Consider the following 144,179-nt stretch of genomic DNA (forward strand, 5'->3'; position numbering starts at 1 on the left):
GACTATCCTAATTCAGACCCTCCGATTCACACCACCCCGTGATGTTTTTATCACTCTTACTAGTGAATGTAATGTAACACACACCCATACAATGGCCACCACCCCGCGATGTTTTTCAGAAACCTATCCTACATTGCCACTGCATGTTCCCTGACCTCCCCATGCTGACCACCCGGCGGTGCTTTTCTCCATCCTACATTGCCACTCACTGCCTATCCTAATTCAGACCCTCCGATTCACACCACCCCGTGATGTTTTTCTCACTCCTACTAGTGAATGTAATGTAACACACACCCATACAATGCGCACCAACCCGTGATGTTTTTCTCACTCCAACTAATGAATGTAATGTAACACACACCCATACAATGCGCACCACCCCGCGATGATTTTCAGAAACCTATCCTACATTGCCACTGCATGTTCCCTGACCTCCACATGCTGACCACCTAGCGGTGCTTTTCTCCATCCTACATTGCCAGTCACTGCCTATCCTAATTCATACCCTCTGAATCACACCACCCCGTGATGTTTTTCTCACTCCTACTAGTGAATGTAATATAACACACACGCATACAATGCGCACCACCCCGTGATGTTTTTCAGAAACTATCCTACATTGCCTCTGCATGTTCCCTGACCTGCCCATGCTGACCACCCCGCGGTGCTTTTCTCCATCCTACATTGCCACTCACTGCCTATCCTAATTCAGACCCTCCGAATCACACCACCCCGTGATGTTTTTCTCACTCCTAGTAGTGAATGTAATGTAACACACACCCATACAATGCGCACCACCCCGCGATGTATTTCTCACTCCTACTAGTGAATGTAATGTAACACACACCCATACAATGTGCACCACCCCACGATGTTTTTCAGAAACCTATCCTACATTGCCACTGCATGTTCCCTGACCTCCCCATGCTGAGCAACCCGCGGTGCTTTTCTCCATCCTACATTTGCCACTCACTGCCTATCCTAATTCAGACCCTCCGAATCACACCACCCCGTGATGTTTTTATCACTCTTACTAGTGAATGTAATGTAACACACACCCATACAATGCCCACCACCCCGCGATGTTTTTCAGAAACCTATCCTACATTGCCACAGCATGTTCCCTGACCTCCCCATGCTGTCCACCCCGCGGTGCTTTTCTCCATCCTACATTGCCACTCACTGCCTATTCTAATTCAGACCCTCCGATTCACACCACCCCGTGATGTTTTTCTCACTCCTACTAGTGAATGTAATGTAACACACACCCATACAATGCGCACCACCCCGTGATTTTTTTCTCACTCCTACTAGTGAATGTAATGTAACACACACCCATACAATGCGCACCACCCCCCGATGTTTTTCAGAAACCTATCCTACATTGCCACTGCATGTTCCCTGAAGTCCCCATGCTGACCACCCCGCGGTGCTTTTCTCCATCCTACATTGCCACTCACTGCCTATCCTAATTCAGACCCTCCGATTCACACCACCCCGTGATGTTTTTCTCACTCCTACTAGTGAATGTAATGTAACACACACCCATACAATGCGCACCAACCCGTGATGTTTTTCTCACTCCAACTAATGAATGTAATGTAACACACACCCATACAATGCGCACCACCCCGCGATGTTTTTCAGAAACCTATCCTACATTGCCACTGCATGTTCCCTGACCTCCACATGCTGACCACCTAGCGGTGCTTTTCTCCATCCTACATTGCCAGTCACTGCCTATCCTAATTCAGACCCTCTGAATCACACCACCCCGTGATGTTTTTCTCACTCCTACTAGTGAATGTAATATAACACACACGCATACAATGCGCACCACCCCGTGATGTTTTTCAGAAACTATCCTACATTGCCTCTGCATGTTCCCTGACCTGCCCATGCTGACCACCCCGCGGTGCTTTTCTCCATCCTACATTGCCACTCACTGCCTATCCTAATTCAGACCCTCCGAATCACACCACCCCGTGATGTTTTTCTCACTCCTAGTAGTGAATGTAATGTAACACACACCCATACAATGCGCACCACCCCGCGATGTTTTTCTCACTCCTACTAGTGAATGTAATGTAACACACACCAATACAATGTGCACCACCCCGCGATGTTTTTCAGAAACCTATCCTACATTGCCACTGCATGTTCCCTGACTTCCCCATGCTGACCAACCCGCAGTGCTTTTCTCCATCCTACATTGCTACTCAGTGCCTATCCTAATTCAGACCCTCCGATTCACACCACCCCGTGATGTTTTTCTCACTCCTAGTAGTGAATGTAATGTAACACACACCCATACAATGCGCACCACCCCGCGATATTTTTCTCACTCCTACTAGTGAATGTAATGTAACACACACCCATACAATGCCCACCACCGCGCGAAGTTTTTCAGAAACCTATCCTACATTGCCCCTGCATGTTCCCTGACTTCACAATGCTGACCACCCCGCTGTGCTTTTCTAATTCCTACATTGCCACTCACTCCCTATCCTAATTCAGACCCTCCGATTCACACCACCCTGTGATGTTTATCTCACTCCTACTAGTGAATGTAATGTAACACACACCCATACAATGCGCACCACCCCGCGATGTTTTTCAGAAACCTATCCTACATTGCCACTGCATGTTCCCTGACCTCACCATGCTGACCACCCCGCGGTGCTTTTCTCCATCCTACATTGCCACTCACAACCTATCCTAATTGAGACCCTCCGATTCACACCACCCCGCGAATTTTTTCTCACTCCTACTAGTGAATGTATTGTAACACACACCCATACAATGCGCACCACCCCGCGATGTTTTTCAGAAACCTATCCTACATTGCCACTGCATGTTCCCTGACCTCCCCATGCTGACCAAACCGCGGTGCTTTTCTCCATCCTACATTGCCACTCACGGCCTATCCTAATTCAGACCCTCCGATTCACAGCACCCCGTGATGTTTTTCTCACTCCTAGTAGTGAATGTAATGTGACACACACCCATACAATGCGCACCACCCATGAGGTTTTTCTCACTCCTACTAGTGAATGTAATGTAACACACACCCATACGATGCGCACCACCCCGCGATGTTTTTCAGAAACCTATCCTACATTGCCACTGCAGGTTCCCTGACCTCCCCATGCTGACCACCCCGCAGTGCTTTTCTCCATCCACATTGCCACTCAATGCCTATCCTATTTCAGACCCTCCAATTCCACCACCCCATGATGTTTTTCTCACTCCTACTAGTGAATGTAATGTAACACACACCCATACAATGCCCACCACCCCGCGATGTTTTTCAGAAACCTATCCTATATTGCCCCTGCATGTTACCTGACCTCACCCTGCTGACCACCCCGCGGTGCTTTTCTCCATCCTACATTGCCACTCACTGCCTATCCTAATTCAGACCCTCTGATTCACACCACCCCGTGATGTTTATCTCACTCCCACTAGTGAATGTAATGTAACACACACCCATACAATGCGCACCACCCCGCGATATTTTTCAGAAACCTATCCTACATTGCCACTGCATGTTCCCTGCCCTCCCCATGCTGACCACCCCACGGTGCTTTTCTCAATCCTACATTGCCACTCACAGCCTATCCTAATTGAGACCCTCCGATTCACACCACCCCGCGATGTTTTTCTCACTCTTTCTAGTGAATGTAATGTAACACACACCCATACAATGCGCACCACCCCGCGATGTTTTTCAGAAACCTATCCTACATTGCCACTGCATGTTCCCTGACCTCCACATGCTGACCACCTAGCGGTGCTTTTCTCCATCCTATATTGCCAGTCACTGCCTATCCTAATTCAGACCCTCTGAATCACACCACCCCGTGATGTTTTTCTCACTCCTACTAGTGAATGTAATATAACACACACGCATACAATGCGCACCACCCCGTGATGTTTTTCAGAAACTATCCTACATTGCCTCTGCATGTTCCCTGACCTGCCCATGCTGACCACCCCGCGGTGCTTTTCTCCATCCTACATTGCCACTCACTGCCTATCCTAATTCAGACCCTCCGAATCACACCACCCCGTGATGTTTTTCTCACTCCTAGTAGTGAATGTAATGTAACACACACCCATACAATGCGCACCACCCCGCGATGTTTTTCTCACTCCTACTAGTGAATGTAATGTAACACACACCCATACAATGTGCACCACCCCGCGATGTTTTTCAGAAACCTATCCTACATTGCCACTGCATGTTCCCTCACTTCCCCATGCTGACCAACCCGCAGTGCTTTTCTCCATCCTACATTGCTACTCAGTGCCTATCCTAATTCAGACCCTCCGATTCACACCACCCCGTGATGTTTTTCTCACTCCTAGTAGTGAATGTAATGTAACACACACCCATACAATGCCCACCACCCCGCGATATTTTTCAGAAACCTATCCTACATTGCCACTGCTTGTTCCCTGACCTCACCATGCTGACCACCCCGCGGTGTTTTTCTCCATCCTACATTGCCACTCACTGCCTATCCTAATTCAGACCCTCCGATTCACACCACCCTGTGATGTTTATCTCACTCCTACTAGTGAATGTAATGTAACACACACCCATACAATGCACACCACCCCGCGATGTTTTTCAGAAACCTATCCTACATTGCCACTGCATGTTCCCTGACCTCACCATGCTGACCACCCCGCGGTGCTTTTCTTCATCCTACATTGCCACTCACAACCTATCCTAATTGAGACCCTCCGATTCACACCACCCCGCGATGTTTTTCTCACTCCTACTAGTGAATGTAATGTAACACACACCCATACAATGCGCACCACCCCGCGATGTTTTTCAGAAACTTATCCTACATTGCCACTGCATGTTCCCTGACCTCCCCATGCTGACCACCCCGCGGTGCTTTTCTCCATCCTACATTGCCACTCACTGACTATCCTAATTCAGATCCTCCGATTCACACCACGCCGTGTTGTTTTTCTCACTCCTAGTAGTGAATGTAATGTAACACACACCCATTCAATGCGCACCACCCCGTGATGTTTTTCTCACTCCTACTAGTGAATGTAATGTAACACACACCCACAAAATGCGCACCACCCCACGATGTTTTTCAGAAACCTATCCTACATTGCCACTGCATGTTCCCTGACCTCCCCATGCTGACAACCCCGCGGTGCTTTTCTCCATCCTACATTGCCACTCACTGCCTATCCTATTTCAGACCCTCCGAATCACACCACCCCGTGATGTTTTTCTCACTCTTACTAGTGAATGTAATGTAACACACACCCATACAATGCCCACCACCCCGTGATGTTTTTCTGAAACCTATCCTACATTCCCACTGCATGTTCCCTGACCTGCCCATGCTGACCACCCGGCGGTGCTTTTCTCCATCCTACATTGCCACTCACTGCCTATCCTAATTCAGACCCTCCGAATCACACCACCCCCTGATGTTTTTCTCACTCATACTAGTGAATGTAATGTAACACACACACATAGAGTGCGCACCAGCCCGTGATGTTTTTCTCACTCCTACTAGTGAATGTAATGTAACACACACCCATACAATGCGAACCACCCCGCGATGTTTTTCAGAAACCTATTCTACATTGCCACTGCATGTTCCCTGACCTCCCCATTCTGACCACCCCGCGGTGCTTTTCTCCATCCTACATTGCCACTCACTGCCTATCCTAATTCAGACCCTCTGATTCACACCACCCCATGATGATTTTCTCACTCCTACCAGTGAATGTAATGTAACACACACCCATACAATGCGCACCACCCCGTGATGTTTTTCTCACTCCTACTAGTGAATGTAATGTAACACACACCCATACAACGCGCACCACCCCGCGATGTTTTTCAGAAACCTATCCTACATTGCCACTGCATGTTCCCTCACCTCCCCATGCTGACCACCCCGCGCTGCTTTTCTCCATCCTACATTGCCACTTACTGCCTATCCTAATTCAGACCCTCCGATTCACACCACCACGTGAAGTTTTTCTCACTCCTACTAGTGAATGTAATGTAACACACACCCATACAATGCGCACCACCCCGCGATGTTTTTCAGAAACCTATCCTACATTGCCACTGCATGTTCCCTGACCTCCCCATGCTGACCACCCCGCGGTCCTTTTCTCCATCCTACATTGCCACTCACTGCCTATCCTAATTCAGACCCTCCGATTCACACCACCCCGCGATGATTTTGTCACTCCTACTAGTGAATGTAATATAACACACACCCATAAAATGCGCACCACTCCGCGATGTTTTTCAGAAACCTATCCTACATTGCCACTGCATGTTCCCTGACCTCCCCATGCTGACCACCTCACGGTGCTTTTCTCCATCCTACATTGCTACTCACTGCCTATCCTAATTCAGACCCTCCGAATCACACCACCCCGTGATGTTTTTCTCACTCCTACTAGTGAATGTAATATAACACACACGCATACATGGCGCACCACCCCGTGATGTTTTTCAGAAACTATCCTACATTGCCACTGCATGTTCCCTGACCTGCCCATGCTGACCACCCCGCGGTGCTTTTCTCCATCCTACATTGCCACTCACTGCCTATCCTAATTCAGACCCTCCGATTCACACCACCCCGTGATGTTTTTCTCACTCCTACTAGTGAATGCCTGTTAGAAACCCTTACAATGCCTACCACCCTGCTATGTTTTTCAGAAACCTATCCTACATTGCCAATGCTAGTTGTCTGACCTCCCCATGCTGACCACACCATGGTGCTTTTCTCCATTTTACATTTCCACTCACTGCCTATCCTAATTTAGGCCCTCCGATTCATACTACCCCGTGATGTTCTTCTCACTCCTACTACTGAATGGCCTGTTAGGAAGCCTTACAATGCACACCACCAGGCGTTGTGTTTCAGAAACCATTCCTACATTGCCAATGCATTTTTCCTGACCTCCCCTTTTTGACCACCCCGTGGTGCTTTCCTCCATTCTTCATTGCCACTCACTGCCTATCCTAATTCAGGCCCTCCGATTCACACCAACCCGTGATATTTTTCTCACACCTACTGGTGAATGGCCTGCTACAAACCCTTACAATGCACACTACCCCGCCATATTTTTCAGAAACCTATCCTAAATTGCCATTGCATGTTTCCTGACCTCCCCATGCTCACCAACCCGTGGTGCTTTTCTCCATCCTACAATGCCACTCACTGTCTATCTTGATTCAGGTCCTCCGATTCACACCACACCATGATGTATTTCTCACTCCTATTAGTGAATGGCCTGTTAGAAACCCTTACAATGCGCACCACCCAGTGATGTTTATCAGAAACCTAGCCTACATTGCAACTGCATGTTTCCTGACCTCCCCATGCTGACCACCCCGTGGTGCATTTCTCCATCCTACATTGCCACTCACTGCCTATCCTAAATCAGGCCCTTCGATTATTAACACCCCGTGATGTTGTTTTCACTCCTACTAGTGAATGGCCTGTTAGAAACCCTTACAATGCGCACCACGCAGTGATGTATATCCAAAACCTATTCTACATTGCCACTGCATGTTTCCTTGCCTCCCCATGCTGACAAACCCGTGGTGCTTTTCTCCATCCTACATTGCCACTCACAGCCTTTCCTAATTCAGGCCCTCCGAGTCATACCACCCTGTGATGTTTTTTTCTCTCCTTCTTGTCAATGGCTTGTTAGAAAGCCTTACAATCCGCACAACCCCACGATGTTTTTCAGAAACCTATCCTACATTGCCAATGCATGTTTCCTGACCTCTCCAGGCTGACCACCCCGTGGTGCATTTCTCCATTATACATTGCCACTCACTGCCTATCATGATTCAGGTCCTCTCATTAATACCACCCTGTGATGTTTTTCTCACTCCTACTAGTGAATGGTCTGTTATTAACCCTTACAATTCTCACCCCCAACGATGTTTTACAGAAACCTATTCTACATTGCCACAGCATGTGTCCTGACCTCCCTATGCTGTCCATCCCGTGGTGCTTTTCTCCATCCTACATTGCCACTCACTGCCTATCCTGATTCAGGGCTTCCGATTCACACCACCCCGTGATGTAGTTTTCACTCCTACTAGTGAATGGCCTGTTAGAAACCCTTACAATGCGCAACAACCCGTGATGTTTCTCTCACTCTTACTAGTGAATAGCCTGTTAGAGAGACTTACCATGCGCACCACCCGGCGAAGTTTTTCAGAAACATATTCTACATTGCCAATGCATGTTTCCTGACCTTCCCATGCTGACCACCCCATGTTGCTTTTCTCCATCCTACATTGCCACTCACTGATTACCTAATTCAGAACATCTTATTCACACCAGACCGTGATGTTTTTCTCACTCCTACTAGTGAATGGCCTGCTACAAACCCTTACAATGCAAACCAGCCCGCGATGTTTTTCAGAAACCTATCCTACATTGCCACTGCATGTTTCCTGACCTCCCCATGTTGACCACTCCGTGGTGCTTTTCTAAATTCTTCATTGCCACTCACTGCCTATTCTAATTCAGGCCCTCGATTCACACCAACCTGTGGTATTTTTCTCAGCCCTACAATTGAATGGCCTGCTACAAACCCTTACAATGCAAACCACCCCGCGATGTTTTTCATAAACCAATCCTACATTGCCACTGCATGTTTCCTGACCTCCCCATGTTGACCACCCCGTGGTGCTTTTCTAAATTCTTCATTGCCACTCACTGCCTATCCTAATTCAGACCCTCCGATTCATACCACCCCGTGATGTTTTTCTCACTCCTACTAGTGAATGTAATGTAACACACACCCATACAATGCGCACCAACCCGTGATGTTTTTCTCACTCCTACTAATGAATGTAATGTAACACACACCCATACAATGCGCACCACCCCGCGATGTTTTTCAGAAACCTATCCTACATTGCCACTGCATGTTCCCTGACCTCCACATGCTGACCACCTCGCGGTGCTTTTCTCCATCCTACATTGCCACTCACTGCCTATCCTAATTCAGACCCTCTGAATCACACCACCCCGTGATGATTTTCTCACTCCTACTAGTGAATGTAATATAACACACACGCATACAATGCGCACCACCCCGTGATGTTTTTCAAACTATCCTACATTGCCTCTGCATGTTCCCTGACCTGCCCATGCTGACCACCCCGCGGTGCTTTTCTCCATCCTACATTGCCACTCACTGCCTATCCTAATTCAGACCCTCCGATTCACACCACCCCGTGATGTTTTTCTCACTCCTAGTAGTGAATGTAATGTAACACACACCCATACAATGCGCACCACCCCGCGATGTTTTTCTCACTCCTACTAGTGAATGTAATGTAAAACACACCCATACAATGCGCACCACCCCGCGATGTTTTTCAGAAACCTATCCTACATTGCCACTGCATGTTCCCTGACTTCCCCATGCTGACCAACCCGCGGTGCTTTTCTCCATCCTACATTGCTACTCAGTGCCTATCCTAATTCAGACCCTCCGATTCACACCACCCCGTGATGTTTTTCTCACTCCTAGTAGTGAATGTAATGTAACACACACCCATACAATGCGCACCACCCCATGATGTTTTTCTCACTCCTACTAGTGAATGTAATGTAACACACACCCATACCATGCGCAGCACCCCGCGATGTTTTTCAGAAACCTATCCTACATTGCCACTGCATGTTCCCTGACCTCCCCATGCTGACCACCCCGCAGTGCTTTTCTCCATCCTACATTGCCACTCAATGCCTATCCTATATCAGACCCTCCGAATCAAACCACCCCATGATGTTTTTCTCACTCCTACTAGTGAATGTAATGTAACACACACCCATACAATGCCCACCACCCCGCGATGTTTTTCAGAAACCCATCCTACATTGCCACTGCATGTTCCCTGACGTCACCATGCTGACCACCCCGCGGTGCTTTTCTCCATCCTACATTGCCACTCACTGCCTATCCTAATTCAGACCCTCCGAATCACACCACCCCGTGATGTTTTTCTCACTCCTACTAGTGAATGTAATATAACACACACGCATACATGGCGCACCACCCCGTGATGTTTTTCAGAAACTATCCTACATTGCCACTGCATGTTCCCTGACCTGCCCATGCTGACCATCCCGCGGTGCTTTTCTCCATCCTACATTGCCACTCACTGCCTATCCTAATTCAGACCCTCCGATTCACACCACCCCGTGATGTTTTTCTCACTCCTACTAGTGAATGTAATGTAACACACACCCATACAATGCGCACCACCCCGCGATGTTTTTCAGAAACCTATCCTACATTGCCACGGCATGTTCCCTGACCTCCCCATGCTGACCACCCCGCGGTGCTTTTCTCCATCCTACATTGCCACTCACTGCCTATCCTAATTCAGACCCTCCGATTCACACCACCCCGCGATGTTTTTGTCACTCCTACTAGTGAATGTAATATAACACACACCCATAAAATGCGCACCACCCCGCGATGTTTTTCAGAAACCTATCCTACATTGCCACTGCATGTTCCCTGACCTCCCCATGCTGACCACCCCGCGGTGCTTTTCTCCATCCTACATTGCCACTCTCTGCCTATGCTAATTCAGACCCTCCGAATCACACCACCCCGTGATGTTTTTCTCACTCCTACTAGTGAATGTAATATAACACACACGCATACATGGCGCACCACCCCGTGATGTTTTTCAGAAACTATCCTACATTGCCACTGCATGTTCCCTGACCTGCCTATGCTGACCATCCCGCAGTGCTTTTCTCCATCCTACATTGCCACTCACTGCCTATCCTCTGATTCACACCACACCATGATGTATTTCTCACTCCTACTAGTGAATGGCCTGTTAGAAAAGCTTAATATCTGCCCCACCCCACAATGTTTTTCAGAAAACTATCCTACATTGCCACTGCATATTTCCTGACCTCCCCATCCTGACCACCCCGTGGTTCTTTTCTCCATCCTACATTGCCACTCACTGCCTATCCTGATTCAGGCCCTCTGATTCACACCACCCCGTGATGTTTTTCTCACTCCTACTAGAGAATGGCCTGTTAGAAACATTACAATGGGCACCACAACGTGACGTTTTTCAGAAAACTATCCTACATTGCCACTGCATGTTTCCTGACCTCCCCATGCTGACCACCCTGTGGTGCTTTTCTCCATCCTACATTGCCACTCACTGCCTATCCTAATTCATGGCCTTCGATTCACACCAACCCGTGATGTTTTTCTCACTCCTACTAGTGAATGGCCTGCTACAAACCGTTACAATTCTCCCAACAAGCGAAGTTTTTCAGAAAACTATCCTACATTGCCTCTGCATGTGTCCTGACGTACCCTTGGTGACTACCCCGTGGTGATTTTCTCCATTCTATATTGCCACTCACTGCCTATTCTAATTTATCCCCTCCGATTCATATCACACCGTGATGTTTTTTCACTCCTACTTGTGAATGGCCTGTTAGAAAGCCTTACAATGCGCACCACAAGGCGATGTTTTTCAGAAAACTATCCTACATTGCCAATCTATATTTCCTGACCTCTCCATCCTGACCAACACGTGGTTCTTTTCTCCATGCTACATTGCCACTCACTGCCTATCCTAATTCAGAACATCTGATTCACACCACCCCGTGATGTTTTTCTCACTCCTACTAGTGAATGCAATGTAACACAAACCCATACAATGCGCAGCACCCCGCGATGTTTTTCAGAAACCTATCCTACATTGCCACTGCATGTTCCCTGACTTCCCCATGCTGACCAACCCGCGGTGCTTTTCTCCATCCTACATTGCCACTCACTGCCTATCCTAATTCAGACCCTCTGATTCACACCACCCCGTTTTTTTTTTTTTCACTCCTAGTAGTGAATGTAATGTAACACACACCCATACAATGCGCACCACCCCGTGATGTTTTTCTCACTCCTACTAGTGAATGTAATGTAACACACACCCATACGTTGCGCACCACCCCGCGATGTTTTTCAGAAACCTATCCTACATTGCCACAGCATGTTCCCTGACCTCCCCATGCTGACCACCCCGCGGTGCTTTTCTCCATCCTACATTGCCACTCACTGCCTATCCTAATTCAGACGCTCCGATTCACACCACCCGGTGATGTTTTTCTCACTCCTACTAGTGAATGTAATGTAACACACACCCATACAATGCCCACCACCCCGCGATGTTTTTCAGAAACCTATCCTACATTGCCACAGCATGTTCCCTGACCTCCCCATGCTGACCACCCCGCGGTGCTTTTCTCCATCCTACATTGCCACTCACTGCCTATCCTAATTCAGACCCTCCGATTCACACCACTCCGTGATGTTTATCTCACTCCTACTAGTGAATGTAACGTAACACACACCCATACAATGCGCACCACCCCGCGATGTTTTTCAGAAACCTATCCTACTTTGCCACTGCATGTTCCCTGACCTCCCCATGCTGACCACCATGCGGTGCTTTTCTCAATCCTACATTTTCACTCACAGCCTATCCTAATTGAGACCCTCCGATTCACACCACCCCGCGATGTTTTTCTCACTCCTACTAGTGAATGTAATGTAACACACACCCATACAATGCGCACCACCCCACGATGTTTTTCAGAAACCTATCCTACATTGCCACTGCATGTTCCCTGACCTCCCCATGCTGACCACCCCGCGGTGCTTTTCTCCATCCTACATTGCCACTCACTGACTATCCTAATTGAGACCCTCCGATTCACACCACCCCGTGATGTTTTTCTCACTCCTACTAGTGAATGTAATGTAACACACACCCATACAATGCGCACCACCCCACGATGTTTTTCAGAAACCTATCCTACATGGCCACATGCATGATCCCTGACATCCCCATGCTGACCACCCCGCGGTGCTTTTCTCCATCATACATTGACACTCACTGCCTATCCTAATTCAGACCCTCCGATTCACACACCACGTGATGTTTTTCTCACTCCTACTAGTGAATGTAATGTAACACACACCCATACAATGCGCACCACCCCGTGATGTTTTTCTCACTCCTATTAGTGAATGAAATGTAACACACACCCATACAATGCGCACCACCCCGCCATGTTTTTCAGAAACCTAACCTACATTGCCACTGCATGTTCCCTGACCTCCCCATGCTGACCACCCCGCGGTGCTTTTCTCCATCCTACATTGCGACTCACTGCCTATCCTAATTCAGACCCTCCGATTCATACCACCCCGTGATGTTTTTCTCACTCCTACTAGGGAATGTAATGTAACACACACCCATACAATGTGCACCACCCCATGATGTTTTTCTCACTCCTACTAGTGAATGTAATGTAACACACACCCATACCATGCGCACCACCCCGTGATGTTTTTTAGAAACCTATCCTACATTGCCACTGCATGTTCCCTGACCTCCCCATGCTGACCACCGCGCGGTGCTTTTCTCCATCCTACATTGCCACTCACTGCCTATCCTAATTCAGACCCTCCGAATCACACCACCCCGTGATGTTTTTCTCACTCCTAGTAGTGAATGTAATGTAACACACACCCATACTATGCGCACCACCCCGTGATGTTTTTCTCACTCCTACTAGTGAATGTAATGTAACACACACCCATACAATGCGCACCACCCCGCGATGTTTTTCAGAACCCTATCCTACATTGCCACTGCATGTTTCCTGACCTCCCCATGCTGACCACCCTGTGGTGCTTTTCTCCATCCTACATTGCAACTCAATGCCTATTCTAATTCAGGCCCTCCGATTCAACCACCCTGTGATGTTTTTCTCACTCCTACTAGTGAATGGCATGTTAGAAACCCTTACAATGCGCACCACCCAGCGATGTTTAATAGAAATCTATTTTACATTGCCACTGCATGTTTCCTTGCCTCCCCATGATGACCAACTAGTGGTGCTTTTCTCCATCCTACATTGCCACTCACAGCCTATTCAAATTCCGGTCCTCCGATTCACACGATGACGTGATGTTTTTTTCACTCCTACTTGTGAATGGCTTGTTAGAAAGCATTACAATGCGCACAACTCCGCGATGTTGTTCAGAAACCTATCTTATTTGCCATTGCATGTTTCCTGACCATCCAATGCTCAACAACCCGTGGTGGTTTTCTCCATCCTACATTGCCACTCACTGTCTAACTTGATTCAGACCCTGCGAATCACACCACAGCGTGATTTATTTCTCACTCCTACTAGTGAATGGCCTGTTAGAAACCCTTACAATGTGCACCACCTCGTGATGTTTTTCGGAAAAGTATCTTACATTGCCACTGCATGTTTCCTGACCTCCACATGCTGACCGCCCTGTTGTGCTTTTCTCCATCCTACATTGCCACTCACTGCCTATCCTAATTCAGACCCTCCGATTCACACCACCCCGTGATGTTTTTCTCACTCCTACTAGTGAATGGCCTGTTAGAAACCCTTACAATGCGCACCACCCAGTGATGTTTATCCAAAACCTATTCTACATTGCCACTTCATGTTTCCTTGCCTCCCCATGCTGACAAACCCGTGGTGCTTTTCTCCATCCTACATTGCCACTCACAGACTTTCCTAATTCAGGCCCTCCGAGTCATACCACCCTGTGATGTTTTTTTCTCTCCTACTTGTCAATGGCTTGTTAGAAAGCCTTACAATCCGCACAACCCCACGATGTTTTTCAGAAACCTATCCTACATTGCCAATGCATGTTTCCTGACCTCTCCAGGCTGACCACCCCGTGGTGCATTTCTCCATTATACATTGCCACTCACTGTCTATCATGATTCAGGTCCTCTGATTAATACCACCCTGTGATGTTTTTCTCACTCCTACTAGTGAATGGTCTGTTATTAACCCTTACAATTCTCACCCCCAACGATGTTTTACAGAAACCTATGCTACATTGCCACAGCATGTGTCCTGACCTCCCTATGCTGACCATCCCGTGGTGCTTTTCTCCATCCTACATTGCCACTTACTGCCTATCCTAATTCAGACCCTCCGATTCACACCACCCCGTGATGTTTTTCTCACTCCTACTAGTGAATGGCCTGTTAGAAACCCTTACAATGTGCACCACCTCGTGATGTTTTTCGGAAAAGTATCTTACATTGCCACTGCATGTTTCCTGACCTCCACATGCTGACCGCCCTGTTGTGCTTTTCTCCATCCTACATTGCCACTCACTGCCTATCCTAATTCAGGCCCTCGATTCACACCAACCTGTGATGTTTTTCTCACCCCTACAATTGAATGGCCTGCTACAAACCCTTACAATGCAAACCACCCCGCGATGTTTTTCAGAAACCTATCCTACATTGCCACTGCATGTTTCCTGACCTCCCCATCCTGACAACCCCGTGGTGCTTTTCTCCATCCTATATTGCCACTCACTGCCTATCCTGATTCAGGGCTTCCGATTCACACCACCCCGTGATGTAGTTCTCACTCCTACTAGTGAATGGCCTGTTAGAAACCCTTACAATACGCACCACCCCGTGATGTTTTTCTCACTCTTACTAGTGAATGGCCTGTTAGAAAGACTTACCATGCGCACCACCCAGCGATGTTTCTCAGAAACATATTCTACATTGCCAATGCATGTTTCCTGACCTCCCCATGCTGACCACCCCATGTTGCTTTTCTCCATCCTACATTGCCACTCACTGATTACCTAATTCAGAACATCCTATTGACACCAAACCGTGATGTTTTTCTCACTCCTACTAGTGAATGGCCTGTTAGAAACCCTTACAATGCGCACCACCTCGTGATGTTTTTCAGAAAAGTATCTTACATTGCCACTGCATGTTTCCTGACCTCCCCATGCTGACCGCCCTGTTGTGCCTTTCTCCATCCTACATTGCCACTCACTGCCTATCCTAATTCAGGCCCTCCGATTCACACCAACCTGTGATGTTTTTCTCACCCATACAAGTGAATGTGCTGCTACAAACCCTTACAATGCACACCACCCCGCGATGTTTTTCAGAAACCTATCCTACATTGCCATTGCATGTTTCCTGACCTCCCCATGCTCACCAACCCGTGGTGCTTTTCTCCATCCTACATTGCCACTCACTGTCTATCTTGATTCAGGTCTTCCGATTCACACCACATAATGATGTATTTCTCACTCCTACTGGAGGATGACCTGTTAGAAACCCTTAAAATGCGCACCACCCAGTGATGTTTATCAGAAACCTATCCTATATTGACACTGCATGTTTCCTGAACTCCCCATGCTGACCACCCCATGGTGCTTTTCTCCATCCTACATTGCCACTCTAAATCTGGCCCTTCGATTCACAAGACCCCGTGATGTTGTTCTGACTCCTACTAGTTAATGGCATGTTAGAAACTCTTACAATGCGCACCACGCAGTGATGTTTATCCGAAACCTATTCTACATTGCCATTGCATGTTTCCTTGCCTCCTCCATGATGACAAACCCGTGGTGCTTTTCTCCGTCCTACATTGCCACTCACAGCCTTTCCTAATTCAGGCCCTCCGATTCACACCAACCCCTTGATGGTTTTTTCTCTCCTACTTGTCAATGGCTTGTTAGAAATTCGTTAAATGCGCACAACTCCACGATGTTTTTCAGAAACCTATCCTACATTGCCAATGCATGATTCCTGACCTCTACATGCTGACCACCCCTTGGTGCATTTCTCCATTGTACATTGCCACTCACTACCTATCATGATTCAGGCCCTCTGATTAATACCACCCCATGATGTTTTTCTCACTCCTACTAGTGAATGGCCTGTTTGAAACCCTTTCAATTCTCACAACCAGCAATGTTTTTCAGAAACCTATGCTACATTGCCACAGCATGTGTCCTGACCTCAATATGCTGACCACCCCATGGTGCTTCTCTCCATCCTACATTGCGACTCACTGCCTATCCTGATTCAGGGCTTCCGATTCACACCACCCCGTGATGTATGTCTCACTCCTACTAGTGAGTGGCCTGTTAGAAAACCTTACAATGCGCAAGACCCTGCGATGTTTTTCAGAAACGTATCCTAAATTGCCACTGCATGTTTCCTGACCTCCCCATGCTGACCACACCGTGGTGCTTCTCTCCATTTTACATTGTCACTCACTGCCATTCCTAATTCAGGCCCTCCGATTCTCACCACCCCGTGATGTTTTTCTCACTCCTACTAGTGAATGGCGTGTTAGAAACCCTTACAATGCGCACCACCCAGCGATGTTTTTCAGAAACCTATCCAACATTGCCACTGCATGTTTCCTGACCTCCCCATGCTGACCACCCCGTGGTGCTATTCTCCATCCGATATTGCAACTCACTGTCTATCTTGATTCAGGCCCTCTGATTCACACCACACCATGATGTATTTCTCACTCCTACTAGTGAATGGCCTGTTAGAAAAGCTTAATATCCGCCCCACCCCACAATGTTTTTCAGAAAACTATCCTACATTGCCACTGCATATTTCCTGACCTCCCCATCCTGACCACCCCGTGGTTCTTTTCTCCATCCTACATTGCCACTCACTGCCTATCCTGATTCAGGCCCTCTGATTCACACCACCCCGTAATGTTTTTCTCACTCCTACTAGAGAATGGCCTGTTAGAAACATTACAATGGGCACCACAACGTGACGTTTTTCAGAAAACTATCCTACATTGCCACTGCATGTTTCCTGACCTCCCCATGCTGACCACCCTGTGGTGCTTTTCTCCATCCTACATTGACACTCACTGCCTATCCTAATTCATGGCCTTCGATTCACACCACCCCGTGATGTTTTTCTCACTCCTCCTAGTGAATGGCCTGTTACAAACCGTTACAATTCTCCCAACAAGCGAAGTTTTTCAGAAAACTATCCTACATTGCCTCTGCATGTGCCCTGACCCCCACTTGGTGACTACCCCGTGGTGATTTTCTCCATCCTATATTGCCACTCACTGCCTATTCTAATTCATGCCCTCCGATTCATATCACACCGTTATGTTTTTTTCACTCCTACTTGTGAATGGCCTGTTAGAAAGCCTTACAATGCGCACCACAAGGCGATGTTTTTCAGAAAACTATCCTACATTGCCAATCTATATTTCCTGACCTCTCCATCCTGACCACCAAGTGGTTCTTTTCTCCATGCTACATTGCCACTCACTGCCTATCCTAATTCAGAACATCTGATTCACACCACCCCGTGATGTTTTTCTCACTCCTACTAGTGAATGGCATGTTAGAAAACCTTACAATGCTCACCACCCCGCGATGTTTTTCAGAAACCTATCTTACATTGCCACTGCATGTTTCCTGACCTCCCCATCCTGAAAACCCCGTGGTGCTTTTCTCCATCCTACGTTGCCACTCACTGCCTATACTGATTCAGGGCTTCCGATTCACACCACCCCGTGATGTAGTTCTCACTACGACTAGTGAATGACCTCTTAGAAACCCTTACAATGAGCACCACCCCGTGATGTTTTTCTCACTCTTACTAGTGAATGGCCTGTTAGAGAGACTTACCATGCGCACCAACCGGCGATGTTTTTCAGAAACATATTCTACATTGTCACTGCATGTTTCCTGACCTCCCCATGGTGACCACCCTGTGGTGCTTTTCTCCATCCTACATTGCCACTCAATGCCTATTCTAATTCAGGCCCTCCGATTCAACCACCCTGTGATGTTTTTCTCACTCCTACTAGTGAATGGCATGTTAGAAACCCTTACAATGCGCACCACCCAGCGATGTTTATTAGAAATCTATTTTACATTGCCACTGCATGTTTCCTTGCCTCCCCATGATGACCAACTAGTGGTGCTTTTCTCCATCCTACATTGCCACTCACAGCCTATTCAAATTCAGGCCCTCCGATTCAAACCACCCCGTGATGTTTTTTTCACTCCTACTTGTGAATTGCTTGTTAGAAAGCAATACAATGCGCACAACTCCGCAATGTTGTTCAGAAACCTATCTTATTTGCCATTGCATGTTTCCTGACCGTCCAATACTCACCAACCCATGGTGGTTTTCTCCATCCTACATTGCCACTCACTGTCTAACTTGATTCAGGCCCTGCGAATCACACCACAGCGTGATTTATTTCTCACTCCTACTAGTGAATGGCCTGTTAGAAACCCTTGCAATGCGCACTACCACGCGATGTTTTTCAGAAACCTATGCTACATAGCCACTGCATGTTTCCTGACCTCCCCATTCGGGCCACACCGTGGTGCTTTTCTCCATCCTACACTGCCACTCACTGCCTATCCTGATTCAGGCCCTCCGATTCACACCACCCCGTGATGTTTTTCTCACTCCTACTAGTGAATGCCTGTTAGAAACCCTTACAATGCCTACCACCCGGCTATGTTTTTCAGAAACCTATCCTACATTGCCAATGCTAGTTGTCTGACCTCCCCATGCTGACCACACCATGGTGCTTTTCTCCATTTTACATTTCCACTCACTGCCTATCCTAATTTAGGCCCTCCGATTCATACTACCCCGTGATGTTCTTCTCACTCCTACTACTGAATGGCCTGTTAGGAAGCCTTACAATGCACACCACCAGGCGATGTGTTTCAGAAACCATTCCTACATTGCCAATGCATTTTTCCTGACCTCCCCTTGTTGACCACCCCGTGGTGCTTTCCTCCATTCTTCATTGCCACTCACTGCCTATCCTAATTCAGGCCCTCCGATTCACACCAACCCGTGATATTTTTCTCACACCTGCTGGTGAATGGCCTGCTACAAACCCTTACAATGCACACCACCCTGCCATATTTTTCAGAAACCTGTCCTAAATTGCCATTGCATGTTTCCTGACCTCCCCATGCTCACCAACCCGTGGTGCTTTTCTCCATCCTACAATGCCACTCACTGTCTATCTTGATTCAGGTCCTCCGATTCACACCACACCATGATGTATTTCTCACTCCTACTAGTGAATGGCCTGTTAGAAACCCTTACAATGCGCACCACCCAGTGATGTTTATCAGAAACCTAGCCTACATTGCCTCTGCATGTTTCCTGACCTCCCCATGCTGACCACCACGTGGTGCATTTCTCCATCCTACATTGCCACTCACTGCCTATCCTAAATCAGGCCCTTCGATTATTAACACCCGTGATGTTGTTTTCACTCCTACTAGTGAATGGCCTGTTAGAAACCCTTACAATGCGCACCACCCAGTGATGTTTATCCAAAACCTATTCTACATTGCCACTTCATGTTTCCTTGCCTCCCCATGCTGACAAACCCGTGGTGCTTTTCTCCATCCTACATTGCCACTCACAGACTTTCCTAATTCAGGCCCTCCGAGTCATACCACCCTGTGATGTTTTTTTCTCTCCTACTTGTCAATGGCTTGTTAGAAAGCCTTACAATCCGCACAACCCCACGATGTTTTTCAGAAACCTATCCTACATTGCCAATGCATGTTTCCTGACCTCTCCAGGCTGACCACCCCGTGGTGCATTTCTCCATTATACATTGCCACTCACTGTCTATCATGATTCAGGTCCTCTGATTAATACCACCCTGTGATGTTTTTCTCACTCCTACTAGTGAATGGTCTGTTATTAACCCTTACAATTCTCACCCCCAACGATGTTTTACAGAAACCTATGCTACATTGCCACAGCATGTGTCCTGACCTCCCTATGCTGACCATCCCGTGGTGCTTTTCTCCATCCTACATTGCCACTTACTGCCTATCCTAATTCAGACCCTCCGATTCACACCACCCCGTGATGTTTTTCTCACTCCTACTAGTGAATGGCCTGTTAGAAACCCTTACAATGTGCACCACCTCGTGATGTTTTTCGGAAAAGTATCTTACATTGCCACTGCATGTTTCCTGACCTCCACATGCTGACCGCCCTGTTGTGCTTTTCTCCATCCTACATTGCCACTCACTGCCTATCCTAATTCAGGCCCTCGATTCACACCAACCTGTGATGTTTTTCTCACCCCTACAATTGAATGGCCTGCTACAAACCCTTACAATGCAAACCACCCCGCGATGTTTTTCAGAAACCTATCCTACATTGCCACTGCATGTTTCCTGACCTCCCCATCCTGACAACCCCGTGGTGCTTTTCTCCATCCTATATTGCCACTCACTGCCTATCCTGATTCAGGGCTTCCGATTCACACCACCCCGTGATGTAGTTCTCACTCCTACTAGTGAATGGCCTGTTAGAAACCCTTACAATACGCACCACCCCGTGATGTTTTTCTCACTCTTACTAGTGAATGGCCTGTTAGAAAGACTTACCATGCGCACCACCCAGCGATGTTTCTCAGAAACATATTCTACATTGCCAATGCATGTTTCCTGACCTCCCCATGCTGACCACCCCATGTTGCTTTTCTCCATCCTACATTGCCACTCACTGATTACCTAATTCAGAACATCCTATTGACACCAAACCGTGATGTTTTTCTCACTCCTACTAGTGAATGGCCTGTTAGAAACCCTTACAATGCGCACCACCTCGTGATGTTTTTCAGAAAAGTATCTTACATTGCCACTGCATGTTTCCTGACCTCCCCATGCTGACCGCCCTGTTGTGCCTTTCTCCATCCTACATTGCCACTCACTGCCTATCCTAATTCAGGCCCTCCGATTCACACCAACCTGTGATGTTTTTCTCACCCATACAAGTGAATGTGCTGCTACAAACCCTTACAATGCACACCACCCCGCGATGTTTTTCAGAAACCTATCCTACATTGCCATTGCATGTTTCCTGACCTCCCCATGCTCACCAACCCGTGGTGCTTTTCTCCATCCTACATTGCCACTCACTGTCTATCTTGATTCAGGTCTTCCGATTCACACCACATAATGATGTATTTCTCACTCCTACTGGAGGATGACCTGTTAGAAACCCTTAAAATGCGCACCACCCAGTGATGTTTATCAGAAACCTATCCTATATTGACACTGCATGTTTCCTGAACTCCCCATGCTGACCACCCCATGGTGCTTTTCTCCATCCTACATTGCCACTCTAAATCTGGCCCTTCGATTCACAAGACCCCGTGATGTTGTTCTGACTCCTACTAGTTAATGGCATGTTAGAAACTCTTACAATGCGCACCACGCAGTGATGTTTATCCGAAACCTATTCTACATTGCCATTGCATGTTTCCTTGCCTCCTCCATGATGACAAACCCGTGGTGCTTTTCTCCGTCCTACATTGCCACTCACAGCCTTTCCTAATTCAGGCCCTCCGATTCACACCAACCCCTTGATGGTTTTTTCTCTCCTACTTGTCAATGGCTTGTTAGAAATTCGTTAAATGCGCACAACTCCACGATGTTTTTCAGAAACCTATCCTACATTGCCAATGCATGATTCCTGACCTCTACATGCTGACCACCCCTTGGTGCATTTCTCCATTGTACATTGCCACTCACTACCTATCATGATTCAGGCCCTCTGATTAATACCACCCCATGATGTTTTTCTCACTCCTACTAGTGAATGGCCTGTTTGAAACCCTTTCAATTCTCACAACCAGCGATGTTTTTCAGAAACCTATGCTACATTGCCACAGCATGTGTCCTGACCTCAATATGCTGACCACCCCATGGTGCTTCTCTCCATCCTACATTGCGACTCACTGCCTATCCTGATTCAGGGCTTCCGATTCACACCACCCCGTGATGTATGTCTCACTCCTACTAGTGAGTGGCCTGTTAGAAAACCTTACAATGCGCAAGACCCTGCGATGTTTTTCAGAAACGTATCCTAAATTGCCACTGCCTGTTTCCTGACCTCCCCATGCTGACCACACCGTGGTGCTTCTCTCCATTTTACATTGTCACTCACTGCCATTCCTAATTCAGGCCCTCCGATTCTCACCACCCCGTGATGTTTTTCTCACTCCTACTAGTGAATGGCGTGTTAGAAACCCTTACAATGCGCACCACCCAGCGATGTTTTTCAGAAACCTATCCAACATTGCCACTGCATGTTTCCTGACCTCCCCATGCTGACCACCCCGTGGTGCTATTCTCCATCCGATATTGCAACTCACTGTCTATCTTGATTCAGGCCCTCTGATTCACACCACACCATGATGTATTTCTCACTCCTACTAGTGAATGGCCTGTTAGAAAAGCTTAATATCCGCCCCACCCCACAATGTTTTTCAGAAAACTATCCTACATTGCCACTGCATATTTCCTGACCTCCCCATCCTGACCACCCCGTGGTTCTTTTCTCCATCCTACATTGCCACTCACTGCCTATCCTGATTCAGGCCCTCTGATTCACACCACCCCGTAATGTTTTTCTCACTCCTACTAGAGAATGGCCTGTTAGAAACATTACAATGGGCACCACAACGTGACGTTTTTCAGAAAACTATCCTACATTGCCACTGCATGTTTCCTGACCTCCCCATGCTGACCACCCTGTGGTGCTTTTCTCCATCCTACATTGACACTCACTGCCTATCCTAATTCATGGCCTTCGATTCACACCACCCCGTGATGTTTTTCTCACTCCTCCTAGTGAATGGCCTGTTACAAACCGTTACAATTCTCCCAACAAGCGAAGTTTTTCAGAAAACTATCCTACATTGCCTCTGCATGTGTCCTGACCCCCACTTGGTGACTACCCCGTGGTGATTTTCTCCATCCTATATTGCCACTCACTGCCTATTCTAATTCATGCCCTCCGATTCATATCACACCGTTATGTTTTTTTCACTCCTACTTGTGAATGGCCTGTTAGAAAGCCTTACAATGCGCACCACAAGGCGATGTTTTTCAGAAAACTATCCTACATTGCCAATCTATATTTCCTGACCTCTCCATCCTGACCACCAAGTGGTTCTTTTCTCCATGCTACATTGCCACTCACTGCCTATCCTAATTCAGAACATCTGATTCACACCACCCCGTGATGTTTTTCTCACTCCTACTAGTGAATGGCATGTTAGAAAACCTTACAATGCTCACCACCCCGCGATGTTTTTCAGAAACCTATCTTACATTGCCACTGCATGTTTCCTGACCTCCCCATCCTGAAAACCCCGTGGTGCTTTTCTCCATCCTACGTTGCCACTCACTGCCTATACTGATTCAGGGCTTCCGATTCACACCACCCCGTGATGTAGTTCTCACTACGACTAGTGAATGACCTCTTAGAAACCCTTACAATGAGCACCACCCCGTGATGTTTTTCTCACTCTTACTAGTGAATGGCCTGTTAGAGAGACTTACCATGCGCACCAACCGGCGATGTTTTTCAGAAACATATTCTACATTGTCACTGCATGTTTCCTGACCTCCCCATGGTGACCACCCTGTGGTGCTTTTCTCCATCCTACATTGCCACTCAATGCCTATTCTAATTCAGGCCCTCCGATTCAACCACCCTGTGATGTTTTTCTCACTCCTACTAGTGAATGGCATGTTAGAAACCCTTACAATGCGCACCACCCAGCGATGTTTATTAGAAATCTATTTTACATTGCCACTGCATGTTTCCTTGCCTCCCCATGATGACCAACTAGTGGTGCTTTTCTCCATCCTACATTGCCACTCACAGCCTATTCAAATTCAGGCCCTCCGATTCAAACCACCCCGTGATGTTTTTTTCACTCCTACTTGTGAATTGCTTGTTAGAAAGCAATACAATGCGCACAACTCCGCAATGTTGTTCAGAAACCTATCTTATTTGCCATTGCATGTTTCCTGACCGTCCAATACTCACCAACCCATGGTGGTTTTCTCCATCCTACATTGCCACTCACTGTCTAACTTGATTCAGGCCCTGCGAATCACACCACAGCGTGATTTATTTCTCACTCCTACTAGTGAATGGCCTGTTAGAAACCCTTGCAATGCGCACTACCACGCGATGTTTTTCAGAAACCTATGCTACATAGCCACTGCATGTTTCCTGACCTCCCCATTCGGGCCACACCGTGGTGCTTTTCTCCATCCTACACTGCCACTCACTGCCTATCCTGATTCAGGCCCTCCGATTCACACCACCCCGTGATGTTTTTCTCACTCCTACTAGTGAATGCCTGTTAGAAACCCTTACAATGCCTACCACCCGGCTATGTTTTTCAGAAACCTATCCTACATTGCCAATGCTAGTTGTCTGACCTCCCCATGCTGACCACACCATGGTGCTTTTCTCCATTTTACATTTCCACTCACTGCCTATCCTAATTTAGGCCCTCCGATTCATACTACCCCGTGATGTTCTTCTCACTCCTACTACTGAATGGCCTGTTAGGAAGCCTTACAATGCACACCACCAGGCGATGTGTTTCAGAAACCATTCCTACATTGCCAATGCATTTTTCCTGACCTCCCCTTGTTGACCACCCCGTGGTGCTTTCCTCCATTCTTCATTGCCACTCACTGCCTATCCTAATTCAGGCCCTCCGATTCACACCAACCCGTGATATTTTTCTCACACCTGCTGGTGAATGGCCTGCTACAAACCCTTACAATGCACACCACCCTGCCATATTTTTCAGAAACCTGTCCTAAATTGCCATTGCATGTTTCCTGACCTCCCCATGCTCACCAACCCGTGGTGCTTTTCTCCATCCTACAATGCCACTCACTGTCTATCTTGATTCAGGTCCTCCGATTCACACCACACCATGATGTATTTCTCACTCCTACTAGTGAATGGCCTGTTAGAAACCCTTACAATGCGCACCACCCAGTGATGTTTATCAGAAACCTAGCCTACATTGCCTCTGCATGTTTCCTGACCTCCCCATGCTGACCACCACGTGGTGCATTTCTCCATCCTACATTGCCACTCACTGCCTATCCTAAATCAGGCCCTTCGATTATTAACACCCCGTGATGTTGTTTTCACTCCTACTAGTGAATGGCCTGTTAGAAACCCTTACAATGCGCACCACCCAGTGATGTTTATCCAAAACCTATTCTACATTGCCACTTCATGTTTCCTTGCCTCCCCATGCTGACAAACCCGTGGTGCTTTTCTCCATCCTACATTGCCACTCACAGACTTTCCTAATTCAGGCCCTCCGAGTCATACCACCCTGTGATGTTTTTTTCTCTCCTACTTGTCAATGGCTTGTTAGAAAGCCTTACAATCCGCACAACCCCACGATGTTTTTCAGAAACCTATCCTACATTGCCAATGCATGTTTCCTGACCTCTCCAGGCTGACCACCCCGTGGTGCATTTCTCCATTATACATTGCCACTCACTGTCTATCATGATTCAGGTCCTCTGATTAATACCACCCTGTGATGTTTTTCTCACTCCTACTAGTGAATGGTCTGTTATTAACCCTTACAATTCTCACCCCCAACGATGTTTTACAGAAACCTATGCTACATTGCCACAGCATGTGTCCTGACCTCCCTATGCTGACCATCCCGTGGTGCTTTTCTCCATCCTACATTGCCACTTACTGCCTATCCTAATTCAGACCCTCCGATTCACACCACCCCGTGATGTTTTTCTCACTCCTACTAGTGAATGGCCTGTTAGAAACCCTTACAATGTGCACCACCTCGTGATGTTTTTCGGAAAAGTATCTTACATTGCCACTGCATGTTTCCTGACCTCCACATGCTGACCGCCCTGTTGTGCTTTTCTCCATCCTACATTGCCACTCACTGCCTATCCTAATTCAGGCCCTCGATTCACACCAACCTGTGATGTTTTTCTCACCCCTACAATTGAATGGCCTGCTACAAACCCTTACAATGCAAACCACCCCGCGATGTTTTTCAGAAACCTATCCTACATTGCCACTGCATGTTTCCTGACCTCCCCATCCTGACAACCCCGTGGTGCTTTTCTCCATCCTATATTGCCACTCACTGCCTATCCTGATTCAGGGCTTCCGATTCACACCACCCCGTGATGTAGTTCTCACTCCTACTAGTGAATGGCCTGTTAGAAACCCTTACAATACGCACCACCCCGTGATGTTTTTCTCACTCTTACTAGTGAATGGCCTGTTAGAAAGACTTACCATGCGCACCACCCAGCGATGTTTCTCAGAAACATATTCTACATTGCCAATGCATGTTTCCTGACCTCCCCATGCTGACCACCCCATGTTGCTTTTCTCCATCCTACATTGCCACTCACTGATTACCTAATTCAGAACATCCTATTGACACCAAACCGTGATGTTTTTCTCACTCCTACTAGTGAATGGCCTGTTAGAAACCCTTACAATGCGCACCACCTCGTGATGTTTTTCAGAAAAGTATCTTACATTGCCACTGCATGTTTCCTGACCTCCCCATGCTGACCGCCCTGTTGTGCCTTTCTCCATCCTACATTGCCACTCACTGCCTATCCTAATTCAGGCCCTCCGATTCACACCAACCTGTGATGTTTTTCTCACCCATACAAGTGAATGTGCTGCTACAAACCCTTACAATGCACACCACCCCGCGATGTTTTTCAGAAACCTATCCTACATTGCCATTGCATGTTTCCTGACCTCCCCATGCTCACCAACCCGTGGTGCTTTTCTCCATCCTACATTGCCACTCACTGTCTATCTTGATTCAGGTCTTCCGATTCACACCACATAATGATGTATTTCTCACTCCTACTGGAGGATGACCTGTTAGAAACCCTTAAAATGCGCACCACCCAGTGATGTTTATCAGAAACCTATCCTATATTGACACTGCATGTTTCCTGAACTCCCCATGCTGACCACCCCATGGTGCTTTTCTCCATCCTACATTGCCACTCTAAATCTGGCCCTTCGATTCACAAGACCCCGTGATGTTGTTCTGACTCCTACTAGTTAATGGCATGTTAGAAACTCTTACAATGCGCACCACGCAGTGATGTTTATCCGAAACCTATTCTACATTGCCATTGCATGTTTCCTTGCCTCCTCCATGATGACAAACCCGTGGTGCTTTTCTCCGTCCTACATTGCCACTCACAGCCTTTCCTAATTCAGGCCCTCCGATTCACACCAACCCCTTGATGGTTTTTTCTCTCCTACTTGTCAATGGCTTGTTAGAAATTCGTTAAATGCGCACAACTCCACGATGTTTTTCAGAAACCTATCCTACATTGCCAATGCATGATTCCTGACCTCTACATGCTGACCACCCCTTGGTGCATTTCTCCATTGTACATTGCCACTCACTACCTATCATGATTCAGGCCCTCTGATTAATACCACCCCATGATGTTTTTCTCACTCCTACTAGTGAATGGCCTGTTTGAAACCCTTTCAATTCTCACAACCAGCGATGTTTTTCAGAAACCTATGCTACATTGCCACAGCATGTGTCCTGACCTCAATATGCTGACCACCCCATGGTGCTTCTCTCCATCCTACATTGCGACTCACTGCCTATCCTGATTCAGGGCTTCCGATTCACACCACCCCGTGATGTATGTCTCACTCCTACTAGTGAGTGGCCTGTTAGAAAACCTTACAATGCGCAAGACCCTGCGATGTTTTTCAGAAACGTATCCTAAATTGCCACTGCATGTTTCCTGACCTCCCCATGCTGACCACACCGTGGTGCTTCTCTCCATTTTACATTGTCACTCACTGCCATTCCTAATTCAGGCCCTCCGATTCTCACCACCCCGTGATGTTTTTCTCACTCCTACTAGTGAATGGCGTGTTAGAAACCCTTACAATGCGCACCACCCAGCGATGTTTTTCAGAAACCTATCCAACATTGCCACTGCATGTTTCCTGACCTCCCCATGCTGACCACCCCGTGGTGCTATTCTCCATCCGATATTGCAACTCACTGTCTATCTTGATTCAGGCCCTCTGATTCACACCACACCATGATGTATTTCTCACTCCTACTAGTGAATGGCCTGTTAGAAAAGCTTAATATCCGCCCCACCCCACAATGTTTTTCAGAAAACTATCCTACATTGCCACTGCATATTTCCTGACCTCCCCATCCTGACCACCCCGTGGTTCTTTTCTCCATCCTACATTGCCACTCACTGCCTATCCTGATTCAGGCCCTCTGATTCACACCACCCCGTAATGTTTTTCTCACTCCTACTAGAGAATGGCCTGTTAGAAACATTACAATGGGCACCACAACGTGACGTTTTTCAGAAAACTATCCTACATTGCCACTGCATGTTTCCTGACCTCCCCATGCTGACCACCCTGTGGTGCTTTTCTCCATCCTACATTGACACTCACTGCCTATCCTAATTCATGGCCTTCGATTCACACCACCCCGTGATGTTTTTCTCACTCCTCCTAGTGAATGGCCTGTTACAAACCGTTACAATTCTCCCAACAAGCGAAGTTTTTCAGAAAACTATCCTACATTGCCTCTGCATGTGTCCTGACCCCCACTTGGTGACTACCCCGTGGTGATTTTCTCCATCCTATATTGCCACTCACTGCCTATTCTAATTCATGCCCTCCGATTCATATCACACCGTTATGTTTTTTTCACTCCTACTTGTGAATGGCCTGTTAGAAAGCCTTACAATGCGCACCACAAGGCGATGTTTTTCAGAAAACTATCCTACATTGCCAATCTATATTTCCTGACCTCTCCATCCTGACCACCAAGTGGTTCTTTTCTCCATGCTACATTGCCACTCACTGCCTATCCTAATTCAGAACATCTGATTCACACCACCCCGTGATGTTTTTCTCACTCCTACTAGTGAATGGCATGTTAGAAAACCTTACAATGCTCACCACCCCGCGATGTTTTTCAGAAACCTATCTTACATTGCCACTGCATGTTTCCTGACCTCCCCATCCTGAAAACCCCGTGGTGCTTTTCTCCATCCTACGTTGCCACTCACTGCCTATACTGATTCAGGGCTTCCGATTCACACCACCCCGTGATGTAGTTCTCACTACGACTAGTGAATGACCTCTTAGAAACCCTTACAATGAGCACCACCCCGTGATGTTTTTCTCACTCTTACTAGTGAATGGCCTGTTAGAGAGACTTACCATGCGCACCAACCGGCGATGTTTTTCAGAAACATATTCTACATTGTCACTGCATGTTTCCTGACCTCCCCATGGTGACCACCCTGTGGTGCTTTTCTCCATCCTACATTGCCACTCAATGCCTATTCTAATTCAGGCCCTCCGATTCAACCACCCTGTGATGTTTTTCTCACTCCTACTAGTGAATGGCATGTTAGAAACCCTTACAATGCGCACCACCCAGCGATGTTTATTAGAAATCTATTTTACATTGCCACTGCATGTTTCCTTGCCTCCCCATGATGACCAACTAGTGGTGCTTTTCTCCATCCTACATTGCCACTCACAGCCTATTCAAATTCAGGCCCTCCGATTCAAACCACCCCGTGATGTTTTTTTCACTCCTACTTGTGAATTGCTTGTTAGAAAGCAATACAATGCGCACAACTCCGCAATGTTGTTCAGAAACCTATCTTATTTGCCATTGCATGTTTCCTGACCGTCCAATACTCACCAACCCATGGTGGTTTTCTCCATCCTACATTGCCACTCACTGTCTAACTTGATTCAGGCCCTGCGAATCACACCACAGCGTGATTTATTTCTCACTCCTACTAGTGAATGGCCTGTTAGAAACCCTTGCAATGCGCACTACCACGCGATGTTTTTCAGAAACCTATGCTACATAGCCACTGCATGTTTCCTGACCTCCCCATTCGGGCCACACCGTGGTGCTTTTCTCCATCCTACACTGCCACTCACTGCCTATCCTGATTCAGGCCCTCCGATTCACACCACCCCGTGATGTTTTTCTCACTCCTACTAGTGAATGCCTGTTAGAAACCCTTACAATGCCTACCACCCGGCTATGTTTTTCAGAAACCTATCCTACATTGCCAATGCTAGTTGTCTGACCTCCCCATGCTGACCACACCATGGTGCTTTTCTCCATTTTACATTTCCACTCACTGCCTATCCTAATTTAGGCCCTCCGATTCATACTACCCCGTGATGTTCTTCTCACTCCTACTACTGAATGGCCTGTTAGGAAGCCTTACAATGCACACCACCAGGCGATGTGTTTCAGAAACCATTCCTACATTGCCAATGCATTTTTCCTGACCTCCCCTTGTTGACCACCCCGTGGTGCTTTCCTCCATTCTTCATTGCCACTCACTGCCTATCCTAATTCAGGCCCTCCGATTCACACCAACCCGTGATATTTTTCTCACACCTGCTGGTGAATGGCCTGCTACAAACCCTTACAATGCACACCACCCTGCCATATTTTTCAGAAACCTGTCCTAAATTGCCATTGCATGTTTCCTGACCTCCCCATGCTCACCAACCCGTGGTGCTTTTCTCCATCCTACAATGCCACTCACTGTCTATCTTGATTCAGGTCCTCCGATTCACACCACACCATGATGTATTTCTCACTCCTACTAGTGAATGGCCTGTTAGAAACCCTTACAATGCGCACCACCCAGTGATGTTTATCAGAAACCTAGCCTACATTGCCTCTGCATGTTTCCTGACCTCCCCATGCTGACCACCACGTGGTGCATTTCTCCATCCTACATTGCCACTCACTGCCTATCCTAAATCAGGCCCTTTGATTATTAACACCCGTGATGTTGTTTTCACTCCTACTAGTGAATGGCCTGTTAGAAACCCTTACAATGCGCACCACCCAGTGATGTTTATCCAAAACCTATTCTACATTGCCACTTCATGTTTCCTTGCCTCCCCATGCTGACAAACCCGTGGTGCTTTTCTCCATCCTACATTGCCACTCACAGACTTTCCTAATTCAGGCCCTCCGAGTCATACCACCCTGTGATGTTTTTTTCTCTCCTACTTGTCAATGGCTTGTTAGAAAGCCTTACAATCCGCACAACCCCACGATGTTTTTCAGAAACCTATCCTACATTGCCAATGCATGTTTCCTGACCTCTCCAGGCTGACCACCCCGTGGTGCATTTCTCCATTATACATTGCCACTCACTGTCTATCATGATTCAGGTCCTCTGATTAATACCACCCTGTGATGTTTTTCTCACTCCTACTAGTGAATGGTCTGTTATTAACCCTTACAATTCTCACCCCCAACGATGTTTTACAGAAACCTATGCTACATTGCCACAGCATGTGTCCTGACCTCCCTATGCTGACCATCCCGTGGTGCTTTTCTCCATCCTACATTGCCACTTACTGCCTATCCTAATTCAGACCCTCCGATTCACACCACCCCGTGATGTTTTTCTCACTCCTACTAGTGAATGGCCTGTTAGAAACCCTTACAATGTGCACCACCTCGTGATGTTTTTCGGAAAAGTATCTTACATTGCCACTGCATGTTTCCTGACCTCCACATGCTGACCGCCCTGTTGTGCTTTTCTCCATCCTACATTGCCACTCACTGCCTATCCTAATTCAGGCCCTCGATTCACACCAACCTGTGATGTTTTTCTCACCCCTACAATTGAATGGCCTGCTACAAACCCTTACAATGCAAACCACCCCGCGATGTTTTTCAGAAACCTATCCTACATTGCCACTGCATGTTTCCTGACCTCCCCATCCTGACAACCCCGTGGTGCTTTTCTCCATCCTATATTGCCACTCACTGCCTATCCTGATTCAGGGCTTCCGATTCACACCACCCCGTGATGTAGTTCTCACTCCTACTAGTGAATGGCCTGTTAGAAACCCTTACAATACGCACCACCCCGTGATGTTTTTCTCACTCTTACTAGTGAATGGCCTGTTAGAAAGACTTACCATGCGCACCACCCAGCGATGTTTCTCAGAAACATATTCTACATTGCCAATGCATGTTTCCTGACCTCCCCATGCTGACCACCCCATGTTGCTTTTCTCCATCCTACATTGCCACTCACTGATTACCTAATTCAGAACATCCTATTGACACCAAACCGTGATGTTTTTCTCACTCCTACTAGTGAATGGCCTGTTAGAAACCCTTACAATGCGCACCACCTCGTGATGTTTTTCAGAAAAGTATCTTACATTGCCACTGCATGTTTCCTGACCTCCCCATGCTGACCGCCCTGTTGTGCCTTTCTCCATCCTACATTGCCACTCACTGCCTATCCTAATTCAGGCCCTCCGATTCACACCAACCTGTGATGTTTTTCTCACCCATACAAGTGAATGTGCTGCTACAAACCCTTACAATGCACACCACCCCGCGATGTTTTTCAGAAACCTATCCTACATTGCCATTGCATGTTTCCTGACCTCCCCATGCTCACCAACCCGTGGTGCTTTTCTCCATCCTACATTGCCACTCACTGTCTATCTTGATTCAGGTCTTCCGATTCACACCACATAATGATGTATTTCTCACTCCTACTGGAGGATGACCTGTTAGAAACCCTTAAAATGCGCACCACCCAGTGATGTTTATCAGAAACCTATCCTATATTGACACTGCATGTTTCCTGAACTCCCCATGCTGACCACCCCATGGTGCTTTTCTCCATCCTACATTGCCACTCTAAATCTGGCCCTTCGATTCACAAGACCCCGTGATGTTGTTCTGACTCCTACTAGTTAATGGCATGTTAGAAACTCTTACAATGCGCACCACGCAGTGATGTTTATCCGAAACCTATTCTACATTGCCATTGCATGTTTCCTTGCCTCCTCCATGATGACAAACCCGTGGTGCTTTTCTCCGTCCTACATTGCCACTCACAGCCTTTCCTAATTCAGGCCCTCCGATTCACACCAACCCCTTGATGGTTTTTTCTCTCCTACTTGTCAATGGCTTGTTAGAAATTCGTTAAATGCGCACAACTCCACGATGTTTTTCAGAAACCTATCCTACATTGCCAATGCATGATTCCTGACCTCTACATGCTGACCACCCCTTGGTGCATTTCTCCATTGTACATTGCCACTCACTACCTATCATGATTCAGGCCCTCTGATTAATACCACCCCATGATGTTTTTCTCACTCCTACTAGTGAATGGCCTGTTTGAAACCCTTTCAATTCTCACAACCAGCGATGTTTTTCAGAAACCTATGCTACATTGCCACAGCATGTGTCCTGACCTCAATATGCTGACCACCCCATGGTGCTTCTCTCCATCCTACATTGCGACTCACTGCCTATCCTGATTCAGGGCTTCCGATTCACACCACCCCGTGATGTATGTCTCACTCCTACTAGTGAGTGGCCTGTTAGAAAACCTTACAATGCGCAAGACCCTGCGATGTTTTTCAGAAACGTATCCTAAATTGCCACTGCCTGTTTCCTGACCTCCCCATGCTGACCACACCGTGGTGCTTCTCTCCATTTTACATTGTCACTCACTGCCATTCCTAATTCAGGCCCTCCGATTCTCACCACCCCGTGATGTTTTTCTCACTCCTACTAGTGAATGGCGTGTTAGAAACCCTTACAATGCGCACCACCCAGCGATGTTTTTCAGAAACCTATCCAACATTGCCACTGCATGTTTCCTGACCTCCCCATGCTGACCACCCCGTGGTGCTATTCTCCATCCGATATTGCAACTCACTGTCTATCTTGATTCAGGCCCTCTGATTCACACCACACCATGATGTATTTCTCACTCCTACTAGTGAATGGCCTGTTAGAAAAGCTTAATATCCGCCCCACCCCACAATGTTTTTCAGAAAACTATCCTACATTGCCACTGCATATTTCCTGACCTCCCCATCCTGACCACCCCGTGGTTCTTTTCTCCATCCTACATTGCCACTCACTGCCTATCCTGATTCAGGCCCTCTGATTCACACCACCCCGTAATGTTTTTCTCACTCCTACTAGAGAATGGCCTGTTAGAAACATTACAATGGGCACCACAACGTGACGTTTTTCAGAAAACTATCCTACATTGCCACTGCATGTTTCCTGACCTCCCCATGCTGACCACCCTGTGGTGCTTTTCTCCATCCTACATTGACACTCACTGCCTATCCTAATTCATGGCCTTCGATTCACACCACCCCGTGATGTTTTTCTCACTCCTCCTAGTGAATGGCCTGTTACAAACCGTTACAATTCTCCCAACAAGCGAAGTTTTTCAGAAAACTATCCTACATTGCCTCTGCATGTGCCCTGACCCCCACTTGGTGACTACCCCGTGGTGATTTTCTCCATCCTATATTGCCACTCACTGCCTATTCTAATTCATGCCCTCCGATTCATATCACACCGTTATGTTTTTTTCACTCCTACTTGTGAATGGCCTGTTAGAAAGCCTTACAATGCGCACCACAAGGCGATGTTTTTCAGAAAACTATCCTACATTGCCAATCTATATTTCCTGACCTCTCCATCCTGACCACCAAGTGGTTCTTTTCTCCATGCTACATTGCCACTCACTGCCTATCCTAATTCAGAACATCTGATTCACACCACCCCGTGATGTTTTTCTCACTCCTACTAGTGAATGGCATGTTAGAAAACCTTACAATGCTCACCACCCCGCGATGTTTTTCAGAAACCTATCTTACATTGCCACTGCATGTTTCCTGACCTCCCCATCCTGAAAACCCCGTGGTGCTTTTCTCCATCCTACGTTGCCACTCACTGCCTATACTGATTCAGGGCTTCCGATTCACACCACCCCGTGATGTAGTTCTCACTACGACTAGTGAATGACCTCTTAGAAACCCTTACAATGAGCACCACCCCGTGATGTTTTTCTCACTCTTACTAGTGAATGGCCTGTTAGAGAGACTTACCATGCGCACCAACCGGCGATGTTTTTCAGAAACATATTCTACATTGTCACTGCATGTTTCCTGACCTCCCCATGGTGACCACCCTGTGGTGCTTTTCTCCATCCTACATTGCCACTCAATGCCTATTCTAATTCAGGCCCTCCGATTCAACCACCCTGTGATGTTTTTCTCACTCCTACTAGTGAATGGCATGTTAGAAACCCTTACAATGCGCACCACCCAGCGATGTTTATTAGAAATCTATTTTACATTGCCACTGCATGTTTCCTTGCCTCCCCATGATGACCAACTAGTGGTGCTTTTCTCCATCCTACATTGCCACTCACAGCCTATTCAAATTCAGGCCCTCCGATTCAAACCACCCCGTGATGTTTTTTTCACTCCTACTTGTGAATTGCTTGTTAGAAAGCAATACAATGCGCACAACTCCGCAATGTTGTTCAGAAACCTATCTTATTTGCCATTGCATGTTTCCTGACCGTCCAATACTCACCAACCCATGGTGGTTTTCTCCATCCTACATTGCCACTCACTGTCTAACTTGATTCAGGCCCTGCGAATCACACCACAGCGTGATTTATTTCTCACTCCTACTAGTGAATGGCCTGTTAGAAACCCTTGCAATGCGCACTACCACGCGATGTTTTTCAGAAACCTATGCTACATAGCCACTGCATGTTTCCTGACCTCCCCATTCGGGCCACACCGTGGTGCTTTTCTCCATCCTACACTGCCACTCACTGCCTATCCTGATTCAGGCCCTCCGATTCACACCACCCCGTGATGTTTTTCTCACTCCTACTAGTGAATGCCTGTTAGAAACCCTTACAATGCCTACCACCCGGCTATGTTTTTCAGAAACCTATCCTACATTGCCAATGCTAGTTGTCTGACCTCCCCATGCTGACCACACCATGGTGCTTTTCTCCATTTTACATTTCCACTCACTGCCTATCCTAATTTAGGCCCTCCGATTCATACTACCCCGTGATGTTCTTCTCACTCCTACTACTGAATGGCCTGTTAGGAAGCCTTACAATGCACACCACCAGGCGATGTGTTTCAGAAACCATTCCTACATTGCCAATGCATTTTTCCTGACCTCCCCTTGTTGACCACCCCGTGGTGCTTTCCTCCATTCTTCATTGCCACTCACTGCCTATCCTAATTCAGGCCCTCCGATTCACACCAACCCGTGATATTTTTCTCACACCTGCTGGTGAATGGCCTGCTACAAACCCTTACAATGCACACCACCCTGCCATATTTTTCAGAAACCTGTCCTAAATTGCCATTGCATGTTTCCTGACCTCCCCATGCTCACCAACCCGTGGTGCTTTTCTCCATCCTACAATGCCACTCACTGTCTATCTTGATTCAGGTCCTCCGATTCACACCACACCATGATGTATTTCTCACTCCTACTAGTGAATGGCCTGTTAGAAACCCTTACAATGCGCACCACCCAGTGATGTTTATCAGAAACCTAGCCTACATTGCCTCTGCATGTTTCCTGACCTCCCCATGCTGACCACCACGTGGTGCATTTCTCCATCCTACATTGCCACTCACTGCCTATCCTAAATCAGGCCCTTCGATTATTAACACCCCGTGATGTTGTTTTCACTCCTACTAGTGAATGGCCTGTTAGAAACCCTTACAATGCGCACCACCCAGTGATGTTTATCCAAAACCTATTCTACATTGCCACTTCATGTTTCCTTGCCTCCCCATGCTGACAAACCCGTGGTGCTTTTCTCCATCCTACATTGCCACTCACAGACTTTCCTAATTCAGGCCCTCCGAGTCATACCACCCTGTGATGTTTTTTTCTCTCCTACTTGTCAATGGCTTGTTAGAAAGCCTTACAATCCGCACAACCCCACGATGTTTTTCAGAAACCTATCCTACATTGCCAATGCATGTTTCCTGACCTCTCCAGGCTGACCACCCCGTGGTGCATTTCTCCATTATACATTGCCACTCACTGTCTATCATGATTCAGGTCCTCTGATTAATACCACCCTGTGATGTTTTTCTCACTCCTACTAGTGAATGGTCTGTTATTAACCCTTACAATTCTCACCCCCAACGATGTTTTACAGAAACCTATGCTACATTGCCACAGCATGTGTCCTGACCTCCCTATGCTGACCATCCCGTGGTGCTTTTCTCCATCCTACATTGCCACTTACTGCCTATCCTAATTCAGACCCTCCGATTCACACCACCCCGTGATGTTTTTCTCACTCCTACTAGTGAATGGCCTGTTAGAAACCCTTACAATGTGCACCACCTCGTGATGTTTTTCGGAAAAGTATCTTACATTGCCACTGCATGTTTCCTGACCTCCACATGCTGACCGCCCTGTTGTGCTTTTCTCCATCCTACATTGCCACTCACTGCCTATCCTAATTCAGGCCCTCGATTCACACCAACCTGTGATGTTTTTCTCACCCCTACAATTGAATGGCCTGCTACAAACCCTTACAATGCAAACCACCCCGCGATGTTTTTCAGAAACCTATCCTACATTGCCACTGCATGTTTCCTGACCTCCCCATCCTGACAACCCCGTGGTGCTTTTCTCCATCCTATATTGCCACTCACTGCCTATCCTGATTCAGGGCTTCCGATTCACACCACCCCGTGATGTAGTTCTCACTCCTACTAGTGAATGGCCTGTTAGAAACCCTTACAATACGCACCACCCCGTGATGTTTTTCTCACTCTTACTAGTGAATGGCCTGTTAGAAAGACTTACCATGCGCACCACCCAGCGATGTTTCTCAGAAACATATTCTACATTGCCAATGCATGTTTCCTGACCTCCCCATGCTGACCACCCCATGTTGCTTTTCTCCATCCTACATTGCCACTCACTGATTACCTAATTCAGAACATCCTATTGACACCAAACCGTGATGTTTTTCTCACTCCTACTAGTGAATGGCCTGTTAGAAACCCTTACAATGCGCACCACCTCGTGATGTTTTTCAGAAAAGTATCTTACATTGCCACTGCATGTTTCCTGACCTCCCCATGCTGACCGCCCTGTTGTGCCTTTCTCCATCCTACATTGCCACTCACTGCCTATCCTAATTCAGGCCCTCCGATTCACACCAACCTGTGATGTTTTTCTCACCCATACAAGTGAATGTGCTGCTACAAACCCTTACAATGCACACCACCCCGCGATGTTTTTCAGAAACCTATCCTACATTGCCATTGCATGTTTCCTGACCTCCCCATGCTCACCAACCCGTGGTGCTTTTCTCCATCCTACATTGCCACTCACTGTCTATCTTGATTCAGGTCTTCCGATTCACACCACATAATGATGTATTTCTCACTCCTACTGGAGGATGACCTGTTAGAAACCCTTAAAATGCGCACCACCCAGTGATGTTTATCAGAAACCTATCCTATATTGACACTGCATGTTTCCTGAACTCCCCATGCTGACCACCCCATGGTGCTTTTCTCCATCCTACATTGCCACTCTAAATCTGGCCCTTCGATTCACAAGACCCCGTGATGTTGTTCTGACTCCTACTAGTTAATGGCATGTTAGAAACTCTTACAATGCGCACCACGCAGTGATGTTTATCCGAAACCTATTCTACATTGCCATTGCATGTTTCCTTGCCTCCTCCATGATGACAAACCCGTGGTGCTTTTCTCCGTCCTACATTGCCACTCACAGCCTTTCCTAATTCAGGCCCTCCGATTCACACCAACCCCTTGATGGTTTTTTCTCTCCTACTTGTCAATGGCTTGTTAGAAATTCGTTAAATGCGCACAACTCCACGATGTTTTTCAGAAACCTATCCTACATTGCCAATGCATGATTCCTGACCTCTACATGCTGACCACCCCTTGGTGCATTTCTCCATTGTACATTGCCACTCACTACCTATCATGATTCAGGCCCTCTGATTAATACCACCCCATGATGTTTTTCTCACTCCTACTAGTGAATGGCCTGTTTGAAACCCTTTCAATTCTCACAACCAGCGATGTTTTTCAGAAACCTATGCTACATTGCCACAGCATGTGTCCTGACCTCAATATGCTGACCACCCCATGGTGCTTCTCTCCATCCTACATTGCGACTCACTGCCTATCCTGATTCAGGGCTTCCGATTCACACCACCCCGTGATGTATGTCTCACTCCTACTAGTGAGTGGCCTGTTAGAAAACCTTACAATGCGCAAGACCCTGCGATGTTTTTCAGAAACGTATCCTAAATTGCCACTGCATGTTTCCTGACCTCCCCATGCTGACCACACCGTGGTGCTTCTCTCCATTTTACATTGTCACTCACTGCCATTCCTAATTCAGGCCCTCCGATTCTCACCACCCCGTGATGTTTTTCTCACTCCTACTAGTGAATGGCGTGTTAGAAACCCTTACAATGCGCACCACCCAGCGATGTTTTTCAGAAACCTATCCAACATTGCCACTGCATGTTTCCTGACCTCCCCATGCTGACCACCCCGTGGTGCTATTCTCCATCCGATATTGCAACTCACTGTCTATCTTGATTCAGGCCCTCTGATTCACACCACACCATGATGTATTTCTCACTCCTACTAGTGAATGGCCTGTTAGAAAAGCTTAATATCCGCCCCACCCCACAATGTTTTTCAGAAAACTATCCTACATTGCCACTGCATATTTCCTGACCTCCCCATCCTGACCACCCCGTGGTTCTTTTCTCCATCCTACATTGCCACTCACTGCCTATCCTGATTCAGGCCCTCTGATTCACACCACCCCGTAATGTTTTTCTCACTCCTACTAGAGAATGGCCTGTTAGAAACATTACAATGGGCACCACAACGTGACGTTTTTCAGAAAACTATCCTACATTGCCACTGCATGTTTCCTGACCTCCCCATGCTGACCACCCTGTGGTGCTTTTCTCCATCCTACATTGACACTCACTGCCTATCCTAATTCATGGCCTTCGATTCACACCACCCCGTGATGTTTTTCTCACTCCTCCTAGTGAATGGCCTGTTACAAACCGTTACAATTCTCCCAACAAGCGAAGTTTTTCAGAAAACTATCCTACATTGCCTCTGCATGTGTCCTGACCCCCACTTGGTGACTACCCCGTGGTGATTTTCTCCATCCTATATTGCCACTCACTGCCTATTCTAATTCATGCCCTCCGATTCATATCACACCGTTATGTTTTTTTCACTCCTACTTGTGAATGGCCTGTTAGAAAGCCTTACAATGCGCACCACAAGGCGATGTTTTTCAGAAAACTATCCTACATTGCCAATCTATATTTCCTGACCTCTCCATCCTGACCACCAAGTGGTTCTTTTCTCCATGCTACATTGCCACTCACTGCCTATCCTAATTCAGAACATCTGATTCACACCACCCCGTGATGTTTTTCTCACTCCTACTAGTGAATGGCATGTTAGAAAACCTTACAATGCTCACCACCCCGCGATGTTTTTCAGAAACCTATCTTACATTGCCACTGCATGTTTCCTGACCTCCCCATCCTGAAAACCCCGTGGTGCTTTTCTCCATCCTACGTTGCCACTCACTGCCTATACTGATTCAGGGCTTCCGATTCACACCACCCCGTGATGTAGTTCTCACTACGACTAGTGAATGACCTCTTAGAAACCCTTACAATGAGCACCACCCCGTGATGTTTTTCTCACTCTTACTAGTGAATGGCCTGTTAGAGAGACTTACCATGCGCACCAACCGGCGATGTTTTTCAGAAACATATTCTACATTGTCACTGCATGTTTCCTGACCTCCCCATGGTGACCACCCTGTGGTGCTTTTCTCCATCCTACATTGCCACTCAATGCCTATTCTAATTCAGGCCCTCCGATTCAACCACCCTGTGATGTTTTTCTCACTCCTACTAGTGAATGGCATGTTAGAAACCCTTACAATGCGCACCACCCAGCGATGTTTATTAGAAATCTATTTTACATTGCCACTGCATGTTTCCTTGCCTCCCCATGATGACCAACTAGTGGTGCTTTTCTCCATCCTACATTGCCACTCACAGCCTATTCAAATTCAGGCCCTCCGATTCAAACCACCCCGTGATGTTTTTTTCACTCCTACTTGTGAATTGCTTGTTAGAAAGCAATACAATGCGCACAACTCCGCAATGTTGTTCAGAAACCTATCTTATTTGCCATTGCATGTTTCCTGACCGTCCAATACTCACCAACCCATGGTGGTTTTCTCCATCCTACATTGCCACTCACTGTCTAACTTGATTCAGGCCCTGCGAATCACACCACAGCGTGATTTATTTCTCACTCCTACTAGTGAATGGCCTGTTAGAAACACTTACAATGCGCACTACCACGCGATGTTTTTCAGAAACCTATGCTACATAGCCACTGCATGTTTCCTGACCTCCCCATTCGGGCCACACCGTGGCGCTTTTCTCCATTTTACATTGCCATTCTCTTCCTATCCTAATTCAGTGCCTCCGATTCACACCACCCTGTGATGTATTTCTCACTCCTACTATTGAATGGCCTGTTAGAAACCCTTACAATGCGCCCCACCCCGCGATGTTTTTGAGAAACCTATCCTCCATTGCTACTGCATGTTTCCTGACCTCCCCATGCTGACCAAACCATGGTGCTTTTCTCCATCCTACACTGCCACTCACTGCCTATCCTGATTCAGGCCCTCCGATTCACACCACCCCGTGATGTTTTTCTCACTCCTACTAGTGAATGCCTGTTAGAAACCCTTACAATGCCTACCACCCGGCTATGTTTTTCAGAAACCTATCCTACATTGCCAGTGCTAGTTGTCTGACCTCCCCATGCTGACCACACCATGGTGCTTTTCTCCATTTTACATTTCCACTCACTGCCTATCCTAATTTAGGCCCTCCGATTCATACTACCCCGTGATGTTCTTCTCACTCCTACTACTGAATGGCCTGTTAGGAAGCCTTGCAATGCACACCACCAGGCGATGTGTTTCAGAAACCATTCCTACATTGCCAATGCATTTTTCCTGACCTCCCCTTGTTGACCACCCCGTGGTGCTTTCCTCCATTCTTCATTGCCACTCACTGCCTATCCTAATTCAGGCCCTCCGATTCACACCAACCCGTGATATTTTTCTCACACCTGCTGGTGAATGGCCTGCTACAAACCCTTACAATGCACACCACCCTGCCATATTTTTCAGAAACCTGTCCTAAATTGCCATTGCATGTTTCCTGACCTCCCAATGCTCACCAACCCGTGGTGCTTTTCTCCATCCTACAATGCCACTCACTGTCTATCTTGATTCAGGTCCTCCGATTCACACCACACCATGATGTATTTCTCACTCCTACTAGTGAATGGCCTGTTAGAAACCCTTACAATGCGCACCACCCAGTGATGTTTATCAGAAACCTAGCCTACATTGGCACTGCATGTTTCCTGACCTCCCCATGCTGACCACCACGTGGTGCATTTCTCCATCCTACATTGCCACTCACTGCCTATCCTAAATCAGGCCCTTCGATTATTAACACCCCGTGATGTTGTTTTCACTCCTACTAGTGAATGGCCTGTTAGAAACCCTTACAATGCGCACCACCCAGTGATGTTTATCCAAAACCTATTCTACATTGCCACTGCATGTTTCCTTGCCTCCCCATGCTGACAAACCCGTGGTGCTTTTCTCCATCCTACATTGCCACTCACAGACTTTCCTAATTCAGGCCCTCCGAGTCATACCACCCTGTGATGTTTTTTTCTCTCCTACTTGTCAATGGCTTGTTAGAAAGCCTTACAATCCGCACAACCCCACGATGTTTTTCAGAAACCTATCCTACATTGCCAATGCATGTTTCCTGACCTCTCCAGGCTGACCACCCCGTGGTGCATTTCTCCATTATACATTGCCACTCACTGCCTATCATGATTCAGGTCCTCTGATTAATACCACCCTGTGATGTTTTTCTCACTCCTACTAGTGAATGGTCTGTTATTAACCCTTACAATTCTCACCCCCAACGATGTTTTACAGAAACCTATGCTACATTGCCACAGCATGTGTCCTGACCTCCCTATGCTGACCATCCCGTGGTGCTTTTCTCCATCCTACATTGCCACTTACTGCCTATCCTAATTCAGACCCTCCGATTCACACCACCCCGTGATGTTTTTCTCACTCCTACTAGTGAATGGCCTGTTAGAAACCCTTACAATGTGCACCACCTCGTGATGTTTTTCGGAAAAGTATCTTACATTGCCACTGCATGTTTCCTGACCTCCACATGCTGACCGCCCTGTTGTGCTTTTCTCCATCCTACATTGCCACTCACTGCCTATCCTAATACAGGCCCTCGATTCACACCAACCTGTGATGTTTTTCTCACCCCTACAATTGAATGGCCTGCTACAAACCCTTACAATGCAAACCACCCCGCGATGTTTTTCAGAAACCTATCCTACATTGCCACTGCATGTTTCCTGACCTCCCCATCCTGACAACCCCGTGGTGCTTTTCTCCATTCTATATTGCCACTCACTGCCTATCCTGATTCAGGGCTTCCTTTTCACAGCACCCCGTGATGTAGTTCTCACTCCTACTAGTGAATGGCCTGTTAGAAACCCTTACAATACGCACCACCCCGTGATGTTTTTCTCACTCTTACTAGTGAATGGCCTGTTAGAAAGACTTACCATGCGCACCACCCGGCGATGTTTCTCAGAAACATATTCTACATTGTCACTGCATGTTTCCTGACCTCCCCATGCTGACCACCCCATGTTGCTTTTCTCCATCCTACATTGCCACTCACTGATTACCTAATTCAGAACATCCTATTGACACCAAACCGTGATGTTTTTCTCACTCCTACTAGTGAATGGCCTGTTAGAAACCCTTACAATGCGCACCACCTCGTGATGTTTTTCAGAAAAGTATCTTACATTGCCACTGCATGTTTCCTGACCTCCCCATGCTGACCGCCCTGTTGTGCCTTTCTCCATCCTACATTGCCACTCACTACCTATCATGATTCAGGCCCTCTGATTAATACCACCCCATGATGTTTTTCTCACTCCTACTAGTGAATGGCCTGTTTGAAACCCTTTCAATTCTCACAACCAGCGATGTTTTTCAGAAACCTATGCTACATTGCCACAGCATGTGTCCTGACCTCAATATGCTGACCACCCCATGGTGCTTCTCTCCATCCTACATTGCGACTCACTGCCTATCCTGATTCAGGGCTTCCGATTCACACCACCCCGTGATGTATGTCTCACTCCTACTAGTGAGTGGCCTGTTAGAAAACCTTACAATGCGCAAGACCCTGCGATGTTTTTCAGAAACGTATCCTAAATTGCCACTGCATGTTTCCTGACCTCCCCATGCTGACCACACCGTGGTGCTTCTCTCCATTTTACATTGTCACTCACTGCCATTCCTAATTCAGGCCCTCCGATTCTCACCACCCCGTGATGTTTTTCTCACTCCTACTAGTGAATGGCGTGTTAGAAACCCTTACAATGCGCACCACCCAGCGATGTTTTTCAGAAACCTATCCAACATTGCCACTGCATGTTTCCTGACCTCCCCATGCTGACCACCCCGTGGTGCTATTCTCCATCCGATATTGCAACTCACTGTCTATCTTGATTCAGGCCCTCTGATTCACACCACACCATGATGTATTTCTCACTCCTACTAGTGAATGGCCTGTTAGAAAAGCTTAATATCCGCCCCACCCCACAATGTTTTTCAGAAAACTATCCTACATTGCCACTGCATATTTCCTGACCTCCCCATCCTGACCACCCCGTGGTTCTTTTCTCCATCCTACATTGCCACTCACTGCCTATCCTGATTCAGGCCCTCTGATTCACACCACCCCGTAATGTTTTTCTCACTCCTACTAGAGAATGGCCTGTTAGAAACATTACAATGGGCACCACAACGTGACGTTTTTCAGAAAACTATCCTACATTGCCACTGCATGTTTCCTGACCTCCCCATGCTGACCACCCTGTGGTGCTTTTCTCCATCCTACATTGACACTCACTGCCTATCCTAATTCATGGCCTTCGATTCACACCACCCCGTGATGTTTTTCTCACTCCTCCTAGTGAATGGCCTGTTACAAACCGTTACAATTCTCCCAACAAGCGAAGTTTTTCAGAAAACTATCCTACATTGCCTCTGCATGTGTCCTGACCCCCACTTGGTGACTACCCCGTGGTGATTTTCTCCATCCTATATTGCCACTCACTGCCTATTCTAATTCATGCCCTCCGATTCATATCACACCGTTATGTGTTTTTCACTCCTACTTGTGAATGGCCTGTTAGAAAGCCTTACAATGCGCACCACAAGGCGATGTTTTTCAGAAAACTATCCTACATTGCCAATCTATATTTCCTGACCTCTCCATCCTGACCACCAAGTGGTTCTTTTCTCCATGCTACATTGCCACTCACTGTCTATCCTAATTCAGAACATCTGATTCACACCACCCCGTGATGTTTTTCTCACTCCTACTAGTGAATGGCATGTTAGAAAACCTTACAATGCTCACCACCCCGCGATGTTTTTCAGAAACCTATCTTACATTGCCACTGCATGTTTCCTGACCTCCCCATCCTGAAAACCCCGTGGTGCTTTTCTCCATCCTACGTTGCCACTCACTGCCTATACTGATTCAGGGCTTCCGATTCACACCACCCCGTGATGTAGTTCTCACTACGACTAGTGAATGACCTCTTAGAAACCCTTACAATGAGCACCACCCCGTGATGTTTTTCTCACTCTTACTAGTGAATGGCCTGTTAGAGAGACTTACCATGCGCACCAACCGGCGATGTTTTTCAGAAACATATTCTACATTGTCACTGCATGTTTCCTGACCTCCCCATGGTGACCACCCTGTGGTGCTTTTCTCCATCCTACATTGCCACTCAATGCCTATTCTAATTCAGGCCCTCCGATTCAACCACCCTGTGATGTTTTTCTCACTCCTACTAGTGAATGGCATGTTAGAAACCCTTACAATGCGCACCACCCAGCGATGTTTATTAGAAATCTATTTTACATTGCCACTGCATGTTTCCTTGCCTCCCCATGATGACCAACTAGTGGTGCTTTTCTCCATCCTACATTGCCACTCACAGCCTATTCAAATTCAGGTCCTCCGATTCAAACCACCCCGTGATGTTTTTTTCACTCCTACTTGTGAATTGCTTGTTAGAAAGCAATACAATGCGCACAACTCCGCAATGTTGTTCAGAAACCTATCTTATTTGCCATTGCATGTTTCCTGACCGTCCAATACTCACCAACCCATGGTGGTTTTCTCCATCCTACATTGCCACTCACTGTCTAACTTGATTCAGGCCCTGCGAATCACACCACAGCGTGATTTATTTCTCACTCCTACTAGTGAATGGCCTGTTAGAAACACTTACAATGCGCACTACCACGCGATGTTTTTCAGAAACCTATGCTACATAGCCACTGCATGTTTCCTGACCTCCCCATTCGGGCCACACCGTGGCGCTTTTCTCCATTTTACATTGCCATTCTCTTCCTATCCTAATTCAGTGCCTCCGATTCACACCACCCTGTGATGTATTTCTCACTCCTACTATTGAATGGCCTGTTAGAAACCCTTACAATGCGCCCCACCCCGCGATGTTTTTGAGAAACCTATCCTCCATTGCCACTGCATGTTTCCTGACCTCCCCATGCTGACCAAACCATGGTGCTTTTCTCCATCCTACACTGCCACTCACTGCCTATCCTGATTCAGGCCCTCCGATTCACACCACCCCGTGATGTTTTTCTCACTCCTACTAGTGAATGCCTGTTAGAAACCCTTACAATGCCTACCACCCGGCTATGTTTTTCAGAAACCTATCCTACATTGCCAGTGCTAGTTGTCTGACCTCCCCATGCTGACCACACCATGGTGCTTTTCTCCATTTTACATTTCCACTCACTGCCTATCCTAATTTAGGCCCTCCGATTCATACTACCCCGTGATGTTCTTCTCACTCCTACTACTGAATGGCCTGTTAGGAAGCCTTGCAATGCACACCACCAGGCGATGTGTTTCAGAAACCATTCCTACATTGCCAATGCATTTTTCCTGACCTCCCCTTGTTGACCACCCCGTGGTGCTTTCCTCCATTCTTCATTGCCACTCACTGCCTATCCTAATTCAGGCCCTCCGATTCACACCAACCCGTGATATTTTTCTCACACCTGCTGGTGAATGGCCTGCTACAAACCCTTACAATGCACACCACCCTGCCATATTTTTCAGAAACCTGTCCTAAATTGCCATTGCATGTTTCCTGACCTCCCAATGCTCACCAACCCGTGGTGCTTTTCTCCATCCTACAATGCCACTCACTGTCTATCTTGATTCAGGTCCTCCGATTCACACCACACCATGATGTATTTCTCACTCCTACTAGTGAATGGCCTGTTAGAAACCCTTACAATGCGCACCACCCAGTGATGTTTATCAGAAACCTAGCCTACATTGGCACTGCATGTTTCCTGACCTCCCCATGCTGACCACCACGTGGTGCATTTCTCCATCCTACATTGCCACTCACTGCCTATCCTAAATCAGGCCCTTCGATTATTAACACCCCGTGATGTTGTTTTCACTCCTACTAGTGAATGGCCTGTTAGAAACCCTTACAATGCGCACCACCCAGTGATGTTTATCCAAAACCTATTCTACATTGCCACTGCATGTTTCCTTGCCTCCCCATGCTGACAAACCCGTGGTGCTTTTCTCCATCCTACATTGCCACTCACAGACTTTCCTAATTCAGGCCCTCCGAGTCATACCACCCTGTGATGTTTTTTTCTCTCCTACTTGTCAATGGCTTGTTAGAAAGCCTTACAATCCGCACAACCCCACGATGTTTTTCAGAAACCTATCCTACATTGCCAATGCATGTTTCCTGACCTCTCCAGGCTGACCACCCCGTGGTGCATTTCTCCATTATACATTGCCACTCACTGCCTATCATGATTCAGGTCCTCTGATTAATACCACCCTGTGATGTTTTTCTCACTCCTACTAGTGAATGGTCTGTTATTAACCCTTACAATTCTCACCCCCAACGATGTTTTACAGAAACCTATGCTACATTGCCACAGCATGTGTCCTGACCTCCCTATGCTGACCATCCCGTGGTGCTTTTCTCCATCCTACATTGCCACTTACTGCCTATCCTAATTCAGACCCTCCGATTCACACCACCCCGTGATGTTTTTCTCACTCCTACTAGTGAATGGCCTGTTAGAAACCCTTACAATGTGCACCACCTCGTGATGTTTTTCGGAAAAGTATCTTACATTGCCACTGCATGTTTCCTGACCTCCACATGCTGACCGCCCTGTTGTGCTTTTCTCCATCCTACATTGCCACTCACTGCCTATCCTAATACAGGCCCTCGATTCACACCAACCTGTGATGTTTTTCTCACCCCTACAATTGAATGGCCTGCTACAAACCCTTACAATGCAAACCACCCCGCGATGTTTTTCAGAAACCTATCCTACATTGCCACTGCATGTTTCCTGACCTCCCCATCCTGACAACCCCGTGGTGCTTTTCTCCATTCTATATTGCCACTCACTGCCTATCCTGATTCAGGGCTTCCTTTTCACAGCACCCCGTGATGTAGTTCTCACTCCTACTAGTGAATGGCCTGTTAGAAACCCTTACAATACGCACCACCCCGTGATGTTTTTCTCACTCTTACTAGTGAATGGCCTGTTAGAAAGACTTACCATGCGCACCACCCGGCGATGTTTCTCAGAAACATATTCTACATTGTCACTGCATGTTTCCTGACCTCCCCATGCTGACCACCCCATGTTGCTTTTCTCCATCCTACATTGCCACTCACTGATTACCTAATTCAGAACATCCTATTGACACCAAACCGTGATGTTTTTCTCACTCCTACTAGTGAATGGCCTGTTAGAAACCCTTACAATGCGCACCACCTCGTGATGTTTTTCAGAAAAGTATCTTACATTGCCACTGCATGTTTCCTGACCTCCCCATGCTGACCGCCCTGTTGTGCCTTTCTCCATCCTACATTGCCACTCACTACCTATCATGATTCAGGCCCTCTGATTAATACCACCCCATGATGTTTTTCTCACTCCTACTAGTGAATGGCCTGTTTGAAACCCTTTCAATTCTCACAACCAGCGATGTTTTTCAGAAACCTATGCTACATTGCCACAGCATGTGTCCTGACCTCAATATGCTGACCACCCCATGGTGCTTCTCTCCATCCTACATTGCGACTCACTGCCTATCCTGATTCAGGGCTTCCGATTCACACCACCCCGTGATGTATGTCTCACTCCTACTAGTGAGTGGCCTGTTAGAAAACCTTACAATGCGCAAGACCCTGCGATGTTTTTCAGAAACGTATCCTAAATTGCCACTGCATGTTTCCTGACCTCCCCATGCTGACCACACCGTGGTGCTTCTCTCCATTTTACATTGTCACTCACTGCCATTCCTAATTCAGGCCCTCCGATTCTCACCACCCCGTGATGTTTTTCTCACTCCTACTAGTGAATGGCGTGTTAGAAACCCTTACAATGCGCACCACCCAGCGATGTTTTTCAGAAACCTATCCAACATTGCCACTGCATGTTTCCTGACCTCCCCATGCTGACCACCCCGTGGTGCTATTCTCCATCCGATATTGCAACTCACTGTCTATCTTGATTCAGGCCCTCTGATTCACACCACACCATGATGTATTTCTCACTCCTACTAGTGAATGGCCTGTTAGAAAAGCTTAATATCCGCCCCACCCCACAATGTTTTTCAGAAAACTATCCTACATTGCCACTGCATATTTCCTGACCTCCCCATCCTGACCACCCCGTGGTTCTTTTCTCCATCCTACATTGCCACTCACTGCCTATCCTGATTCAGGCCCTCTGATTCACACCACCCCGTAATGTTTTTCTCACTCCTACTAGAGAATGGCCTGTTAGAAACATTACAATGGGCACCACAACGTGACGTTTTTCAGAAAACTATCCTACATTGCCACTGCATGTTTCCTGACCTCCCCATGCTGACCACCCTGTGGTGCTTTTCTCCATCCTACATTGACACTCACTGCCTATCCTAATTCATGGCCTTCGATTCACACCACCCCGTGATGTTTTTCTCACTCCTCCTAGTGAATGGCCTGTTACAAACCGTTACAATTCTCCCAACAAGCGAAGGTTTTCAGAAAACTATCCTACATTGCCTCTGCATGTGTCCTGACCCCCACTTGGTGACTACCCCGTGGTGATTTTCTCCATCCTATATTGCCACTCACTGCCTATTCTAATTCATGCCCTCCGATTCATATCACACCGTTATGTGTTTTTCACTCCTACTTGTGAATGGCCTGTTAGAAAGCCTTACAATGCGCACCACAAGGCGATGTTTTTCAGAAAACTATCCTACATTGCCAATCTATATTTCCTGACCTCTCCATCCTGACCACCAAGTGGTTCTTTTCTCCATGCTACATTGCCACTCACTGTCTATCCTAATTCAGAACATCTGATTCACACCACCCCGTGATGTTTTTCTCACTCCTACTAGTGAATGGCATGTTAGAAAACCTTACAATGCTCACCACCCCGCGATGTTTTTCAGAAACCTATCTTACATTGCCACTGCATGTTTCCTGACCTCCCCATCCTGAAAACCCCGTGGTGCTTTTCTCCATCCTACGTTGCCACTCACTGCCTATACTGATTCAGGGCTTCCGATTCACACCACCCCGTGATGTAGTTCTCACTACGACTAGTGAATGACCTCTTAGAAACCCTTACAATGAGCACCACCCCGTGATGTTTTTCTCACTCTTACTAGTGAATGGCCTGTTAGAGAGACTTACCATGCGCACCAACCGGCGATGTTTTTCAGAAACATATTCTACATTGTCACTGCATGTTTCCTGACCTCCCCATGGTGACCACCCTGTGGTGCTTTTCTCCATCCTACATTGCCACTCAATGCCTATTCTAATTCAGGCCCTCCGATTCAACCACCCTGTGATGTTTTTCTCACTCCTACTAGTGAATGGCATGTTAGAAACCCTTACAATGCGCACCACCCAGCGATGTTTATTAGAAATCTATTTTACATTGCCACTGCATGTTTCCTTGCCTCCCCATGATGACCAACTAGTGGTGCTTTTCTCCATCCTACATTGCCACTCACAGCCTATTCAAATTCAGGTCCTCCGATTCAAACCACCCCGTGATGTTTTTTTCACTCCTACTTGTGAATTGCTTGTTAGAAAGCAATACAATGCGCACAACTCCGCAATGTTGTTCAGAAACCTATCTTATTTGCCATTGCATGTTTCCTGACCGTCCAATACTCACCAACCCATGGTGGTTTTCTCCATCCTACATTGCCACTCACTGTCTAACTTGATTCAGGCCCTGCGAATCACACCACAGCGTGATTTATTTCTCACTCCTACTAGTGAATGGCCTGTTAGAAACACTTACAATGCGCACTACCACGCGATGTTTTTCAGAAACCTATGCTACATAGCCACTGCATGTTTCCTGACCTCCCCATTCGGGCCACACCGTGGCGCTTTTCTCCATTTTACATTGCCATTCTCTTCCTATCCTAATTCAGTGCCTCCGATTCACACCACCCTGTGATGTATTTCTCACTCCTACTATTGAATGGCCTGTTAGAAACCCTTACAATGCGCCCCACCCCGCGATGTTTTTGAGAAACCTATCCTCCATTGCCACTGCATGTTTCCTGACCTCCCCATGCTGACCAAACCATGGTGCTTTTCTCCATCCTACACTGCCACTCACTGCCTATCCTGATTCAGGCCCTCCGATTCACACCACCCCGTGATGTTTTTCTCACTCCTACTAGTGAATGCCTGTTAGAAACCCTTACAATGCCTACCACCCGGCTATGTTTTTCAGAAACCTATCCTACATTGCCAGTGCTAGTTGTCTGACCTCCCCATGCTGACCACACCATGGTGCTTTTCTCCATTTTACATTTCCACTCACTGCCTATCCTAATTTAGGCCCTCCGATTCATACTACCCCGTGATGTTCTTCTCACTCCTACTACTGAATGGCCTGTTAGGAAGCCTTGCAATGCACACCACCAGGCGATGTGTTTCAGAAACCATTCCTACATTGCCAATGCATTTTTCCTGACCTCCCCTTGTTGACCACCCCGTGGTGCTTTCCTCCATTCTTCATTGCCACTCACTGCCTATCCTAATTCAGGCCCTCCGATTCACACCAACCCGTGATATTTTTCTCACACCTGCTGGTGAATGGCCTGCTACAAACCCTTACAATGCACACCACCCTGCCATATTTTTCAGAAACCTGTCCTAAATTGCCATTGCATGTTTCCTGACCTCCCAATGCTCACCAACCCGTGGTGCTTTTCTCCATCCTACAATGCCACTCACTGTCTATCTTGATTCAGGTCCTCCGATTCACACCACACCATGATGTATTTCTCACTCCTACTAGTGAATGGCCTGTTAGAAACCCTTACAATGCGCACCACCCAGTGATGTTTATCAGAAACCTAGCCTACATTGGCACTGCATGTTTCCTGACCTCCCCATGCTGACCACCACGTGGTGCATTTCTCCATCCTACATTGCCACTCACTGCCTATCCTAAATCAGGCCCTTCGATTATTAACACCCCGTGATGTTGTTTTCACTCCTACTAGTGAATGGCCTGTTAGAAACCCTTACAATGCGCACCACCCAGTGATGTTTATCCAAAACCTATTCTACATTGCCACTGCATGTTTCCTTGCCTCCCCATGCTGACAAACCCGTGGTGCTTTTCTCCATCCTACATTGCCACTCACAGACTTTCCTAATTCAGGCCCTCCGAGTCATACCACCCTGTGATGTTTTTTTCTCTCCTACTTGTCAATGGCTTGTTAGAAAGCCTTACAATCCGCACAACCCCACGATGTTTTTCAGAAACCTATCCTACATTGCCAATGCATGTTTCCTGACCTCTCCAGGCTGACCACCCCGTGGTGCATTTCTCCATTATACATTGCCACTCACTGCCTATCATGATTCAGGTCCTCTGATTAATACCACCCTGTGATGTTTTTCTCACTCCTACTAGTGAATGGTCTGTTATTAACCCTTACAATTCTCACCCCCAACGATGTTTTACAGAAACCTATGCTACATTGCCACAGCATGTGTCCTGACCTCCCTATGCTGACCATCCCGTGGTGCTTTTCTCCATCCTACATTGCCACTTACTGCCTATCCTAATTCAGACCCTCCGATTCACACCACCCCGTGATGTTTTTCTCACTCCTACTAGTGAATGGCCTGTTAGAAACCCTTACAATGTGCACCACCTCGTGATGTTTTTCGGAAAAGTATCTTACATTGCCACTGCATGTTTCCTGACCTCCACATGCTGACCGCCCTGTTGTGCTTTTCTCCATCCTACATTGCCACTCACTGCCTATCCTAATACAGGCCCTCGATTCACACCAACCTGTGATGTTTTTCTCACCCCTACAATTGAATGGCCTGCTACAAACCCTTACAATGCAAACCACCCCGCGATGTTTTTCAGAAACCTATCCTACATTGCCACTGCATGTTTCCTGACCTCCCCATCCTGACAACCCCGTGGTGCTTTTCTCCATTCTATATTGCCACTCACTGCCTATCCTGATTCAGGGCTTCCTTTTCACAGCACCCCGTGATGTAGTTCTCACTCCTACTAGTGAATGGCCTGTTAGAAACCCTTACAATACGCACCACCCCGTGATGTTTTTCTCACTCTTACTAGTGAATGGCCTGTTAGAAAGACTTACCATGCGCACCACCCGGCGATGTTTCTCAGAAACATATTCTACATTGTCACTGCATGTTTCCTGACCTCCCCATGCTGACCACCCCATGTTGCTTTTCTCCATCCTACATTGCCACTCACTGATTACCTAATTCAGAACATCCTATTGACACCAAACCGTGATGTTTTTCTCACTCCTACTAGTGAATGGCCTGTTAGAAACCCTTACAATGCGCACCACCTCGTGATGTTTTTCAGAAAAGTATCTTACATTGCCACTGCATGTTTCCTGACCTCCCCATGCTGACCGCCCTGTTGTGCCTTTCTCCATCCTACATTGCCACTCACTACCTATCATGATTCAGGCCCTCTGATTAATACCACCCCATGATGTTTTTCTCACTCCTACTAGTGAATGGCCTGTTTGAAACCCTTTCAATTCTCACAACCAGCGATGTTTTTCAGAAACCTATGCTACATTGCCACAGCATGTGTCCTGACCTCAATATGCTGACCACCCCATGGTGCTTCTCTCCATCCTACATTGCGACTCACTGCCTATCCTGATTCAGGGCTTCCGATTCACACCACCCCGTGATGTATGTCTCACTCCTACTAGTGAGTGGCCTGTTAGAAAACCTTACAATGCGCAAGACCCTGCGATGTTTTTCAGAAACGTATCCCTATATTGACACTGCATGTTTCCTGAACTCCCCATGCTGACCACCCCATGGTGCTTTTCTCCATCCTACATTGCCACTCACTGCCTATCCTATATCTGGCCCTTCGATTCACAAGACCCCGTGATGTTGTTCTGACTCCTACTAGTTAATGGCATGTTAGAAACTCTTACAATGCGCACCACGCAGTGATGTTTATCCGAAACCTATTCTACATTGCCATTGCATGTTTCCTTGCCTCCCCATGATGACAAACCCGTGGTGCTTTTCTCCATCCTACATTGCCACTCACAGCCTTTCCTAATTCAGGCCCTCCGATTCACACCAACCCCTTGATGGTTTTTTCTCTCCTACTTGTCAATGGCTTGTTAGAAATTCTTAAATGCGCACAACTCCACGATGTTTTTCAGAAACGTATCCTACATTGCCAATGCATGATTCCTGACCTCTACATGCTGACCACCCCTTGGTGCATTTCTCCATTGTACATTGCCACTCACTACCTATCATGATTCAGGCCCTCTGATTAATACCACCCCATGATGTTTTTCTCACTCCTACTAGTGAATGGCCTGTTTGAAACCCTTTCAATTCTCACAACCAGCGATGTTTTTCAGAAACCTATGCTACATTGCCACAGCATGTGTCCTGACCTCAATATGCTGACCACCCCATGGTGCTTCTCTCCATCCTACATTGCGACTCACTGCCTATCCTGATTCAGGGCTTCCGATTCACACCACCCCGTGATGTATGTCTCACTCCTACTAGTGAGTGGCCTGTTAGAAAACCTTACAATGCGCAAGACCCTGCGATGTTTTTCAGAAACGTATCCTAAATTGCCACTGCATGTTTCCTGACCTCCCCATGCTGACCACACCGTGGTGCTTCTCTCCATTTTACATTGTCACTCACTGCCATTCCTAATTCAGGCCCTCCGATTCTCACCACCCCGTGATGTTTTTCTCACTCCTACTAGAGAATGGCCTGTTAGAAACATTACAATGGGCACCACAACGTGACGTTTTTCAGAAAACTATCCTACATTGCCACTGCATGTTTCCTGACCTCCCCATGCTGACCACCCTGTGGTGCTTTTCTCCATCCTACATTGCCACTCACTGCCTATCCTAATTCATGGCCTTCGATTCACACCACCCCGTGATGTTTTTCTCACTCCTACTAGTGAATGGCCTGTTACAAACCGTTACAATTCTCCCAACAAGCGAAATTTTTCAGAAAACTATCCTACATTGCCTCTGCATGTGTCCTGACCCCCCCTTGGTGACTACCCCATGGTGATTTTCTCCATCCTATATTGCCACTCACTGCCTATTCTAATTCATGCCCTCCGATTCATATCACACCGTGATGTTTTTTTCACTCCTACTTGTGAATGGCCTGTTAGAAAGCCTTACAATGCGCACCACATGGCGATGTTTTTCAGAAAACTATCCTACATTGCCAATCTATATTTCCTGACCTCTCCATCCTGACCACCACATGGTTCTTTTCTCCATGCTACATTGCCACTCACTGCCTATCCTAATTCAGAACATCTGATTCACACCACCCCGTGATGTTTTTCTCACTCCTACTAGTGAATGGCATGTTAGAAAACCTTACAATGCTCACCACCCCACGATGTTTTTCAGAAACCTATCTTACATTGCCACTGCATGTTTCCTGACCTCCCCATCCTGACAACCCCGTGGTGCTTTTCTCCATCCTACGTTGCCACTCTCTGCTTATCCTGATTCAGGGCTTCCGATTCACACCACCCCGTGATGTAGTTCTCACTCCTACTAGTGAATGACCTGTTAGAAACCCTTACAATGCGCACCACCCCGTGATGTTTTTCTCACTCTTACTAGTGAATGGCCTGTTAGAGAGACTTACCATGCGCACCAACCGGCGATGTTTTTCAGAAACATATTCTACATTGTCACTGCATGTTTCCTGACCTCCCCATGCTGACCAACCTGTGGTGCTTTTCTCCATCCTACATTGCCACTCAATGCCTATTCTAATTCAGGCCCTCCGATTCAACCACCCTGTGATGTTTTTCTCACTCCTACTAGTGAATGGCATGTTAGAAACCCTTACAATGCGCACCATGCAGCGATGTTTATTAGAAATCTATTTTACATTGCCACTGCATGTTTCCTTGCCTCCCCATGATGACCAACTAGTGGTGCTTTTCTCCATCCTACATTGCCACTCACAGCCTATTCAAAATCAGGCCCTCCGATTCAAACCACCCCGTGATGTTTTTTTCACTCCTACTTGTGAATTGCTTGTTAGAAAGCATTACAATGCGCACAACTTCGCAATGTTGTTCAGAAACCTATCTTATTTGCCATTGCATGTTTCCTGACCGTCCAATGTTCACCAACCCATGGTGGTTTTCTCCATCCTACATTGCCACTCACTGTCTAACTTGATTCAGGCCCTGCGAATCACACCACAGCGTGATGTATTTCTCACTCCTACTAGTGAATGGCCTGTTAGAAACCCTTACAATGCGCACCACCCCGCGATGTTTTTCAGAAACCTATGCTACATAGCCACTGCATGTTTCCTGACCTCCCCATGCGGACCACACCGTGGCGCTTTTCTCCATCCTACACTGCCACTCACTGCCTATCCTGATTCAGGCCCTCCGATTCACACCACCTGTGATGTTTTTCTCACTCCTACTAGTGAATGGCCTGTTAGAAACCCTTACAGTTCTCACAACCCACGATTATTTTCAGACACCTATAAAACATTGCCACTGCATGTGTCCTGACCTCCACATGGTGACCACCCCGTGGTGCTTTTTTCCATCCAAATTGCCACTCACTGCCTATCCTGATTCAGGCCCTCCGATTCACACCACGCCGTGATGTTTTTCTCACTCCTACTAGTTAATGTACTGTTGGAATCCCTTACAACGCGCACCACACCGCGATGTTTTTCAGAAAGCTATCCCACATTGCCAATGCATGTTTCCTGACCTCCCCATGCTGACCACACCATGGTGCTTTTCTCCATTTTACATTGCCACGCACCGTCTATCCTAATTTAGGCCCTCCGATTCACACCACCACGTGATGTTTTTCTCGTCCTACTAGTGAATGGCCTGTTAGAAAGCCTTACAATATGCACCACCCGGCAATGTTTTTCAGAAACGTATCCTATATTGTCAAAGCAGGTTTCCTGAACTCCCCATTCTGACCAACCCGAGATGCTTTTCTCCATCCTACATTGCCACTCACTGCCTATCCTAAATCTAAACATCTGATTCACACCACCCCGTGTTGTTTTTCTCACTCCTACTAGTGAATGGCCTGTTAGAAACATTACAGTGGGCACCACCCCGTGATGATTTTCAGAAAACTATCCTACATTGCCACTGCATGTTTCCTGACCTCCCCATGCTGACCACCCTGTGGCGCTGTTCTCCATCCAACATTGCCACTCAATGTCTATCTTAATTCAGGCCCTCCGATTCACACCAACCCGTGATGTTGTTCTCACTCCTACTAGTGAATGGCCTGTTAGAAACCCATACAATGTGCACCACCCAGCGATGTCTATCAGAAACCTATCCTACATTGCCACTGCATGTTTCCTGACCTCCCCATCCTGACCACCATGTGGTGCTTTTCTCCATCCTACATTACCACACAATGCCTATCCTAATTCACGCCCTGTGATTCACACCACCCCGTGATGTTCTTCTCACATCAAATAGTGAATGGCCTGTTAGAAACCCTTACAATGTGCACCACCCAGCGATGTTTATCAGAAACCTATTTTCCATTGGCACTGCATGTTTCCTTGCCTCCCCACGCTCAACAACCCGTTTTGTTTTTCGCCATTCTACATTGCCACTAACTGTCTATCTGGATTCAGGCCCTCCGATTCACACCACACCATGATGTATTTCGCATTCCTACTAGTAAATGACCTGTTAGAAACGCTTACAATGCGCACTACCCCGCGATGTTTTTCAGAAACCTATCCTACATTGCCCCTGCATGTTTCCTGACCTCCCCATCCTGACCAACCCCTGGTGCTTTTCTCCACCCTACATTGCCACTCGCTGCCTAACCTGATTCAGGCCCTCCGATTCACACCACCCCGTGATGTTTTTTCTCAATCCTACTAGTGAATGTACAGTTAGAAAGCCTTACAGTGCACACCACCAGGCGATATTTTTCAGAAAACTATCCTACATTGCCAATGCATGTTTCCTGATCTCCCCATGCTGACCACCCCGTGGTGCTTTTCTCCGTCCTACATTGCCACTCACTGTGTACCCTAATTCAGAACATCTGATTCACACCACCCTGTGATGTTTTTCTCACTCCTACTAGTGAATGGCCTGTTAGAAACACTTACAATGCGCACCACCCCGCTTTTTTTTTTCCAGAAACCTATCCTACATTGCCACTGCATGTTTGCTGACCTCCCCATGATGACCATCCTGTGGTGCTTTTCTCCATCCTATATTGCCACTCAATGCCTACCTAATTCAGGCCCTCCGATTCACACCGCCCCGTGATGTTGTTCTCACTCCAACTAGTAAATGACCTGTTAGAAACCCTTACAATGCGCACTACCCCGCGATGTTTTTCAGAAACCTATACTACATTGCCACTGAATGTTTCCTGACCTCCCCATGCTGACCATGCCATGGTGCTTTTCTCCATCCTACATTGCCAATAACTGCCTATCCTGATTCAGGCCTTCCGATTCACACCAACATGTGATGTATTTCTCACTCCTACTAGTGAATGGCCTGCTAGAAACCCTAACAATGCACACCACCCCGCGAGGTTTTTCAGGAAACTATCCTACATTGCCACTGCATGTTTCCTGACCTCCGCATGCTGACCACACCGTGGTGCTTTTCTCAATTTTACATTGCCACTTGCTGACTATTCTTATTCAGTCCCTCCAATTCACACCACCCCATGATGTTTTTCTCACTTCTACTAGTGAATGGACTGTTAGAAAGCCTTACACTCCCGACCACCCGGTGATGTTTTTCAGAAACCTATCCTACACTGCCAATTCATGTTTCCTGACCTCCCCATGCTGACCACCCCATGGTGCTTTTCTCCATCCTACATTGCAACTCACAGCCTATGCTAATTCAGAACATCTGAAGCACACCACCCCGTGATGTTGTTCTCACTCCAACTAGTGAATGGCCTGTTAGAAACCCTTACAATGCGCACTACCCCGTGATGTTTTTCAGGAACCTATCCTACATTGCCACTGCATGTTTCCTGACCTCCCCATGCTTACCAACCCGTGGTGCTTTTCTCCATCCTACATTGCCTCTCACTGACCATCCTGATTCAGGGCTTCCGATTCACACCACCCCGTGTTGTATTTCTCACTCCTACCAGTGAATGGCCTGTTAGAAACCCTTACAATCCGCCTCACCCCACGATGTTTTTCAGAAACCTATCCTACATTGCCACTGCATTTTTCCAGACCTCCCCATCCTGACCACCCCGTGGTGATTTTCTCCATCCTATGTTGCCACTCACTGCCTATCCTGATTCAGGCCCTCCGACTTGCACTACGCCGTGAAGTTTTTCCTCACTCCTAATACCGAAAGGCCTGTTAGAAATCCTTACAATGCGCACCAACACGCAATGTTTTTCAGAAAACTATCCCACATTGCCACTACATGTTTCCTGACCTCACGATCCTGACCACCCCGTGGAGCTTTTCTCCATCCTACATTGCCACTCACGACCTATCCTATTTCAGGCCCTCCGATTCACACCACTCTGTGATGGTTTTCTCTCTACTGCTAGTTAATAGCCTGTTAGAAACCATTACAATGCGCCCCACCCCGCGATTTTTATCAGAAACCTATCCTACATTGCCACTGCATGTTTCCTGGCTTCCCCTTCCTGACCACCACGTGGTGCTTTTCTCCATCCTACATTGCCACTCGCTGCCTAACCTGATTCAGTCCCTCCGATTCACACCACCCCGTGATGTTTTTTTCTCAATCCTACTAGTGAATGTACTGTTAGAAAGTCTTACAGTGCACACCACCAGGCGATATTTTTCAGAAAACTATCCTACATTGCCAATGCATGTTTCCTGATCTCCCCATGCTGACCACCCCGTGGTGCTTTTCTCCATCCTACATTGCCACTCACTGTGTACCCTAATTCAGAACATCTGATTCACACCACCCCTTGATGTTTTTCTCACTCCTACTAGTGAATGGCCTGTTAGAAACACTTACAATGCGCACCACCCCGCTTTTTTTTTCAGAAACCTATCCTACATTGCAATTGCATGTTTGCTGACCTCCCCATGATGACCATCCTGTGGTGCTTTTCTCCATCCTACATTGCCACTCAATGCCTACCTAATTCAGGCCTTCCGATTCACACCACCCCGTGATGTTGTTCTCACTCCAACTAGTGAATGGCCTGTTAGAAACCCTTACAATGCGCACCACCCCGCGATGTTTTTGAGAAACCTATCCTCCATTGCCACTGCATGTTTCCTGACCTCCCCATGCTGACCAAACCATGGTGCTTTTCTCCATCCTACACTGCCACTCACTGCCTATCCTGATTCAGGCCCTCCGATTCACCCCACCCCGTGATGTTTTTCTCACTCCTACTAGTGAATGGCCTGTTAGAAACCCTTACAGTTCTCACAACCCACGATTATTTTCAGACACCTATAAAACATTGCCACTGCATGTGTCCTGACCTCCACATGGTGACCACCCCGTGGTGCTTTTTTCCATCCAAATTGCCACTCACTGCCTATCCTGATTCAGGCCCTCCGATTCACACCACGCCGTGATGTTTTTCTCACTCCTACTAGTTAATGTACTGTTAGAATCCCTTACAACGCGCACCACACCGCGATGTTTTTCAGAAAGCTATCCCACATTGCCAATGCATGTTTCCTGACCTCCCCATGCTGACCACACCATGGTGCTTTTCTCCATTTTACATTGCCACGCACTGTCTATCCTAATTTAGGCCCTCCGATTCACACCACCACGTGATGTTTTTCTCGTCCTACTAGTGAATGGCCTGTTAGAAAGCCTTACAATATGCACCACCCGGCAATGTTTTTCAGAAACGTATCCTATATTGTCAAAGCAGGTTTCCTGAACTCCCCATTCTGACCAACCCGAGATGCTTTTCTCCATCCTACATTGCCACTCACTGCCTATCCTAAATCAAAACATCTGATTCACACCACCCCGTGTTGTTTTTCTCACTCCTACTAGTGAATGGCCTGTTAGAAACATTACAGTGGGCACCACCCCGTGATGATTTTCAGAAAACTATCCTACATTGCCACTGCATGTTTCCTGACCTCCCCATGCTGACCACCCTGTGGCGCTGTTCTCCATCCAACATTGCCACTCAATGTCTATCTTAATTCAGGCCCTCCGATTCACACCAACCCGTGATGTTGTTCTCACTCCTACTAGTGAATGGCCTGTTAGAAACCCATACAATGTGCACCACCCAGCGATGTCTATCAGAAACCTATCCTACATTGCCACTGCATGTTTCCTGACCTCCCCATCCTGACCACCATGTGGTGCTTTTCTCCATCCTACATTACCACACAATGCCTATCCTAATTCACGCCCTGTGATTCACACCACCCCGTGATGTTCTTCTCACATCAAATAGTGAATGGCCTGTTAGAAACCCTTACAATGTGCACCACCCAGCGATGTTTATCAGAAACCTATTTTCCATTGGCACTGCATGTTTCCTTGCCTCCCCACGCTCAACAACCCGTTTTGTTTTTCGCCATTCTACATTGCCACTAACTGTCTATCTGGATTCAGGCCCTCCGATTCACACCACACCATGATGTATTTCGCATTCCTACTAGTAAATGACCTGTTAGAAACGCTTACAATGCGCACTACCCCGCGATGTTTTTCAGAAACCTATCCTACATTGCCCCTGCATGTTTCCTGACCTCCCCATCCTGACCAACCCCTGGTGCTTTTCTCCACCCTACATTGCCACTCGCTGCCTAACCTGATTCAGGCCCTCCGATTCACACCACCCCGTGATGTTTTTTCTCAATCCTACTAGTGAATGTACAGTTAGAAAGCCTTACAGTGCACACCACCAGGCGATATTTTTCAGAAAACTATCCTACATTGCCAATGCATGTTTCCTGATCTCCCCATGCTGAACACCCCGTGGTGCTTTTCTCCGTCCTACATTGCCACTCACTGTGTACCCTAATTCAGAACATCTGATTCACACCACCCTGTGATGTTTTTCTCACTCCTACTAGTGAATGGCCTGTTAGAAACACTTACAATGCGCACCACCTCGCTTTTTTTTTCAGAAACCTATCCTACATTGCCACTGCATGTTTGCTGACCTCCCCATGATGACCATCCTGTGGTGCTTTTCTCCATCCTATATTGCCACTCAATGCCTACCTAATTCAGGCCCTCCGATTCACACCGCCCCGTGATGTTGTTCTCACTCCAACTAGTAAATGACCTGTTAGAAACCCTTACAATGCGCACTACCCCGCGATGTTTTTCAGAAACCTATACTACATTGCCACTGAATGTTTCCTGACCTCCCCATGCTGACCATGCCGTGGTGCTTTTCTCCATCCTACATTGCCAATAACTGCCTATCCTGATTCAGGCCTTCCGATTCACACTAACATGTGATGTATTTCTCACTCCTACTAGTGAATGGCCTGCTAGAAACCCTAACAATGCACACCACCCCGCGAGGTTTTTCAGGAAACTATCCTACATTGCCACTGCATGTTTCCTGACCTCCGCATGCTGACCACACCGTGGTGCTTTTCTCAATTTTACATTGCCACTTGCTGACTATTCTTATTCAGTCCCTCCAATTCACACCACCCCATGATGTTTTTCTCACTTCTACTAGTGAATGGACTGTTAGAAAGCCTTACACTCCCGACCACCCGGTGATGTTTTTCAGAAACCTATCCTACACTGCCAATTCATGTTTCCTGACCTCCCCATGCTGACCACCCCATGGTGCTTTTCTCCATCCTACATTGCAACTCACAGCCTATGCTAATTCAGAACATCTGAAGCACACCACCCCGTGATGTTGTTCTCACTCCAACTAGTGAATGGCCTGTTAGAAACCCTTACAATGCGCAATACCCCGCGATGTTTTTCAGGAACCTATCCTACATTGCCACTGCATGTTTCCTGACCTCCCCATGCTTACCAACCCGTGGTGCTTTTCTCCATCCTACATTGCCTCTCACTGACCATCCTGATTCAGGGCTTCCGATTCACACCACCCCGTGTTGTATTTCTCACTCCTACCAGTGAATGGCCTGTTAGAAACCCTTACAATCCGCCTCACCCCACGATGTTTTTCAGAAACCTATCCTACATTGCACTGCATTTTTCCAGACCTCCCCATCCTGACCACCCCGTGGTGATTTTCTCCATCCTACGTTGAAACTCACTGCCTATCCTGATTCAGGCCCTCCGACTTGCACTACGCCGTGAAGTTTTTCCTCACTCCTAATACTGAAAGGCCTGTTAGAAATCCTTACAATGCGCACCAACTCGCGATGTTTTTCAGAAGACTATCCCACATTGCCACTACATGTTTCCTGACCTCACGATCCTGACCACCCCGTGGAGCTTTTCTCCATCCTACATTGCCACTCACGACCTATCCTATTTCAGGCCCTCCGATTCACACCACTCCGTGATGGTTTTCTCACTACTGCTAGTTAATAGCCTGTTAGAAACCATTACAATGCGCCCCACCCCGCGATTTTTTTCAGAAACCTATCCTACATTGCCACTGCATGTTTCCTGGCTTCCCCTTCCTGACCACCCCGTGGTGCTTTTCTCCATCCTACATTGCCACTCACTGCCTAACCTGATTCAGGCCCTCCGATTCACACCACCCCGTGATGTTTTTTTCTCAATCCTACTAGTGAATGTACTGTTAGAAAGTCTTACAGTGCACACCACCAGGCGATATTTTTCAGAAAACTATCCTACATTGCCAATGCATGTTTCCTGATCTCCCCATGCTACCACCCCGTGGTGCTTTTCTCCATCCTACATTGCCACTCACTGTGTACCCTAATTCAGAACATCTGATTCACACCACCCCGTGATGTTTTTCTCACTCCTACTAGTGAATGGCCTGTTAGAAACACTTACAATGCGCACCACCCCGCTTTTTTTTTCAGAAACCTATCCTACATTGCCACTGCATGTTTGCTGACCTCCCCATGATGACCATCCTGTGGTGCTTTTCTCCATCCTACATTGCCACTCAATGCCTACCTAATTCAGGCCTTCCGATTCACAGCACCCCGTGATGTTGTTCTCACTCCAACTAGTGAATGGCCTGTTAGAAACCCTTACAATGCGCACTACCCCGCGATGTTTTTCAGAAACCTATACTACATTGCCACTGAATGTTTCCTGACGTCCCCATGCTGACCATGCCGTGGTGCTTTTCTCCATCCTACATTGCCAATCACTGCCTATCCTGATTCAGGCCTTCCGATTCACACCAACATGTGATGTATTTCTCACTCCTACTAGTGAATGGCCTGCTAGAAACCCTAACAATGCATACCACCCCGCGAGGTTTTTCAGGAACCTATCCTACATTGCCACTGCATGTTTCCTGACCTCCGCATGCTGACCACACCGTGGTGCTTTTCTCAATTTTACATTGCCACTCGCTGACTATTCTTATTCAGGCCCTCCGATTCACACCACCCCATGATGTTTTTCTCACTTCTACTAGAGAATGGCCTGTTAGAAAGCCTTACACACCCGACCACCCGGTGATGTTTTTCAGAAACCTATCCTACACTGCCAAGGCATGATTCCTGACCTCCCCATGCTGACCACCCCATGGTGCTTTTCTCCATCCTACATTGCAACTCACAGCCTATGCTAATTCAGAACATCTGAAGCACACCACCCCGTGATGTTGTTCTCACTCCAACTAGTGAATGGCCTGTTAGAAACCCTTACAATGCGCACTACCCCGCGATGTTTTTCAGGAACCTATCCTACATTGCCACTGCATGTTTCCTGACCTCCCCATGCTTACCAACCCGTCGTGCTTTTCTCCATCCTACATTGCCTCTCACTGACCATCCTGATTCAGGGCTTCCGATTCACACCACCTCGTGTTGTATTTCTCACTCCTACTAGTGAATGGCCTGTTAGAAACCCTTACAATCCGCCTAACCCCACGATGTTTTTTAGAAACCTATCCTACATTGCCACTGCATTTTTCCAGACCTCCCCATCCTGACCACCCCGTGGTGCTTTTCTCCATCCTACGTTGCAACTCACTGCCTATCCTGATTCAGGCCCTCCGATTCACACCACCTCGTGATGTTTTTCTCTCTCCTACTAGTGAAAGGCCTGTTACAAAGATTTACAATGCGCACCATCAGGCGATGTTTTTCAGAAACGTATCCCACATTGCCAATGCATGTTTCCTGACCTCCCCATGCTGACCACCCCGTGATGCTTTTCTCCATCCTACATTGCACTGACTGCCTATCCTAATTCAGAACATCTGATTCACACCACCCCGTGATGTTTTTCTCACTCCTATTAGTGAATCGCCTGTTAGACACCCTTAAAATGCGCGATACAGAGTGACGTTTTTCAGAAAACTACCTACATTGCCACTGCATGTTTCCTGACATCCCTGTGCTGACCACCCCGTGCTGCTTTTCTCCATCCTACATTGCCACTCACTGCCTATGCTAAATCAGGCCCTCCGATTCACACCACCCCGTGATGTTTTTCTCACTCCAACTAGTGAATGGCTTGTTAGAAACCAATACAATGCACACCACCCTGCTTTTTCTTTCAGAAACCTATCCTACATTGCCACTGCATGTTTCCTGACTTCCCCATGCTGACCACCCTGTGGTGCTTTTCTCCATCCTACATAGCCAATTAATGCCTATCCTATTTGAGGCCCTCCGAATCACACCACCCCTAGAAGTTGTTCTCACTCCAACTAGTGAATGGCCTGTTAGAAACCCTTACAATGCGCACTACCCCGCGATGTTTTTCAGAAACCTATCCTACATTGCCAATGCATTTTTCCAGACCTCCCCATCCTGACCACCCCGTGGTGCTTTTCTCCATCCTACGTTGCCACTCACTGCCTATCCTGATTCAGGCCCTCCGATTCACACCACCTCGTGATGTTTTTCTCACTCCTACTAGTGAATGGCCTGTTAGAATCCCTTTCAATTATCACCACCCGCGATGTTTTTCAGAAACCTATCCCACTTTGCCACTGCATGTAATCTGACCTCCCCATGGTTACCACTCGGTGGTGCTTTTCTCCATCCTACATTGCCACTCACTGCCTATCCTTATTCAGGCCCTCCGATTTGCACTACGCCGTGAAGTTTTTCCTCACTCCTAATACTGAAAGGCCTGTTTGAAATCCTTACAATGCGCACCAACTCGCGATATTTTTCAGAAAACTATCCCACATTGCCACTACATGTTTCCTGACCTCCCCATCCTGACCACCCCGTGTAGCTTTTCTCCATTCTGCATTGCCACTCACTGCCTATCCTGATTCAGGCCCTCCGATTCAGACCACCCCGTGATGTTTTTCTCACTCCTACTAGTGAATGGCCTGTTAGAAAGCCTTACAATGTGCACCACCTGGCGATGTTTTTCAGAAACCTATCCTACATTAGCAATGCATGTTTCCTTACCTCCCCTTGCTGACCCCCCGTGGTGCTTTTCTCCATTTTACATTTCCATTCACTGCCTGTCCTAATTCTGGCCCACCGATTGACACCACCTCGTGATGTTTTTCTCTCTCCTACTAGTGAAAGGCCTGTTACAAAGATTTACAATGCGCACCATCAGGCGATGTTTTTCAGAAACGTATCCCACATTGCCAATGCATGTTTCCTGACCTCCCCATGCTGACCACCCCGTGATGCTTTTCTCCATCCTACATTGCACTGACTGCCTATCCTAATTCAGAACATCTGATTCACACCACCCCGTGATGTTTTTCTCACTCCTATTAGTGAATCGCCTGTTAGACACCCTTAAAATGCGCGATACAGAGTGACGTTTTTCAGAAAACTACCTACATTGCCACTGCATGTTTCCTGACATCCCTGTGCTGACCACCCCGTGCTGCTTTTCTCCATCCTACATTGCCACTCACTGCCTATGCTAAATCAGGCCCTCCGATTCACACCACCCCGTGATGTTTTTCTCACTCCAACTAGTGAATGGCTTGTTAGAAACCAATACAATGCACACCACCCTGCTTTTTCTTTCAGAAACCTATCCTACATTGCCACTGCATGTTTCCTGACTTCCCCATGCTGACCACCCTGTGGTGCTTTTCTCCATCCTACATAGCCAATCAATGCCTATCCTATTTGAGGCCCTCCGAATCACACCACCCCTTGAAGTTGTTCTCACTCCAACTAGTGAATGGCCTGTTAGAAACCCTTACAATGCGCACTACCCCGCGATGTTTTTCAGAAACCTATCCTACATTGCCAATGCATTTTTCCAGACCTCCCCATCCTGACCACCCCGTGGTGCTTTTCTCCATCCTACGTTGCCACTCACTGCCTATCCTGATTCAGGCCCTCCGATTCACACCACCTCGTGATGTTTTTCTCACTCCTACTAGTGAATGGCCTGTTAGAAACCCTTTCAATTATCACCACCCGCGATGTTTTTCAGAAACCTATCCCACTTTGCCACTGCATGTAATCTGACCTCCCCATGGTTACCACTCCGTGGTGCTTTTCTCCATCCTACATTGCCACTCACTGCCTATCCTTATTCAGGCCCTCCGATTTGCACTACGCCGTGAAGTTTTTCCTCACTCCTAATACTGAAAGGCCTGTTTGAAATCTTTACAATGCGCACCAACTCGCGATGTTTTTCAGAAAACTATCCCACATTGCCACTACATGTTTCCTGACCTCCCCATCCTGACCACCCCGTGTAGCTTTTCTCCATCCTACATTGCCACTCACGGCCTATCCTGATTCAGGCCCTCCGATTCAGACCACCCCGTGATGTTTTTCTCACTCCTACTAGTGAATGGCCTGTTAGAAAGCCTTACAATGTGCACCACCTGGCGATGTTTTTCAGAAACCTATCCTACATTAGCAATGCATGTTTCCTTACCTCCCCTTGCTGACCCCCCGTGGTGCTTTTCTCCATTTTACATTTCCATTCACTGCCTGTCCTAATTCTGGCCCACCGATTAACACCACCACGTGATGTTTTTCTCTCTCCTACTAGTGAAAGGCCTGTTACAAAGATTTACAATGCGCACCATCGCGATGTTTTTCAGAAACGTATCCCACAATGCCAATGCATGTTTCCTGACCTCCCCATGCTGACCAACCCGTGATGCTTTTCTCCATCCTACATTGCCACTGACTGCCTATCCTAATTCAGAACATCTGATTCACACCACCCCGTGATGTTTTTCTCACTCCTATTAGTGAATCGCCTGTTAGACAACCTTAAAATGCGCGATACAGAGTGACGTTTTTCAGAAAACTATCCTACATTGCCACTGCATGTTTCCTGACATCCCTGGGCTGACCACCCCGTGCTGCTTTTCTCCATCCTACATTGCCACTCACTGCCTATCCTAAATCAGGCCCTCCGATTCACACCACCCCGTGATGTTTTTCTCACTCCAACTAGTGAATGGCTTGTTAGAAACCAATTCAATGCACACCACCCTGCTTTTTCTTTCAGAAACCTATCCTACATTGCCACTGCATGTTTCCTGACCTCCCCATGCTGACCACCCTGTGATGCTTTTCTCCATCCTACATAGCCAATCAATGCTTATCCTATTTGAGGCCCTCCGAATCACACCACCCCTTGAAGTTGTTCTCACTCCAACTAGTGAATGGCCTGTTAGAAACCCTTACAATGCGCACTACCCCGCGATGTTTATCAGAAACCTATACTACATTGCCACTGAATGTTTCCTGACCTCCCCATGCTGACCATGCCATGGTGCTTTTCTCCATCCTACATTGCCAATCACTGCCTATCCTGATTCAGGCCTTCCGATTCACACCAACATGTGATGTATTTCTCACTCCTACTAGTGAATGGCCTGCTAGAAAACCTAACAATGCACACCACCCCGTGAGGTTTTTCAGGAACCTATCCTACATTGCCACTGCATGTTTCCTGACCTCCGCATGCTGACCACACCGTGGTGCTTTTCTCAAATTTACATTGCCATTCACTGACTATTCTAATTCAGGCCCTCCGATTCACACCACCCCATGAGGTTTTTCTCACTTCTACTAGTGAATTGACTGTTAGAAAGCCTTACACTGCCGACCACCCGGTGATGTTTTTCAGAAACCTATCCTACACTGCCAAGGCATGTTTCCTGACCTCCCCATGCTGACCACCCCATGGTGCTTTTCTCCATCCTACATTGCAACTCACAGCCTATGCTAATTCAGCACATCTGAAGCACACCACCCCGTGATGTTGTTCTCACTCCAACTAGTGAATGGCCTGTTAGAAACCCTTACAATGCGCACTACCCCGCGATGTTTTTCAGGAACCTATGCTACATTGCCACTGCATGTTTCCTGACCTCCCCATGCTTACCAACCCGTGGTGCTTTTCTCCATCCTACATTGCCTCTCACAGACCATTCTGATTCAGGGCTTCTGATTCACACCACCCCGTGTTGTATTTCTCACTCCTACTAGTGAATGGCCTGTTAGAAACCCTTACAATCCGCCTCACCCCACGATGTTTTTCAGAAACCTATCCTTCTTTGCCACTGCATTTTTCCAGACCTCCCCATCCTGACCACCCCGTGGTGCTTTTCTCCATCCTACATTGCCACTCACTGCCTATCCTGATTCAGGTCCTCCGATTCGCACCACCTCGTGATGTTTTTCTCACTCCTACTAGTGAATGGCCTGTTAGAAACCCATACAATGCGCACCACCCTGCGATGTTCATCAGAAACCTATTCTACATTGCCAATGCATGTTTCCTTGCCTCCTCATGCTGACAAACCGGGGTGCAATTCTCCATCCTACATTGCCACTCACAGCCTATCCTAATTCAGGCCCTCCGATTCACACCACCACGTGATGTTTTTTTCACTCCTCCTTGTCAGTGGCTTGTTAGAAATCTTTCCAATGCGCAACACTCCACAGTGTTTTTCAGAAACCTATCCTACATTGCCACTGCATGTTCCCTGACCTCCCCATGCTGACCACCCCGCGGTGCTTTTCTCCATCATACATTGCCACTCACTGCCTATCCTAATTCAGACCCTCCGATTCACACCACCCCGTGATGTTTTTCTCACTCCTGCTAGTGCATGTAATGTAACACACACCCATACAATGCGCACCACCCCGTGATGTTTTTCTCACTTCTACTAGTGAATGTAATGTAACACACACCCATACAATGCGCACCACCCCGTGATGTTTTTCTCTCTCCTACTAGTGAATGTAATGTGACACACACCCATACAATGCGCACCACCCCGTGATGTTTTTCTCACTCCTACTAGTGAATGGCCTGTTAGAAAGCCTTACAATGTGCACCACCTGGAGATGTTTTTCAGAAACCTATCCTACATTAGCAATGCATGTTTCCTTACCTCCCCTTGATGACCCCCCGTGGTGCTTTTCTCCATTTTACATTTCCATTCACTGCCTGTCCTAATTCTGCCCCACCGATTAACAACACCCCGTGATGTTTTTCTCACTCCTACTAGTGAAAGGCCTGTTACAAATATTTACAATGCGCCCCATCTGGCGATGTTTTTCAGAAACGTATCCCACATTGCCAATGCATGTTTCCTGACCTCCCCATGCTGACCACCCCGTGATGCTTTTCTCCATCCTACATTGCCACTGACTGCCTATCCTAATTCAGAACATCTGATTCACACCACCCCGTGATGTTTTTCTCACTCCTACTAGTGAATCGCCTGTTAGCCACCCTTACAATGCGCGATACAGAGTGATGTTTTTCAGAAAACTATCCTACATTGCCACTGCATGTTACCTGACATCCCTGTGCTGACCACCCCGTGCTGCTTTTCTCCATTCTACATTGCCACTCCCTGCCTGTCCTAAATCAGGCCCTCCGATTCACACCACCCCGTGATGTTTTTCTCACTCCAACTAGTGAATGGCTTGTTAGAAACCAATACAATGCGCACCACCCTGATTTTTTTTTCAGAAACCTATCCTACATTGCCACTGCATGTTTCCTGACCTATCCATGCTGACCAGCCTGTGGTGCTTTTCTCCATCCTACATAGCCAATCAATACCTATCCTATTTCAGGCCCTCCGAATCACACCACCCCTTGAAGTTGTTCTCACTCCTACTAGTGAATGGCCTCTTAGAAACCCATACAATGCGCACCAACCTGCGATGTTTATCAGAAACCTATTCTACATTGCCAATGCATGTTTCCTTGCCTCCCCATGCTGATAAACCGGGGTGCAATTCTCCATCCTACATTGCCTCTCACAGCCTATCCTATTTCAGGCCCTCCGATTCACACCACCCCGTGATGTTTTTCTCACTCCTGCTAGTCAATGGCCTGTTAGAAACCATTACAATGCGCCCCACCCCGCAGGTTTTTTCAGAAACCTATCCTGCATTGCCAATGCATGTTTCCTGACTTCCCCTTACTGACCACTCCGAGGTGCTTTTCTCCATCCTACATTGCAACTAGCTGCCTAACCTGATTCAGGCCCTCGGATTCACGCCACCCCGTGATGTTTTTCTCACTCCTACTAGTTAATGTACTGTTAGAAAGCCTTACAGTGCACACCACCTGGAGATGTTTTTCAGAAATCTATCCTACATTGCCAATGCATGTGTCCTGACCTCCCCATGCTGACCAACCCGTGGTGCTTTTCTCCATCCTACATTGCCACTCACTGTGAATCCTAATTCAGAACATCTGATTCCCACCACCCCGTGATGTTTTTCTCACTCCTACTAGTGAATCGCCTGATAGACACCCTTACAATGAGCGATACAGAGTGATGTTTTTAAGAAAACTATCCTACATTGCCACTGCATATTTCCTGACATCCCTGTGCTGACCACCCCGTGCTGCTTTTCTCCATTCTACATTGCCACTCACTGCCTGTCCTAAATCAGGCCCTCCGATTCACACCACCCCGTGATGTTTTTCTCACTCCAACTAGTGAATGGCTTGTTAGAATCCAATACAATGCGCACCACCCTGCTTTTTTTTTTCAGAAACCTATCCTACATTGCCACTGCATGTTTCCTGACCTCCCCATGCTGACCACCCTGTGGTGCTTTTCTCCATCCTACATAGCCAATCAATGCCTATCCTATTTCAGGCCCTCCGAATCACACCACCCCTTGAAGTTGTTCTCACTCCTACTAGTGAATGGCCTGTTAGAAACCCATACAATGCGCACCAACCTGCGATGTTTATCAGAAACCTATTCTACATTGCCAATGCATGTTTCCTTGCCTCCCCATGCTGACAAACCGGGGTGCAATTCTCCATCCTACATTGCCACTCACAGCGTATCCTAATTCAGGCCCTCCGATTCACACCACCACGTGATGTTTTTTTCACTCCTCCTTGTCAGTGGCTTGTTAGAAAGCCTTCCAATGTGCACCACTCCACAGTGTTTTTCAGAAACCTATCCTACATTGCCACTGCATATTTCCTGACCTCCCCATGTTGACCACCCCGTCTTGCTTTTCTCCATTCTTCATTGCCACTCACTGCCTATCCTATTTCAGGCCCTCCGATTCACACCACCCCGTGATGTTTTTCTCACTCCTACTAGTGAATGTACTGTTAGAAAGCCTTACAGTGCACACCACCTGGAGATGTTTTTCAGAAATCTATCCTACATTGCCAATGCATGTTTCCTGACCTCCCCATGCTGACCACCCCGTGGTGCTTTTCTCCATCCTACATTGCCACTCACTGTGAATCCTAATTCAGAACATCTGATTCACACCACCCTGTGATGTTGTTCTCACTCCTACTAGTGAATGGCCTGTTAGAAACCCTTACAATGCGCACCACCCCGCGATGTTTTTCAGAAACCTATACTACATTGCCACTGAATGTTTCCTGACCTCCCCATGCTGACCATGCCGTGGTGCTTTTCTCCATCCTATATTGCCACTCACTGCCTATCCTGATTCAGGCCTTCCGATTCACAGCAACATGTGATGTATTTCTCACTCCTACTAGTGAATGGCCTGCTAGAAACCCTAACAATGCGCACCACCCCGTGTGGTTTTGAAGGAACCTATCCTACATTGCCACTGCATGCTTCCTGACCTCCGCATGCTGACCACACCGTGGTGCTTTTCTCAATTTTACATTGCCACTCACTGCCTATTCTAATTCAGGCCCTCCGATTCACACCACCCCATGATGTTTTTCTCACTCCTACTAGTGAATGGCCTGTTAGAAAGCCTTACACTGCAGACAACCCGGCGATGTTTTTCTGAAACCTATCCTACATTGCCAATGCATGTTTCCTGACCTCCCCATTCTGACCACCCCATGGTGCTTTTCTTCATCCTACATTGCCACTCACAGCCTATGCTAATTCAGAACATCTGAATCACACAACCCCGTGATGTTTTTCTCACTCCTACTAGTGAATGGCCTGGTAGAAACCCTTACAATGTTCACCACCCCATGATGTTTTTCAGGAACCTATACTACATTGCCACTGCATATTTCCTGACCTCCCCATGCTCACCAACCAGTGCTGCTTTTCTCCATCCTACGTTGCCACTCACTGACCATCCTGATTCAGGGCTTCCGATTCACACCACCCCGTGTTTTATTTCTCACTCCTACTAGTGAATGGCCTGTTAGAAACCCTTACAATCCGCCCACCCCGCGATGTTTTTTAGAAACCTATCCTACATTGCCACTGCATTTTTCCTGACCTCAGCATCCTGACCACCCCGTGGTGCTTTTCTCCATCCTACTGCCACTCACTGCCTATCCTGATTCTGGCCCTCCGATTCACACCACCTCGTGATGTTTTTCTCACTCCTACTAGTGAATGGCCTGTTAGAAACCCTTACAATTATCACCACCCGCGATGTTTTTCAGAAACCTATCCCACTTTGCCACTGCATGTATCCTGACCTCCCCATGGTGACCACTCTGTGGTGCTTTTCTCCATCCTACATTGCCACTCACTGCCTATCCTGATTCAGGGCCTCCGATTCGCACCACGCCGTGATGTTTTTCTCACTCCAACTACTGAAAGGCCTATTAGAAATCCTTACAATGCGCACCAACTCGCGATGTTTTTCAGAAAACTATCCCACATTGCCACTACATGTTTCCTGACCTCCCCATACCGACCACCCCGTGGAGCTTTTCTCCATCCTACATTGCCACTCACTGCCTATCCTGATTCAGGCCCTCCGATTCAGACCATCCCATGATGTTTTTCTCACTCCTACTAGTGAATGGCCTGTAAGAAAGCCTTACAATGTGCTCCACCTGGCGATGTTTTTCAGAAACATATCCTACATTAGCAATGCATGTTTCCTGACCTCCCCTTGCTGACCCCACCGTTGTGCTTTTCTCCATTTTACATTTCCATTCACTGCCTGTCCTAATTCTGGCCCTCCGATTAACACCACCCCGTGATGTTTTTCTCACTCCTACTAGTGAAAGGCCTGTTACAAAGATTTACAATGCGCACCATCTGGCGATGTTTTTCAGAAACGTATCCCACATTGCCAATGCATGTTTCCTGACCTCCCCATGCTGACCACCCCGTGGTGCTTTTCTCCATCCTACATTGCCACTGACTGCCTATCCTAATTCAGAACATCTGATTCACACCACCCCGTGATGATTTTCTCCCTCCTACTAGTGAATCGCCTGTTAGACACCCTTACAATGCGCGATACAGAGTGATGTTTTTCAGAAAACTATCCTACATTTCCACAGTATGTTTCCTGACCTCCCTGTGCTGTCCACTCAGTGTTGCTTTTCTCTATCCTTCATTGCAACTCACTGCCTATCCTAAATCAGGCCCTCCGATTCACACCACCCCGTGATGTTTTTCTCACTCCAACTAGTGAATGGCCTGTTAGAAACTAATACAATGCGCTCCACCCTGCTTTTTTTTTTTCAGAAACCTATCCTACATTGCCACTGCATGTTTCCTGACCTCCCCATGCTGACCACCCTGTTGTGCTTTTCTCCATCCTACATAGCCAATCAATGCCTATCCTATTTCAGGCCCTCCGAATCACACCACCCATTGAAGTTGTTCTCACTCCTACTAGTGAATGGCCTGTTAGAAACCCATACAATGCGGACCACGCTGCGATGTTTATCAGAAACCTATTCTACATTTCCAATGCATGTGTCCTTGCCTCCCCATGTTGCCAAACCGGGGTGCATTTCTCCATCCTACGTTGCCACTCACAACCTATCCTAATTCAGGTCCTCCGATTCACACCACCACTTGATGTTTTTTTCACTCCTCCTTGTCAGTGGCTTGTTAGAAAGCCTTCCAATGCGCACCACTCCACAGTGTTTTTCAGAAACCTATCCTACATTGTCACTGCATGTTTCCTGACCTCCCCATGTTGACCACACCGTCGTGCTTTTCTCCATTCTTCATTGCCACTCACTGCCTATTCTATTACAGGCCCTCCGATTCACACCACCCCGTGATGTTTTTCTCACTCCTACTAGTGAATGTACTGTTAGAAAGCCTTACAGTGCACACCACCTGGAGATGTTTTTCAGGAACCTATCCTACATTGCCAATGCATGTTTCCTGACCTCCCCATTCTGACCACCCCATGGTGCTTTTCTCCATCCTACATTGCCACTCACTGTGAATCCTAATTCAGAACATCTGATTCACACCACCCCGTGATGTTGTTCTCACTCCTACTAGTGAATGGCCTGTTAGATACCCTTACAATGCGCACCACCCTGCGATGTTTTTCAGAAACCTATACTACATTGCCACTGAATGTTTCCTGATCTCCCCATGCTGACCATGCCGTGGTGCTTTTCTCCATTCTACATTGCCACTCACTGCCTATCCTGATTCAGGCCTTCCGATTCACAGCAACACGTGATGTATTTCTCACTCCTACTAGTGAATGGCCTGCTAGAAACCCTAACAATGCGCACCACCCCGCGAGGTTTTGCAGGAACCTATACTACATTGCCATTGCATGTTTCATGACCTCCGCATGCTGACCACACCGTGGTGCTTTTCTCAATTTTACATTGCCACTCACTGCCTATTCTAATTCAGGCCCTCCGATTCACACCACCCCATGATGTTTTTCTCACTCCTACTAGTGAATGGCCTGTTAGAAAGCCTTACATTGCAGACCACCCGGCGATGTTTTTCAGAAACCTATCCTACATTGCCAATGCATGTTTCCTGACCTCCCCATTCTGACCACCCCATGGTGCTTTTCTCCATCCTACATTGCCACTCACAGCCTATGCTAATTCAGAACATCTGAATCACACCACCCCGTGATGTTTTTCTCACTCCTACTAGTGAATGGCCTGTTAGAAACCCTTACAATGTTCACCACCCCGTGATGTTTTTCAGGAAAATATACCACATTGCCACTGCATGTTTCCTGACCTCCCCATGCTCACCAACCCGTGTTGCTTTTCTCCATCCTACATTGCCACTCACTGACCATCCTGATTCAGGGCTTCCGATTCACACCACCCCATGATTTATTTCTCACTCCTACTAGTGAATGGCCTGTTAGAAACCCTTACAATCCGCAGCACCCCGCGATGTTTTTCAGAAACCTATCCTACATTGCCACTGCATTTTTCCTGACCTCCCCATGGTGACCACTCCATGGTGCTTTTCTCCATCCTACATTGCCACTCACTGCCTATCCTGATTCAGGCCCTCCGATTCGCACCACGCCGTGATGTTTTTCTTACTCCTACTATTGAATGGCCTGTTAGAAATCCTTACAATTCGCACCAACTCGCGATGCTTTTCAGAAATCTTTCCCACATTGCCACTACATGTTTCCTGACCTCCCCATCCTGACCACTCTGTGGTGCTTTTCTCCATCCTGCATTGCCACTCACTGCCTATCCTGATTGAGGCCCTCCAATTCAGACCACCCCGTGATGTTTTTCTCACTCCTACTAGTGAAAGGCCTATAACAAAGATTTACAATGTGCACCATCTGGCGATGTTTTTCAGAAACATATCCCACATCGCCAATGCATGTTTCCTGACCTCCCCATGCTGACCACCCCGTGGTGCTTTTCTCCATCTTACATTGCCACTGACTGCCTATCCTAATTCAGAACATCTGATTCACACCACCCCATGATGTTTTTCTCACTCCTACTAGTGATTCGCCTGTTAGACACCCTTGCAATGCGCACTACCGAGTGATGTTTTTCAAAAAACTATCCTACATTGCCACTGCATGTTTCCAGACCTCCCTGTGCTGACCACCCCGTGGTGCTTTTCTCCATTGTACATTGCCACTCACTGCCTATTCTAAATCAGGCCCTCTGATTCACACCACCACGTGATGTTTTTTTCACTCCTCCTTGTCAGTGGCTTGTTAGAAAGCCTTCCAATGTGCACCACTCCACAGTGTTTTTCAGAAACCTATCCTACATTGCCACTGCATGTTTCCTGACATCCCCATGTTGACCACCCCGTCTTGCTTTTCTCCATTCTTCATTGCCACTCACTGCCTATCCTATTTCAGGCCCTCCTATTCACACCACCCCGTGATGTTTTTCTCACTCCTGCTAGTTAATGGCCTGTTAGAAACCATTACAATGCGCCCCACCCCGCAGTTTTTTTCAGAAACCTATCCTGCATTGCCAATGCATGTTTCCTGACTTCCCCTTACTGACCACTCCGAGGTGCTTTTCTCCATCCTACATTGCAACTACCGGCCTAACCTGATTCAGGCCCTCGGATTCACGCCACCCCGTGATGTTTTTCTCACTCCTACTAGTGAATGTACTGTTAGAAAGCCTTACAGTGCACACCACCTGGAGATGTTTTTCAGAAATCTATCATACATTGCCACTGCATATTTCCTGACATCCCTGTGCTGACCACCCCGTGCTGCTTTTCTCCATTCTACATTGCCACTCACTGCCTGTCCTAAATCAGGCCCTCCGATTCACACCACCCCGTGATGTTTTTCTCACTCCAACTAGTGAATGGCTTGTTAGAATCCAATACAATGCGCACCACCCTGCTTTTCTTTTTCAGAAACCTATCCTACATTGCCACTGCATGTTTCCTGACCTCCCCATGCTGACCACCCTGTGGTGCTTTTCTCCATCCTACATAGCCAATCAATGCCTATCCTATTTCAGGCCCTCAGAATCACACCACCCCTTGAAGTTGTTCTCACTCCTACTAGTGAATGGCCTGTTAGAAACCCATACAATGCGCACCAACCTGCGATGTTTATCAGAAACCTATTCTACATTGCCAATGCATGTTTCCTTGCCTCCCCATGCTGACAAACCGGGGTGCAATTCTCCATCCTACATTGCCACTCACAGCGTATCCTAATTCAGGCCCTCCGATTCACACCACCACGTGATGTTTTTTTCACTCCTCCTTGTCAGTGGCTTGTTAGAAAGCCTTCCAATGTGCACCACTCCACAGTGTTTTTCAGAAACCTATCCTACATTGCCACTGCATGTTTCCTGACCTCCCCATGTTGACCACCCCGTCTTGCTTTTCTCCATTCTTCATTGCCACTCACTGCCCATCCTATTTCAGGCCCTCCGATTCACACCACCCCGTGATGTTTTTCTCACTCCTACTAGTGAATGTACTGTTAGAAAGCCTTACAGTGCACACCACCTGGAGATGTTTTTCAGGAACCTATCCTACATTGCCAATGCATGTTTCCTGACCTCCCCATGCTGACCACCCCGTGGTGCTTTTCTCCATCCTACATTGCCACTCACTGTGAATCCTAATTCAGAACATCTGATTCACACCACCCCGTGATGTTGTTCTCACTCCTACTAGTGAATGGTCTGTTAGAAACCCTTACAATGTGCACCACCCTGCGATGTTTTTCAGAAACCTATACTACATTGCCACTGAATGTTTCCTGATCTCCCCATGCTGACCATGCCGTGGTGCTTTTCTCCATTCTACATTGCCACTCACTGCCTATCCTGATTCAGGCCTTCCGATTCACAGCAACACGTGATGTATTTCTCACTCCTACTAGTGAATGGCCTGCTAGAAACCCTAACAACGCGCACCACCCCGCGAGGTTTTGCAGGAACCTATACTACATTGCATTGCATGTTTCATGACCTCCGCATGCTGACCACACCGTGGTGCTTTTCTCAATTTTACATTGCCACTCACTGCCTATTCTAATTCAGGCCCTCCGATTCACACCAACCCATGATGTTTTTCTCACTCCTACTAGTGAATGGCCTGTTAGAAAGCCTTACATTGCAGACCACCCGGCGATGTTTTTCAGAAACCTATCCTACATTGCCAATGCATGTTTCCTGACCTCCCCATTCTGACCACCCCATGGTGCTTTTCTCCATCCTACATTGCCACTCACAGCCTATGCTAATTCAGAACATCTGAATCACACCACCCCGTGATGTTTTTCTCACTCCTACTAGTGAATGGCCTGTTAGAAACCCTTACAATGTTCACCACCCCGTGATGTTTTTCAGGAACCTATACTACATTGCCACTGCATGTTCCCTGACCTCCCCATGCTCACCAACCCGTGGTGCTTTTCTCCATCCTACATTGCCACTCACTGACCATCCTGATTCAGGGCTTCCGATTCACACCACCCCATGATTTATTTCTCACTCCTACTAGTGAATGGCCTATTAGAAACCCTTACAATCCACAGCACCCCGCGATGTTTTTCAGAAACCTATCCTACATTGCCACTGCATTTTTTCTGACCTCCCCATGGTGACCACTCCATGGTGCTTTTCTCCATCCTACATTGCCACTCACTGCCTATCCTGATTCAGGCCCTCCGATTCGCACCACGCCGTGACGTTTTTCTTACTCCTACTATTGAATGGCCTGTTAGAAATCCTTACAATTCGCACCAACTCGCGATGTTTTTCAGAAATCTTTCCCACATTGCCACTACATGTTTCCTGACCTCCCCATCCTGACCACTCCGTGGTGCTTTTCTCCATCCTGCATTGCCACTCACTGCCTATCCTGATTGAGGCCCTCCAATTCAGACCACCTAGTGATGTTTTTCACACTCCTACTAGTGAATGGCCTGTTAGAAAGCCTTACAATGTGCAGCACCTAGCGATGTTTTTCAGAAACCTATCCTTCATTGCCAATGCATGTTTCCTGACCTCCACTTGCTGACCACCCCGTGGTGCTTTTCTCCGTTTTACATTGCCACTCACTGCCTATCCTAATTCTGGCCCTCCGATTAACACCACCCCGTGATGTTTTTCTCACTCCTACTAGTGAAAGGCCTGTAACAAAGATTTACAATGTGCACCATCTGGCGATGTTTTTCAGAAACATATCCCACATCGCCAATGCATGTTTCCTGACCTCCCCATGCTGACCACCCCGTGGTGCTTTTCTCCATCTTACATTGCCACTGACTGCCTATCCTAATTCAGAATATCTGATTCACACCACCCCATGATGTTTTTCTCACTCCTACTAGTGATTCGCCTGTTAGACACCCTTGCAATGCGCACTACCGAGTGATGTTTTTCAAAAAACTATCCTACATTGCCACTGCATGTTTCCAGACCTCCCTGTGCTGACCACCCCGTGGTGCTTTTCTCCATTGTACATTGCCACTCACTGCCTATCCTAAATCAGGCCCTCTGATTCACACCACCACGTGATGTTTTTTTCACTCCTCCTTGTCAGTGGCTTGTTAGAAAGCCTTCCAATGTGCACCACTCCACAGTGTTTTTCAGAAACCTATCCTACATTGCCACTGCATGTTTCCTGACATCCCCATGTTGACCTCCCCGTCTTGCTTTTCTCCATTCTTCATTGCCACTCACTGCCTATCCTATTTCAGGCCCTCCGTTTCACACCACCCTGTGATGTTTTTCTCACTCCTGCTAGTTAATGGCCTGTTAGAAACCATTACAATGCGCCCCACCCCGCAGTTTTTTTCAGAAACCTATCCTGCATTGCCAATGCATGTTTCCTGACTTCCCCTTACTGACCACTCCGAGGTGCTTTTCTCCATCCTACATTGCAACTAGCTGCCTAACCTGATTCAGGCCCTCGGATTCACGCCACCCCGTGATGTTTTTCTCACTCCTACTAGTGAATGTACTGTTAGAAAGCCTTACAGTGCACACCACCTGGAGATGTTTTTCAGAAATCTATCCTACATTGCCAATGCATGTTTCCTGACCTCCCCATGCTGACCACCCCGTGGTGCTTTTCTCCATCCTACATTGCCACTCACTGTGAATCCTAATTCAGAACATCTGATTCACACCACCCTGTGATGTTGTTCTCACTCCTACTAGTGAATGGCCTGTTAGAAACCCTTACAATGCGCACCACCCTGCGATGTTTTTCAGAAACCTATACTACATTGCCACTGAATGTTTCCTGACCTCCCCATGCTGACCATGCCGTGGTGCTTTTCTCCATCCTATATTGCCACTCACTGCCTATCCTGATTCAGGCCTTCCGATTCACAGCAACACGTGATGTATTTCTCACTCCTACTAGTGAATGGCCTGCTAGAAACCCTAACAATGCGCACCACCCCGTGAGGTTTTGAAGGAACCTATCCTACATTGCCACTGCATGCTTCCTGACCTCCGCATGCTGACCACACCGTGGTGCTTTTCTCAATTTTACATTGCCACTCACTGCCTATTCTAATTCAGGCCCTCCGATTCACACCACCCCATGATGTTTTTCTCACTCCTACTAGTGAATGGCCTGTTAGAAAGCCTTACACTGCAGACAACCCGGCGATGTTTTTCTGAAACCTATCCTACATTGCCAATGCATGTTTCCTGACCTCCCCATTCTGACCACCCCATGGTGCTTTTCTCCATCCTACATTGCCACTCACAGCCTATGCTAATTCAGAACATCTGAATCACACCACCCCGTGATGTTTTTCTCACTCCTACTAGTGAATGGCCTGGTAGAAACCCTTACAATGTTCACCACCCCATGATGTTTTTCAGGAACCTATACTACATTGCCACTGCATATTTCCTGACCTCCCCATGCTCACCAACCCGTGCTGCTTTTCTCCATCCTACGTTGCCACTCACTGACCATCCTGATTCAGGGCTTCCGATTCACACCACCCCGTGTTTTATTTCTCACTCCTACTAGTGAATGGCCTGTTAGAAACCCTTACAATCCGCCCACCCCGCGATGTTTTTTAGAAACCTATCCTACATTGCCACTGCATTTTTCCTGACCTCAGCATCCTGACCACCCCGTGGTGCTTTTCTCCATCCTACATTGCCACTCACTGCCTATCCTGATTCTGGCCCTCCGATTCACACCACCTCGTGATGTTTTTCTCACTCCTACTAGTGAATGGCCTGTTAGAAACCCTTACAATTATCACCACTCGCGATGTTTTTCAGAAACCTATCCCACTTTGCCACTGCATGTATCCTGACCTCCCCATGGTGACCACTCCGTGGTGCTTTTCTCCATCCTACATTGCCACTCACTGCCTATCCTGATTCAGGGCCTCCGATTCGCACCATGCCGTGATGTTTTTCTCACTCCAACTACTGAAAGGCCTATTAGAAATCCTTACAATGCGCACCAACTCGCGATGTTTTTCAGAAAACTATCCCACATTGCCACTACATGTTTCCTGACCTCCCCATACAGACCACCCCGTGGAGCTTTTCTCCATCCTACATTGCCACTCACTGCCTATCCTGATTCAGGCCCTCCGATTCAGACCATCCCGTGATGTTTTTCTCACTCCTACTAGTGAATGGCCTGTAAGAAAGCCTTACAATGTGCTCCACCTGGCGATGTTTTTCAGAAACATATCCTACATTAGCAATGCATGTTTCCTGACCTCCCCTTGCTGACCCCCCCGTTGTGCTTTTCTCCATTTTACATTTCCATTCACTGCCTGTCCTAATTCTGGCCCTCCGATTAACACCACCCCGTGATGTTTTTCTCACTCCTACTAGTGAAAGGCCTGTTACAAAGATTTACAATGCGCACCATCTGGCGATGTTTTTCAGAAACGTATCCCACATTGCCAATGCATGTTTCCTGACCTCCCCATGCTGACCACCCCGTGGTGCTTTTCTCCATCCTACATTGCCACTGACTGCCTATCCTAATTCAGAACATCTGATTCACACCACCCCGTGATGTTTTTCTCCCTCCTACTAGTAAATCGCCTGTTAGACACCCTTACAATGCGCGATACAGAGTGATGTTTTTCAGAAAACTATCCTACATTGCCACTGCATGTTTCCTGACCTCCCTGTGCTGTCCACTCAGTGTTGCTTTTCTCTATCCTTCATTGCAACTCACTGCCTATCCTAAATCAGGCCCTCCGATTCACACCACCCCGTGATGTTTTTCTCACTCCAACTAGTGAATGGCCTGTTAGAAACTAATACAATGCGCTCCACCCTGCTTTTTTTTTTTCAGAAACCTATCCTACATTGCCACTGCATGTTTCCTGACCTCCCCATGCTGACCACCCTGTTGTGCTTTTCTCCATCCTACATAGCCAATCAATGCCTATCCTATTTCAGGCCCTCCGAATCACACCACCCATTGAAGTTGTTCTCACTCCTACTAGTGAATGGCCTGTTAGAAACCCATACAATGCGGACCACGCTGCGATGTTTATCAGAAACCTATTCTACATTTCCAATGCATGTGTCCTTGCCTCCCCATGTTGCCAAACCGGGGTGCATTTCTCCATCCTACGTTGCCACTCACAACCTATCCTAATTCAGGTCCTCCGATTCACACCACCACTTGATGTTTTTTTCACTCCTCCTTGTCAGTGGCTTGTTAGAAAGCCTTCCAATGCGCACCACTCCACAGTGTTTTTCAGAAACCTATCCTACATTGCCACTGCATGTTTCCTGACCTCCCCATGTTGACCACACCGTCGTGCTTTTCTCCATTCTTCATTGCCACTCACTGCCTATTCTATTTCAGGCCCTCCGATTCACACCACCCCGTGATGTTTTTCTCACTCCTACTAGTGAATGTACTGTTAGAAAGCCTTACAGTGCACACCACCTGGAGATGTTTTTCAGGAACCTATCCTACATTGCCAATGCATGTTTCCTGACCTCCCCATGCTGACCACCCCGTGGTGCTTATCTCCATCCTACATTGCCACTCACTGTGAATCCTAATTCAGAACATCTGATTCACACCACCCCGTGATGTTGTTCTCACTCCTACTAGTGAATGGCCTGTTAGAAACCCTTACAATGCGCACCACCCTGCGATGTTTTTCAGAAACCTATACTACATTGCCACTGAATGTTTCCTGATCTCCCCATGCTGACCATGCCGTGGTGCTTTTCTCCATTCTACATTGCCACTCACTGCCTATCCTGATTCAGGCCTTCCGATTCACAGCAACACGTGATGTATTTCTCACTCCTACTAGTGAATGGCCTGCTAGAAACCCTAACAATGCGCACCACCCAGCGAGGTTTTGCAGGAACCTATACTACATTGCCATTGCATGTTTCATGACCTCCGCATGCTGACCACACCGTGGTGCTTTTCTCAATTTTACATTGCCACTCACTGCCTATTCTAATTCAGGCCCTCCGATTCACACCACCCCATGATGTTTTTCTCACTCCTACTAGTGAATGGCCTGTTAGAAAGCCTTACATTGCAGACCACCCGGCGATGTTTTTCAGAAACCTATCCTACATTGCCAATGCATGTTTCCTGACCTCCCCATTCTGACCACCCCATGGTGCTTTTCTCCATCCTACATTGCCACTCAGAGCCTATGCTAATTCAGAACATCTGAATCACACCACCCCGTGATGTTTTTCTCACTCCTACTAGTGAATGGCCTGTTAGAAACCCTTACAATGTTCACCACCCCGTGATGTTTTTCAGGAACCTATACTACATTGCCACTGCATGTTTCCTGACCTCCCCATGCTCACCAACCCGTGGTGCTTTTCTCCATCCTACATTGCCACTCACTGACCATCCTGATTCAGGGCTTCCGATTCACACCACCCCATGATTTATTTCTCACTCCTACTAGTGAATGGCCTGTTAGAAACCCTTACAATCCGCAGCACCCCGCGATGTTTTTCAGAAACCTATCCTACATTGCCACTGCATTTTTCCTGACCTCAGCATCCTGACCACCCCGTGGTGCTTTTCTCCATCCTACATTGCCACTCACTGCCTAACCTGATTCAGGCCCTCCGATTCACACCACCTCGTGATGTTTTTCTAACTCCTACTAGTGAATGGCCTGTTAGAAACCCTTACAATTATCACCACCCGCGATGTTTTTCAGAAACCTATCCCACTTTGCCACTGCATGTATCCTGACCTCCCCATGGTGACCACTCCGTGGTGCTTTTCTCCATCCTACATTGCCCCTCACTGCCTATCCTGATTCAGGCCCTCCGATTCAGACCATCCCGTGATGTTTTTCTCACTCCTACTAGTGAATGGCCTGTAAGAAAGCCTTACAATGTGCTCCACCTGGCGATGTTTTTCAGAAACATATCCTACATTAGCAATGCATGTTTCCTGACCTCCCCTTGCTGACCCCCCCGTGGTGCTTTTCTCCATTTTACATTTCCATTCACTGCCTGTCCTAATTCTGGCTCTCCGATTAACACCACCCCGTGATGTTTTTCTCACTCCTACTAGTGAAAGGCCTGTTACAAAGATTTACAATGCGCACCATCTGGCGATGTTTTTCAGAAACGTATCCCACATTGCCAATGCATGTTTCCTGACCTCCCCATGCTGACCACCCCGTGGTGCTTTTCTCCATCCTACATTGCCAGTGACTGCCTATCCTAATTCAGAACATCTGATTCACACCACCCCGTGATGTTTTTCTCCCTCCTACTAGTGAATCGCCTGTTAGACACCCTTACAATGCGCGATACAGAGTGATGTTTTTCAGAAAACTATCCTACATTGCCACTGCATGTTTCCTGACCTCCCTGTGCTGTCCACTCAGTGTTGCTTTTCTCTATCCTTCATTGCAACTCACTGCCTATCCTAAATCAGGCCCTCCGATTCACACCACCCCGTGATGTTTTTCTCACTCCAACTAGTGAATGGCCTGTTAGAAACTAATACAATGCGCTCCACCCTGCTTTTTTTTTTTCAGAAACCTAACCTACATTGCCACTGCATGTTTCCTGACCTCCCCATGCTGACCACCCTGTTGTGCTTTTCTCCATCCTACATAGCCAATCAATGCCTATCCTATTTCAGGCCCTCCGAATCACACCACCCATTGAAGTTGTTCTCACTCCTACTAGTGAATGGCCTGTTAGAAACCCATAGAATGCGGACCACGCTGCGATGTTTATCAGAAACCTATTCTACATTTCCAATGCATGTTTCCTTGCCTCCCCATGTTGCCAAACCGGGGTGCATTTCTCCATCCTACATTGCCACTCACAGCCTATCCTAATTCAGGTTCTCCGATTCACACCACCACTTGATGTTTTTTTCAATCCTCCTTTTCAGTGGCTTGTTAGAAAGCCTTCCAATGCGTACCACTCCACAGTGTTTTTCAGAAACCTATCCTACATTGCCACTGCATGTTTCCTGACCTCCCCATGTTGACCACACCGTCGTGCTTTTCTCCATTCTTCATTGCCACTCACTGCCTATTCTATTTCAGGCCCTCTGATTCACACCACACCGTGATGTTTTTCTCACTCCTACTAGTGAATGTACTGTTAGAAAGCCTTACAGTGCACACCACCTGGAGATGTTTTTCAGGAACCTATCCTACATTGCCAATGCATGTTTCCTGACCTCCCCATGCTGACCACCCCATGGTGCTTTTCTCCATCCTACATTGCCACTCACTGTGAATCCTAATTCAGAACATCTGATTCACACCACCCCGTGATGTTGTTCTCACTCCTACTAGTGAATGGCCTGTTAGAAACCCTTACAATGCGCACCACCCTGCGATGTTTTTCAGAAACCTATACTACATTGCCACTGAATGTTTCCTGATCTCCCCATGCTGACCATGCCGTGGTGCTTTTCTCCATTCTACATTGCCACTCACTGCCTATCCTGATTCAGGCCTTCCGATTCACAGCAACACGTGATGTATTTCTCACTCCTACTAGTGAATGGCCTGCTAGAAACCCTAACAATGCACACCACCCCGCGAGGTTTTGCAGGAACCTATACTACATTGCCATTACATGTTTCATGACCTCCGCATGCTGACCACACCGTGGTGCTTTTCTCAATTTTACATTGCCACTCACTGCCTATTCTAATTCAGGCCCTCCGATTCACACCACCCCATGATGTTTTTCTCACTCCTACTAGTGAATGGCCTGTTAGAAAGCCTTACATTGCAGACCACCCGGCGATGTTTTTCAGAAACCTATCCTACATTGCCAATGCATGTTTCCTGACCTCCCCATTCTGACCACCCCATGGTGCTTTTCTCCATCCTACATTGCCACTCACAGCCTATGCTAATTCAGAACATCTGAATCACACCACCCCGTGATGTTTTTCTCACTCCTACTAGTGAATGGCCTGTTAGAAACCCTTACAATGTTCACCACCCCGTGATGTTTTTCAGGAACCTATACTACATTGCCACTGCATGTTTCCTGACCTCCCCATGCTCACCAACCCGTGGTGCTTTTCTCCATCCTACATTGCCACTCACTGACCATCCTGATTCAGGGCTTCCGATTCACACCACCCCATGATTTATTTCTCACTCCTACTAGTGAATGGCCTGTTAGAAACCCTTACAATCCGCAGCACCCCGCGATGTTTTTCAGAAACCTATCCTACATTGCCACTGCATTTTTCCTGACCTCCCCATGGTGACCACTCCATGGTGCTTTTCTCCATCCTACATTGCCACTCACTGCCTATCCTGATTCAGGCCCTCCGATTCGCACCACGCCGTGATGTTTTTCTTACTCCTACTATTGAATGGCCTGTTAGAAATCCTTACAATTCGCACCAACTTGCGATGCTTTTCAGAAATCTTTCCCACATTGCCACTACATGTTTCCTGACCTCCCCATCCTGACCACTCTGTGGTGCTTTTCTCCATCCTGCATTGCCACTCACTGCCTATCCTGATTGAGGCCCTCCAATTCAGACCACCCCGTGATGTTTTTCACACTCCTACTAGTGAATGGCCTGTTAGAAAGCCTTACAATGTGCAGCACCTAGAGATGTTTTTCAGAAACCTATCCTTCATTGCCAATGCATGTTTCCTGACCTCCACTTGCTGACCACCCCGTGGTGCTTTTCTCCATTTTACATTGACACTCACTGCCTATCCTAATTCTGGCCCTCCGATTAACACCACCCCGTGATGTTTTTCTCACTCCTACTAGTGAAAGGCCTGTAACAAAGATTTACAATGTGCACCATCTGGCGATGTTTTTCAGAAACATATCCCACATCGCCAATGCATGTTTCCTGACCTCCCCATGCTGACCACCCCGTGGTGCTTTTCTCCATCTTACATTGCCACTGACTGCCTATCCTAATTCAGAACATCTGATTCACACCACCCCATGATGTTTTTCTCACTCCTACTAGTGATTCGCCTGTTAGACACCCTTGCAATGCGCACTACCGAGTGATGTTTTTCAAAAAACTATCCTACATTGCCACTGCATGTTTCCAGACCTCCCTGTGCTGACCACCCCGTGGTGCTTTTCTCCATTGTACATTGCCACTCACTGCCTATCCTAAATCAGGCCCTCTGATTCACACCACCACGTGATGTTTTTTTCACTCCTCCTTGTCAGTGGCTTGTTAGAAAGCCTTCCAATGTGCACCACTCCACAGTGTTTTTCAGAAACCTATCCTACATTGCCACTGCATGTTTCCTGACATCCCCATGTTGACCACCCCGTCTTGCTTTTCTCCATTCTTCATTGCCACTCACAGCCTATCCTATTTCAGGCCCTCCGATTCACACCACCCCGTGATGTTTTTCTCACTCCTGCTAGTTAATGGCCTGTTAGAAACCATTACAATGCACCCCACCCCGCAGGTTTTTTCAGAAACCTATCCTGCATTGCCAATGCATGTTTCCTGACTTCCCCTTACTGACCACTCCGAGGTGCTTTTCTCCATCCTACATTGCAACTAGCTGCCTAACCTGATTCAGGCCCTCGGATTCACCCCACCCCGTGATGTTTTTCTCACTCCTACTAGTGAATGTACTGTTAGAAAGCCTTACAGTGCACACCACCTGGAGATGTTTTTCAGAAATCTATCCTACATTGCCAATGCTTGTTTCCTGACCTCCCCATGCTGACCACCCCGTGGTGCTTTTCTCCATCCTACATTGCCACTCACTGTGAATCCTAATTCAGAATATCTGATTCACACCACCCTGTGATGTTGTTCTCACTCCTACTAGTGAATGGCCTGTTAGAAACCCTTACAATGCGCACCACCCCGCGATGTTTTTCAGAAACCTATACTACATTGCCACTGAATGTTTCCTGACCTCCCCATGCTGACCATGCCGTGGTGCTTTTCTCCATCCTATATTGCCACTCACTGCCTATCCTGATTCAGGCCTTCCGATTCACAGCAACACGTGATGTATTTCTCACTCCTACTAGTGAATGGCCTGCTAGAAACCCTAACAATGCGCACCACCCCGTGAGGTTTTGCAGGAACCTATCCTACATTTCCACTGCATGCTTCCTGACCTCCGCATGCTGACCACACCGTGGTGCTTTTCTCAATTTTACATTGCAACTCACTGCCTATTCTAATTCAGGCCCTCCGATTCACACCACCCCATGATGTTTTTCTCACTCCTACTAGTGAATGGCCTGTTAGAAAGCCTTACACTGCAGACAACCCGGCGATGTTTTTCTGAAACCTATCCTACATTGCCAATGCATGTTTCCTGACCTCCACATTCTGACCACCCCATGGTGCTTTTCTCCATCCTACATTGCCACTCACAGCCTATGCTAATTCAGAACATCTGAATCACACCACCCCGTGATGTTTTTCTCACTCCTACTAGTGAATGGCCTGGTAGAAACCCTTACAATGTTCACCACCCCATGATGTTTTTCAGGAACCTATACTACATTGCCACTGCATATTTCCTGACCTCCCCATGCTCACCAACCCGTGCTGCTTTTCTGCATCCTACGTTGCCACTCACTGACCATCCTGATTCAGGGCTTCCGATTCACACCACCCCGTGTTTTATTTCTCACTCCTACTAGTGAATGGCCTGTTAGAAACCCTTACAATCCTCCCACCCCGCGATGTTTTTTAGAAACCTATCCTACATTGCCACTGCATTTTTCCTGACCTCAGCATCCTGACCACCCCGTGGTGCTTTTCTCCATCCTACATTGCCACTCACTGCCTAACCTGATTCAGGCCCTCCGATTCACACCACCTCGTGATGTTTTTCTCACTCCTACTAGTGAATGGCCTGTTAGAAACCCTTACAATTATCACCACCCGCGATGTTTTTCAGAAACCTATCCCACTTTGCCACTGCATGTATCCTGACCTCCCCATGGTGACCACTCCGTGGTGCTTTTCTCCATCCTACATTGCCACTCACTGCCTATCCTGATTCAGGGCCTCCGATTCGCACCACGCTGTGATGTTTTTCTCACTCCAACTACTGAAAGGCCTATTAGAAATCCTTACAATGCGCACCAACTCGCGATGTTTTTCAGAAAACTATCCCACATTGCCACTACATGTTTCCTGACATCCCCATACAGACCACCCCGTGGAGCTTTTCTCCATCCTACATTGCCACTCACTGCCTATCCTGATTCAGGCCCTCCGATTCAGATCATCCCGTGATGTTTTTCTCACTCCTACTAGTGAATGGCCTGTAAGAAAGCCTTACAATGTGCTCCACCTGGCGATGTTTTTCAGAAACATATCCTACATTAGCAATGCATGTTTCCTGACCTCCCCTTGCTGACCCCCCCGTGTTGCTTTTCTCCATTTTACATTTCCATTCACTGCCTGTCCTAATTCTGGCCCTCCGATTAACACCACCCCGTGATGTTTTTCTCACTCCTACTAGTTAAAGGCCTGCTACAAAGATTTACAATGCGCACCATCTGGCGATGTTTTTCAGAAACGTATCCCACATTGCCAATGCATGTTTCCTGACCTCCCCATGCTGACCACCCCGTGGTGATTTTCTCCATCCTACATTGCCACTGACTGCCTATCCTAATTCAGAACATCTGATTCACACCACCCCGTGATGTTTTTCTCCCTCCTACTAGTGATTCGCCTGTTAGACACCCTTACAATGCGCGATACAGAGTGATGTTTTTCAGAAAACTATCCTACATTGCCACTGCATGTTTCCTGACCTCCCTGTGCTGTCCACTCAGTGTTGCTTTTCTCTATCCTTCATTGCAACTCACTGCCTATCCTAAATCAGGCCCTCCGATTCACACCACCCCGTGATGTTTTTCTCACTCCAACTAGTGAATGGCCTGTTAGAAACTAATACAATGCGCTCCACCCTGCTTTTTTTTTTCAGAAACCTATCCTACATTGCCACTGCATGTTTCCTGACCTCCCCATGCTGACCACCCTGTTGTGCTTTTCTCCATCCTACATAGCCAATCAATGCCTATCCTATTTCAGGCCCTCCGAATCACACCACCCATTGAAGTTGTTCTCACTCCTACTAGTGAATGGCCTGTTAGAAACCCATAGAATGCGGACCACGCTGCGATGTTTATCAGAAACCTATTCTACATTTCCAATGCATGTTTCCTTGCCTCCCCATGTTGCCAAACCGGGGTGCATTTCTCCATCCTACATTGCCACTCACAGCCTATCCTAATTCAGGTCCTCCGATTCACACCACCACTTGATGTTTTTTTCACTCCTCCTTGTCAGTGGCTTGTTAGAAAGCCTTCCAATGCGCACCACTCCACAGTGTTTTTCAGAAACCTATCCTACATTGCCACTGCATGTTTCCTGACCTCCCCATGTTGACCACACCGTCGTGCTTTTCTCCATTCTTCATTGCCACTCACTGCCTATCCTATTTCAGGCCCTCCGATTCACACCACCCCGTGATGTTTTTCTCACTCCTACTAGTGAATGTACTGTTAGAAAGCCTTACCTTGCAGACCACCCGGCGATGTTTTTCAGAATCCTATCCTACATTGCCAATGCATGTTTCCTGACCTCCCCATTCTGACCACCCCATGGTGCTTTTCTCCATCCTACATTGCCACTCACAGCCTATGCTAATTCAGAACATCTGAATCACACCACCCCGTGATGTTTTTCTCACTCCTACTAGTGAATGGCCTGTTAGAAACCCTTACAATGTTCACCACCCCGTGATGTTTTTCAGGAACCTATACTACATTGCCACTGCATGTTTCCTGACCTCCCCATGCTCACCAAACCGTGGTGCTTTTCTCCATCCTACATTGCCACTCACTGACCATCCTGATTCAGGGCTTCCGATTCACACCACCCCATGATTTATTTCTCACTCCTACTAGTGAATGGCCTGTTAGAAACCCTTACAATCCGCAGCACCCCGCGATGTTTTTCAGAAACCTATGCTACATTGCCACAGCATTTTTCCTGAACTCCCCATGGTGACCACTCCATGGTGCTTTTCTCCATCCTACATTGCCACTCACTGCCTATCCTGATTCAGGCCCTCCGATTCGCACCACGCCGTGATGTTTTTCTCGCTCCTACTAGTGAATGGCCTGTAAGAAAGCCTTACAATGTGCTCCACCTGGCGATGTTTTTCAGAAACATATCCTACATTAGCAATGCATGTTTCCTGACCTCCCCTTGCTGACCCCCCCGTGGTGCTTTTCTCCATTTTACCTTTCCATTCACTGCCTGTCCTAATTCTGGCTCTCCGATTAACACCACCCCGTGATGTTTTTCTCACTCCTACTAGTGAAAGGCCTGTTACAACGATTTACAATGCGCACCATCTGACGATGTTTTTCAGAAACGTATCCCACATTGCCAATGCATGTTTCCTGACCTCCCCATGCTGACCACCCCGTGGTGCTTTTCTCCATCCTACATTGCCACTGACTGCCTATCCTAATTCAGAACATCTGATTCACACCACCCCGTGATGTTTTTCTCCCTCCTACTAGTGAATCGCCTGTTAGACACCCTTACAATGCGCGATACAGAGTGATGTTTTTCAGAAAACTATCCTACATTGCCACTACATGTTTCCTGACCTCCCTGTGCTGTCCACTCAGTGTTGCTTTTCTCTATCCTTCATTGCAACTCACTGCCTATCCTAAATCAGGCCCTCCGATTCACACCACCCCGTGATGTTTTTCTCACTCCAACTAGTGAATGGCCTGTTAGAAACTAATACAATGCGCTCCACCCTGCTTTTTTTTTTTTTCAGAAACCTATCGTACATTGCCACTGCATGTTTTCTGACCTCCCCATGCTGACCACCCTGTTGTGCTTTTCTCCATCCTACATAGCCAATCAATGCCTATCCTATTTCAGGCCCTCCGAATCACACCACCCATTGAAGTTGTTCTCACTACTACTAGTGAATGGCCTGTTAGAAACCCATACAATGCGCACCATGCTGCGATGTTTATCAGAAACCTATTCTACATTTCCAATGCATGTTTCCTTGCCTCCCCATGTTGCCAAATCGGGGTGCATTTCTCCATCCTACATTGCCACTCACAGCCTATCCTAATTCAGGTCCTCCGATTCACACCACCACTTGATGTTTTTTTCACTCCTCCTTGTCAGTGGCTTGTTAGAAAGCCTTCCAATGCGCACCACTCCACAGTGTTTTTCAGAAACCTATCCTACATTGCCACTGCATGTTTCCTGACCTCCCCATGTTGACCACACCGTCGTGCTTTTCTCCATTCTTCATTGCCACTCACTGCCTATCCTATTTCAGGCCCTCCGATTCACACCACCCCGTGATGTTTTTCTCACTCCTACTAGTGAATGTACTGTTAGAAAGCCTTACAGTGCACACCACCTGGAGATGTTTTTCAGGAACCTATACTACATTGCCAATGCATGTTTCCTGACCTCCCCATGCTGACCACCCCGTGGTGCTTTTCTCCATCCTACATTGCCACTCACTGTGAATTCTCATTCAGAACATCTGATTCACACCACCCCGTGATGTTTTTCTCACTCCTACTAGTGTATGGCCTGTTAGAAACCCTTACAATGCGCACCACCCTGCGATGTTTTTCAGAAACATATACTACATTGCCACTGAATGTTTCCTGATCTCCCCATGCTGACCATGCCGTGGTGCTTTTCTCCATTCTACATTGCCACTCACTGCCTATCCTGATTCAGGCCTTCCGATTCACAGCAACACGTGATGTATTTCTCACTCCTACTAGTGAATGGCCTGCTAGAAACCCTAACAATGCGCACCACCCCGCGAGGTTTTGCAGGAACCTCTACTACATTGCCACTGCATGTTTCCTGACCTCCGCATGCTGACCACACCGTGGTGCTTTTCTCAATTTTACATTGCCACTCACTGCCTATTCTAATTCAGGCCCTCTGATTCACACCACCCCATGATGTTTTTCTCACTCCTACTAGTGAATGGCCTGTTAGAAAGCCTTACATTGCAGACCACCCGACGATGTTTTTCAGAATCCTATCCTACATTGCCAATGCATGTTTCCTGACCTCCCCATTCTGACCACCCCATGGTGCTTTTCTCCATCCTACATTGCCACTCACAGCCTATGCTAATTCGGAACATCTGAATCACACCACCCCGTGATGTTTTTCTCACTCCTACTAGTGAATGGCCTGTTAGAAACCCTTACAATGTTCACCACCCCGTGAAGTTTTTGAGGAACCTATACTACATTGCCACTGCATGTTTCCTGACCTCCCCATGCTCACCAACCCGTGGTGCTTTTCTCCATCCTACATTGCCACTCACTGACCATCCTGATTCAGGGCTTCCGATTCACACCACCCCATGATTTATTTCTCACTCCTACTAGTGAATGGCCTGTTAGAAACCCTTACAATCCGCAGCACCCCGCGATGTTTTTCAGAAACCTATGCTACATTGCCACTGCATTTTTCCTGACCTCCCCATGGTGACCACTCCATGGTGCTTTTCTCCATCCTACATTGCCACTCACTGCCTATCCTGATTCAGGCCCTCCGATTCGCACCACGCCGTGATGTTTTTCTCGCTCCTACTAGTGAATGGCCTGTAAGAAAGCCTTACAATGTGCTCCACCTGGCGATGTTTTTCAGAAACATATCCTACATTAGCAATGCATGTTTCCTGACCTCCCCTTGCTGACCCCCCCCGTGGTGCTTTTCTCCATTTTACATTTCCATTCACTGCCTGTCCTAATTCTGGCTCTCCGATTAACACCACCCCGTGATGTTTTTCTCACTCCTACTAGTGAAAGGCCTGTTACAAAGATTTACAATGCGCACCATCTGGCGATGTTTTTCAGAAACGTATCCCACATTGCCAATGCATGTTTCCTGACCTCCCCATGCTGACCACCCCGTGGAGCTTTTCTCCATCCTACTTTGCCACTGACTGCCTATCCTAATTCAGAACATCTGATTCACACCACCCCGTGATGTTTTTCTCCCTCCTACTAGTGAATCGCCTGTTAGACACCCTTACAATGCGCGATACAGAGTGATGTTTTTCAGAAAACTATCCTACATTGCCACTGCATGTTTCCTGACCTCCCTGTGCTGTCCACTCAGTGTTGCTTTTCTCTATCCTTCATTGCAACTCACTGCCTATCCTAAATCAGGCCCTCCGATTCACACCACCCCGTGATGTTTTTCTCACTCCAACTAGTGAATGGCCTGTTAGAAACTAATACAATGCGCTCCACCCTGCTTTTTTTTTTCAGAAACCTAACCTACATTGCCACTGCATGTTTCCTGACCTCCCCATGCTGACCACCCTGTTGTGCTTTTCTCCATCCTACATAGCCAATCAATGCCTATCCTATTTCAGGCCCTCCGAATCACACCACCCATTGAAGTTGTTCTCACTCCTACTAGTGAATGTCCTGTTAGAAACCGATACAATGCGCACCACGCTGCGATGTTTATCAGAAACCTATTCTACATTTCCAATGCATGTTTCCTTTTCTCCCCATGTTGCCAAACCGGGGTGCATTTCTCCATCCTACATTGCCACTCACAGCCTATCCTAATTCAGGTTCTCCGATTCACACCACCACTTGATGTTTTTTTCACTCCTCCTTTTCAGTGGCTTGTTAGCCTTAAAATGCGCACCACTCCACAGTGTTTTTCAGAAACCTATCCTACATTGCCACTGCATGTTTCCTGACCTCCCCATGTTGACCACACCTTCGTGCTTTTCTCCATTCTTCATTGCCACTCACTGCCTATTCTATTTCAGGCCCTCCGATTCACACCACCCCATGATGTTTTTCTCACTCCTACTAGTGAATGTACTGTTAGAAAGACTTACAGTGCACACCACCTGGAGATGTTTTTCAGGAACCTATCCTACATTGCCAATGCATGTTTCCTGACCTCCCCATGCTGACCACCCCGTGGTGCTTTTCTCCATCCTACATTGCCACTCACTGTGAATCCTAATTCAGAACATCTGATTCACACCACCCCGTGATGTTGTTCTCACTCCTACTAGTGAATGGCCTGTTAGAAACCCTTACAATGCGCACCACCCTGCGATGCTTTTCTGAAACCTATACTACATTGCCACTGAATGTTTCCTGATCTCCCCATGCTGACCATGCCGTGGTGCTTTTCTCCATTCTACATTGCCACTCACTGCCTATCCTGATTCAGGCCTTCCGATTCACAGCAACACGTGATGTATTTCTCACTCCTACTAGTGAATGGCCTGCTAGAAACCCTAACAATGCGCACCACCACGCGAGGTTTTGCAGGAACCTATACTACATTGCCATTGCATGTTTCATGACCTCCGCATGCTGACCACACCGTGGTGCTTTTCTCAATTTTACATTGCCACTCACTGCCTATTCTAATTCAGGCCCTCCGATTCACACCACCCCGTGATGTTTTTCTCACTCCTACTAGTGAATGGCCTGTTAGAAACCCTTACAATGTTCACCACCCCGTGATGTTTTTCAGGAACCTATACTACATTGCCACTGCATGTTTCCTGACCTCCCAATGCTCACCAACCCGTGGTGCTTTTCTCCATCCTACATTGCCACTCACTGACCATCCTGATTCAGGGCTTCCGATTCACACCACCCCATGATTTATTTCTCACTCCTACTAGTGAATGGCCTGTTAGAAACCCTTACAATCCGCAGCACCCCGCGATGTTTTTCAGAAACCTATCCTACATTGCCACTGCATTTTTCCTGACCTCCCCATGGTGACCACTCCATGGTGCTTTTCTCCATCCTACATTGCCACTCACTGCCTATCCTGATTCAGGCCCTCCGATTCGCACCATGCCGTGATGTTTTTCTTACTCCTACTATTGAATGGCCTGTTAGAAATCCTTACAATTCGCACCAACTCGCGATGCTTTTCAGAAATCTTTCCCACATTGCCACTACATGTTTCCTGACCTCCCCATCCTGACCACTCTGTGGTGCTTTTCTCCATCCTGCATTGCCACTCACTGCCTATCCTGATTGAGGCCCTCCAATTCAGACCACCCCGTGATGTTTTTCACACTCCTACTAGTGAATGGCCTGTTAGAAAGCCTTACAATGTGCAGCACCTAGCGATGTTTTTCAGAAACCTATCCTTCATTGCCAATGCATGTTTCCTGACTTCCACTTGCTGACCACCCCGTGGTGCTTTTCTCCATTTTACATTGCCACTCACTGCCTATCCTAATTCTGGCCCTCCGATTAACACCACCCCGTGATGTTTTTCTCACTCCTACTAGTGAAAGGCCTGTAACAAAGATTTACAATGTGCACCATCTGGCGATGTTTTTCAGAAACATATCCCACATCGCCAATGCATGTTTCCTGACCTCCCCATGCTGACCACCCCGTGGTGCTTTTCTCCATCTTACATTGCCACTGACTGCCTATCCTAATTCAGAACATCTGATTCACACCACCCCATGATGTTTTTCTCACTCCTACTAGTGATTCGCCTGTTAGACACCCTTGCAATGCGCACTACCGAGTGATGTTTTTCAAAAAACTATCCTACATTGCCACTGCATGTTTCCAGACCTCCCTGTGCTGACCACCCCGTGGTGCTTTTCTCCATTGTACATTGCCACTCACTGCCTATCCTAAATCAGGCCCTCTGATTCACACCACCACGTGATGTTTTTTTCACTCCTCCTTGTCAGTGGCTTGTTAGAAAGCCTTCCAATGTGCACCACTCCACAGTGTTTTTCAGAAACCTATCCTACATTGCCACTGCATGTTTCCTGACATCCCCATGTTGACCACCCCGTCTTGCTTTTCTCCATTCTTCATTGCCACTCACTGCCTATCCTATTTCAGGCCCTCCGATTCACACCACCCCGTGATGTTTTTCTCACTCCTGCTAGTTAATGGCCTGTTAGAAACCATTACAATGCACCCCACCCCGCAGTTTTTTTCAGAAACCTATCCTGCATTGCCAATGCATGTTTCCTGACTAACCCTTACTGACCACTCCGAGGTGCTTTTCTCCATCCTACATTGCAACTAGCTGCCTAACCTGATTCAGGCCCTCGGATTCACGCCACCCCGTGATGTTTTTCTCACTCCTACTAGTGAATGTACTGTTAGAAAGCCTTACAGTGCACACCACCTGGAGATGTTTTTCAGAAATCTATCCTACATTGCCAATGCATGTTTCCTGACCTCCCCATGCTGACCACCCCGTGGTGCTTTTCTCCATCCTACATTACCACTCACTGTGAATCCTAATTCAGAACATCTGATTCACACCACCCTGTGATGTTGTTCTCACTCCTACTAGTGAATGGCCTGTTAGAAACCCTTACAATGCGCACCACCCCGCGATGTTTTTCAGAAACCTATACTACATTGCCACTGAATGTTTCCTGACCTCCCCATGCTGACCATGTCGTGGTGCTTTTCTCCATCCTATATTGCCACTCACTGCCTATCCTGATTCAGGCCTTCCGATTCACAGCAACACGTGATGTATTTCTCACTCCTACTAGTGAATGGCCTGCTAGAAACCCTAACAATGCGCACCACCCCGTGAGGTTTTGCAGGAACCTATCCTACATTGCCACTGCATGCTTCCTGACCTCCGCATGCTGACCACACCGTGGTGCTTTTCTCAATTTTACATTGCCACTCACTGCCTATTCTAATTCAGGCCCTCCGATTCACACCACCCCATGATGTTTTTCTCACTCCTACTAGTGAATGGCCTGTTAGAAAGCCTTACACTGCAGACAACCCGACGATGTTTTTCTGAAACCTATCCTACATTGCCAATGCATGTTTCCTGACCTCCCCATTCTGACCACCCCATGGTGCTTTTCTCCATCCTACATTGCCACTCACAGCATATGCTAATTCAGAACATCTGAATCACACCACCCCGTGATGTTTTTCTCACTCCTACTAGTGAATGGCCTGGTAGAAACCCTTACAATGTTCACCACCCCATGATGTTTTTCAGGAACCTATACTACATTGCCACTGCATATTTCCTGACCTCCACATGCTCACCAACCCGTGCTGCTTTTCTCCATCCTACGTTGCCACTCACTGACCATCCTGATTCAGGGCTTCCGATTCACACCACCCCGTGTTTTATTTCTCACTCCTACTAGTGAATGGCCTGTTAGAAACCCTAACAATCCGCCCACCCCGCGATGTTTTTTAGAAACCTATCCTACATTGCCACTGCATTTTTCCTGACCTCAGCATCCTGACCACCCCGTGGTGCTTTTCTCCATCCTACATTGCCACTCAATGCCTATCCTGATTCAGGCCCTCCGATTCACACCACCTCGTGATGTTTTTCTCACTCCTACTAGTGAATGGCCTGTTAGAAACCCTTACAATTATCACCACCCACGATGTTTTTCAGAAACCTATCCCACTTTGCCACTGCATGTATCCTGACCTACCCATGGTGACCACTCTGTGGTGCTTTTCTCCATCCTACATTGCCACTCACTGCCTATCCTGATTCAGGGCCTCCGATTCGCACCACCCCGTGTTGTTTTTCTCACTCCAACTACTGAAAGGCCTATTAGAAATCCTTACAATGCGCACCAACTCGCGATGTTTTTCAGAAAACTATCCCACATTGCCACTACATGTTTCCTGACCTCCCCATACAGACCACCCCGTGGAGCTTTTCTCCATCCTACATTGCCACTCACTGCCTATCCTGATTCAGGCCCTCCGATTCAGACCATCCCGTGATGTTTTTCTCACTCCTACTAGTGAATGGCCTGTAAGAAAGCCTTACAATGTGCTCCACCTGGCGATGTTTTTCAGAAACATATCCTACATTAGCAATGCATGTTTCCTGACCTCCCCTTGCTGACCCCCCCGTGGTGCTTTTCTCCATTTTACATTTCCATTCACTGCCTGTCCTAATTCTGGCTCTCCGATTAACACCACCCCGTGATGTTTTTCTCACTCCTACTAGTGAAAGGCCTGTTACAAAGATTTACAATGCGCACCATCTGGCAATGTTTTTCAGAAACGTATCCCACATTGCCAATGCATGTTTCCTGACCTCCCCATGCTGACCACCCCGTGGTGCTTTTCTCCATCCTACATTGCCACTGACTGCCTATCCTAATTCAGAACAGCTGATTCACACCACCCCGTGATGTTTTTCTCCCTCCTACTAGTGAATCGCCTGTTAGACACCCTTACAATGCGCGATACAGAGTGATGTTTTTCAGAAAACTATCCTACATTGCCACTGCATGTTTCCTGACCTCCCTGTGCTGTCCACTCAGTGTTGCTTTTCTCTATCCTTCATTGCAACTCACTGCCTATCCTAAATCAGGCCCTCCGATTCACACCACCCCGTGATGTTTTTCTCACTCCAACTAGTGAATGGCCTGTTAGAAACTAATACAATGCGCTCCACCCTGCTTTTTTTTTCAGAAACTTAACCTACATTGCCACTGCATGTTTCCTGACCTACCCATGCTGACCACCCTGTTGTGCTTTTCTCCATCCTACATAGCCAATCAATGCCTATCCTATTTCAGGCCCTCCGAATCACACCACCCATTGAAGTTGTTCTCACTCATACTAGTGAATGGCCTGTTAGAAACACATACAATGCGCACCACGCTGCGATGTTTATCAGAAACCTATTCTACATTTCCAATGCATGTTTCCTTGCCTCCCCATGTTGCCAAACCGGGGTGCATTTCTCCATCCTACATTGCCACTCACAGCCTATCCTAATTCAGGTTCTCCGATTCACACCACCACTTGATGTTTTTTTCACTCCTCCTTTTAGGTGGCTTGTTAGAAAGCCTTCCAATGCGCACCACTCCACAGTGTTTTTCAGAAACCTATCCTACATTGCCACTGCATGTTTCCTGACCTCCCCATGTTGACCACACCGTCGTGCTTTTCTCCATTCTTCATTGCCACTCACTGCCTATTCTATTTTAGGCCCTCTGATTAACACCACACCGTGATGTTTTTCTCACTCCTACTAGTGAATGTACTGTTAGAAAGCCTTACAGTGCACACCACCTGGAGATGTTTTTCAGGAACCTATCCTACATTGCCAATGCATGTTTCCTGACCTCCCCATGCTGACCACCCCGTGGTGCTTTTCTCCATCCTACATTGCCACTCACAGCCTATGCTAATTCAGAACATCTGAATCACACCACCCCGTGATGTTTTTCTCACTCCTACTAGTGAATGGCCTGTTAGAAACCCTTACAATGTTCACCACCCCGTGATGTTTTTCAGGAACCTATACTACATTGCCACTGCATGTTTCCTGACCTCCCCATGCTCACCAACCCGTGGTGCTTTTCTCCATCCTACATTGCCACTCACTGACCATCCTGATTCAGGGCTTCCGATTCACACCACCCCATGATTTATTTCTCACTCCTACTAGTGAATGTTCTGTTAGAAACCCTTACAATCCGCAGCACCCCGCGATGTTTTTCAGAAACCTATCTTACATTGCCACTGCATTTTTCCTGACCTCCCCATGGTGACCACTCCATGGTGCTTTTCTCCATCCTACATTGCCACTCACTGCCTATCCTGATTCAGGCCCTCCGATTCGCACCACGCCGTGATGTTTTTCTTACTCCTACTATTGAATGGCCTGTTAGAAATCCTTACAATTCGCACCAACTCGTGATGTTTTTCAGAAATCTTTCCCACATTGCCACTACATGTTTCCTGACCTCCCCATCCTGACCACTCCGTGGTGCTTTTCTCCATTCTGCATTGCCACTCACTGCCTATCCTGATTGAGGCCCTCCAATTCAGACCACCCCGTGATGTTTTTCTCACTCCTACTAGTGAATGGCCTGTTAGAAAGCCTTACAATGTGCAGAACCTAGCGATGTTTTTCAGAAACCTATCCTTCATTGCCAATGCATGTTTCCTGACCTCCACTTGCTGACCACCCCGTGGTGCTTTTCTCCGTTTTACATTGCCACTCACTGCCTATCCTAATTCTGGCCCTCCGATTAACACCACCCCGTGATGTTTTTCTCACTCCTACTAGTGAAAAGCCTGTAACAAAGATTTACAATGTGCACCATCTGGCGATGTTTTTCAGAAACATATCCCACATTGCCAATGCATGTTTCCTGACCTCCCCATGCTGACCACCCCGTGGTGCTTTTCTCCATCTTACATTGCCACTGACTGCCTATCCTAATTCAGAACATCTGATTCACACCACCCCATGATGTTTTTCTCACTCCTACTAGTGATTCGCCTGTTAGACACCCTTGCAATGCGCACTACCGAGTGATGTTTTTCAAAAAACTATCCTACATTGCCACTGCATGTTTCCAGACCTCCCTGTGCTGACCACCCCGTGGTGCTTTTCTCCATTGTACATTGCCACTCACTGCCTATCCTAAATCAGGCCCTCTGATTCACACCACCACGTGATGTTTTTTTCACTCCTCCTTGTCAGTGGCTTGTTAGAAAGCCTTCCAATGTGCACCACTCCACAGTGTTTTTCAGAAACCTATCCTACATTGCCACTGCATGTTTCCTGACATCCCCATGTTGACCACCCCGTCTTGCTTTTCTCCATTCTTCATTGCCACTCACTGCCTATCCTATTTCAGGCCCTCCGATTCACACCACCCCGTGATGTTTTTCTCACTCCTGCTAGTTAATGGCCTGTTAGAAACCATTACAATGCGCCCCACCCCGCAGTTTTTTTCAGAAACCTATCCTGCATTGCCAATGCATGTTTCCTGACTTCCCCTTACTGACCACTCCGAGGTGCTTTTCTCCATCCTACATTGCAACTAGCTGCCTAACCTGATTCAGGCCCTCGGATTCACGCCACCCCGTGATGTTTTTCTCACTCCTACTAGTGAATGTACTGTTAGAAAGCCTTACAGTGCACACCACCTGGAGATGTTTTTCAGAAATCTATCCTACATTGCCAATGCATGTTTATTGACCTCCCCATGCTGACCACCCCGTGGTGCTTTTCTCCATCCTACATTGCCACTCACTGTGAATCCTAATTCAGAACATCTGATTCACACCACCCTGTGATGTTGTTCTCACTCCTACTAGTGAATGGCCTGTTAGAAACCCTTACAATGCGCACCACCCCGTGATGGTTTTCAGAAACCTATACTACATTGCCACTGAATGTTTCCTGACCTCCCCATGCTGACCATGCAGTGGTGCTTTTCTCCATCCTATATTGCCACTCACTGCCTATCCTGATTCAGGCCTTCCGATTCACAGCAACACGTGATGTATTTCTCACTCCTACTAGTGAATGGCCTGCTAGAAACCCTAACAATGCGCATCACCCCGTGAGGTTTTGCAGGAACCTATCCTACATTGCCACTGCATGCTTCCTGACCTCCGCATGCTGACCACACCGTGGTGCTTTTCTCAATTTTACATTGCCACTCACTGCCTATTCTAATTCAGGCCCTCCGATTCACACCACCCCATGATGTTTTTCTCACTCCTACTAGTGAATGGCCTGTTAGAAAGCCTTACACTGCAGACAACCCGGCGATGTTTTTCTGAAACCTATCCTACATTGCCAATGCATGTTTCCTGACCTCCCCATTCTGACCACCCCATGGTGCTTTTCTCCATCCTACATTGCCACTCACAGCCTATGCTAATTCAGAACATCTGAATCACACCACCCCGTGATGTTTTTCTCACTCCTACTAGTGAATGGCCTGGTAGAAACCCTTACAATGTTCACCACCCCATGATGTTTTTCAGGAACCTATACTACATTGCCTCTGCATATTTCCTGACCTCCCCATGCTCACCAACCCGTGCTGCTTTTCTCCATCCTACGTTGCCACTCACTGACCATCCTGATTCAGGGCTTCCGATTCACACCACCCCGTGTTTTATTTCTCACTCCTACTAGTGAATGGCCTGTTAGAAACCCTTACAATCCGCCCACCCCGCGATGTTTTTTAGAAACCTATCCTACATTGCCACTGCATTTTTCCTGACCTCAGCATCCTGACCACCCCGTGGTGCTTTTCTCCATCCTACATTGCCACTCACTGCCTATCCTGATTCAGGCCCTCCGATTCACACCACCTCGTGATGTTTTTCTCACTCCTACTAGTGAATGGCCTGTTAGAAACCCTTACAATTATCACAACCCGCGATGTTTTTCAGAAACCTATCCCACTTTGCCACTGCATGTATCCTGACCTCCCCATGGTGACCACTCCGTGGTGCTTTTCTCCATCCTACATTGCCACTCACTGCCTATCCTGATTCAGGGCCTCCGATTCGCACCACGCCGTGATGTTTTTCTCACTCCAACTACTGAAAGGCCTATTAGAAATCCTTACAATGCGCACCAACTCGCGATGTTTTTCAGAAAACTATCCCACATTGCCACTACATGTTTCCTGACCTCCCCATACAGACCACCCCGTGGAGCTTTTCTCCATCGTACATTGCCACTCACTGCCTATCCTGATTCAGGCCCTCCGATTCAGACCATCCCGTGATGTTTTTCTCACTCCTACTAGTGAATGGCCTGTAAGAATGCCTTACAATGTGCTCCACCTGGCGATGTTTTTCAGAAACATATCCTACATTAGCAATGCATGTTTCCTGACCTCCCCTTGCTGACCCCCCCGTGGTGCTTTTCTCCATTTTACATTTCCATTCACTGCCTGTCCTAATTCTGGCCCTCCGATTAACACCACCCCGTGATGTTTTTCTCACTCCTACTAGTGAAAGGCCTGTTACAAAGATTTACAATGCGCACCATCTGGCGATGTTTTTCAGAAACGTATCCCACATTGCCAATGCATGTTTCCTGACTTCCCCATGCTGACCACCCCGTGGTGCTTTTCTCCATCCTACATTGCCACTGACTGCCTATCCTAATTCAGAACATCTGATTCACACCACCCCGTGATGTTTTTCTCCCTCCTACTAGTGAATCGCCTGTTAGACACCCTTACAATGCGCGATACAGAGTGATGTTTTTCAGAAAACTATCCTACATTGCCACTGCATGTTTCCTGACCTCCCTGTGCTGTCCACTCAGTGTTGCTTTTCTCTATCCTTCATTGCAACTCACTGCCTATCCTAAATCAGGCCCTCCGATTCACACCACCCCGTGATGTTTTTCTCACTCCAACTAGTGAATGGCCTGTTAGAAACTAATACAATGCGCTCCACCCTGCTTTTTTTTTTCAGAAACCTATCCTACATTGCCACTGCATGTTTCCTGACCTCCCCATGCTGACCACCCTGTTGTGCTTTTCTCCATCCTACATAGCCAATCAATGCCTATCCTATTTCAGGCCCTCCGAATCACACCACCCATTGAAGTTGTTCTCACTCCTACTAGTGAATGGCCTGTTAGAAACCCATACAATGCGGACCACGCTGCGATGTTTATCAGAAACCTATTCTACATTTCCAATGCATGTTTCCTTGCCTCCCCATGTTGCCAAACCGGGGTGCATTTCTCCATCCTACATTGCCACTCACAGCCTATCCTAATTCAGGTCCTCCGATTCACACCACCACTTGATGTTTTTTTCACTCCTCCTTGTCATTGGCTTGTTAGAAAGCCTTCCAATGCGCACCACTCCACAGTGTTTTTCAGAAACCTATCCTACATTGCCACTGCATGTTTCCTGACCTCCCCATGTTGACCACACCGTCGTGCTTTTCTCCATTCTTCATTGCCACTCACTGCCTATCCTATTTCAGGCCCTCCGATTCACACCACCCCGTGATGTTTTTCTCACTCCTACTAGTGAATGTACTGTTAGAAAGCCTTACATTGCACACCACCTGGAGATGTTTTTCAGGAACCTATACTACATTGCCAATGCATGTTTCCTGACCTCCCCATGCTCACCACCCCGTGGTGCTTTTCTCCATCCTACATTGCCACTCACTGTGAATCCTAATTCAGAACATCTGATTCACAGCACCCCGTGATGTTTTTCTCACTCCTACTAGTGAATGGCCTGTTAGAAACCCTTACAATGCGCACCACCCTGCGATGTTTTTCAGAAACCTATACTACATTGCCACTGAATGTTTCCTGATCTCCCCATGCTGACCATGCCGTGGTGCTTTTCTCCATTCTACATTGCCACTCACTGCCTATCCTGATTCAGGCCTTCCGATTCACAGCAACACGTGATGTATTTCTCACTCCTACTAGTGAATGGCCTGCTAGAAACCCTAACAATGCGCACCACCCCGCGAGGTTTTGCAGGAACCTATACTACATTGCCATTGCATGTTTCATGACCTCCGCATGCTGACCACACCGTGATGCTTTTCTCAATTTTACATTGCCACTCACTGCCTATTCTAATTCAGGCCCTCCGATTCACACCACCCCATGATGTTTTTCTCACTCCCACAAGTGAATGGCCTGTTAGAAAGCCTTACATTGCAGACCACCCGGCGATGTTTTTCAGAAACCTATCCTACATTGCCAATGCATGTTTCCTGACCTCCCCATTCTGACCACCCCATGGTGCTTTTCTCCATCCTACATTGCCACTCACAGCCTATGCTAATTCAGAACATCTGAATCACACCACCCCGTGATGTTTTTCTCACTCCTACTAGTGAATGGCCTGTTAGAAACCCTTACAATGTTCACCACCCCGTGATGTTTTTCAGGAACCTATACTACATTGCCACTGCATGTTTCCTGACCTCCCCATGCTCACCAACCCGTGGTGCTTTTCTCCGTCCTACATTGCCACTCACTGACCATCCTGATTCAGGGCTTCCGATTCACACCACCCCATGATTTATTTCTCACTCCTACTAGTGAATGTTCTGTTAGAAACCCTTACAATCCGCAGCACCCCGCGATGTTTTTCAGAAACCTATCTTACATTGCCACTGCATTTTTCCTGACCTCCCCATGGTGACCACTCCATGGTGCTTTTCTCCATCCTACATTGCCACTCACTGCCTATCCTGATTCAGGCCCTCCGATTCGCACCACGCCGTGATGTTTTTCTTACTCCTACTATTGAATGGCCTGTTAGAAATCCTTACAATTCGCACCAACTCGCGATGTTTTTCAGAAATTTTTCCCACATTGCCACTACATGTTTCCTGACCTCCCCATCCTGACCACTCCGTGGTGCTTTTCTCCATTCTGCATTGCCACTCACTGCCTATCCTGATTGAGGCCCTCCAATTCAGACCACCCCGTGATGTTTTTCTCACTCCTACTAGTGAATGGCCTGTTAGAAAGCCTTACAATGTGCAGCACCTAGCGATGTTTTTCAGAAACCTATCCTTCATTGCCAATGCATGTTTCCTGACCTCCACTTGCTGACCACCCCGTGGTGCTTTTCTCCGTTTTACATTGCCACTCACTGCCTATCCTAATTCTGGCCCTCCGATTAACACCACCCCGTGATGTTTTTCTCACTCCTACTAGTGAAAGGCCTGTAACAAAGATTTACAATGTGCACCATCTGGCGATGTTTTTCAGAAACATATCCCACATTGCCAATGCATGTTTCCTGACCTCCCCATGCTGACCACCCCGTGGTGCTTTTCTCCATCTTACATTGCCACTGACTGCCTATCCTAATTCAGAACATCTGATTCACACCACCCCATGATGTTTTTCTCACTCCTACTAGTGATTCGCCTGTTAGACACCCTTGCAATGCGCACTACCGAGTGATGTTTTTCAAAAAACTATCCTACATTGCCACTGCATGTTTCCAGACCTCCCTGTGCTGACCACCCCGTGGTGCTTTTCTCCATTGTACATTGCCACTCACTGCCTATCCTAAATCAGGCCCTCTGATTCACACCACCACGTGATGTTTTTTTCACTCCTCCTTGTCAGTGGCTTGTTAGAAAGCCTTCCAATGTGCACCACTCCACAGTGTTTTTCAGAAACCTATCCTACATTGCCACTGCATGTTTCCTGACATCCCCATGTTGACCACCCCGTCTTGCTTTTCTCCATTCTTCATTGCCACTCACTGCCTATCCTATTTCAGGCCCTCCGATTCACACCACCCCGTGATGTTTTTCTCACTCCTGCTAGTTAATGGCCTGTTAGAAACCATTACAATGCGCCCCACCCCGCAGTTTTTTTCAGAAACCTATCCTGCATTGCCAATGCATGTTTCCTGACTTCCCTTACTGACCACTCCGAGGTGCTTTTCTCCATCCTACATTGCAACTAGCTGCCTAACCTGATTCAGGCCCTCGGATTCACGCCACCCCGTGATGTTTTTCTCACTCCTACTAGTGAATGTACTGTTAGAAAGCCTTACAGTGCACACCACCTGGAGATGTTTTTCAGAAATCTATCCTACATTGCCAATGCATGTTTCCTGACCTCCCCATGCTGACCACCGCGTGGTGCTTTTCTCCATCCTACATTGCCACTCACTGTGAATCCTAATTCAGAACATCTGATTCACACCACCCTGTGATGTTGTTCTCACTCCTACTAGTGAATGGCCTGTTAGAAACCCTTACAATGCGCACCACCCCGCGATGTTTTTCAGAAACCTATACTACATTGCCACTGAATGTTTCCTGACCTCCCCATGCTGACCATGCCGTGGTGCTTCTCTCCATCCTATATTGCCACTCACTGCCTATCCTGATTCAGGCCTTCCGATTCACAGCAACACGTGATGTATTTCTCACTCCTACTAGTGAATGGCCTGCTAGAAACCCTAACAATGCGCATCACCCCGTGAGGTTTTGCAGGAACCTATCCTACATTGCCACTGCATGCTTCCTGACCTCCGCATGCTGACCACACCGTGGTGCTTTTCTCAATTTTACATTGCCACTCACTGCCTATTCTAATTCAGGCCCTCCGATTCACACCACCCCATGATGTTTTTCTCACTCCTACTAGTGAATGGCCTGTTAGAAAGCCTTACACAGCAGACAACCCGGCGATGTTTTTCTGAAACCTATCCTACATTGCCAATGCATGTTTCCTGACCTCCCCATTCTGACCACCCCATGGTGCTTTTCTCCATCCTACATTGCCACTCACAGCCTATGCTAATTCAGAACATCTGAATCACACCACCCCGTGATGTTTTTCTCACTCCTACTAGTGAATGGCCTGGTAGAAACCCTTACAATGTTCACCACCACATGATGTTTTTCAGGAACCTATACTACATTGCCTCTGCATATTTCCTGACCTCCCCATGCTCACCAACCCGTGCTGCTTTTCTCCATCCTACGTTGCCACTCACTGACCATCCTGATTCAGGGCTTCCGATTCACACCACCCCGTGTTTTATTTCTCACTCCTACTAGTGAATGGCCTGTTAGAAACCCTTACAATCCGCCCACCCCGCGATGTTTTTTAGAAACCTATCCTACATTGCCACTGCATTTTTCCTGACCTCAGCATCCTGACCACCCCGTGGTGCTTTTCTCCATCCTACATTGCCACTCACTGCCTATCCTGATTCAGGCCCTCCGATTCACACCACCTCGTGATGTTTTTCTCACTCCTACTAGTGAATGGCCTGTTAGAAACCCTTAAAATTATCACCACCCGCGATGTTTTTCAGAAACCTATCCCACTTTGCCACTGCATGTATCCTGACCTCCCCATGGTGACCACTCCGTGGTGCTTTTCTCCATCCTACATTGCCACTCACTGCCTATCCTGATTCAGGGCCTCCGATTCGCACCACGCCGTGATGTTTTTCTCACTCCAACTACTGAAAGGCCTATTAGAAATCCTTACAATGCGCACCAACTCGCGATGTTTTTCAGAAAACTATCCCACATTGCCACTACATGTTTCCTGACCTCCCCATACAGACCACCCCGTGGAGCTTTTCTCCATCCTACATTGCCACTCACTGCCTATCCTGATTCAGGCCCTCCGATTCAGACCATCCCGTGATGTTTTTCTCACTCCTACTAGTGAATGGCCTGTAAGAAAGCCTTACAATGTGCTCCACCTGGCGATGTTTTTCAGAAACATATCCTACATTAGCAATGCACGTTTCCTGACCTCCCCTTGCTGACCCCCAGTTGTGCTTTTCTCCATTTTACATTTCCATTCACTGCCTGTCCTAATTCTGGCCCTCCGATTAACACCACCCCGTGATGTTTTTCTCACTCCTACTAGTGAAAGGCCTGTTACAAAGATTTACAATGCGCACCATCTGGCGATGTTTTTCAGAAACGTATCCCACATTGCCAATGCATGTTTCCTGACCTCCCCATGCTGACCACCCCGTGGTGCTTTTCTCCATCCTACATTGCCACTCACTGCCTATCCTAATTCAGAACATCTGATTCACACCACCCCGTGATGTTTTTCTCCCTCCTACTAGTGAATCGCCTGTTAGACACCCTTACAATGCGCGATACAGAGTGATGTTTTTCAGAAAACTATCCTACATTGCCACTGCATGTTTCCTGACCTCCCTGTGCTGTCCACTCAGTGTTGCTTTTCTCTATCCTTCATTGCAACTCACTGCCTATCCTAAATCAGGCCTTCCGATTCACACCACCCCGTGATGTTTTTCTCACTCCAACTAGTGAATGGCCTGTTAGAAACTAATACAATGCGCTCCACCCTGCTTTTTTTTTTCAGAAACCTATCCTACATTGCCACTGCATGTTTCCTGACCTCCCCATGCTGACCACCCTGTTGTGCTTTTCTCCATCCTACATAGCCAATCAATGCCTATCCTATTTCAGGCCCTCCGAATCACACCACCCATTGAAGTTGTTCTCACTCCTACTAGTGAATGGCCTGTTAGAAACCCATACAATGCGGACCACGCTGCGATGTTTATCAGAAACCTATTCTACATTTCCAATGCATGTTTCCTTGCCTCCCCATGTTGCCAAACCGGGGTGCATTTCTCCATCCTACGTTGCCACTCACAGCCTATCCTAATTCAGGTCCTCCGATTCACACCACCACTTGATGTTTTTTTCACTCCTCCTTGTCAGTGGCTTGTTAGAAAGCCTTCCAATGCGCACCACTCCACAGTGTTTTTCAGAAACCTATCCTACATTGCCACTGCATGTTTCCTGACCTCCCCATGTTGACCACACCGTCGTGCTTTTCTCCATTCTTCATTGCCACTCACTGCCTATCCTATTTCAGGCCCTACGATTCACACCACCCCGTGATGTTTTTCTCACTCCTACTAGTGAATGTACTGTTAGAAAGCCTTACAGTGCACACCACCTGGAGATGTTTTTCAGGAACCTATACTACATTGCCAATGCATGTTTCCTGACCTCCCCATGCTCACCACCCCGTGGTGCTTTTCTCCATCCTACATTGCCACTCACTGTGAATCCTAATTCAGAACATCTGATTCACACCACCCCGTGATGTTTTTCTCACTCCTACTAGTGAATGGCCTGTTAAAAACCCTTACAATGCGCACCACCCTGCGATGTTTTTCAGAAACATATACTACATTGCCACTGAATGTTTCCTGATCTCCCCATGCTGACCATGCCGTGGTGCTTTTCTCCATTCTACATTGCCACTCACTGCCTATCCTGATTCAGGCCTTCCGATTCACAGCAACACGTGATGTATTTCTCACTCCTACTAGTGAATGGCCTGCTAGAAACCCTAACAATGCGCACCACCCCGCGAGGTTTTGCAGGAACCTATACTACATTGCCACTGCATGTTTCCTGACCTCTGCATGCTGACCACACCGTGGTGCTTTTCTCAATTTTACATTGCCACTCACTGCCTATTCTAATTCAGGCCCTCCAATTCACACCACCCCATGATGTTTTTCTCACTCCTACTAGTGAATGGCCTGTTAGAAAGCCTTACATTGCAGACCACCCGGCGATGTTTTTTAGAAACCTATCCTACATTGCCAATGCATGTTTCCTGACCTCCCCATTCTGACCACCCCATGGTGCTTTTCTCCATCCTACATTGCCACTCACAGCCTATGCTAATTCAGAACATCTGAATCACACCACCCCGTGATGTTTTTCTCACTCCTACTAGTGAATGGCCTGTTAGAAACCCTTACAATGTTCACCACCCCGTGATGTTTTTCAGGAACCTATACTACATTGCCACTGCATGTTTCCTGACCTCCCCATGCTCACCAACCCGTGGTGCTTTTCTCCATCCTACATTGCCACTCACTGACCATCCTGATTCAGGGCTTCCGATTCACACCACCCCATGATTTATTTCTCACTCCTACTAGTGAATGGCCTGTTAGAAACCCTTACAATCCGCAGCACCCCGCGATGTTTTTCAGAAACCTATCCTACATTGCCACTGCATTTTTCCTGACCTCCCCATGGTGACCACTCCATGGTGCTTTTCTCCATCCTACATTGCCACTCACTGCCTATCCTGATTCAGGCCCTCCGATTCGCACCACGCCGTGATGTTTTTCTTACTCCTACTATTGAATGGCCTGTTAGAAATCCTTACAATTCGCACCAACTCGCGATGCTTTTCAGAAATCTTTCCCACATTGCCACTTCATGTTTCCTGACCTCCCCATCCTGACCACTCCGTGGTGCTTTTCTCCATCCTGCATTGCCACTCACTGCCTATCCTGATTGAGGCCCTCCAATTCAGACCACCCCGTGATGTTTTTCACACTCCTACTAGTGAATGGCCTGTTAGAAAGCCTTACAATGTGCAGCACCTAGCGATGTTTTTCAGAAACCTATCCTTCATTGCCAATGCATGTTTCCTGACCTCCACTTGCTGACCACCCCGTGGTGCTTTTCTCCGTTTTACATTGCCACTCACTGCCTATCCTAATTCTGGCCCTCCGATTAACACCACCCCGTGATGTTTTTCTCACTCCTACTAGTGAAAGGCCTGTAACAAAGATTTACAATGTGCACCATCTGGCGATGTTTTTCAGAAACATATCCCACATCGCCAATGCATGTTTCCTGACCTCCCCATGCTGACCACCCCGTGGTGCTTTTCTCCATCTTACATTGCCACTGACTGCCTATCCTAATTCAGAACATCTGATTCACACCACCCCATGATGTTTTTCTCACTCCTACTAGTGATTCGCCTGTTAGACACCCTTGCAATGCGCACTACCGAGTGATGTTTTTCAAAAAACTATCCTACATTGCCACTGCATGTTTCCAGACCTCCCTGTGCTGACCACCCCGTGGTGCTTTTCTCCATTGTACATTGCCACTCACTGCCTATCCTAAATCAGGCCCTCTGATTCACACCACCACGTGATGTTTTTTTCACTCCTCCTTGTCAGTGGCTTGTTAGAAAGCCTTCCAATGTGCACCACTCCACAGTGTTTTTCAGAAACCTATCCTACATTGCCACTGCATGTTTCCTGACATCCCCATGTTGACCTCCCCGTCTTGCTTTTCTCCATTCTTCATTGCCACTCACTGCCTATCCTATTTCAGGCCCTCCGTTTCACACCACCCTGTGATGTTTTTCTCACTCCTGCTAGTTAATGGCCTGTTAGAAACCATTACAATGCGCCCCACCCCGCAGTTTTTTTCAGAAACCTATCCTGCATTGCCAATGCATGTTTCCTGACTTCCCCTTACTGACCACTCCTAGGTGCTTTTCTCCATCCTACATTGCAACTAGCTGCCTAACTTGATTCAGGCCCTCGGATTCACACCACGCCGTGATGTTTTTCTCACTCCTACTAGTGAATGTACTGTTAGAAAGCCTTACAGTGCACACCACCTGGAGATGTTTTTCAGAAATCTATCCTACATTGCCAATGCATGTTTCCTGACCTCCCCATTCTGACCACCCCATGGTGCTTTTCTCCATCCTACATTGCCACTCACAGCCTATGCTAATTCAGAACATCTGAATCACACCACCCCGTGATGTTTTTCTCAGTCCTACTAGTGAATGGCCTGGTAGAAACCCTTACAATGTTCACCACCCCATGATGTTTTTCAGGAACCTATACTACATTGCCACTGCATATTTCCTGACCTCCCCATGCTCACCAACCCGTGCTGCTTTTCTCCATCCTACGTTGCCACTCACTGACCATCCTGATTCAGGGCTTCCGATTCACACCACCCCGTGTTTTATTTCTCACTCCTACTAGTGAATGGCCTGTTAGAAACCCTTACAATCCGCCCACCCCGCGATGTTTTTTAGAAACCTATCCTACATTGCCACTGCATTTTTCCTGACCTCAGCATCCTGACCACCCCGTGGTGCTTTTCTCCATCCTACATTGCCACTCACTGCCTATCCTGATTCTGGCCCTCCGATTCACACCACCTCGTGATGTTTTTCTCACTCCTACTAGTGAATGGCCTGTTAGAAAGCCTTACATTGCAGACCACAAGGCGATGTTTTTCAGAAACCTATCCTACATTGCCAATGCATGTTTCCTGACCTCCCCATTCTGACCACCCCATGGTGCTTTTCTCCATCCTACATTGCCACTCACAGCCTATGCTAATTCAGAACATCTGAATCACACCACCCCGTGATGATTTTCTCACTCCTACTAGTGAATGGCCTGTTAGAAACCCTTACAATGTTCACCACCCCGTGATGTTTTTCAGGAACCTATACTACATTGCCACTGAATGTTTCCTGACCTCCACATGCTCACCAACCCGTGTTGCTTTTCTCCATCCTACATTGCCACTCACTGACCATCCTGATTCAGGGCTTCCGATTCACACCACCCCATGATTTATTTCTCACTCCTACTAGTGAATGGCCTATTAGAAACCCTTACAATCCACAGCACCCCGCGATGTTTTTCAGAAACCTATCCTACATTGCCACTGCATTTTTCCTGACCTCCCCAGGGTGACCACTCCATGGTGCTTTTCTCCATCCTACATTGCCACTCACTGCCTATCCTGATTCAGGCCCTCCGATTCGCACCACGCCGTGATGTTTTTCTTACTCCTACTATTGAATGGCCTGTTAGAAATCCTTACAATTCGCACCAACTCGCGATGTTTTTCAGAAATCTTTCCCACATTGCCACTACATGTTTCCTGACCTCCCCATCCTGACCACTCCGTGGTGCTTTTCTCCATCCTGCATTGCCACTCACTGCCTATCCTGATTGAGGCCCTCCAATTCAGACCACCCCGTGATGTTTTTCACACTCCTACTAGTGAATGGCCTGTTAGAAAGCCTTACAATGTGCAGCAACTAGCGATGTTTTTCAGAAACCTATCCTTCATTGCCAATGCATGTTTCCTGACCTCCACTTGCTGACCACCCCGTGGTGCTTTTCTCCATTTTACATTGCCACTCACTGCCTATCCTAATTCTGGCCCTCCGATTAACACCACCCCGTGATGTTTTTCTCACTCCTACTAGTGAAAGGCCTGTAACAAAGATTTACAATGTGCACCATCTGGCGATGTTTTTCAGAAACATATCCCACATCGCCAATGCATGTTTCCTGACCTCCCCATGCTGACCACCCCGTGGTGCTTTTCTCCATCTTACATTGCCACTGACTGCCTATCCTAATTCAGAACATCTGATTCACACCACCCCATGATGTTTTTCTCACTCCTACTAGTGATTCGCCTGTTAGACACCCTTGCAATGCGCACTACCGAGTGATGTTTTTCAAAAAACTATCCTACATTGCCACTGCATGTTTCCAGACCTCCCTGTGCTGACCACCCCGTGGTCCTTTTCTCCATTGTACATTGCCACTCACTGCCTATCCTAAATCAGGCCCTCTGATTCACACCACCACGTGATGTTTTTTTCACTCCTCCTTGTCAGTGGCTTGTTAGAAAGCCTTCCAATGTGCACCACTCCACAGTGTTTTTCAGAAACCTATCCTACATTGCCACTGCATGTTTCCTGACATCCCCATGTTGACCACCCCGTCTTGCTTTTCTCCATTCTTCATTGCCACTCACTGCCTATCCTATTTCAGGCCCTCCGATTCACACCACCCCGTGATGTTTTTCTCACTCCTGCTAGTTAATGGCCTGTTAGAAACCATTACAATGCCCCCCACCCCGCAGTTTTTTTCAGAAACCTATCCTGCATTGCCAATGCATGTTTCCTGACTTCCCCTTACTGACCACTCCGAGGTGCTTTTCTCCATCCTACATTGCAACTAGCTGCCTAACTTGATTCAGGCCCTCGGATTCACGCCACCCCGTGATGTTTTTCTCACTCCTACTAGTGAATGTACTGTTAGAAAGCCTTACAGTGCACACCACCTGGAGATGTTTTTCAGAAATCTATCCTACATTGCCAATGCATGTTTCCTGACCTCCCCATGCTGACCACCCCGTGGTGCTTTTCTCCATCCTACATTGCCACTCACTGTGAATCCTAATTCAGAACATCTGATTCACACCACCCTGTGATGTTGTTCTCACTCCTACTAGTGAATGGCCTGTTAGAAACCCTTACAATGCGCACCACCCCGCGATGTTTTTCAGAAACCTATACTACATTGCCACTGAATGTTTCCTGACCTCCCCATGCTGACCATGCCGTGGTGCTTTTCTCCATCCTATATTGCCACTCACTGCCTATCCTGATTCAGGCCTTCCGATTCACAGCAACACGTGATGTATTTCTCACTCCTACTAGTGAATGGCCTGCTAGAAACCCTAACAATGCGCACCACCCCGTGAGGTTTTGAAGGAACCTATCCTACATTGCCACTGCATGCTTCCTGACCTCCGCATGCTGACCACACCGTCTTGCTTTTCTCAATTTTACATTGCCACTCACTGCCTATTCTAATTCAGGCCCTCCGATTCACACCACCCCATGATGTTTTTCTCACTCCTACTAGTGAATGGCCTGTTAGAAAGCCTTACACTGCAGACAACCCGGCGATGTTTTTCTGAAACCTATCCTACATTGCCAATGCATGTTTCCTGACCTCCCCATTCTGACCACCCCATGGTGCTTTTCTCCATCCTACATTGCCACTCACAGCCTATGCTAATTCAGAACATCTGAATCACACCACCCCGTGATGTTTTTCTCACTCCTACTAGTGAATGGCCTGGTAGAAACCCTTACAATGTTCACCACCCCATGATGTTTTTCAGGAACCTATACTACATTGCCACTGCATATTTCCTGACCTCCCCATGCTCACCAACCCGTGCTGCTTTTCTCCATCCTACGTTGCCACTCACTGACCATCCTGATTCAGGGCTTCCGATTCACACCACCCCGTGTTTTATTTCTCACTCCTACTAGTGAATGGCCTGTTAGAAACCCTTACAATGCGCCCACCCCGCGATGTTTTTTAGAAACCTATCCTACATTGCCACTGCATTTTTCCTGACCTCAGCATCCTGACCACCCCGTGGTGCTTTTCTCCATCCTACATTGCCACTCACTGCCTATCCTGATTCAGGCCCTCCGATTCACACCACCTCGTGATGTTTTTCTCACTCCTACTAGTGAATGGCCTGTTAGAAACCCTTACAATTATCACCACCCGCGATGTTTTTCAGAAACCTATCCCACTTTGCCACTGCATGTATCCTGACCTCCCCATGGTGACCACTCCGTGGTGCTTTTCTCCATCCTACATTGCCACTCACTGCCTATCCTGATTCAGGGCCTCCGATTCGCACCACGCCGTGATGTTTTTCTCACTCCAACTACTGAAAGGCCTATTAGAAATCCTTACAATGCGCACCAACTCGCGATGTTTTTCAGAAAACTATCCCACATTGCCACTACATGTTTCCTGACCTCCCCATACAGACCACCCCGTGGAGCTTTTCTCCATCCTACATTGCCACTCACTGCCTATCCTGATTCAGGCCCTCCGATTCAGACCATCCCGTGATGTTTTTCTCACTCCTACTAGTGAATGGCCTGTAAGAAAGCCTTACAATGTGCTCCACCTGGCGATGTTTTTCAGAAACATATCCTACATTAGCAATGCATGTTTCCTGACCTCCCCTTGCTGACCCCCCCGTTGTGCTTTTCTCCATTTTACATTTCCATTCACTGCCTGTCCTAATTCTGGCCCTCCGATTAACACCACCCCGTGATGTTTTTCTCACTCCTACTAGTGAAAGGCCTGTTACAAAGATTTACAATGCGCACCATCTGGCGATGTTTTTCAGAAACGTATCCCACATTGCCAATGCATGTTTCCTGACCTCCCCATGCTGACCACCCCGTGGTGCTTTTCTCCATCCTACATTGCCACTCACTGCCTATCCTAATTCAGAACATCTGATTCACACCACCCCGTGATGTTTTTCTCCCTCCTACTAGTGAATCGCCTGTTAGACACCCTTACAATGCGCGATACAGAGTGATGTTTTTCAGAAAACTATCCTACATTGCCACTGCATGTTTCCTGACCTCCCTGTGCTGTCCACTCAGTGTTGCTTTTCTCTATCCTTCATTGCAACTCACTGCCTATCCTAAATCAGGCCCTCCGATTCACACCACCCCGTGATGTTTTTCTCACTCCAACTAGTGAATGGCCTGTTAGAAACTAATACAATGCGCTCCACCCTGCTTTTTTTTTTCAGAAACCTATCCTACATTGCCACTGCATGTTTCCTGACCTCCCCATGCTGACCACCCTGTTGTGCTTTTCTCCATCCTACATAGCCAATCAATGCCTATCCTATTTCAGGCCCTCCGAATCACACCACCCATTGAAGTTGTTCTCACTCCTACTAGTGAATGGCCTGTTAGAAACCCATACAATGCGGACCACGCTGCGATGTTTATCAGAAACCTATTCTACATTTCCAATGCATGTGTCCTTGCCTCCCCATGTTGCCAAACCGGGGTGCATTTCTCCATCCTACGTTGCCACTCACAACCTATCCTAATTCAGGTCCTCCGATTCACACCACCACTTGATGTTTTTTTCACTCCTCCTTGTCAGTGGCTTGTTAGAAAGCCTTCCAATGCGCACCACTCCACAGTGTTTTTCAGAAACCTATCCTACATTGCCACTGCATGTTTCCTGACCTCCCCATGTTGACCACACCGTCGTGCTTTTCTCCATTCTTCATTGCCACTCACTGCCTATTCTATTTCAGGCCCTCCGATTCACACCACCCCGTGATGTTTTTCTCACTCCTACTAGTGAATGTACTGTTAGAAAGCCTTACAGTGCACACCACCTGGAGATGTTTTTCAGGAACCTATCCTACATTGCCAATGCATGTTTCCTGACCTCCCCATGCTGACCACCCCGTGGTGCTTTTCTCCATCCTACATTGCCACTCACTGTGAATCCTAATTCAGAACATCTGATTCACACCACCCCGTGATGTTGTTCTCACTCCTACTAGTGAATGGCCTGTTAGATACCCTTACAATGCGCACCACCCTGCGATGTTTTTCAGAAACCTATACTACATTGCCACTGAATGTTTCCTGATCTCCCCATGCTGACCATGCCGTGGTGCTTTTCTCCATTCTACATTGCCACTCACTGCCTATCCTGATTCAGGCCTTCCGATTCACAGCAACACGTGATGTATTTCTCACTCCTACTAGTGAATGGCCTGCTAGAAACCCTAACAATGCGCACCACCCCGCGAGGTTTTGCAGGAACCTATACTACATTGCCATTGCATGTTTCATGACCTCCGCATGCTGACCACACCGTGGTGCTTTTCTCAATTTTACATTGCCACTCACTGCCTATTCTAATTCAGGCCCTCCGATTCACACCACCCCATGATGTTTTTCTCACTCCTACTAGTGAATGGCCTGTTAGAAAGCCTTACACTGCAGACCACCCGGCGATGTTTTTCAGAAACCTATCCTACATTGCCAATGCATGTTTCCTGACCTCCCCATTCTGACCACCCCATGGTGCTTTTCTCCATCCTACATTGCCACTCACAGCCTATGCTAATTCAGAACATCTGAATCACACCACCCCGTGATGTTTTTCTCACTCCTACTAGTGAATGGCCTGTTAGAAACCCTTACAATGTTCACCACCCCGTGATGTTTTTCAGGAACCTATACTACATTGCCACTGCATGTTTCCTGACCTCCCCATGCTCACCAACCCGTGGTGCTTTTCTCCATCCTACATTGCCACTCACTGACCATCCTGATTCAGGGCTTCCGATTCACACCACCCCATGATTTATTTCTCACTCCTACTAGTGAATGGCCTGTTAGAAACCCTTACAATCCGCAGCACCCCGCGATGTTTTTCAGAAACCTATCCTACATTGCCACTGCACTTTTCCTGACCTCCCCATGGTGACCACTCCATGGTGCTTTTCTCCATCCTACATTGCCACTCACTGCCTATCCTGATTCAGGCCCTCCGATTCGCACCACGCCGTGATGTTTTTCTTACTCCTACTATTGAATGGCCTGTTAGAAATCCTTACAATTCGCACCAACTCGCGATGTTTTTCAGAAATCTTTCCCAAATTGCCACTACATGTTTCCTGACCTCCCCATCCTGACCACTCCGTGGTGCTTTTCTCCATCCTGCATTGCCACTCACTGCCTATCCTGATTGAGGCCCTCCAATTCAGACCACCCCGTGATGTTTTTCACACTCCTACTAGTGAATGGCCTGTTAGAAAGCCTTACAATGTGCAGCACCTAGCGATGTTTTTCAGAAACCTATCCTTCATTGCCAATGCATGTTTCCTGACCTCCACTTGCTGACCACCCCGTGGTGCTTTTCTCCGTTTTACATTGCCACTCACTGCCTATCCTAATTCTGGCCCTCCGATTAACACCACCCCGTGATGTTTTTCTCACTCCTACTAGTGAAAGGCCTGTAACAAAGATTTACAATGTGCACCATCTGGCGATGTTTTTCAGAAACATATCCCACATCGCCAATGCATGTTTCCTGACCTCCCCATGCTGACCACCCCGTGGTGCTTTTCTCCATCTTACATTGCCACTGACTGCCTATCCTAATTCAGAACATCTTATTCACACCTCCCCATGATGTTTTTCTCACTCCTACTAGTGATTCGCCTGTTAGACACCCTAGCAATGCGCACTACCGAGTGATGTTTTTCAAAAAACTATCCTACATTGCCACTGCATGTTTCCAGACCTCCCTGTGCTGACCACCCCGTGGTGCTTTTCTCCATTGTACATTGCCACTCACTGCCTATCCTAAATCAGGCCCTCTGATTCACACCACCACGTGATGTTTTTTTCACTCCTCCTTGTCAGTGGCTTGTTAGAAAGCTTTCCAATGTGCACCACTCCACAGTGTTTTTCAGAAACCTATCCTACATTGCCACTGCATGTTTCCTGACATCCCCATGTTGACCACCCCGTCTTGCTTTTCTCCATTCTTCATTGCCACTCACTGCCTATCCTATTTCAGGCCCTCCGATTCACACCACCCCGTGATGTTTTTCTCACTCCTGCTAGTTAATGGCCTGTTAGAAACCATTACAATGCGCCCCACCCCGCAGTTTTTTTCAGAAACCTATCCTGCATTGCCAATGCATGTTTCCTGACTTCCCCTTACTGACCACTCCGAGGTGCTTTTCTCCATCCTACATTGCAACTAGCTGCCTAACCTGATTCAGGCCCTCAGATTCACGCCACCCCGTGATGTTTTTCTCACTCCTACTAGTGAATGTACTGTTAGAAAGCCTTACAGTGCACACCACCTGGAGATGTTTTTCAGAAATCTATCCTACATTGCCAATGCATGTTTCCTGACCTCCCCATGCTGACCACCCCGTGGTGCTTTTCTCCATCCTACATTGCCACTCACTGTGAATCCTAATTCAGAACATCTGATTCACACCACCCTGTGATGTTGTTCTCACTCCTTCTAGTGAATGGCCTGTTAGAAACCCTTACAATGCGCACCACCCCGCGATGTTTTTCAGAAACCTACACTACATTGCCACTGAATGTTTCCTGACCTCCCCATGCTGACCATGCCGTGGTGCTTTTCTCCATCCTATATTGCCACTCACTGCCTATCCTGATTCAGGCCTTCCGATTCACAGCAACACGTGATGTATTTCTCACTCCTACTAGTGAATGGCCTGCTAGAAACCCTAACAATGCGCACCACCCCGTGAGGTTTTGCAGGAACCTATCCTACATTGCCACTGCATGCTTCCTGACCTCCGCATGCTGACCACACCGTGGTGCTTTTCTCAATTGTACATTGCCACTCACTGCGTATTCTAATTCAGGCCCTCCGATTCACACCACCCCATGATGTTTTTCTCACTCCTACTAGTGAATGGCCTGTTAGAAAGCCTTACACTGCAGACAACCCGGCGATGTTTTTCTGAAACCTATCCTACATTGCCAATGCATGTTTCCTGACCTCCACATTCTGACCACCCCATGGTGCTTTTCTCCATCCTACATTGCCACTCACAGCCTATGCTAATTCAGAACATCTGAATCACACCACCCCGTGATGTTTTTCTCACTCCTACTAGTGAATGGCCTGGTAGAAACCCTTACAATGTTCACCACCCCATGATGTTTTTCAGGAACCTATACTACATTGCCACTGCATATTTCCTGACCTCCCCATGCTCACCAACCCGTGTTGCTTTTCTCCATCCTACATTGCCACTCACTGACCATCCTGATTCAGGGCTTCCGATTCACACCACCCCATGATTTATTTCTCACTCCTACTAGTGAATGGCCTGTTAGAAACCCTTACATTCCGCAGCACCCCGCGATGTTTTTCAGAAACCTATCCTACATTGCCACTGCATTTTTCCTGACCTCCCCATGGTGAACACTCCATGGTGCTTTTCTCCATCCTACATTGCCACTCACTGCCTATCCTGATTCAGGCCCTCCGATTCGCACCACGCCGTGATGTTTTTCTTTCTCCTACTATTGAATGGCCTGTTAGAAATCCTTACAATTCGCACCAACTCGTGATGCTTTTCAGAAATCTTTCCCACATTGCCAGTACATGTTTCCTGACCTCCCCATCCTGACCACTCTGTGGTGCTTTTCTCCATCCTGCATTGCCACTCACTGCCTATCCTGATTGAGGCCCTCCAATTCAGACCACCCCGTGATGTTTTTCACACTCCTACTAGTGAATGGCCTGTTAGAAAGCCTTACAATGTGCAGCACCTAGCGATGTTTTTCAGAAACCTATCCTTCATTGCCAATGCATGTTTCCTGACCTCCACTTGCTGACCACCCCGTGGTGCTTTTCTCCATTTTACATTGCCACTCACTGCCTATCCTAATTCTGGCCCTCCGATTAACACCACCCCGTGATGTTTTTCTCACTCCTACTAGTGAAAGGCCTGTAACAAAGATTTACAATGTGCACCATCTGGCGATGTTTTTCAGAAACATATCCCACATCGCCAATGCATGTTTCCTGACCTCGCCATGCTGACCACCCCGTGGTGCTTTTCTCCATCTTACATTGCCACTGACTGCCTATCCTAATTCAGAACATCTGATTCACACCACCCCATGATGTTTTTCTCACTCCTACTAGTGATTCGCCTGTTAGACACCCTTGCAATGCGCACTACCGAGTGATGTTTTTCAAAAAACTATCCTACATTGCCACTGCATGTTTCCAGACCTCCCTGTGCTGACCACCCCGTGGTGCTTTTCTCCATTGTACATTGCCACTCACTGCCTATCCTAAATCAGGCCCTCTGATTCACACCACCACGTGATGTTTTTTTCACTCCTCCTTGTCAGTGGCTTGTTAGAAAGCCTTCCAATGTGCACCACTCCACAGTGTTTTTCAGAAACCTATCCTACATTGCCACTGCATGTTTCCTGACATCCCCATGTTGACCACCCCGTCTTGCTTTTCTCCATTCTTCATTGCCACTCACTGCCTATCCTATTTCAGGCCCTCCGATTCACACCACCCCGTGATGTTTTTCTCACTCCTGCTAGTTAATGGCCTGTTAGAAACCATTACAATGCACCCCACCCCGCAGTTTTTGTCAGAAACCTATCCTGCATTGCCAATGCATGTTTCCTGACTTCCCCTTACTGACCACTCCGAGGTGCTTTTCTCCATCCTACATTGCAACTAGCTGCCTAACCTGATTCAGGCCCTCGGATTCACGCCACCCCGTGATGTTTTTCTCACTCCTACTAGTGAATGTACTGTTAGAAAGCCTTACAGTGCACACCACCTGGAGATGTTTTTCAGAAATCTATCCTACATTGCCAATGCATGTTTCCTGACCTCCCCATGCTGACCACCCCGTGGTGCTTTTCTCCATCCTACATTGCCACTCACTGTGAATCCTAATTCAGAACATCTGATTCACACCACCCTGTGATGTTGTTCTCACTCCTACTAGTGAATGGCCTGTTAGAAACCCTTACAATGCGCACCACCCCGCGATGTTTTTCAGAAACCTATACTACATTGCCACTGAATGTTTCCTGACCTCCCCATGCTGACCATGCCGTGGTGCTTTTCTCCATCCTATATTGCCACTCACTGCCTATCCTGATTCAGGCCTTCCGATTCACAGCAACACGTGATGTATTTCTCACTCCTACTAGTGAATGGCCTGCTAGAAACCCTAACAATGCGCACCACCCCGTGAGGTTTTGAAGGAACCTATCCTACATTGCCACTGCATGCTTCCTGACCTCCACATGCTGACCACACCGTGGTGCTTTTCTCAATTTTACATTGCCACTCACTGCCTATTCTAATTCAGGCCCTCCGATTCACACCACCCCATGATGTTTTTCTCACCCCTACTAGTGAATGGCCTGTTAGAAAGCCTTACACTGCAGACAACCCGGCGATGTTTTTCTGAAACCTATCCTACATTGCCAATGCATGTTTCCTGACCTCCACATTCTGACCACCCCATGGTGCTTTTCTCCATCCTACATTGCCACTCACTGCCTAACCGGATTCAGGCCCTCCGATTCACACCACCTCGTGATGTTTTTCTCACTCCTACTAGTGAATGGCCTGTTAGAAACCCTTACAATTATCACCACCCGCGATGTTTTTCAGAAACCTATCCCACTTTGCCACTGCATGTATCCTGACCTCCCCATGGTGACCACTCCGTGGTGCTTTTCTCCATCCTACATTGCCACTCACTGCCTATCCTGATTCAGGGCCTCCGATTCGCACCACGCTGTGATGTTTTTCTCACTCCAACTACTGAAAGGCCTATTAGAAATCCTTACAATGCGCACCAACTCGCGATGTTTTTCAGAAAACTATCCCACATTGCCACTACATGTTTCCTGACCTCCCCATACAGACCACCCCGTGGAGCTTTTCTCCATCCTACATTGCCACTCACTGCCTATCCTGATTCAGGCCCTCCGATTCAGATCATCCCGTGATGTTTTTCTCACTCCTACTAGTGAATGGCCTGTAAGAAAGCCTTACAATGTGCTCCACCTGGCGATGTTTTTCAGAAACATATCCTACATTAGCAATGCATGTTTCCTGACCTCCCCTTGCTGACCCCCCCGTGGTGCTTTTCTCCATTTTACATTTCCATTCACTGCCTGTCCTAATTCTGGCCCTCCGATTAACACCACCCCGTGATGTTTTTCTCACTCCTACTAGTGAAAGGCCTGTTACAAAGATTTACAATGCGCACCATCTGGCGATGTTTTTCAGAAACGTATCCCACATTGCCAATGCATGTTTCCTGACCTCCCCATGCTGACCACCCCGTGGTGCTTTTCTCCATCCTACATTGCCACTGACTGCCTATCCTAATTCAGAACATCTGATTCACACCACCCCGTGATGTTTTTCTCCCTCCTACTAGTGATTCGCCTGTTAGACACCCTTACAATGCGCGATACAGAGTGATGTTTTTCAGAAAACTATCCTACATTGCCACTGCATGTTTCCTGACCTCCCTGTGCTGTCCACTCAGTGTTGCTTTTCTCTATCCTTCATTGCAACTCACTGCCTATCCTAAATCAGGCCCTCCGATTCACACCACCCCGTGATGTTTTTCTCACTCCAACTAGTGAATGGCCTGTTAGAAACTAATACAATGCGCTCCACCCTGCTTTTTTTTTTCAGAAACCTATCCTACATTGCCACTGCATGTTTCCTGACCTCCCCATGCTGACCACCCTGTTGTGCTTTTCTCCATCCTACATAGCCAATCAATGCCTATCCTATTTCAGGCCCTCCGAATCACACCACCCATTGAAGTTGTTCTCACTCCTACTAGTGAATGGCCTGTTAGAAACCCATACAATGCGGACCACGCTGCGATGTTTATCAGAAACCTATTCTACATTTCCAATGCATGTTTCCTTGCCTCCCCATGTTGCCAAACCGGGGTGCATTTCTCCATCCTACATTGCCACTCACAGCCTATCCTAATTCAGGTCCTCCGATTCACACCACCACTTGATGTTTTTTTCACTCCTCCTTGTCAGTGGCTTGTTAGAAAGCCTTCCAATGCGCACCACTCCACAGTGTTTTTCAGAAACCTATCCTACATTGCCACTGCATGTTTCCTGACCTCCCCATGTTGACCACACCGTCGTGCTTTTCTCCATTCTTCATTGCCACTCACTGCCTATCCTATTTCAGGCCCACCGATTCACACCACCCCGTGATGTTTTTCTCACTCCTACTAGTGAATGTACTGTTAGAAAGCCTTACAGTGCACACCACCTGGAGATGTTTTTCAGGAACCTATACTACATTGCCAATGCATGTTTCCTGACCTCCCCATGCTGACCACCCCGTGGTGCTTTTCTACATCCTACATTGCCACTCACTGTGAATCCTAATTCAGAACATCTGATTTACACCACCCCGTGATGTTTTTCTCACTCCTACTAGTGAATGGCCTGTTAGAAACCCTTACAATGCGCACCACCTTGCGATGTTTTTCAGAAACATATACTACATTGCCACTGAATGTTTCCTGATCTCCCCATGCTGACCATGCCGTGGTGCTTTTCTCCATTCTACATTGCCACTCACTGCCTATCCTGATTCAGGCCTTCCGATTCACAGCAACACGTGATGTATTTCTCACTCCTACTAGTGAATGGCCTGCTAGAAACCCTAACAATGCGCACCACCCCGCGAGGTTTTGCAGGAACCTATACTACATTGCCACTGCATGTTTCCTGACCTCCGCATGCTGACCACACCATGGTGCTTTTCTCAATTTTACATTGCCACTCACTGCCTATTCTAATTCAGGCCCTCCGATTCACACCACCCCATGATGTTTTTCTCACTCCTACTAGTGAATGTACTGTTAGAAAGCCTTACATTGCAGACCACCCGGCGATGTTTTTCAGAATCCTATCCTACATTGCCAATGCATGTTTCCTGACCTCCCCATTCTGACCACCCCATGGTGCTTTTCTCCATCCTACATTGCCACTCACAGCCTATGCTAATTCAGAACATCTGAATCACACCACCCCGTGATGTTTTTCTCACTCCTACTAGTGAATGGCCTGTTAGAAACCCTTACAATGTTCACCACCCCGTGATGTTTTTCAGGAACCTATACTACATTGCCACTGCATGTTTCCTGACCTCCCCATGCTCACCAAACCGTGGTGCTTTTCTCCATCCTACATTGCCACTCACTGACCATCCTGATTCAGGGCTTCCGATTCACACCACCCCATGATTTATTTCTCACTCCTACTAGTGAATGGCCTGTTAGAAACCCTTACAATCCGCAGCACCCCGCGATGTTTTTCAGAAACCTATGCTACATTGCCACTGCATTTTTCCTGAACTCCCCATGGTGACCACTCCATGGTGCTTTTCTCCATCCTACATTGCCACTCACTGCCTATCCTGATTCAGGCCCTCCGATTCGCACCACGCCGTGATGTTTTTCTCGCTCCTACTAGTGAATGGCCTGTAAGAAAGCCTTACAATGTGCTCCACCTGGCGATGTTTTTCAGAAACATATCCTACATTAGCAATGCATGTTTCCTGACCTCCCCTTGCTGACCCCCCCGTGGTGCTTTTCTCAATTTTACATTTCCATTCACTGCCTGTCCTAATTCTGGCTCTCCGATTAACACCACCCCGTGATGTTTTTCTCACTCCTACTAGTGAAAGGCCTGTTACAAAGATTTACAATGCGCACCATCTGGCGATGTTTTTCAGAAACGTATCCCACATTGCCAATGCATGTTTCCTGACCTCCCCATGCTGACCACCCCGTGGTGCTTTTCTCCATCCTACATTGCCACTGACTGCCTATCCTAATTCAGAACATCTGATTCACACCACCCCGTGATGTTTTTCTCCCTCCTACTAGTGAATCGCCTGTTAGACACCCTTACAGTGCGCGAGACAGAGTGATGTTTTTCAGAAAACTATCCTACATTGCCACTACATGTTTCCTGACCTCCCTGTGCTGTCCACTCAGTGTTGCTTTTCTCTATCCTTCATTGCAACTCACTGCCTATCCTAAATCAGGCCCTCCGATTCACACCACCCCGTGATGTTTTTCTCACTCCAACTAGTGAATGGCCTGTTAGAAACTAATACAATGCGCTCCACCCTGCTTTTTTTTTTTCAGAAACCTATCCTACATTGCCACTGCATGTTTTCTGACCTCCCCATGCTGACCACCCTGTTGTGCTTTTCTCCATCCTACATAGCCAATCAATGCCTATCCTATTTCAGGCCCTCCGAATCACACCACCCATTGAAGTTGTTCTCACTCCTACTAGTGAATGGCCTGTTAGAAACCCATACAATGCGCACCACGCTGCGATGTTTATCAGAAACCTATTCTACATTTCCAATGCATGTTTCCTTGCCTCCCCATGTTGCCAAATCGGGGTGCATTTCTCCATCCTACATTGCCACTCACAGCCTATCCTAATTCAGGTCCTCTGATTCACACCACCACTTGATTTTTTTTCACTCCTCCTTGTCAGTGGCTTGTTAGAAAGCCTTCCAATGCGCACCACTCCACAGTGTTTTTCAGAAACCTATCCTACATTGCCACTGCATGTTTCCTGACCTCCCCATGTTGACCACACCGTCGTGCTTTTCTCCATTCTTCATTGCCACTCACTGCCTATCCTATTTCAGGCCCTCCGATTCACACCACCCCGTGATGTTTTTCTCACTCCTACTAGTGAATGTACTGTTAGAAAGCCTTACAGTGCACACCACCTGGAGATGTTTTTCAGGAACCTATACTACATTGCCAATGCATGTTTCCTGACCTCCCCATGCTGACCACCCCGTGGTGCTTTTCTCCATCCTACATTGCCACTCACTGTGAATCCTCATTCAGAACATCTGATTCACACCACCCCGTGATGTTTTTCTCACTCCTACTAGTGAATGGCCTGTTAGAAACCCTTACAATGCGCACCACCTTGCGATGTTTTTCAGAAACATATACTACATTGCCACTGAATGTTTCCTGATCTCCCCATGCTGACCATGCCGTGGTGCTTTTCTCCATTCTACATTGCCACTCACTGCCTATCCTGATTCAGGCCTTCCGATTCACAGCAACACGTGATGTATTTCTCACTCCTACTAGTGAATGGCCTGCTAGAAACCCTAACAATGCGCACCACCCCGCGAGGTTTTGCAGGAACCTATACTACATTGCCACTGCATGTTTCCTGACCTCCGCATGCTGACCACACCGTGGTGCTTTTCTCAATTTTACATTGCCACTCACTGCCTATTCTAATTCAGGCCCTCCGATTCACACCAACCCATGATGTTTTTCTCACTCCTACTAGTGAATGGCCTGTTAGAAAGCCTTACATTGCAGACCACCCGACGATGTTTTTCAGAATCCTATCCTACATTGCCAATGCATGTCTCCTGACCTCCCCATTCTGACCACCCCATGGTGCTTTTCTCCATCCTACATTGCCACTCACAGCCTATGCTAATTCAGAACATCTGAATCACACCACCCCGTGATGTTTTTCTCACTCCTACTAGTGAATGGCCTGTTAGAAACCCTTACAATGTTCACCACCCCGTGAAGTTTTTGAGGAACCTATACTACATTGCCACTGCATGTTTCCTGACCTCCCCATGCTCACCAACCCGTGGTGCTTTTCTCCATCCTACATTGCCACTCACTGACCATCCTGATTCAGGGCTTCCGATTCACACCACCCCATGATTTATTTCTCACTCCTACTAGTGAATGGCCTGTTAGAAACCCTTACAATCCGCAGCACCCCGCGATGTTTTTCAGAAACCTATGCTACATTGCCACTGCATTTTTCCTGACCTCCCCATGGTGACCACTCCATGGTGCTTTTCTCCATCCTACATTGCCACTCACTGCCTATCCTGATTCAGGCCCTCCGATTCGCACCACGCCGTGATGTTTTTCTCGCTCCTACTAGTGAATGGCCTGTAAGAAAGCCTTACAATGTGCTCCACCTGGCGATGTTTTTCAGAAACATATCCTACATTAGCAATGCATGTTTCCTGACCTCCCCTTGCTGACCCCCCCGTGGTGCTTTTCTCCATTTTACATTTCCATTCACTGCCTGTCCTAATTCTGGCCCTCCGATTAACACCACCCCGTGATGTTTTTCTCACTCCTACTAGTGAAAGGCCTGTTACAAAGATTTACAATGCGCACCATCTGGCGATGTTTTTCAGAAAAGTATCCCACATTGCCAATGCATGTTTCCTGACCTCCCCATGCTGACCACCCCGTGGTGCTTTTCTCCATCCTACATTGCCACTGACTGCCTATCCTAATTCAGAACATCTGATTCACACCACCCCGTGATGTTTTTCTCCCTCCTACTAGTGAATCGCCTGTTAGACACCCTTACAATGCGCGATACAGAGTGATGTTTTTCAGAAAACTATCCTACATTGCCACTGCATGTTTCCTGACCTCCCTGTGCTGTCCACTCAGTGTTGCTTTTCTCTATCCTTCATTGCAACTCACTGCCTATCCTAAATCAGGCCCTCCGATTCACACCACCCCGTGATGTTTTTCTCACTCCAACTAGTGAATGGCCTGTTAGAAACTAATACAATGCGCTCCACCCTGCTTTTTTTTTCAGAAACCTATCCTACATTGCCACTGCATGTTTCCTGACCTCCCCATGCTGACCACCCTGTTGTGCTTTTCTCCATGCTACATAGCCAATCAATGCCTATCCTATTTCAGGCCCTCCGAATCACACCACCCATTGAAGTTGTTCTCACTCCTACTAGTGAATGGCCTGTTAGAAACCCATACAATGCGGACCACGCTGCAATGTTTATCAGAAACCTATTCTACATTTCCAATGCATGTGTCCTTGCCTCCCCATGTTGCCAAACCGGGGTGCATTTCTCCATCCTACGTTGCCACTCACAACCTATCCTAATTCAGGTCCTCCGATTCACACCACCACTTGATGTTTTTTTCACTCCTCCTTGTCAGTGGCTTGTTAGAAAGCCTTCCAATGCGCACCACTCCACAGTGTTTTTCAGAAACCTATCCTACATTGCCACTGCATGTTTCCTGACCTCCCCATGTTGACCACACCGTCGTGCTTTTCTCCATTCTTCATTGCCACTCACTGCCTATTCTATTTCAGGCCCTCCGATTCACACCACCCCGTGATGTTTTTCTCACTCCTACTAGTGAATGTACTGTTAGAAAGCCTTACAGTGCACACCACCTGGAGATGTTTTTCAGGAACCTATCCTACATTGCCAATGCATGTTTCCTGACCTCCCCATGCTGACCACCCCGTGGTGCTTTTCTCCATCCTACATTGCCACTCACTGTGAATCCTAATTCAGAACATCTGATTCACACCACCCCGTGATGTTGTTTTCACTCCTACTAGTGAATGGCCTGTTAGATACCCTTACAATGCGCACCACCCTGCGATGTTTTTCAGAAACCTATACTACATTGCCACTGAATGTTTCCTGATCTCCCCATGCTGACCATGCCGTGGTGCTTTTCTCCATTCTACATTGCCACTCACTGCCTATCCTGATTCAGGCCTTCCGATTCACAGCAACACGTGATGTATTTCTCACTCCTACTAGTGAATGGCCTGCTAGAAACCCTAACAATGCGCACCACCCCGCGAGGTTTTGCAGGAACCTATACTACATTGCCATTGCATGTTTCATGACCTCCGCATGCTGACCACACCGTGGTGCTTTTCTCAATTTTACATTGCCACTCACTGCCTATTCTAATTCAGGCCCTCCGATTCACACCACCCCATGATGTTTTTCTCACTCCTACTAGTGAATGGCCTGTTAGAAAGCCTTACATTGCAGACCACCCGGCGATGTTTTTCAGAAACCTATCCTACATTGCCAATGCATGTTTCCTGACCTCCCCATTCTGACCACCCCATGGTGCTTTTCTCCATCCTACATTGCCACTCACAGCCTATGCTAATTCAGAACATCTGAATCACACCACCCCGTGATGTTTTTCTCACTCCTACTAGTGAATGGCCTGTTAGAAACCCTTACAATGTTCACCACCCCGTGATGTTTTTCAGGAACCTATACTACATTGCCACTGCATGTTTCCTGACCTCCCCATGCTCACCAACCCGTGGTGCTTTTCTCCATCCTACATTGCCACTCACTGACCATCCTGATTCAGGGCTTCCGATTCACACCACCCCATGATTTATTTCTCACTCCTACTAGTGAATGGCCTGTTAGAAACCCTTACAATCCGCAGCACCCCGCGATGTTTTTCAGAAACCTATCCTACATTGCCACTGCATTTTTCCTGACCTCCCCATGGTGACCACTCCATGGTGCTTTTCTCCATCCTACATTGCCACTCACTGCCTATCCTGATTCAGGCCCTCCGATTCGCACCACGCCGTGATGTTTTTCTTACTCCTACTATTGAATGGCCTGTTAGAAATCCTTACAATTCGCACCAACTCGCGATGCTTTTCAGAAATCTTTCCCACATTGCCACTACATGTTTCCTGAACTCCCCATCCTTACCACTCTGTGGTGCTTTTCTCCATCCTGCATTGCCACTCACTGCCTATCCTGATTGAGGCCCTCCAATTCAGACCACCCCGTGATGTTTTTCACACTCCTACTAGTGAATGGCCTGTTAGAAAGCCTTACAATGTGCAGCACCTAGCGATGTTTTTCAGAAACCTATCCTTCATTGCCAATGCATGTTTCCTGACCTCCACTTGCTGACCACCCCGTGGTGCTTTTCTCCGTTTTACATTGCCACTCACTGCCTATCCTATTTCTGGCCCTCCGATTAACACCACCCCGTGATGTTTTTCTCACTCCTACTAGTGAAAGGCCTGTAACAAAGATTTACAATGTGCACCATCTGGCGATGTTTTTCAGAAACATATCCCACATCGCCAATGCATGTTTCCTGACCTCCCCATGCTGACCACCCCGTGGTGCTTTTCTCCATCTTTCATTGCCACTGACTGCCTATCCTAATTCAGAACATCTGATTCACACCACCCCATGATGTTTTTCTCACTCCTACTAGTGATTCGCCTGTTAGACACCCTTGCAATGCGCACTACCGAGTGATGTTTTTCAAAAAACTATCCTACATTGCCACTGCATGTTTCCAGACCTCCCTGTGCTGACCACCCCGTGGTGCTTTTCTCCATTGTACATTGCCACTCACTGCCTATCCTAAATCAGGCCCTCTGATTCACACCACCACGTGATGTTTTTTTCACTCCTCCTTGTCAGTGGCTTGTTAGAAAGCCTTCCAATGTGCACCACTCCACAGTGTTTTTCAGAAACCTATCCTACATTGCCACTGCATGTTTCCTGACATCCCCATGTTGACCACCCCGTCTTGCTTTTCTCCATTCTTCATTGCCACTCACTGCCTATCCTATTTCAGGCCCTCCGATTCACACCACCCCGTGATGTTTTTCTCACTCCTGCTAGTTAATGGCCTGTTAGAAACCATTACAATGCGCCCCACCCCGCAGTTTTTTTCAGAAACCTATCCTGCATTGCCAATGCATGTTTCCTGACTTCCCCTTACTGACCACTCCGAGGTGCTTTTCTCCATCCTACATTGCAACTAGCTGCCTAACCTGATTCAGGCCCTCGGATTCACGCCACCCCGTGATGTTTTTCTCACTCCTACTAGTGAATGTACTGGTAGAAAGCCTTACAGTGCACACCACCTGGAGATGTTTTTCAGAAATCTATCCTACATTGCCAATGCATGTTTCCTGACCTCCCCATTCTGACCACCCCATGGTGCTTTTCTCCATCCTACATTGCCACTCACAGCCTATGCTAATTCAGAACATCTGAATCACACCACCCCGTGATGTTTTTCTCACTCCTACTAGTTAATGGCCTGGTAGAAACCCTTACAATGTTCACCACCCCATGATGTTTTTCAGGAACCTATACTACATTGCCACTGCATATTTCCTGACCTCCCCATGCTCACCAACCGTGCTGCTTTTCTCCATCCTACGTTGCCACTCACTGACCATCCTGATTCAGGGCTTCCGATTCACACCACCCCGTGTTTTATTTCTCACTCCTACTAGTGAATGGCCTGTTAGAAACCCTTACAATCCGCCCACCCCGCGATGTTTTTTAGAAACCTATCCTACATTGCCACTGCATTTTTCCTGACCTCAGCATCCTGACCACCCCGTGGTGCTTTTCTCCATCCTACATTGCCACTCACTGCCTATCCTGATTCTGGCCCTCCGATTCACACCACCTCGTGATGTTTTTCTCACTCCTACTAGTGAATGGCCTGTTAGAAACCCTTACAATTATCACCACCTGCGATGTTTTTCAGAAACCTATCCCACTTTGCCACTGCATGTATCCTGACCTCCCCATGGTGACCACTCCGTGGTGCTTTTCTCCATCCTACATTGCCACTCACTGCCTATACTGATTCAGGGCCTCCGATTCGCACCACGCCGTGATGTTTTTCTCACTCCAACTACTGAAAGGCCTATTAGAAATCCTTACAATGCGCACCAACTCGCGATGTTTTTCAGAAAACTATCCCACATTGCCACTACATGTTTCCTGACCTCCCCATACAGACCACCCCGTGGAGCTTTTCTCCATCCTACATTGCCACTCACTGCCTATCCTGATTCAGGCCCTCCGATTCAGACCATCCCGTGATGTTTTTCTCACTCCTACTAGTGAATGGCCTGTAAGAAAGCCTTACAATGTGCTCCACCTGGCGATGTTTTTCAGAAACATATCCTACATTAGCAATGCATGTTTCCTGACCTCCCCTTGCTGACCCCCCCGTTGTGCTTTTCTCCATTTTACATTTCCATTCACTGCCTGTCCTAATTCTGGCCCTCCGATTAACACCACCCCGTGATGTTTTTCTCACTCCTACTAGTGAAAGGCCTGTTACAAAGATTTACAATGCGCACCATCTGGCGATGTTTTTCAGAAACGTATCCCACATTGCCAATGCATGTTTCCTGACCTCCCCATGCTGACCACCCCGTGGTGCTTTTCTCCATCCTACATTGCCACTGACTGCCTATCCTAATTCAGAACATCTGATTCACACCACCCCGTGATGTTTTTCTCCCTCCTACTAGTGAATCGCCTGTTAGACACCCTTACAATGCGCGATACAGAGTGATGTTTTTCAGAAAACTATCCTACATTGCCACTGCATGTTTCCTGACCTCCCTGTGCTGTCCACTCAGTGTTGCTTTTCTCTATCCTTCATTGCAACTCACTGCCTATCCTAAATCAGGCCCTCCGATTCACACCACCCCGTGATGTTTTTCTCACTCCAACTAGTGAATGGCCTGTTAGAAACTAATACAATGCGCTCCACCCTGCTTTTTTTTTTCAGAAACCTATCCTACATTGCCACTGCATGTTTCCTGACCTCCCCATGCTGACCACCCTGTTGTGCTTTTCTCCATCCTACATAGCCAATCAATGCCTATCCTATTTCAGGCCCTCCGAATCACACCACCCATTGAAGTTGTTCTCACTCCTACTAGTGAATGGCCTGTTAGAAACCCATACAATGCGGACCACGCTGCGATGTTTATCAGAAACCTATTCTACATTTCCAATGCATGTGTCCTTGCCTCCCCATGTTGCCAAACTGGGGTGCATTTCTCGATCCTACGTTGCCACTCACAACCTATCCTAATTCAGGTCCTCCGATTCACACCACCAGTTGATGTTTTTTTCACTCCTCCTTGTCAGTGGCTTGTTAGAAAGCCTTCCAATGCGCACCACTCCACAGTGTTTTTCAGAAACCTATCCTACATTGCCACTGCATGTTTCCTGACCTCCCCATGTTGACCACACCGTCGTGCTTTTCTCCATTCTTCATTGCCACTCACTGCCTATTCTATTTCCGGCCCTCCGATTCACACCACCCCGTGATGTTTTTCTCACTCCTACTAGTGAATGTACTGTTAGAAAGCCTTACAGTGCACACCACCTGGAGATGTTTTTCAGGAACCTATCCTACATTGCCAATGCATGTTTCCTGACCTCCCCATGCTGACCACCCCGTGGTGCTTTTCTCCATCCTACATTGCCACTCACTGTGAATCCTAATTCAGAACATCTGATTCACACCACCCCGTGATGTTGTTCTCACTCCTACTAGTGAATGGCCTGTTAGATACCCTTACAATGCGCACCACCTTGCGATGTTTTTCAGAAACCTATACTACATTGCCACTGAATGTTTCCTGATCTCCCCATGCTGACCATGCCGTGGTGCTTTTCTCCATTCTACATTGCCACTCACTGCCTATCCTGATTCAGGCCTTCCGATTCACAGCAACACGTGATGTATTTCTCACTCCTACTAGTGAATGGCCTGCTAGAAACCCTAACAATGCGCACCACCCCGCGAGGTTTTGCAGGAACCTATACTACATTGCCATTGCATGTTTCATGACCTCCGCATGCTGACCACACCGTGGTGCTTTTCTCAATTTTACATTGCCACTCACTGCCTATTCTAATTCAGGCCCTCCGATTCACACCACCCCATGATGTTTTTCTCACTCCTACTAGTGAATGGCCTGTTAGAAAGCCTTACACTGCAGACCACCGGCGATGTTTTTCAGAAACCTATCCTACATTGCCAATGCATGTTTCCTGACCTCCCCATTCTGACCACCCCATGGTGCTTTTCTCCATCCTACATTGCCACTCACAGCCTATGCTAATTCAGAACATCTGAATCACACCACCCCGTGATGTTTTTCTCACTCCTACTAGTGAATGGCCTGTTAGAAACCCTTACAATGTTCACCACCCCGTGATGTTTTTCAGGAACCTATACTACATTGCCACTGCATGTTTCCTGACCTCCCCATGCTCACCAACCCGTGGTGCTTTTCTCCATCCTACATTGCCACTCACTGACCATCCTGATTCAGGGCTTCCGATTCACACCACCCCATGATTTATTTCTCACTCCTACTAGTGAATGGCCTGTTAGAAACCCTTACAATCCGCAGCACCCCGCGATGTTTTTCAGAAACCTATCCTACATTGCCACTGCACTTTTCCTGACCTCCCCATGGTGACCACTCCATGGTGCTTTTCTCCATCCTACATTGCCACTCACTGCCTATCCTGATTCAGGCCCTCCGATTCGCACCACGCCGTGATGTTTTTCTTACTCCTACTATTGAATGGCCTGTTAGAAATCCTTACAATTCGCACCAACTCGCGATGTTTTTCAGAAATCTTTCCCAAATTTCCACTACATGTTTCCTGACCTCCCCATCCTGACCACTCCGTGGTGCTTTTCTCCATCCTGCATTGCCACTCACTGCCTATCCTGATTGAGGCCCTCCAATTCAGACCACCCCGTGATGTTTTTCACACTCCTACTAGTGAATGGCCTGTTAGAAAGCCTTACAATGTGCAGCACCTAGCGATGTTTTTCAGAAACCTATCCTTCATTGCCAATGCATGTTTCCTGACCTCCACTTGCTGACCACCCCGTGGTGCTTTTCTCCGTTTTACATTGCCACTCACTGCCTATCCTAATTCTGGCCCTCCAATTAACACCACCCCGTGATGTTTTTCTCACTCCTTCTAGTGAAAGGCCTGTAACAAAGATTTACAATGTGCACCATCTGGCGATGTTTTTCAGAAACATATCCCACATCGCCAATGCATGTTTCCTGACCTCCCCATGCTGACCACCCCGTGGTGCTTTTCTCCATCTTACATTGCCCCTGACTGCCTATCCTAATTCAGAACATCTGTTTCACACCTCCCCATGATGTTTTTCTCACTCCTACTAGTGATTCGCCTGTTAGACACCCTAGCAATGCGCACTACCGAGTGATGTTTTTCAAAAAACTATCCTACATTGCCACTGCATGTTTCCAGACCTCCCTGTGCTGACCACCCCGTGGTGCTTTTCTCCATTGTACATTGCCACTCACTGCCTATCCTAAATCAGGCCCTCTGATTCACACCACCACGTGATGTTTTTTTCACTCCTCCTTGTCAGTGGCTTGTTAGAAAGCCTTCCAATGTCCACCACTCCACAGTGTTTTTCAGAAACCTATCCTACATTGCCACTGCATGTTTCCTGACATCTCCATGTTGACCACCCCGTCTTGCTTTTCTCCATTCTTCATTGCCACTCACTGCCTATCCTATTTCAGGCCCTCCGATTCACACCACCCCGTGATGTTTTTCTCACTCCTGCTAGTTAATGGCCTGTTAGAAACCATTACAATGCACCCCACCCCGCAGTTTTTGTCAGAAACCTATCCTGCATTGCCAATGCATGTTTCCTGACTTCCCCTTACTGACCACTCCGAGGTGCTTTTCTCCATCCTACATTGCAACTAGCTGCCTAACCTGATTCAGGCCCTCGGATTCACGCCACCCCGTGATGTTTTTCTCACTCCTACTAGTGAATGTACTGTTAGAAAGCCTTACAGTGCACACCACCTGGAGATGTTTTTCAGAAATCTATCCTACATTGCCAATGCATGTTTCCTGACCTCCCCATGCTGACCACCCCGTGGTGCTTTTCTCCATCCTACATTGCCACTCACTGTGAATCCTAATTCAGAACATCTGATTCACACCACCCTGTGATGTTGTTCTCACTCCTACTAGTGAATGGCCTGTTAGAAACCCTTACAATGCGCACCACCCCGCGATGTTTTTCAGAAACCTATACTACATTGCCACTGAATGTTTCCTGACCTCCCCATGCTGACCATGCCGTGGTGCTTTTCTCCATCCTATATTGCCACTCACTGCCTATCCTGATTCAGGCCTTCCGATTCACAGCAACACGTGATGTATTTCTCACTCCTACTAGTGAATGGCCTGCTAGAAACCCTAACAATGCGCACCACCCCGTGAGGTTTTGCAGGAACCTATCCTACATTGCCACTGCATGCTTCCTGACCTCCGCATGCTGACCACACCGTGGTGTTTTTCTCAATTTTACATTGCCACTCACTGCATATTCTAATTCAGGCCCTCCGATTCACACCACCCCATGATGTTTTTCTCACTCCTACTAGTGAATGGCCTGTTAGAAAGCCTTACACTGCAGACAACTCGGCGATGTTTTTCTGAAACCTATCCTACATTGCCAATGCATGTTTCCTGACCTCCCCATTCTGACCACCCCATGGTGCTTTTCTCCATCCTACATTGCCACTCACAGCCTATGCTAATTCAGAACATCTGAATCACACCACCCCGTGATGTTTTTCTCACTCCTACTAGTGAATGGCATGGTAGAAACCCTTACAATGTTCACCACCCCATGATGTTTTTCAGGAACCTATACTACATTGCCACTGCATATTTCCTGACCTCCACATGCTCACCAACCCGTGCTGCTTTTCTCCATCCTACGTTGCTACTCACTGACCATCCTGATTCAGGGCTTCCGATTCACACCACCCCGTGTTTTATTTCTCACTCCTACTAGTGAATGGCCTGTTAGAAACCCTTACAATCCGCCCACCCCGCGATGTTTTTTAGAAACCTATCCTACATTGCCACTGCATTTTACCTGACCTCATCATCCTGACCACCCCGTGGTGCTTTTCTCCATCCTACATTGCCACTCACTGCGTATCCTGATTCAGGCCCTCCGATTCACACCACCTCGTGATGTTTTTCTCACTCCTACTAGTGAATGGCCTGTTAGAAACCCTTACAATTATCACCACCCGCGATGTTTTTCAGAAACCTATTCTACATTGCCACTGCATGTTTCCTTGCCTCCCCATGCTGGCAAAATCGTGGTGCTTTTCTCCATCATACATTGCCACCTACAGCCTATCCTAATTCAGGCCCTCCGATTCATACCACCACGTGATGTTTTTTACACTCCTACTTGTGAATGGCTTGTTAGAAAGCCTTACAATGCGTACAACCTCGCGATGTTATTCAGAAACCTATCCTACATTGCCATTGCATGTGTCCTTACCTCCCCATGCTCACCAACCCGTGATGGTTTCCTTCATCCTACATGGCCACTCACTGCCTATCCTGATTCAGGCCCTCCGATTCACACCATCCCGTGATGTTTTTTCACTTCTACTAGTCAATGGCCTGTTAGAAACCCTTACAATGGGCACCACCCCGTGATGTTTTTCAGAAACCTATCCTACATTGCCATTGCATGTTTCCAGAACTCCACATGCTGACAACCCCGTGGTGCTTTTCTCAATCTTACATTGCCACTCACTGCCTATCCTAATTTAGACCCTCCGATTCACACCACCCCGTGATGTTTTTCTCACTCCTACTAGTGAATGTAATGTAACACACACCCATACAATGCGCACCACCCCGTGATGTTTTTCAGAAACCTATCCTACATTGCCACTGCATGTTTCCTGACATCCCCATCCTGACCACCGCGTGGTGCTTTTCTCCATCCTACATTGCCAATCACTGTCTAACTTGATTCAGGCCCTCCGATTCACACCACCCCGTGATGTTTTTCTTACTCCTACTAGTGAAAGGCCTTTTAGAAACCCTTACAATGAGCACCTCCCCGCGATGTTTTTCAGAAACCTATCCTACATTGCCACTGCATGTTTCCTGACCTCCCCATGCTGACCACACCGTGGTGCTTTTCTCCATCTGACATTGCCACTCACTTTCTATCTTGATTCAGGCCCTCCGATTCACACCACACCATGATGTATTTTTCATTCCTACTAGTGAATGGCCTGTTAGAAACCCTTAAAATTCTCACCATCCACGATGTTTTTTAGAAACCTATCCTACATTGCCACTGCATGTTTCCTGACGTCCACATGTTGACCACCCGGTGGTGCTTTCTCCATCATTCATTGCCACTCACTGCCTACCCTAATTCAGGCCCTCCGATTCACACCACCCCTGATATTTTTCTCACTCCTTATAGTGAATGGTTTGTTAGGAACCCTTACAATGCGCACCACCCCGCGATGTTTTTCACAATCCTATCCTACATTGCCACTGCATGTTTCCTGACGTCCCCATGCTGACCACCCCTGGTGCTGTCCTCCATGCTACATTGCCACTCACTGTCTTTCTTCATTCAGGCCCTAGGATTCACACCAGCCCTGATGTTTTTCTCACTCCTACTAGTGAATGGCATGTTGGAAACCCTTACAATTTGTACCACCCCGCGAGGTTTTTCAGAAACCTATCCTACATTGCTACTGCATGTTTCCTGACCTCCCCATGATGACCAACCTGTGGTGCTTTTCTCCATCCTACATTGTCACTCACTGCGTATCCTAATTCAGGCCCTCCGATTCACACCATCCCTGATAATTTTTTCACTCCTACTAGTCAATGGCCTGTTAGAAACCCTTACAATGCGCAACACCCCGCGATGTTTTTCAGAAACCTA

This window comes from Cavia porcellus, unplaced genomic scaffold (genome assembly GCF_034190915.1).
Source record: "Cavia porcellus strain 051 isolate PalLab524CR breed Dunkin Hartley unplaced genomic scaffold, mCavPor4.1 scaffold_96, whole genome shotgun sequence".
Lineage (NCBI taxonomy): Eukaryota > Metazoa > Chordata > Mammalia > Rodentia > Caviidae > Cavia > Cavia porcellus.